Raw genomic sequence first — 134,285 nt, 5'->3', positions numbered from 1 at the left:
CTGCGTCATTTAACCAACACACCGCCAATTCGCAGCCACCACAGGGCTTTGAAGAATTATAGACTGTGTGCTCACAATCAAATATACAAAAACTTGGCACTTTTCAAAGTGAGTCTATGGTTTCTCCATGCTAGGGAGTATTGCATAAAATAATGGCCCAACAGAATATATAACAGGAAAATATTTCTTGCTATTTAAATTAATCAAAGAACATGTAAACATTCCCCTGTCTCAGTCAATTATTTTTTTTTCAGAAGAAAGGATTCATTGCAAGAATTTTAATATTGTTGGGTTCCTTTGAAGGTAAGACAATAGCAGTGCAATCCCATACATGTCTACCTTGCCCAACATTGAGGCCAGTTAGCTGGGCAAGTACACAAGAGGAGGGCTTTTCTGCAGTGGCCCCATACCCTGTCTTGGGCAGCTTGGAGCTGCAATTTAAATTTTGCACTATAGTCCATAGCAACACTACTTTGGGGGCACTGGAGGAAATTGAAATGGCAACTCCAAGCTACTCAATGCTGATCATACACTGCTGTTGCCTGCTGCTAGGTAAACTCACCAGGGCCTGATCTACATCTTGTGTCAAATCATTATGATTCGTCAGGGTAATGCTATATCCCTCTTGCACTTTTATACCTTGTAGGACAACATAGACATTTGTTGAAGTATTTTGGGTAATGTGTGTGTGTGGGGAGCAGTAAATAACACTATGAAAGTGGTATGTGAAATGTGCCCCAACAGTTACCAGTGCACTTCTATACTGCTATAATGCAGTAGTATGGATCTAGCCCAGGTCCCACTGATGTAGATGGGATCCAGGGCTGGTGTTAAGGGTAGGCTTTAAGGGTAGACATGGTTGACAAGAGTTGCTTCTCCTCTTCACCACTGCAACCTGCTTGTTCACCTGCCTCTCGTTCTGGCCCAGGTGAGAAAGAGGAGCAGTAGATGCCTACTCGCTCACTGGCTCTCTGACTGTCAAGCAAGCAAGTGGTAACAATAATGAGGAAGAGGAAGAGGAAGAGGCGACAATGGCAGTGAGAAAATAGACTCATTGAGGGATGGGGCCCAAGGGCCCTTGAAAACACAGAACAGGCACTGATGGGGTCTGTTAGAGAGCACTTGGCCACAGCTACCCTCAAACCTGGAACTTATCGTGGTGTGGAAGCAGTCCCATACAAATATGTGCCACACAGTTCATTTTTGTGAACCTCCCAGAGAGCTTCGGCTATTGGGCGGTATAAAAATGTAATAAATACATAAATCTCACCATAGTGGGGAAGACTGAGCAAACTGATGATGGGCAGCTTCAGGGCCCCTGCTTTCCCTATTTATGGTCCTTTAACTTTCAACCAGGCTTGGACTGGACAACCCTTCAACCGAGGATACCTTCAAAAAGAGAACTATGATCTGACAGCCCTTTAATTAGATTCATGTCTTCTGTAAAGGAGGACATATGACCATGTTATTCCCCTATGCATGTGCACAGCACTGTCCTGTTTCCTGATTATTTGATGGCTCTGAGCTGAAGGTGTGAACTGCCTCCATTGAAAAGTATTGTGTTTAACTTTATATGAAATCTGTATTTGATATGTGGTAGGTCTTTAACATATGTGCGTTGCGAACTGAAATGGTCTAGTGATGAACAGTTATGCATGATATATTACACAGGTCTGTGCCATAATATTGAAATAGAAATTACTTTCTATTTAATCTTTAAAACTAAAATAAGTGGGGGAAAGACAGAATGTCAACACATCTCTTGCTTACATCATTTTATGACTCTAGCTACTTATCTTACTGAGATATAAACAATTCCTTTCAAAACTGGTTTGAACCACCATAAGAATTGCTACTTCTGCAGTCAAATCCAAGTAACATCTGCTCAGAGCAACCAGTCAATATTGTGGAAAAGTTCAAAGAATGAAGATCATTAGTAGTGTCAGCTTTACAAGCAGAAGGTAATGACGTTAAAGTGAGCAAGGATAATACCCACAAATAGTGGCTTCATTAACCAGTGATTTATCATGATGAAAGACCTGTTTAACCTTTTGATCTCCACATGCTTTCTGATTTTAACAAAAAGCCCTATTATTTTGTGTTGTCAAGTGATAATTTGTGGGTTGTTAAAGAGGTGTATTGAATTATTCTGAAAACAATTTATGCACATTTTAGATTTGCAGTGGGATGAATCCCAAAACTATATTAAAATGTATTCATGATTTATTATTTATTATATTTTTATTCTGCCTTTGAGCCAGTAGCTCTGAAAATTAAACCAATGAGTTAAACCAACATCTAAATACATTTTATCAGTCTGATGAAATCAAAGGAAAATATGTCAATGTGTAATCTAGTCATTTTCAACCTTTTCAGACCTAGCTTTAAGACTAAACCCGAACATGATACTACTTTTAATTTTTATAGTATAGAAGTTCCTTTTCCTACCTTGTCTTAATACTATACATTTACCCAGTTCATATGTTGTCAACAATTCCTGATTTGTTAACCATTGGTTATTGAAAATGCAATGGTATTGAAAATGAAATACATGCTGCTTTCAGTGCGCCTGTCTGCTCCTAGTGATAAACAACCCAGGGATGCTTTGTCCCAGTGTTTATTTTGATGTCTGAACCCAGAAATTTCCGTTGTTTGGGAACAGGCAACCCAGTATTTGAAACCATGTTTTAACCCTGGAGTAATCAAAGCATTCCTGGGTTGTTTATCTCAGTGAGAGTGGGCAGGTGCCAAGGAATAAGTGTGTATGGTTGCTCCCGGTCACCTTCTCAGTAAACCATGGTTTGTTAACTGTGGGTTGCTGCAATATACGAAGCAGGTTACTCTCCTTCACTCTCCCTCTCAATAAATTAAATGTGGTTAATGTTAAAAGTTTGCAGAATGCTGGAGTCTTCATGAGCGTTTGGGCTATCTGAAATTCTAGGACTTGAACCAGGACCATCATGACATGATGACAGGCCCTAATGAGATTAATGAGCTTTAGCACTGTATGCTCATATGGAAATGAGGACAGGGCTCCTGTATCTTTAACAATTGTATAGAAAAGGGAATTTCATTAGGTGTTATTTGTATGCATGCAGCACCTGGTGAAATTCCCTCTTCATCACCACAGTTAAAGCTGCAGGAGCCCTGGCCTCTTTTGTATCTGACCCCTCTACTTTAGGGTTGGGAGTTAGGAACAGCATGGGGAAAAGTGAGATCTAGGATTAGGAGGAAGGGGCGAGGATGAGATCTGAGTTTGGGAGGAGGGAGGTGGAAAGTGTGGGGTAGGCCATCATAGACTTATTTCAGGCATCTGAAAAAAATGGACCAATGTGTAGACTCACAAAGGAGTCTCTCCCTGGCAGAACACGCAGCATGGAATCCAGAAAGGAAGTCTAACATCTTCTAATTTCAACTGAAGACTCTTACCAAAAAATGATTTTGCATATTTATATGACTTTCCCCTTTCTTTCTTTCTTTCTTTCTTTCTTTCTTTCTTTCATTCATTCATTCATTCATTCATTCTGGCAAAACTGATGCAGCAGCATGTTCTGCTTTAGGGTATCCAGCAAAGGTGAAACAAAGGTCAACCACTGATAAGCATGATATACTTTTGCCCCTAGGGAGGCAGGTTGGAGATCTATTTGAATTTAAGGTCAGACACACAGACTATATGTGGCTTCTACGTTTGACCTTTTGCAGCTCTAACTTTCAGTGGTAGAAATAAAGCAGATTATCACCACAGAGAGAGGAAAAATGAAGCATCAGATACTGCTCAGTTTCAGGGCTGATATAGTATGGCCATGTGATGTTTTCACCATTGGTGCAACGTGATCTGCCTGAGGTGGTAGGACATGTGCTGCTGTCATTGCTGCCTCCAAAGCCTCACTCTGAAGGGACCTTCCTCAGAGCGAGGCATTGTGGGTCAACTGATGGTGCCCCTGGAGACACCCTGTACTGCAACAGAAGAGTCCCATCTGTCCTTCTGCTACTGCAGAAAAGGCCAGCTCAGTATCTCATTCCAAGGGTTCTCAGAGTGAGGCATCAGATGGGTGTCTGCTGCAGAGAGTCACACCAACTGCTGTACTGATGCAGCATTTGCTGGCAGCAGGAGAGTGGCCAGCAGGGCTCACCTGCTGTGGTGTCTCACTCTTGGAACAAGGTGATGGTAAGAAATGCATATGATCCATCCCCTCATAACCCTCTGCCTGAGATTTACTCTGCCTCATTGGTGGGCCAATTCCTGTGAATTTACACTTCACAACTCAACAACAATCCATGGGTTGTTTGTGGTTAACAAACCATGGCTTGTAAGCAAGGCTGAGTTCACAATACATAACCCACAGTTCAACAACCCACACTCAGCCTTGTTGTGTGAACCCACCCATATTCTCTCAGTCACCGCACAACCACCACACTGACAATATGGGTACAATAATGGAAGACCTTATTTGCATTAATAGAGTAATTTTTTTAAGTTTAGAAATTCGGGGACTTGTGTGGGGGTGGGAGAGGATCAACATTTTTGCCCTGCCTTTTGTTCTTGGGTGAATGTTACCTAATAACCACTACACTAAGGCTACAATCCTATGTGTACTTACTTGGTATTACGTCTCAATGGGACTTACTTCTGAAGAAGACATGTATAAGTCTGAGCTGTAAAATTCTGGATTTCTCAATTGTTTTCTATGGGAAGCAATCACTTCTACAGCCAGGAAGATCACAAAATAGACTCAAAAGGAACCAGGAAGTCCTTCTCCAGGCAATGAAGAAGGACTTATCTCCCTGGCTAGCACTACTCCCCTTACTGTTAATCATAGCTGTGCCTTCAGTTGTGGGCTAAAAACAGTTATGGCTGAAGTGGGCTTGTTTCTCACAAAACAATTGTAGATAGTAGCGCTTGAATATTTTGCCTCATATCTCTGGCTCTACAATAGGTAGAGATTGTCGTTGCCATCCTCCTTCTTTTTAAATGGAAGGTGGGAATTCAAACCAGCTAATAGTGCAAATGGGTACCAGGTGGCATGGCTAGAATTTCAGTAGAACCTCAATTTGGTGACCTTAGTAATTACAAACCATGCCATAGAAGGTTTTATTCCTGCCTCATTTGTGGGGTGGAGGGTGGGAGGGTAAGAGGGAAAAAAAAACCTTAAACAAAATAATAATGTTCCCATTTGCCAAATTTGGCACTTGCTCATGACATTGCTAATGTGTACGGGAATCTGCTTCTCCCACACTCATGCCATTTTCAAGTCCTTTTAAACGGATAGACTTTCTCTGAAGAAGCTGATTGCTCTGCACTGTGCAGTGTTCTGTGTGCTGAGCAATGATGTGTTCGCAAAGCCTTTTAACAAGTTGGATAATAAATCCGGTGAATATCTGCAAGGCAACCCACTCCCCTGGATCAAGCCCCAACTATTTCATGAACCCTTCTGTCTGTCTTTCTCTGTTCCCTACTACCAGTCCTGGAGAACATTTCTTGCTAATTAAAATGACAGCAAAAACAACCAAGACCTGTCATCATCTATACGTCTAATTTGATGCTAGGAGTAAAATCTGTGGTTCTTTTTTCATTTTCTGGAAAGCCCCTGTATAAATGTGCCAGATAATGCTGCACGGAGGGTCTTTAGTGTGTGTGTGTATTTTAATACAGCATGAATAAAGCAAGCTTATGAAAGAAATAACTATTTTTTCCTCCTTGCCTGGTGTATACACACACACACACACACACACACACACACACACACACACACACAGAGTTCGCTCAGTCTTGGGGCCAGCTTTTGCCTTCCCCCTCTCCACCCCCCACCCCAACCTCCCAACCCTTCTCTGCTGCCTAACAAAAGCTTCTCCACAAAAGAAATTCTTCCTGGTCTGTAAAACAGTTGTGTAAAACTTGAACTGTAAAAGCCACAGTTGACTGCGTTAATGCAGAACAGTTGGGAGGGTGGGGAAATCCGTGGCAGGTTGGGGCAGGCTACAGCAGTGGTGTCCCTATTCTGTTGAGGGGCTACTTAGTCACACCACCTGCTCCCCGCTATTATTTCAAAGGCAAACCAGTCATGGCAATATGGACAGACGGGTGTTTAGCTTCAATACCGTAGACGCAGGACACCAGACGGTTGGAAGGGAAGTTAAGAAAAGATAAATTAAGTAATCAATAAAGATAAGGGGAGCGGTAAAATGGCAGGGACAGATCAGACAAAACCAGGGGGTAAACGTGAGTTAAATAATGCAAACATTCGCGGAGTTCAACTTTCCAAATCCATATTATATTTAAAGGAACTATTTCTTTCTCCCAGTGGTTACTTGTGTTCTTCTATAATGGTGATGCAAGGCAAGCGTGCGCACAGACAAATGTGTGATCCTTGCTGGGCTGCTCGGTCGGCAGGCGTGAAGGGGACAGAGTCATATGGATGAAGACAACCAGCTTAACTTCCTATACGAATACAAATGTCGGAGTGTGTATGAGTGGGATTGAGGAGAGTGTGTTTGCCTTTAGAGTGAGCAACTCAGTTCTGGAATTGACAAGTCACCAGTGAACCCCTTGTAGAATTAGCCAGCACCTGAAACCCATCTCATTACGTCCTCTTCCCTAGACATTTAATGTCACACACTCCATTTTATACGGATACAGATAAGATTTCTAAGTCCACACCTAAAACTGTAATATATGTATGTGTAATTCATTAATACATAATGTTTGTAACCTTGAATCTAGCTACATAGGAGGCTAGTCCCCCTTTTTGTTACGTGCATTCCCCCCTCCATTTTTATCAGGACTGCAGTGTGTAAGGAAATAAAACTTAGCCCTTCTTTTCCTCTCCACAATCACGACTAAAATCGCCCCCATCTGGCAATTAGAGCTTTTCTGCATGAGGCTGTTAATCAGCTGTATTTGCTTTCAGTTTTATTGCAGAACTGAGATCCAAATACTAGACAGAGTGCTTCCTTTCCTGCTTTTCTGCTACATGGCCTCTAGGTGGTATTGTAGTATAGCAGGAAAGTGCAAATACACAAGAGGAAACCACGCTTTCTTTTACTTTCACAATTAAAAGCTTTATTTAACCTGCTCTAAAAAACTTGCAGGAAGTGCTGGCTAGATACAGAAACAAAACTGGAGGCTCATGACATCAGCTAAAGAACCCCTAAACAATTGTGAGCAGGAAATGATGAGTGCACAACAACTGTCTTATGAAGGAAAGCTCTTAGGCTGAGAAAAAAAGCACCAATGACTCCCCCCGCAAGCCTAACTGCAATGCAAGGGGAGGGTATTTTTGCTGTAATCATGTTGAGGGAGGGAAGGAAATTGGGGTCCCCACACACCTGTAATTTAAGAAAAGAAAAAGGGATAACATGATTGCAAGCAACACATTAGCATCGCATATACTTAGGTACTTAGAAGTACTTGCAGGTGAGGAATGGGAGGGACCACAGTTCAGTGGTAGAGAATATGCTTTACATGTAGAAAATCCCAGGTTTAATCCTTGGTGTCGTCAGTTAAAGTAGGATGGCCAGGTGTCCTTCTTTACAGAGGACAATCCTCTGTTTGGAGTTCTCCTTTATTTGAAGGGCTGTCCAGTCCAAGTCAAGTTTAAAGGAGAGGAACCATAAGAATAAATGAACCGCCCAGAGAGCTCCGGCTATTGGGCGGCATAGAAATGTAATAAATAAATAAATAAATAAGAAGATTGATCAGGGGCCTTGATGTTGCCCATCTACAGTGAGTATCCAGCCATCAGACTAATCAGGCACACAGATCATCTGGTCAGAGTTTTTCCTGTATTTTATTTCTATTTAAATTATAGTTATATAGCAACCCAGTATCCTCTTTTTCTTTTCTTTTGAAGTTGAAGGCTTATGTAGACAATACTGTGCTAGATGGATTAATAATCTTCAAAGCCAGACCTCTCATTAGACAGAGTGAGGCAGGTGCCTCTGGCAGCTGATTGTGAATGTCATGAATGGGCATTGATCATATTTAATTTATTATTGTTGCATTTTGACTGCCGGGTAAAGGTGCTTGTGGGGTTTTCTACTGTAGGTACTAAAATAACTTGACTGGCCTTGGGAAATAAGTAACTTGACTTGTGCAGGAGGGGACCATTTGGTGCCTTGCCTCAGGCAGCAATTTATCTTGGGCCGGCCAGTAGCCTATTTCCTTCAGTGACCAACCACTGCACTTTTCCAGGATAGCCGCATATACAGTGGATGTGTCTAAGGCATGTATAACTGTGGCCAGATCTGCTTTCCCCAGGAACAGCCACATCTAGTGCAGCAAGCAAACCTGACAAAGGCACTCCTAGCCACATCAAACTTCTGGGCATCCAGGAGCAACCTGGACCAAGGAACATCACCAACTTACAAACCTGTCCTTCAGAGCGAGTGCAATCCCATCCAGAACAGGTTGTGTACTTCTGCTCTCAATTCAGTATATTATTTCTATCTTGTCTGGATTAAGCCTCAGTTTGTTAGCCCACATTCAATCCATCGTTGCATCCAGGAACTCCACAGCCTTCTTGGCGCCAGCTGAAAAGGTCAGACAACATTGGTTGTCATCAGCATGTTGATGGCATCCAACCTCAAAACCTGGATGATCTCTCATGGGGGACAGAACGGAACCATGAGCCAATGGCCAAGGTGTTGAACAACAGTTCCCCAGGATCACATTCTAGGAATGTCCAAACATATATGGTCAGAGTCACGGTACAATAGTTCCTCCAAACCCCATCCTGGCTGGATATCCCAGAAAGATACCATGGCTGATGGTTTTGAAAGTCATGGAGAAGTCCAGCAGAACCAACAGGGATGCACTCCCCGTGTGGCTTCCAGTACATTCTTGACTTCTACCTGCCTACGGTTTTCACTCACTTTGGTTCATTCCTTTTATGGCCTGCACCTCTGCAATTCTGTCCTCAAGTTTATTCTCTTCCTACCTAATCAGTCCTTCAGTGTTTCCATAGGGGGAAGGTCTTCCTTTGCTTTCCCTCCCTCTATTGTGGCCTCTCTAGTGCAAAAATACAGCTTTTCCTTTCTGTTCTTTTTGCAAAAACTCTGGTCCATGCTCTAGTCATCTCTTGCTTAGACTTTTGTGATCTTCTCATCTCTGGTCTTTCATTCTCTCACACTGGTCACCTCTAGAGAAATCTGCAGTACTCTATGCAAAAAAAATTGGAGGTTGACACTAAATTAGGAAAATGATTAGCTTATGTGATAAGTAGAAAAATAATAATTACTTCTATTAAAAATGTGACTACATTAGCAATTCAGAGGAGATTTTGGAGCAATTTCGGACATGATTCCCAAATTTCGAGTGTTTGAAACCATTTCTTTATAAAGCACAGAACCCAGATTTAGGAAAAGCTAGAAAAATTGGGGGAATGTCTTCAATATCTAAATTATTGGAGATAGATATGAATTGGGTTTGCATGACACGACAACTCAACATGGGCAACCAGTCATGCTGGGGCGCTCACCACATTTCCCAGAAGGTGGCTTAATTTTTGTGAACAAGCCACCCTGAGAACTCTTGCCCCGTGCTGAACGGTTGTTCATATGCATGGTGGGTTGTGATGTTTTCTGAACCCAGGAGAGCAATTTTATTGTGGGTTGCCAGGATCAGCTACAGAGCCACTTGGCAAGAGTGCAATAAAAGCCTGTGCCACTCTGCATGATCTGAGCAGTCTCGCTTCCAGCCTCCTTCACCAGTGGCTGCCTCTCCACCAAAACCCAAACAGCAGTTTGGAGAGACCGTCACTTGGTCCGCCACCTTTAAAAACAACAACAAAAAACAAAACTATAACAATAACAACACAGTGCTTTGGGAGTATGCAAATGTGTTTGTAATCTTTAAAAAATACCCCCCCCCCATTTTTCGCAAGAGCACACTTTTGCCTGTCCAATATATGTAGTCTTGTTTTGTCAGTGGCCTGGTATGTTCCAAGTGTCAATGGGAACACTGAAGTGGAATAGGTAACATACAAGGAAATTGACATACAATGAAATTGTTACCTACTCCACTTGGATGCTCCTGTTGGCAGCGGCAACATAGAGGAACATTGAGAAGCCAAGACTACACATATCAGACAAGTGTCTTGTGCACCTGTGAAAAAATGGGAAATAATTCTCAATGTAGCTTAGCATGATGTGCAAATCCACCGATAGTATAGATGAGCCAATTAATTTATGACTGCTATAAATAAATAATAAAAAACTATACAGAAAACCTTCAGAAACTGGGCCTACCAAAATACATCCACACCAACATCCAGAAACCAGTCATAATTAAAACATGCTCAATTGTCAGGAAATTCCTGAATCTGTATGACAGCGTAACTTGGCAAAGCCCGTCATGTCCATCTAGAAAAATCACCATGAGCGAGAAAGAGAGGAGGAGGAGGAGAAGAGGAAGAGGAAGAAATTTGTGTATTCTCGAAGCACTGGGGGGAAATGTGCCAAACAAAAAGTGGTAGTGATTGGAGCAGGGAAGAGGCCAGGGTGAGGAGAAAAGCTGGCACAAAGATGCTTGGCATACATGCTGGAGCCTGCTGGAGGACTAAGGGGAGGGTGGGCAAGAACAAGGCATGGTAATCCCAATCATCTGTCAGGCATACTGTGGGTTGTTCAATGACCAACTAACCCACTATGGCTTATTTGCAGTGTAGCTTAGCATGATGTGCAAATCCTCCGATAGTATAGATAAACCAATTAATTTATGACTGCTATAAATCATTGAAAAGTAACAGGACTTACGACTCAGATGTTTTTACTCCAGAATATTATCTCGTCTGCGTGATATTTTAGAGCAGTATGACAATGGAACCAGTTACCGAGGGAGGTTGTGGGCTCTCCCACAATAGAGGCATTCAAGAGGCAGCTGGACAAGCATCTGTCAGGGATGCTTTAGGGTGGATTCCTGCACTGAGCAGGGGGTCGGACTTAGTGGCCTTATAGGCCCCTTCCAACTCTATTATTCTTATTTATTTATTTTATTTGTTACATTTATATACCGCCCCATAGCCGAAGCTCCCAGGGCGGTTTACAAAAGTTAAAAACAGTAAACATTAAAGAAGTATACAAAATTTAAAAACATAAAAACAACAGTATCCATTTAAAAACAACAGTTCTGGGTATTCTATGATTCTGATTCTAACTGTTAAAATTTCTTTAATAATATTAAGGATGCAATCCTAGGAATTTATTAATTCTTTAATAAATTTCTTTAATAATATTAAGGATGCAATCCTATGCACGTATAGACAGGGTGGGTGGGAAACCCTGCTCCCCTCGCCTCATTTCCCAGCTAGCATGGGGGTTGTAGGACTTTTCCTATCTTAACTCGCATAGGGTTGTGCCCTACTTGTCATTCTCTTGGACTGAAGCAAGGAGAGTGCTGTTAACAAACATGGGAAGAAGTCTGGTTCTGTTCCTTCCTTCCCATCTTCATCCTGGATCGGCCTTCTTCCCTCTGCCTCTTTCTCCTTTCTTCCACTGTTTCCTCTGTGACCGTTTCAACAGCCTGTGTGTCTCTTCTTCTCTCTCCAACCATGCTCCAACCAAATGCAGCTGCAGCTTCTTCTCTGGACAAGACAACAACCCAGCAGTGCCAGCTACCAATATCTTTCCCAGGTGCTGCTGCTCCCAGATGTTCCAGCATGTCAGTGATCATTGCACCAAGGTGAGCAGCTACATTTCCCAGTGGTACCTCAGACTCATATAAATCTTAATCCTAAACCAGTTGTAATTGTATACCTTCTTCATTCCACTGAAATTTCGTCATGCAGCGAAAGCTTTTGACATACTACAGTGGGATTACATAGCCAACTGCCTTGAAGTGTTCAATTCTGGAGACGCCTTTGTTAAATGTATTAAAACTTTTTTTGCCTTGTTCAGAAAACAGGTCCACTTGCACTTGGGACAGTGGGAATGTATCCAACTTCTTCCAATCGTCCGCTTCCAAATGCAGACCCTGTGCCACAGATCATGCTATTCTATAGGGTCTCCTGACATTTATTTATTTATTTGTTGCATTTCTATACCGCCCAATAGCTGAAGCTCTCTGGGCGGTTTACATTCTGACATTCCGGAGCAGCTTTTTTTTGGGGGGGGGGGATAGAGTTGGCAAGAGGCTGCAGCAGGAAGGAGGAGGCAGGAAACACTCTTGTGCTACTGCATCATTTATTTATTTATTACATTTCTATACCGCCCAATAGCCGAAGCTCTCTGGGCAGTTCACAAAAATTAAAACCATAGTAAGACAACCAACAGGTTAAAAGCACAAATACAAAATACAATATAAAAAGCACAACCAGAATAAAAACCACGCAGCAAAATTGATATAAAATTAAAATACAGAGTTAAAACAGTAAAATTTAAATTTAAGTTAAAATTAAGTGTTAAAATACTGAGAGAATAAAAAGGTCTTCAGCTGGCGACAAAAGGAGTACAGTGTAGGTGCCAGGCGGACCTCTCTGGGGAGCTCATTCCACAACCGGGGTGCCACAGCGGAGAAAGCCCTCCTCCTAGTAGCCACCTGCCTCACTTCCTTTGGCACGGGTTCACAGAGAAGGGCCCCTGTAGATGATCTTAAGGTCCAGGCAGGTACATATGGGAGGAGGCGTTCCTTCAAATAACCTGGCCCCAAACCGTTTAGGGCTTTAAATGTCAATACCAGCACTTTGAATCGGGCCCGGACCTGGACTGGCAGCCAATGAAGTTGTAAAAGGACTGGCGTAATATGATCTCGCCGGCCAGTCCCTGTTAGTAAACGGGCTGCCCTGTTTTGTACCAGCTGAAGCTTCCGGACCATTTTCAAAGGCAGCCCCACGTATAACGCATTGCAGTAATCCAAACGAGAGGTTATCAGAGCATGGATAACTGTAGCTAGGCTATCTCTATCCAGATAAGGGCGCAGCAGGTATATCAGCCTAAGCTGATAAAAGGTGCTCTTTGCCACTGAGTTTACCTGTGCCTCAAGTGACAGTTCTGGATCCAAGAGCACCCCCAAACTATGGACCTGATCCTTCAGGGGGAGTGCAACCCCATCCAGGACAGGGCAAACATCACTTCGCCAGACAGATGAACCACCTGCTAACAGTACCTCCGTCTTGTCTGGATTGAGTCTCAGTTTGTTAGCCCTCATCCAGTCACAGCATGCTACCGAGGGTTCAACTATCTCACGCCCTGGCCCAGAGTGTAACAGGCCGCGAACCACTCAGAAAAGCTCTGCCGGACGACACTGAGAAGATGCAATGCTGGTGGAAAAGAACTGTCTCTTTGCCACCTTCACCGCCACAGAGTAGGCTCGATAGTGAGCTCTAACCCATGTTCGATCAGACTCAGCACAAGTTTTCCTCCACCTGCGTTCTAGCTGTCTCCCCTCTTGCTTCATTACCCTCAGCAAGGAGATGGCCGGGCTCTGCTCAGAGGGAGAGGATGCTTGGGCGCGATCATGTCAACCACCCGAGTCATCTCTGCATTCCACAGAGCGACCTGGGGTTTCGACAGGAGCACCGGTCATATCAGCAGGAAAATCCCCCAGAGCCCTCTGGAATCCATCGGAGTCCATTAGCCTCTGGGGGTGGACCATTTTAATAGGCCCCCCACCCTTGCAGAGGGGAAAGGCCGCCGAGAGTCTAAACCTCAATAGGAAGTGATCCGACCATGACAAGGGGGTAGATGTTAGTTCCCCCACTTCCAGATCACCATCCTCCTGTCCAGTAGAGAAAACCAGATCAAACGTGTGTCCTTTTACATGCATAGGGCCAGTGACATATTGAGACAGCCCCATAGTTGTCATGGCAGCCATGAAGTCCTGAGCCGCTCCGGATACAGCAGCCCCGGCATGGAAGTTGAGATCCCCCAGAACCACCATCCTGGGGTTCCTCAACACCAGGTCCAAGACAACCTCCGTCAGCTCAGGCAGGGAGACTGTGGGGCAGCAGGGTGGACGGTACACCAACAGAATCCCTAATCTGTCTCGAGTACCCAACACACAGTACAGTCACTCAAGATCAGCACTCGAATGAACAGGAAGCCTAGAGAGGGAGATTGTATTCCTATAGACCACGGCAACCCCCCCCCCCGGCCCCCGGCCCTCGATCATTTAATTTTCTGGATCCATCCCTATATCCATCTGTACATGTGTTTTTTAAAATGATTCAGCAGGATGTATGCTGTTTGTCAACAGTATTTTTATAAGAGAATTTATATAAGAGAATTTATATAAGGGAAATAGAAATCCAAAATAGAAATAGAAATCCAAAAGTTTGGCAATAGATATACAAAATTTGTTTATATGCTGACTAACCTGAAATAATTTGTACTGTAATACCTATTTTAGTCAGCTTTCAGGATATAGTGCAAAATCCAAAAAGGAATTAGGAGTGAGCAGTGAGGTCGCCAAGTTTGCTGATGACACCAAATTATGTAGGGTGGTTAAAACAAAAACAGACTTTGAAGAGCTCCAAAATGATCTCCCTAAACTGAGAGAATGGGCATCAAAATGACAAATGCCATTGAATTATATTGAAATGGTTCAATGTAAGGAAGTGTAAGGTGATGCACATTGGGTTAAAAAATCCCATCTTCATAGAATCATAGAATCCTGGGATCTGAGCTAGCGGTGACTACCAAAAAAGAGATGTGGGGTTTGTGGTCGACAGCTTGATGAAAATGTTGACCCAGTGTATGGCTGCTATGAAAAAGGTGGATACCATGTTAGGAATAATTAAAGAATTGAAAATAAAACTGCCAATATCATACTGCCCTTATACAAATCTATGGTGTGACCACATTTAGAATACTGTGTACAGTACTGGTTGCTACACCTACAAAAGGATATTGTAGAGTTGGAAATAGGGCAACTAAAATGATCAAGGGGCTGGAACAACTCCCCTTTGAGGAAAAGGTTACATCAGCTGGTATTGTTTAGCTTAGAAAAGAGGCGAGTAAGGGGAGACATGATAGCGATGTACAAAATTATAAATGGTGTGGAGAAAGTGGATAGGGAGACATCTCTCTCTGTCTCTGGGTCATCCAATTAAGCTGGCCCATGGCCCATGTGTCGCATATCGCCCACAGGGATTCTTAACCAGTTCTGCCAGGTTTCCCCCCAGGCCTTATCCCCTCTACCGGCAAATGGAGACTTTATCAGCTTGCAACAGATTCTTAGACTATCACGCATCTATACAGAAGTAACTGTACTCTGTTTTCGAGGATAATAAAGAAAACTGTAACACTGTGATCCAGATAAACATTTTTCATTTCTATGTAGAATTAACACTAACAAAATGAATACTTCAACCAAAACTTCTTTTAATCTCATGCAATCCCTTTAAGAATATCAGACTCACAAAAAATTAAAGAGCAGCAGAAATGTAATTTGTGAATTTATCTCAAATAACAGAAATGCAAGAGTAATATCTTGGCTGAAGTGGGTTGGATGGCTGGAAGTGGGATAGAACTGGAATTCCTAGCCTAGAATTTGATACCATGTACTGCCTCACTGGAATGCCAGTTTGCAATTACTCCTACAGCTGTTATCTTCTGCACACTTTCCTGGGGAGTAAGACCCATTGAAAACAGTGGGACTTAGTTCCGAGTAAATACACATAGGATTGTACTGTCAATCAGCTGGTTCTTTTCCTCCCTCTCTTATCACTTTACCTGTTCTAGGGCTGGACCTTACCACTGAAAATAGCTGAGCCCCAGTGAACCTGATCTCAAAGTATCCCCCAAGCAAAGTGCACTCTTCTAGTGTGATCTGTGAACTGCTCTGTTGATTCTCAAAGCCAATTCCTGCAGGATATTGACAGCTCCGAACTTCATATTGACATCATCAGCAAAACTTGGATCAATTCCCGAGTGCATTGTATAGCTCAACAGTTTACACAACCCGGTTTAGTAACTGCTTTAATAAATCCTCTGATTAATTATATAAATCTGAGAGATGGCCATTCTTCGCTCAGCAATAAAACTGTTTGCTTTGATGAGATATTGTTCAATTCTAGCTCAGAGTAAGGCATGGTACATTAGTGTTGGCACATCAGCTTAATGGGCATGTAGAGTCATAAAATGAATCAAACAAACAACTGGGGCATTAGGATGTGTTATGGAATTTGCCACAGTACAGCCATAACATGTTTCATTGAGTAGATTTCTTTTAAAGCTTATTAATGTCTCAGTAGAGCAAGGATTTATATAAGCATTTATTTAACTGCCATGGGGGTGAGAAGCAGCCTGGTAATGTAACATCATAATTATCACCGTGCTGATATTACAATACAAGCAGACAAAGGGAGAGATACTGTAAGCCACACAGCTTAATCTCACGTTGGGGTTTATGAGATCCTTTGTGAGGGGACTTACAGTGTATTGTTGCAAGGACAGCATGCAAGGAAAAAGGAACCAATCAGCAGCAGGCCTGAAAACTCTTTCCCTATGTGGCGGCAGCAAGGGGGGGGGGGAGGAGACCCCTGATTGTTATTTACACAACTGGCAGTGTTACTATCTGGCTTTCCTCCCAGCACACCTTTACACAAACAGCCTTCTGTTTTCTACGCAAAAGCAGAAACATTCAAACCAGGGCTGCCATCAAGGGTAAGCATAGCCGGGCTGCTGCTGAAGGCCCACATCTCAGCTGGGGCCTCATTGACAAGAGTCCCCCATTGCCTACTTGATCATTGACTCTTTGCCTATTAGGCAAGCAAACAAGTGGTAGAAAGAGGAGGAGGTGCAATAGCAGTTCATGACAATGGTGTTGAGAAGGTAGGCTCACTGAGGGAGAAAGCCCGTTCTTGCCCAAGGGCACTCAAAATCTGGAGCTAACACTGATTCAAACCATTGCTGGCTCCATGTTTTTGAGGGCACTTGGGCAAAACACCATCAATGGGGACCCTCCCTCAGTGAGTCTACTTAATCTCCACCATTGCCACCAGTTGCTCTTTACCCTCTCTCTCATTATCACTACCTTTTGCTTGTTTGACAGGGAGAGAGTATGTAAGTAGTCAGTGGTATCTACGTCTCGTCCCCCTCGCCATTGTCTCTGCCAGAGTGAGAGGCAGGTGAAGAAGTAGGTTGCCATGATAAATAGGAGGCGCAAGTCCAGAGCATTGGTGTCAGTGGGTCCCTGCTGGAGTGTGGGCCCTCAACCACACCTACCTTTGATGCTAGCCCTGATTCAAACCACATAATCAAATCAAGGCCAATGGGGAAATAGAATAATTAGGGATGGGCAAACTAACCCATGTTCGATTCGTCATACGCTCACCCTACCGCCGCCTCCACCATCCACCCCTGCTCATTGAGGACTCATGAGCACTTGGCAGTCATCCACCCTCGCTCTAGAATTACATATTTTCCCCATTGCATAAATGGCAGCCATAAAGGCCCCATTTGTGCAAGAGTAAAAGGGTGAATGCTCCATTCACCCCTTCACTCTTACATAAATGGTGCCTCTACGCCCACCATTTATGCAGTGGGGGAAATGTGCAATTTCTGGAGCCTCCATTGTGCCACAATGGAGGCTCTGGAAATTGCACATTCCCCCCATTGTGTAAATGCCAACCATAAAGGCCCCATTTACACAATGGGGGAAAAGTATAATTTCCAGAGCCTCCATTGTGGCACACAATGGAAGCTCCAGACAAGGGCAGTTGGCTGCTGAGGGCTCATTGGGCCTCACAGGGGAATCTGTCGGACTCCTGGACTCAGCTACCGTCTGACTGATATTGCTGCTTTTATTGACATGATTTTGTACTTCAGTTTACTGTACACCGCTCTGATATCTTTGATGTGGAGCAGTTAATACATTCCATAATAAGTTGGTGAAGAGTGTAACTGGTGAAAACCTCAGTTAGGCAGGAGATGACGGGCAATTGAGGAGTTATTTCCCTGCTGCCACTAATGAACGGTCAATAGAAAGATTTGTCCTGTGGATTTGGCAAAAGAATAAGAAAAGAGGAGACGCACGCCAGGACCGTTATGAGGAAATGGAGTTGTCAGCTGTGCTTAGTTTAGGAATTCTTAGAAGATTATGCACAATATGGCCAGATCTACACCAAGCAGGATATGACACATTGAAAACGTTTTGAAAACTGTATATGGAGTGTGTCCTGGGCCCCAACAGTTGTCACTACTGTTATAAAATGTTTTAAAGCAGTAGTGTAGATCCTGCCTATGTTCAGCCTGGCATGACACATGCTGATTTGTCCAGTCTCTACAATGTCATAGTAGTAGTATTGACCCAACTTCTCTCTGCAGAGCATATTGAAGAAATTTCAGGGACAGCATGAATGGCATCTGCCTTGTGTTTGGAAACCTCTTCCCTCCCACCTCCCGAAATGATGAGGCGCAATGATTTTTTATTAGAATTGTCCAGTAGTGCAGCTGCACATAGGCCTTAGCTAGACCTAAGGTTTATCCCGGGATCGTCCCGAGGTTGTCCCTGCCTGCTCGCAGGATATCCTGTGTGTCATTTACATGAACAGGGATGACCCCGGGATGATCCTGGGATAAACCTTAGGTCTAGCTAAGGCCAAAGTCTTGCTGAGACTAGTAATATCCAGACTTCTTGTATGAGGGGTTGCCCATGAAAACTATTGAGAAACATGTGTTGGTTCAGAATATAATGGCCAGATTATTGACCAACTGGCAGTGGTCACTTGGAACACATCGCACCAGTACTAAAATATATTCACTCGTTTCCAGTTCATCTCTGGATACAATAATTCAAGGCGGTGGAGATAACTTACAACGCCATTTATGGCTTGGGATCGGAATATCTGAAAGACTGCCTATTCCCATATGAACCTGCCCATTCGTGAAGATTTGTGTCAGAAGCTCTGCCCTAGTGGTGCTGTATTTAGAAGTGAGGTTGGTGTTGAGTAGAGATAGGCTGTTTCAGTACTAATGTTCCAGTTGTGGAATGCTCCCTCCAAACACCCAACTGGCATCAACTCTGTTGTCTCTTTTGCAGTGGGGAAAGACCATTTTATTCTCCTGGACTTTAAATTGGTTATTTTATTTCTCCTGTGTCTTGTTTTATTACTGATTTTACTTCTGATTTATTATTGAAGTGGATTTTAATGGGTTTCATATTAATTTGTCTTTTTTTAAAAAATGTTTTATATTGCTTGTAAGCTGCCTTGAACACTGTGGCAGCCAGAAGATGGTTTAAATAAAAGGTATCCCTTTTTAAACTGGTGTTTCCCACACTTCTTGTTCAACTTGCAGTGGCCCCTCATGTCTAATCATGCCCTTAGCTTGCTTGGCCGTAAGTATAAGTGGCAACTCATCTGTGTAAGTGGCAACTTAGGTCTGGTGTAAACAAAATATCCACTGGACAGAGGCTTCTCCCTGTGGTAACTGCGTTTGTGCAGCAAGCGATTTTCTGTGCAGCCTTTTCCCATCCAGCTCAAGTGATTTTCTTCATGCTCCAGCACTCCATTTGATTAGAGGCTCCAGGTTAGTCTGATGGTCTACTGATAGGTTGCGATCAGAAGGCGCTGCCTTGAGAGGTACCTTAAAGTGGCCTGCATGTGACAGCAGTTTCATTCACATCAGGCCTTAGTTCTGCTGAAATTCATAGCGCAAGTAAGTAAGTTCAGAATTAAGGTGTCCTTGTTTCACTCTTGGATCTAAATAGGTTAGGCCCTTCCTTAAATACACAATAGAACTCATTCATGAGGAAGTAAGACCAGAATCAAAACCCTTAAGCTTTAGATTCTTTTAAAATAAAGGAACTGGTATACAACAGAACAAAAAAAGAAAGGATACATTGCACAAAGTTTAAACCTTTCTTCTTTGCCTTTGCTTGGCTTTATTTAAACTTCTCTTGCCTTTAAAAGGCAAATAATGAAATAGGACCTCTGATGCAACATAGCTGTATTAATAACAATAATATAATATTTTTCACATAGCAGTTAACCTGAAAATGAGATGTTATACAGAATACTAGAAATAGAATAGTCCATAGGCTTGTAATCTAAACCTTCTTAAAATGTCTTCTCTAGTCAGACATTGAAAACATTATGTTCTAAATGAATATATTTTGTATGTTGTTCGCTATGCCATGAATAGCCAGATTTGGCTTTCAAGTTTGCTGAATGGTTAAGGAGATTTTCCTAGCAATATTATTGGAGTTGTATTGGTGAATGCATCCTAGAAATAATGTTGTAATTTTTTTTAATCATCGAGTTATACATGGCGATTACTCCAGCTGTACAAATAGCGCAGGAATGGTCTCCCCCCGCCTTCTTGGCGTTAAAATTATGCATGCCCAGGAAACGCTCCTAACAATTGCTTTTTAAGTCACTGAAATTTAAAACCATTCAGTTTCCTTGTAAGCAGTGCCCGGCTTCTTTTGATGTGGAAGTTGGATAAGCTTAAATGTGGAGAACTAATAAAATAATAAAAAGACTCCAGAGGTGTTTATAGATTTCAATTATCTCATGCTTTTCTATCCCAGGATTGGACTAGGTTGGAATGTGCTGCGCTCTCAAGTACTACTTGAGTCCAGGCTACATTTTTATGTTGGCTGGTTTCACATTCTCCAAGACGTCTTCTTTGTAGCTGAATCGCCTTAGTGTAGCTAGTGTACAGAGGTACTAAGGACTACCCTAGACAAAGCAGGCATGCTTCACAAAAGCAAAGGAGCAAAAGGAAACAAAATTGAATCTCTAGCACCCAGCTCCTGAGCAAACAGACAAAACTAATTGATCCCCTCTTGCTCCTCCCATCCAATTACTGTGATCCAGTAGGGAGAATATGGCAACATCAGTTCACACAAATTCTAATACTCTTAATCCCTTCCATACATATAAACCTCACATTCACCAACATTACTTCATTACCAAGCCACCCAGGCAGACTGAGTGTTGGGATGGACCCACCAGCTGCAAAAAGCTGCCTTCTTCAGGTTTTAATCAGCTAATGAGGGATATGCAAATGGAAAGCTTATGGGATTATGGGTTGTCTAACAGCCGTCCTCCCCACAGTGATACAGTACTAATACAGGTGTTAGTAAACTGGTAATTCGGCCCCAACTAATTTAGGTTCATTCATGCTGCGATTATGCTTTCGGCCCCATCATTTGTGACAATGTTTGTAGCCCAGTAGGAGCTCTATTAGTACTGTGGTGGGTCTGTCATGAACTCTGGGCTGTCAGATATGATGTTAATAAATCCCATTGGTTTGGTATTTATGATGTTTCTTTCTTCCCCTACCCCCACCCTTGCTTTGCCTGGGAAATTGCCATGGATATGGGGCAAAGGGTGAACCCTAATAATAATTCATTTAACCTCCATTTTCTCTTGATCAGAAAGAGCCAATTTTTGGTTCTCTGACAAAGGGAACATAGTTGTATTAGAACACAGAGGAAAATCCCATTGGTTTGGTATTTATGATGTTTCTTTCTTCCCCTACCCCCACCCTTGCTTTGCCTGGGAAATTGCCATGGATCAGTCAAAATGTTGCATTTATATGTATTTTTCAAACATACTTTATGGGGCAAAGGGTGAACCCTAATAATAATTCATTTAACCTCCATTTTCTCTTGATCAGAAACAGCCAATTTTTGGTTCTCTGACAAAGGGAACATAGTTGTATTAGAACACAGAGGAAAATGAATGTATAATATTAAAGAAGAATAACTAATATACAGCAGCACATAATTAATCAGGCTAGTTATTTCACTTGTAGAAGGTAACTATCTTTTCTTTCATGTTGTAGCTGTTTGAAAAATTATGGCATTGGGCAAATTATTGTGGAAAGCACCCAAAGTTTAACTCAATGGGAAGTATCCAACTAATGACATTGTGCTAGCGTAAATCTGCACTTGCATGATATAAGTAATTCTTGTTGGTACAATGGAAAACAGAGGTGATTTGCCAAATTGCCTGCCTTTTCTCATTTCCCTAGCAAGTGCTAGTTATGTTGTGCAAGCACTGGTTTACACATGTCATTAGCGCTAGTGCTGGGGCACAGTTGGCATACCACCACATATTTGAATCACAGGAAGACATCAAGAATGTTTGTTTGTTTGTTTATTCGTTCAGTTGTTTCCGACTCTTCGTGACTTCATGGACCAGCCCACGCCAGAGCTTTCTGTCGGCTGTCGCCACCCCCAGCTCCCCCAAGGTCAAGTCTGTCACCTCTAGAATATCATCCATCCATCTTGCCCTTGGTCGGCCCCTCTTCCTTTTGCCTTCCACTTTCCCTAGCATCAGCCTCTTCTCCAGGGTATCCTGTTTTCTCATTATGTGGCCAAAGTACTTCAGTATTGCCTTTAATACCATTCCCTCAAGTGAGCAGTCTGGCTTTATTTCCTGGAGTATGGACTGGTTTGATCTTCTTGCAGTCCAAGGCACTCTCAGAATTTTCCTCCAACACCACAGTTCAAAAGCATCTATCTTCCTTCGCTCAGCTTTCCTTCTGGTCCAGCTCTCGCAGCCATAGGTTACTACGGGGAATACCATTGCTTTAACTATGCGGACCTTTGTTGTCAGTGTGGTGTCTCTGCTCTTAACTATTTTATCAAGATTTGTCATTGCTCTCCTCCCAAGAAGTAAACGTCTTCTGATTTCCTGGCTGCAGTCAGCGTCTGCAGTAATCTTTGCGCTCAGAAATACAAAGTCTGTCACTGCCTCCACATTTTCTCCCTCTATTTGCCAGTTATCAATCAAGCTGGTTGCCATAATCTTGGTTTTTTTGAGGTTTAACTGCAACCCAGCTTTTGCACTTTCTTCTTTCACCTTTGTCATAAGGCTCCTCAGCTCCTCCTCGCTTTCAGCCATCAAAGTGGTGTCATCTGCATATCTGAGATTGTTAATGTTTCTTCCTGCAATTTTAGCTCCAGCCTTGAATTCATCAAGCCCAGCACGTCGCATGATGTGTTCTGCATAGAAGTTGAATAGGTAAGGTGAGAGTATACAACCCTGCCGTACTCCTTTCCCAATCTTAAACCAGTCCGTTGTTCCGTGGTCTGTTCTTACCGTTGCTACTTGTTCGTTATACAGATTCCTCAGGAGGCAGACAAGATGATTTGGTATCCCCATACCACCAAGAACTTGCCACAGTTTGTTATGATCCACACAGTCAAAGGCTTTAGAATAGTCAATAAAACAGAAATAGATGTTTTTCTGGAACTCCCTGGCTTTCTCCATTATCCAGCGGATATTGGCAACTTGGTCTCTAGTTCCTCTGCCTTTTCTAAACCCAGCTTGTACATCTGGCAATTCTCGCTCCATGAATTGCTGGAGTCTACCTTGCAGGATCTTGAGCATTACCTTGCTGGCATGTGAAATAAGTGCCACTGTCCGATAGTTGGAACATTCTTTAGTGTTTCCCTTTTTTGGTATGGGGATATAAGTTGATTTTTTCCAGTCTGATGGCCATTCTTGTGTTTTCCAAATTTGCTGGCATATGGCATGCATCACCTTGACAGCATCATCTTGAAATATTTTAAACAGTTCAGCTGGAATACCGTCGTCTCCTGCTGCCTTGTTATTAGCAATGCTTCTTAAGGCCCATTCAACCTCACTCTTCAGGATGTCTGGCTCTAACTCACTTACCACACCGTCTGAGCTATCCCCGATATTATTATCCTTCCTATACAGATCTTCCGTATATTCTTGCCACCTTTTCTTGAACTCTTCTGTTTCTGTTAGGTCCTTGCTATCTTTGTTTTTGATCATACCCATTTTTGCCTGGAATTTACCTCTGATGTTTCTAATTTTCTGGAAGAGGTCTCTTGTCCTTCCTATTCTATTGTCTTCTTCCACTTCCGCACATTTCTTGTTTAAAAATAATTCCTTATCTCTTCTGGCTAATCTCTGGAATTTTGCATTTAATTGGGCATATCTCCCCCTATCACTGTTGCCTTTTGCTTTCCTTCTTTTTTGGGCTACTTCCAGTGTCTCAGCAAACAGCCATCTTGCCTTCTTGGTTTTCTTTTTCTTTGGGACGTTTTTTGTTGCCACCTCTTGGACAATGTTGCAAACTTCTGTCCATAGTTCTTCTCGGACCCTATCTACTAAATCTAGTCCTTTAAATCTATTCTTCACTTCCACTGCATATTCATTAGGAATATTAGTGAGCTCATATCTAACTGATCTGTGGGTCTTCCCTATTCTCTTTAGTTTGATTCTAAATTGTGCAATAAGAAGTTCGTGATCTGAACTACAGTCAGCTCCAGGTCTTTTACTGTCTTTATAGATGTCCGCCACCTTTGGCTGCAAAGGATGTAGTCAATCTGATTTTGGTGTTGGCCATCTGGTGAAGTCCATGTATAAAGCCGTCTTTTTGGTTGTTGGAAGAGAGTGTTTGTTATGCACAGTGAGTTGTCCTGGCAGAATTCTATCAGCCTATGTCCCGCTTCATTTTGTTCTCCTAGACCATGCTTACCTGTAATTCCAGATGTCATTTGACTGCCCACCTTAGCGTTCCAGTCTCCTGTAATGAAAATAACATCTCTTTTTGGTGTATTATCCAGTAGGTGCTGCAGATCCTCATAGAACTGATCTACTTCTGCTTCTTCAGCATCTGTGGTTGGGGCATATATTTGGATCACTGTGATGTTAAATGGCTTACCCTGAATTTGAATTGAGATCATTCTATCATTTTTTGGATTGTATCCAAGCACTGCTTTAGCCACTTTATTATTAATTATGAAGGCTACTCCACTTCTTCTGTGATCCTCTTGTCCACAGTAGTAGATCTGGTGGTGATCTGATGTGAAGTGGCCCATTCCAGTCCATTTCAGTTCACTGACGCCCAATATATCTATATTTAATCTTGACATCTCACCAATAACCACATCCAATTTGCCCTGGCTCATAGATCTTACATTCCAGGTTCCTATGGTGTGTTGATCTTTAGAACATCGGATTCGTCGTTCACCAACAGCACCGTCGGCTGCTAGCCGTCCTTTCGGCTTTGAGCTAGCTGCGTCATCACATCTGCGGCTAGTTGAACTTATCCTCTGTTCCTCCCCAGTAGCATTTTGACCATCTTCCGACCTGGGGGTCCCATCTTCCAATGGTATACTGACATATCTCTGGTTGTACTGATCCATTTAGTTTTCATGGCAAGAATACTGGGGTGGGTTGCCATTACCTTCCCCAGGGATCATATTTAGTCTGACCACTCTACCATGACCTTCCCATCTTGGGTGTCCCTTCACGGTTTAGCTCGTGGCATCCTTGAGGTGCTCAAGCCTTCAGGTAGGCTGCATTTGGATGTCATGATAGCCCACATTAATAAGCTACTCACAGTAGCTTATTTTTTAAATCGTCCACAATCCCCGCCACACAAGCAGCCTAATAAGCTACTATGAGTAGCTTATTAAGTTACTGGCCTGATTCAGACAACATTCTAAACCATGCTGCTTAATCACAAAATGATTAAGGGAATGCATTAAGGGAATCCATTTTGTGGTTAAGCAGTATGGTTTAGTGTGTTGTCTGAACCAGGCCAATGTGTTTAATTTGACTCACACACATCCTACTCCCTGTGCTGCTGCAGTCTTCCTGCCTGAGCAGTGGCACAGTTTCACATCTGAAGGACTGGACGTTTGTAGGACCAGGACAAAACTTCATATGCAGTTTCCCCCAGTCAGGAGGCACCCAAACCACCATCAAAGACCCACACAATATTTCACCAAGGAGGGAAAACCCTGAGCACCCCAAAAGGGGGGTGGGAGAAAAGTGACAAGAACACCTTTAGGATTTACAGGATCATGACCAAACTCCACACACAGCCTCTGCTAGTCAGGAGGCACCTGATCCACCATCAAACTCCTGCACTTTTGCTCTAGAGAAGCAAAAATCCCAAGTGCCTCAAAAAGGGGAAAGTGGCTAGAAAACCTTGGGGGTTAGCAGAATTGGGACTAAACTACACAGATACCCTCTCCTAGTTGGGAGGCACCCGATCCACAAGCAAAGCCTTGTGCATTTATTCCAGAGAAGCAGAAATCCTGAGTGCACCAAAAAAAGGGAGATGCCTAAATAAAAACCTTAGGGGAGGGGTTGCAATATCAGGACCAAACATCATAGCCAGCCTCCTCTACTAAGGATGTACTTGATGCACTATAAAAATCCAGCACCCTATCTGTGAAAACAGAAAAAAATCCCAGGTGCACCAAAAAGCAGATGTTTATAACACCTTGAGGGTTTGCAGGATCAGAGAGAAACCTCATAGCCTGCCTCTACTACACTGTTGGCTTGGTCACTTTAACATTCTTAGAAAGCCAGTGAAAAGCAGAGCAGCAGCTGTTTGACTATTCTTGCCTCACAGCTCTGTAGCCAGCCAAAGTAATCCACGATAAGCCATAGGGGGTTAAATAACCCACTCTGCAGACCATGGATGTTCAGAGTGGGTTAAAAAAAACCTCCTACCAGACAATACAATCACCCATAATAGGTTAATTACACCATCAAGGTTTAATTAACCCATCATGGGTTATTATGAGATCTGAACCCAGTCATATCCTTTAATAAAATTTTGACAAAAAGGAAAGCATGCACAATCAATCCAGCTAATCTACAAACTGTTTAAGGTTGCAATTCTTAGCATATTATTTGATCCAATGAAATATTTCTTCGTTTGGTAGTGTTATCTATATTCCACATTGCAACCTCTGTACAGCACCATGTACATGATGGTGCCATATAAATAAATAAATAAATAATAATAATAATAATAATAATAATAGAGCAGCTTGCAATATAAGCACAATAAAAACAGTAACCAATAAACAAAAAAACAACTCCATAATTTTTTTTTGGGAAAAGCTACAGATAAACAGAATAAGCAAAGAAACAGCAGAAATCAAATGTTAAGAGTACTTGAAATGGATTTTCCAAGTCTGGTATTGGAAAAAGTTAATAACTCCCTATACGATACTAAGATTCTCACAGAATTTGCAGGTATATATATTCAATACATATAGCAGAAGTTACATCTTGAGGACTCTGAGAAGTTCTACAGGTTGAGCTTGCTGCTGAAGAGGGTAAATGTATCTTATATTTTGACAATCCTAAAAATATCACCCTAGTTAATAATAACCTCCTTCACATGTTAATCACATGAAGGGGCTCTAAGTGATTAAAGGACAAGGTTTTTAATAATGTGGACTACTGTGGTACCCTGAGGATTTGAAAACCTGATGCTTTTTAGGTTATAGACTTATACACACTTCACAGAAATAAGCCTTAATTAATTTAGTGTTGCTTAAAAACCTTGGGTAGACCGGCATAGAATTGTAATGGTAACAACCTAAATAAAAGGAAAATAAGTGGGAAAATCTGTTCAGAAGAGCTCACAAACATCAGTAACAAAACAACTCATTGGTTAACATTAAAATACCACCCCCTTTTTTTGCATATCAGTGAAGAATGGGATAAAATATTCCGTTTGAGTGTGTAATGACACAAAGCTTTTTAAAAATAGGGAGCCCAATCCTCCAAACACTAGCTGCATAAATGCCCCATTAAAATACAAGGAGAAAACATGTCAAAAACAATTCTACTACCGGAGGGAGTGCCTGGAAAAGCACACTAGAAAGGCTGAAACCCATCAACTTTTGAATGGGTTTGGGTTTTGATCTGGTCCAGGTACAGAGCCCAGTATCTTGTCGATTCATCTAAGCTATAGAACTGAAAAGGAAAAAATGCTGATGTGAAAAACCCAACAGGCTCGACTTTTTCTTCTTATTATTGCAACTAGCACCAAATCAAACAATCCAATCCAGTTTTTATAGGGTTTTTTGTTTGCTTGTTTGTTTCTTGGTTCATTGTCCATATAATTTTCTGTGCTCAAGGCCATAGAGCCAAACTACACATTATACTCATTGTATCATGTGTAGCCTTGTCTTTTTTCTTTTTACTCGTGTAAGTATGTACATCCCCAATTTGGATTAGGATCACTGCACTCCAGGAAGTAAGGGCTAAATCTCTCTCTCCCCCCCACATTTTTCCTCCTGAAATTCCCCTCATGAGGGAGGGGTCTTCCCCCCTTTTTGCTCTCCTGATTTCAGGGGGAAATGGGGAAAAGGCTTAACTCTTCCCTCCTGGAGAGCAGTAGTCCCAGTCTGAACACATGTTACACCCACTTACACAAGGGTAAAACAATACAAGCTTCAGCTACACACTACTCAATTAGCATCATGTGATGTTAAGGGGGCTATTCTTAAACAAAGTAACTTCAGAGGAAGACTGCAAAATAAAACCACTGAATTACAGTTTATCAAGAAGCTGAATTCCAACAATTGTGGCTTGAATCAGGATAATTGTTTTTTTAAAAAATAACTTAGATGTGTCATTTAGCAAATGTGTCATATATACGTAGAGTGGTACATAAATTCTGTAAATAAACACGTAAGTTTGAAGTGATGCACACTTTAGCATTTTTTTTAAACTTCACGTATTAGCTGATGGGGTCTGAGCTGGGGGTGACTGATCAGGAAAGGGATCTTGGGGTTGTGGTGAACAGCTCAATGAAAATGTTGACCCACAATGCAGCAGTTGTGAAAAAGGCAAATTCCATGTTGGGGATCATCTAGAAAAGAATTCAAAATAAAACTGCCAGTATCATAATGTCTTTATAGAAATGTTTGATAAGATTGAATTTGGGATACTGTGTATCGTTTTGGTCACTGCACCTCAAAAACGATATTGTACAGCTGGAAAAGATGCAGAAAAGAGCAACCAATATTATGAAAAGGATAGAACAGCTCCTCTATCTCACCCGGGGTCATCCCATGAAGCTGATTGGTGAGAGATTCATAACAGATAAAAGGAAGCAGTTCTTTAACTAGTTTTGGTCTCCATAGTTAAACTACGGAATTTGTGATCACAAGATGTAGTGATGGCTGTCAAAGGGGACTAGAAAGCTATCAATGGATACCACTTATGATGGTTATATATTATCTTCAGTGTCAGAGGCAGCATGATGCCTCTGAATACTAATTGCTGGGGAACATGAACTGAAGGATGCCATTGCACTCATGTTCTCCTTGTGGATTTCTCATAGAGAGAGACCTGGCTGGTCACTGTGGAAACAGAATGCTGGACTAGATAGGCCTTTGGTCTGATCCAGCAGGACTCTTCTTATATTCTATGCCAGGATGTTTGTGTTATCTTGTGTTATCTTGCTTTCTGAATGGACATGACTGAACGTTACAGTTATATGATTGCCACTGCCTGTAGTTTTTGCATTTCATCTCCCTCTGACCTCACTGTTTGCACTCCCCTGACTCCCAATCATTCCTGCAACTTAAGATTACTTCATACATCTGATGAAATGGATTCTAGTACATGAAAGCTTATGCAATGATATATTTCTTTACCTTTAAGGCACCAGAGTATTTGTTGTTGTTGTTTGCAATATATCCCGAAGCTGGTCTTTGAACTCTCCAATGAATTTTGCCCCTTTCTATTGAAAAAGAAAGAAAAATCTTTATTCTCCCACGGAAACTTAAAATGGAACCCTTGATGAGTGACTTTACTATGGATTGTACATTCTTTCCTTATGCACTACATCATGCCTTTGACTATCTTGAGAAAAACTGTATAAGATCCCTTAGTAGTGCTTCCATTCATTGAGCAGTATCCAATTCGATACCTCTAACAGAAATTACACTGAGCTAGTAAGTGACCTCTTGCACAATGCCAATAGCATTTGCTGATGCATTAGATTTCCCTGGTAAACCCATTGCACCAGCAAATGCTATTGGTGTGCATTACAGGTCTTTTATGGTAGTGTATGGGTTTGGTCCTAGATCCTATACTCAACTTTTTTTTATTAATGACTTAGAAGAAGAGGGGGTGGTGTTTATTAAATTTGCAGGTAACACAAAACTGGGTGGAATACCTTAGAAGACAGGGATTGCCTAACCTTCAAACAGCCTCTGCTGCCTGTGTTCGCACAACATGGCAGCGCCTGTGGGTAAATTAAGCCACAGTGTGCTGTCATCTCATGCAAACAGGCCCATTGTATGCCTTCAACAAGGAGGTTTTTTAAAGAGGAATCTCTTCCATGTGGTGGTAGAAAGGGTCAAAGGTTAACTACTCATCAACTCTGAGGACAAGGTATTATTCAAAATTAGTTACTTAGAACATTTGTTGGAGGACTTATCCATTAGCTTTGTTTGGAGTCGGTATTTCCCAACAGCGAAAGTATTTAGAAAGTGGGAAAAGAATTTGAAAATAGAAGAACTGAAGGATATTCTACAGTCTCTTGACACTGTACAAACTAAAAGGCACCGCTAGTGGTTAGAAACAAAGAAAAATCCACAATCTCCTGCTTTTGGATGGAATTGCTCATATTAATTCTGAATTAGACCAGTAAGAGCTTGGGAGGAAAGTCATGCATCTCAACAAACCTCCAAAATGTCCCCCCACACACACACAAAGCAAACCAAGCATTTTTTCCTTAAAGCATCCACACAACACATTTCTGCAGAAAAAACAACAACACCCCAGTTTATACTGCATGCACATGTAACCACCGAATACAGATATAGCACCCCCTCCCCCTTTCCCCAAACCTTAGACTGCTACTCAGGAATTCTTTTAGCACAGCATTGTAAGCATATGAAAAGTTTTGGAATTCTAACCTAAGCAGTCAGTGAAATCTCTAAACAGAAGATAATAGAAAGCTTTTAAAAGACAAACAGGATTCAAGAACTGACCAAACAGAGGTAAGTTGCTCTGATCTTAACAAATAATTTAAGCCTTTCTTTCTTTCTTTCTTTCTTTCTTTCTTTCTTTCTTTCTTTCTTTCTTTCTTTCTATTTTGTTTTCTAGAAGGAAACCTCTACTGCACTGGATCTCTTATAAAATATTTAATTTCTAAAGAATCACAATAAAGGTAATAAGAAGAAAACGGAGTCTACATTTTACACTTGAGGCTGGGATATACTAAGAGATCAGTAAATATTTGGTGTTGGTGCACTTTTGGGTATATCTGTGCATCCATAAATGACACATATTTGTGATCGATGCTGTATCACTTCTTCATATGAATAACACACACAGCAGGATTAGGAAAGGCATGTCAACCTTTTGATCTGTATAGGATGGCACTTGAATTGTGCAATCCTATGCGCACTTACCAGAGAGTAATTCCCATTCAACTTAGAGAGTCATTTTATTTCAACCTTTTATTTTAAAGTCTTCTAGGCTACTTTTCAAAATATGTATTTTTCTCCAAGGCAGTGTACAAATACAATACTATCATTTCAAAACAAACATCAGTATCAACATTTAAAATAATAAAACAAAGAAAGTAACGTGTACCATCATAATTTCTAAAAACCAATATGCACAACCATTTAAAAACAACAAGTAACTTCAAAGACCCTTTGACCCATTCAAAGACCTACACTATTTAACTAAAAGCAGACTGAAATAAAAATGTCTTTTGGGACAACCAAAAAGAAAATAGGAAAGGAGGAGGTTCCAGAAACATGGGCCACCAATAAAAAGACCCTGTCTCTCTTGCCCACTAATTTAAGGAGTCCTTCTCTCAAACAAAGCTGCCCAGTCCTAAGATCTTCTGGAGACACCCTTCTGTTAAAACTAGTGCCATCAAGCAGAGAAAAAGTCTTTTTGGTGGCTGTTCCCAGGCTGTGGAACTCCCTCCCAAGGAAGCTAGGTTCACTCCTTCTCAACTTTCCTTCCCTTGGCAGGCAAAGACTGCTTTTTCCAAGAAGGACTTTGGCTTATAAGCCAGTCAGTTGGGTTGTGTGCTGTTTTTAATTATCTATTTCTGCTGCCCCCCATAATTATGTTTTTGTTATGTTTTAATGTGTTGTTTTACTGTTTTAATAAATTTTAATTGTGTAAGCTGCTTTGACTGCCATTTTTTGGTAGAAAGGTAGAGTACAAAGCAAGTAAATAACAAGAACAAGCATATGAGTAGAGCTGTTGTCACCTATCTTAATGCTCAGGCAGGTTTTTATGGGTTTAGGTAGTCTTAAATAACTTGGTCCCAAACCATTTAGGGCCTTAAAGGTCAATACCAGCACTTTGAATTGGGCTTGGGAGTGAACAGGAAGCCAGAACAGCTGATGCAGGGTTGGTGTAGTATGGTCCACATATTCACCCCCACCAGCTAAATTCTGCAATAGGAGAAAATTAGGGGAGGAAGGGCAAGTGGGACTTTTCCTAACATTATTGCTTTCAATGGTGAACCACCTGTCCTCTAGGACAGCCTGCTGTAGAACTAATATTGTAAACTACAGCAACCGAAAAAGGCTATTTCTAGCCACCTTAGCTTACAACAGTAGATCCACAGTAGGCCATAGCAGGTCTTCTGGAGAATGGGTGGCAGCTTGCCAGCCCACATGGAGGCTTCCTTTAATGGGCTCAAGTTAAAGGAAGCCAGATTCCAGCTGGACATCAGGAAAAAACTTCCTGACTGTTAGAGCAGTACGACAATGGAATCAGTTGCCTGGTGAGGTTGTGGGCTCTCCCACACTAGAGGCATTCAAGAGGCAGCTGGACAACCATCTGTCAAGTATGCTGTAAGGTGGATTCCTGCATTGAGCAGGGGGTTGGACTCGATGGCCTTGTAGGCCCCTTCCAACTCTGCTATTCTATGATTCAGGTAAGTCCCATGGGCAGGGAGCAGCAGCTTGCCAGGTTCAGGGGGCAAGTAGGAAGGGAGGGGAGTCCTATGGACCAAATCCAAAGTATGCCAGGGTGGTACCAAGGCACCCTGAGTTGAATCGAGGCCGATTTGGAATCTCCAAATCAGCCTCTGAGTCAAATTGGGAGGCCGGGGTGGTGGTGGTACTGTGCACAGCCCTAATTTTAAATAGTGCATTATTTCTTATCTTTTCACAGTGCTACTGGGGGAAGGCACAGGAGACATCCTGGAGGTTAATGGCATCCTATAAACATTAATGAGTGGCCCATCATGAAAGAGCAATAAATCGCTCATGTAGGGAAGCTTACTGTGATCTAAATGGATATAACCAGGGCAGGAGTAACTGAGGCAAGATCTGCGGTGTTCAGATAAGGTTGCAGCTGGTGTGCAAACCTAAGCTCATAAAGGGCACTCCTGGTGGGAATCTACACTGGTGTTATTCTAACGTTTTGAATGGGTTACTGTGACGCATAGCGTCACGTGATCCTGGGTCTCCAACGTTGTAAATGAGTTCTACTTACCAGTTCTATTTCTTAGTTCCAGTGTGGCTACAGATTCATGTGCCTCGTTCTACTGGTAATTTTCCTCTTCCTTTCTCAGAGCTGCTGGGTTTGCTCCACCCACTTCCTGTTCTCCTTCCCTCGCCCCGTTTGCTATCTTATCTGCTACAGCAGATAAATCACACCAGCCTTATACTGTGCAATCACTGACAATTGCATGCAAAGGACTCAGAAGTTTTCCACCTTAGAATCTGCTTTTATTGTGAAGTACTCCCATGCATCCTGCCTTAAAATTTGAATCAAATTGGGTCATCGGTTGATTTTTTTTAACATTTCCCCCCTCTTTGCAAAGGAGCTGAGGAGCGCTCAAAGGATCGCTGTAGCTCCGTGCAGGAAAATTAACAAGGGTCTCTTGCTCCCAGTCCAAAACTCATGACCAGCGGGGCTTAAATAGGGCTGCTGCTAAAACTTTTCAATTTGGTCTCCCATCCAAACCCTAACCAAACCCAACCCTGCTTAGCTTCAGCAAAGTAGCTGGCTCCTCCCTGGGACCTGCATTAAGATGTTTTGGGAGGAGGTTTGTGTGTGTGCTTATGCCTATTGCCCTGTACTGCTGGCTAGGAATGAGGCAGGCAGTGGGCAGAGCAAACCCAGCAGCTCAGAGCAACCCAGAACAATGGAAAGGATTTAACAATGTGTCCTGCAGTAACGTTACAGCTAAACGTAAGTCACGCTAGTATGCCCCGTGATTCAGAGAACCAATACAGAGAACCACGTTAGAAAGGGACACTAGCAATGTTATAAGACTAGTGTAGATCCTGGACACAGACAGTGCTGGGTACAAGAGGAGCATTAAGCTATGAACTTGGTCTTTCAGAGGGAGCACAAACCCATCCAGAAACGATTGACTTATTTCTGACCATACATAACTAGAACTGTGCTGTAAGCTTTATCAAGTTTATAACCTTCAAATCATACAGTTTTTTAAAAATCTTTTAAAATACAATTTAATTTAAAATTTAATAAAATAAAATAAATTTACTTTTTACTGTTTTGGAAGCATTATGATAGCTTAAACAAATAGATTAAACACCTGTTCTTCAGGAAGAGGGAGTAAGATAATAGGAACTATGCTCTTCCTCTAGGAAAGATATTCAAAATCCCTTTCAATGGGATACATTGTAATTAAAAAGAAGATATAGTTATACAATTCAATCCAATCCTCAGCACCTCTATTCAGAAATAAATCCCACTGAGTTAAATGAAACTTACTCTTTAGTATGTGTACTTATGACTATAGCTGTCTTCTCAAAATTGCCCTTCTAACAATTCACTACTTCAGAAGCCATAAAATACCCCATTGCTGTCCCTTTAAATTGCCAAAATAAATAATTCAGGTATTTTTGTTTGCATAATCCAATATCTGCCAAGGATAATCAAAAAGGAGAAGGATTTTTTTTAATCTTCTACTAAGATTATCCTCAGTGACTAACAATGCTTCAGCCTTTATACATCACCTTGAATAAGGCAAATTAACATTGAAAGTAACTGCACTGTAGTAGTACTTTATACTTTATCAGTAAAAATCTGAAGTCCCTAACACAACTGGGCTCTAATCTGGAGAAAGGCAGGCTTCAAATGAAACAAAATGAAATAAAAATACAGAAAAGATTCCCAAGCGGAGACAGTAGACTTGGTGCTACTCCACAGAACGTGCAGTTAAACAATTGTATGTCGTGCCTGGAAGTAGTAAACTCTCATGCATTTCTCCCCATTTCCTCCCATAAACAAGAAGTTGGGAAATCTCTTCTCCCAATTCCCTGCTCGGAGTCTTAAGCCACTCAAATTGGGCATTTGTGACTGGCTCCTAAGAAGATTAGTAAGCCAGATGACCCAAACAGCAGTGGCACCAATTAGCCACCATTCAATATTAATAAACAGTATGATGATAACAAATAAAAAGATTGATTCTTCAGATGCAGGAATCATTTTAATTAATTTAATCCTTGCTGAAAGATCAGCTGTTCTCAGTCCTGCTTGCCAGCGGGCACCATTTGTCCCTACCTCTCCCTATCACCTAAAACAAGTGAATATGATCAGGAGCCAGCACTTAGGGAACAATAAGAAACAGATTGTACTGTCAGGCTTCATTAAAGATCATCATTAGTATTCCAATTTGGAAACAGTCAATCTATCCTAACCTTTTACCCATTCTTTTAGGTTGCTTTTGTGAAGTTTGGTTCAGCTGCTGAACGTAAAAGGTTGGAGGGGGGTGGAGGAAATACCATCTCCAGATTTAGAGTGAAGGAAGGATCTACTTGATGCCTGTCAGTTGAAAGCTTACTGATGAAGCTCTGGGGATATAAATATTATGCAAGTATTTTTTTTAAAAAAAAAACAATATCATGTCCAGCTGCTTTAGACTCTTCAAGATTTGATAGGCAATGAAACCTTCTTAAGCAACCTGCTTCATCGTTATGCATGGGGCAGAAATTGACATGGTGCTTTCTTGTTTTTCATCGCATCGTTTTCTCAGGGTTGGAGACCTGGCCAGTGGAAGCTGGTGGCTCCGATGCCAGTGGGAAAGTGAATCTTCTCTGGGTTTCATTGAGAGCCAGTCAGAATTCTAAAGGAACCATTAGAGTTCTGACTGGTTCTGAATGTAACCCAGAGCAGATTCATCACTCCACTGACATCGGAGCCGTCAGCCTCCAGTGGAGCTGGGCTTTCTGTACTCCATTTTGCTCTTGCTGCCACGGGCGTTTTGAGTACGTTGCAAGTAAGATAGCACAAGATGTGGCCTGAGACAGCAGATAAAGATGGGTACTCCCAGCTGCAGTGCCAGGGGAAAAAACCCAGGATGGCGCATCCTCATCTAAAAGGATATGGATTGCATTGGAGGCCTTATGTAGCGATGAGCATCTACATTGGATCTGCATACATGTGTGCACTAACCAATCTTGGAAGGGGTGTGTGCGCGCGCATGTGGGCACAGAAGCCTGCTTCCATGTGCGCATTCCCTTTTCTAAATTGGGACAAACATTTGTAAGTTAACTTTGCTCAAGGACAAAAATAATGTAACGAATGAAAGATAAATATCTGAAGCAGAGATGACTGCTTTAACTGCTAGAGCAATCAGCCCTCTGCTGCATGCCCATGCTGCAGACTGGGAAAGCCCTCAGGGATCATCAGCAGTACTGGCTGGTTCCCGGTGGTGTAGGCGGCAAACCTAGAAGGGAAGTTCCCTCTCTGGTCCACTCCTGGAATATGTACTGAAAGCACCCACATGGCTCCAGACAGTATTGGCACCAAATTTCCCTCCCTCCCAAAACTTATCCTCGCTGTGGACAGGGTTGGGAAGGGTTTTTGCCTTCCACATAGCAACATGGTTGCATGTATCATTGCGGTAGGTGTAGAGGGGTGTGTGTGTGTGTGTGTGTGTGTGTGAGAGAGAGAGAGAGAGAGAGAGAGAGAGAGAGAGAGAGAGAAATGCTTCTGTCACAACTTCATCATGGTGGGCATTGAGCCAGGTTCATTTCAGGGGACAGAGATGGCACAACCTGCCCCCCCCCCAAAGAGCAGTCCACATAAGGGCCATTCGGGGTGGAGGCACAAGTCTTCAGCCCAGCTCGGTGGCTGGATACCGCTTGCTACACACCCAAGTTACAGGAGTAAGTGACCTACATGATTGATCCATGTCATGGTGAAGCCATCCAAATTTCCTGCCACCCCCTACGTTACCCCCAAATGGGCTGGGGAGGAGGGTCAGCCAGCTGTCGGGCTGCCCAATTACCACATCCTTGCCCAATAACCAATAAAGTTGGTTGTAACCAATAAAGATGTGGCCATTTATAACCTATACCTTGCATAGCCTGCCTTCTGGCTTCTCAAAATTCTCAAGAGGTGCAGCCCCTTGCACACCTTCAAAATCTGCTCCAGGTGGTCCCGCAACCTCTGGAACAGATTTTGAGGTTTTGCAGGGGGCTGTAGGAAGGAGGGAGAATCGTCCCAGTTCTGCTGATGGAAGCAGTTCTGTCAGCATGAAAACAAAACTGGTTTTCACAGCTACTTTTGGGTATCCCAAATTATTATTATTATTATTATTATTATTTATTTATTTATATAGCACCATCAATGTACATGGTGCTGTACAGAGTAAAACAATAAATAGCAAGACCCTGCCGCATAGGCTTACATTCTAATAAAATCATAATAAAACAATAAGGAGGGGAAGAGAATGCACCAAACAGGCAGTATAAAAGTCAGAGCAAAATCAAGTTTTAAAAGTTTTAGGAAAAGGAAAAGTTTTTAGCTAAGCTTTAAAAGCTGCGATTGAACTTGTAGTTCTCAAATGTTCTGGAAGAACATTCCAGGCGTAAGGGGCAGCCGAAGAAAATGGATGAAGCCGAGCAAGGGAAGGAGAGACCCTTGGGCAGGTGAGAAACATGACATCAGAGGAGCGAAGAGCACGAGCGGGGCAATAGTGTGAGATGAGAGAGGAAAGATAGGAAGGAGCTAGACAGTGAAAAGCTTTGTAGGTCAACAGGAGAAGTTTATATTGCATTCTGAAGTGAATTGGAAGCCAATGAAGAGATTTCAGAAGTGGAGTAACATTGTCAGAGCGGCGAGCCAAGAAGATGACCTTAGCAGCAGAGTGGTGAACAGAAACCAATGGACTGATGTGAGAAGAAGGAAGGCCAGTGAGAAGAAGGTTGCAGTAGTCCAACCGAGAAATAACCAATGCATGAACAAGAGTCTTGGCAGAAGAGACAGACAAAAATGATCAAATCCTGGCAATATTATACAGGAAAAAACGACAGGATTTAGCTACTGCCTCAATATGAGGAATAAAGGAGAGCGAGGAATCAAATATAAAGCCAAGACTACGAGCTTCCTTGACTGGAGTAAGTGTAACATCATTGACAGTAAGAGAGAATGAGAGATGAGGAGAAGGTTTAGGAGGAAAAGCAAGCAATTCAGTCTTTGCCATATTAAGTTTCAAACGACGATGAAGCAACCAAGCTGAGATATCTGAAAGAGATACGATCGTGAACATCAGGAGAAAGATCCGGAGATGAAAGATATAATTGTGTATCATTGGCATACAGATGATATTGGAGGCCATGAAATTGAATAAGATTACCCAAGGGCAACATGTATAAAGAAAACAACAGCGGGCCAAGCACCGAGCCTTGCGGAACCCCTACTGAAAGGGGAAAAGAAGAAGACAAGCTGCCATTAGCCAACACGCTGAAAGAGCGACCCGCTAGATAGGAGGCAAACCAGTTATAGACAGAGCCACAAAATCCAAGGTCATGAAGGGAATCTAAAAGAAGATCATGATCAACCGTGTCAAAGGCTGCAGTTAGATCAAGGAGAATAAGAACGGAATAAAGGCCTTTAGACTTGGCAATAAGAAGATCATTGGTAATCTTAGTAAGGGCTGTTTCAGTGGAATGCAAAGGACGGAATCCAGATTGAAAAGGATCCAGAGCAGAGTTACTAGAAAGAAAATCAAGACAACGACAGTAGACCACACGCTCCAGGATCTTTGAAACAAAAGGCAACAAAGAGACAGGTCGGTAGTTAGACAGAGATAGCCTATCAAGAGTAGGTTTCTTGAGAATAGGAGAGACTGTAGCATGTTTAAAAGCAGAAGGAAATGAACCAGAGGACAGAGAAAAATTAATAATATGAAGCAAGGAAGGGAGGATAGCAGGGATAAGATTAATAAAGACGCGAGAAGGAATCAGATCACGAGAACAAGTGGAAGGCTTCGAAGAGCGCAGTATTGTAGACAGTTCATCAGCTGAGACCGAAGGAAATGCAGAGAAGTTTGCAGGAGGAACTGACAGATGAGGAACAGGAACTGGAAGAGGAGCAGAGCTGGCCAGATCAGAGCGAATAGTTTGGATTTTAGCATTGAAAAAAGAGGCAAAGTTATTAGCAGACAGGGAGGCGGGGAGAGATGGTGGATTAGGCTTCAGAAGAGAATTGAAGGACGCAAAGAGCCGCTGAGGATGCATAGCATTTGACTGGATCAACATCGAGTAATACTGCTGTTTGGCCAATGAAATAGCAGAAGAGAAAGAGGAGAGAACAAATTTGTAATGGACAAAGTCCACCCAGTCCCTGGTCCTACGCCAAAGGCGTTCAGCAGCCCGGGAACAAATATACTAATCTATATTAAGGCTTCAATCCTACACACATTTACGAGTAAGACCCATTAAAAACAGCTGGACTTACTCCTGAGTAAACATCAGTAGGACTGCACTCTATGAGTAACACATTGGGAATTCACTGGAGTTTTATTTTTCCAGTGACTCAGAAGCAGAATTAGACTGATTGATCTATCATCTATCTATCTATCTATCTATCTACCTATCTATCTATCTATCAATATAAAGGGTTAGATGCTTGGGGTATGCTCTACTGAACTCAATGTGGCTTACCTCTAAGGAGAGATGTATAAGATTGCACTGTAAATTAGGGCCCCAGAAAGACACCAGTAACAGAAATTCTGCTGGAGGTGCTATCTGGCAATTCCCAGTTTGGCAATCTGCAATTCCCAGTTTAATGCTATTGGGACGACTAAGCACAACAGGGACTTAGCAGAAGCACGTATCTTGAGATGTTGTGCAAAAGATTACATAAACAGACGCACACTGCTGGATTCCAGTTCTCTTTTCACATGCAAGGAACTTTCACAAATCAGGGGAAAAAACACAAGCTGTGTATGTGTAGATGTGCACGCACAGACACACACATGCACAAATATATACTTACCATTAACATTTGTTAATATATATGGTAATATATTTATTGTGATTTCAATATTATGATAAACCACCTTTGAATTTTTAAATGAAAGCAGGGGTATATTTTTTAAAAAAATAAATAAGCAAACAAATAATCTTGATATCATGAAATATAACAGCAGTTTAAATAGCTTTACTTTTAGTTTTTGCCATTTGCATTCATAACTAGCTTTGCAGAGAAGGAGATAGGCTGCTTCAAACTTCTTACTTTCATTGAGTTCAGTGAATATTAGTCATGTAACCTGATCCTTATCCTAAGCGTGTTTATTTGTAAGTAAGTTCCACAGACTTCAATGGGTCAGTAAGTTTGCGTAAAATTGCAGCTTAACTATGAATACTCTCCTTTAATTGTTTATATGGGTAGGACTGAACTAAAAAAACAGTCATTCTGCACAGTCACACAGAAAGTCCAGTTAAGTCAATGAAACTATTAATTTTTCTCTGTATTTTGTCCTTCCGCTGGGATAAAGTGGTTCCACTAATATAAAATTGGTAGAGAATTGTGTGGGAACCCTGTGAGCTTTTAATTTTTTCCTTTTTAAAAAGAAAGACGGAAGCTGGGATGTTGTGGAAAGATCAAACAAAAGATCTGTACAATAACTGAGCTGGAAATATAACAAATGTTTTCAATTCAGCAATTTTAGGATGACTTACAATGCGTTTTTCAGCCCCAAAGATTTGTGCATGCCAGTCAATGAAACTAAGCCTGTTGCCATCCCAAGTCCTCAATGTACTTACTCAGAAGTAAGTTCCATTTGTTCAATGGGACTTCCTTCTGAGTAAGCACACTGAGGACTGTAGCCTGAGACTTTATTCTTCTAGGTTAAGAGCACAGTCCTTTCAATCCTGGCTGAAAAGACATTTTCTCAGGTTAGAATTGTACTGCCCTCTTGTGTTTCTATGTGCAATTTACAACCAATGTAGACTAATCCCAAATGCGATGAGACAGACTGTGGTCAAAGGCTTGTATCGCAGCAGCATCCTGCCTCATTCATGGATGTTTTCGGAGGGTCCAGACAATGACACTCTTATGTTTTCCCACCACTTCTTCCATCTTTTTTCTTACTGCAGAATTTTCTTTAAGGAGTGCCTTCTAACTACTGCATTTTTATCATTTTTTACTCTAGAGTAGGCACAGGGATCCCAATTTGGATCAGGACCCTAGTGTGGTGGGTAAGAGGGGTTTTAAGATCTGGATTAAGGGGCCTGAACCCACTCCTATTTAAAAATGAACAAAAGATGTAGCTACTAGACACAAATTTAAAGTAAAGTCTTCTGTGACCCTTTGATTCATATATTCCATTCTAACCACTCTGCTCTGGTGATGAAAACAGATTCTGGGACTGAGCCCTTCTGAATGCTGGAACAAACAAGGTCCCTGTAACAGAAAGCATGATTCTTGCAAAGCATTTTTTTCTGTTGTTGGGGTGGGTGGGAGCGCATACTAATGGTTGCAGTAGAGCTGCCCCCTTGTGATTATTTTCTTGCTTCTTTTCGCTCAGATGAGGTAAACCCTGCTTTCCTTGCTTTTTTAAAAAATCTCTCATCTCTCAACATATCCTTCAGCTACCAAGACTTAGTCAGCCACCTTGTTGGTTGGAAACTGTCTCACCCTCCCAATGGACTTCTCAGGGACATCCCCTTCTCTCTCCTCTGCCCTCAGCCAGTATCAAACCTGTACACCTGTGCAGATCTGCCCACCAGACAGGTTTCTTCAGCACATTAGGTTAAAGGCACAGTCCTATGCATATTTAGACAGAACAAAAGGCCTACAACTCCTGGCATGGTGGTAGTTGTAGGCCTTTTCTCTAAGCATGCTTAGGATTGCGCCCTAAAATGTCATAATCTCTGCCACTTTCTCTGGAAGACTCCAAGTACCGTTTGATTTCTCACAGTTTCTTGTGCCTTTCACATGTTCAACTTCTAAAAATTTTCCCACCTTCTGTTCCAATGATCCACATAACCCTGATTTGCTTCCACACTGCAGTGGTGTTTCATGCTCAAAAGCATTCAACTTTGTATTCTGCCATGCATCAGAGCTGAAGTTTCCTCTGGTATTGATCTCTCTGGTTTGCAGCTCTTTCTGTCCTAGCTAGATACAAGTGCATGAACATTGTGATTCACATGAAAAGCAGCACAGTTTTAATCTTCTGCAGAGTCAGCCTACACTTCATATAGGGCTTCACTGCTCCAATATTCCCATGTCACTTTATGGCCTGTTCCCATAATACATGGGTGAGGAACCTGTGGCCCTCCAGATGTTGTTGGACTGCAATTCCCATTATCACTGACCATGCTGGCTGGAGCTGATGAGAGTTGGAGTCTAATAACATCTGCAAGCCCAGAAGTTTCTTGGCCCTGCCCTAAATTATCACTATACAGCTAAACACTGAGCTTATTTTGTCTTGTACATGATACCTTGACAGTTATCATGTTGGCACTTTTTCCTGTTTCAGCAAGAATCCCTTCCCCAAGACCTGGTACTAGGCACAACCCTTCACTCTAATCCTAGGGCAGTATCCAGTACTGCTGCTGTGCTCCTGCCCTTTCTGTTGTGCTAGCAAGACCCACCACTTGAGCAACTTCCAACAGTAATCTCAGAAATGCCAATTTCAGGGATGGGACAGGTCAGCAGAGTTCTCTTCTGAAAGCTCTGCTGATCTGCGTTGTTTTGGAAATGATGATTTTGCTAGTGTTTGATCACTGCAAGATATGCTAGCTTCCTGCACCAGTGATGGATCACCCTAGCAGGCAGGGAGCATTGGATACTGCCCCTACTTTCTTAAAGGAAAATTACCCCAGTCCAGAACCCTTGCAGAATTAACCACTCTCTGAGCAGTTGGGTGCTAATGCAGTATCTATCCCACTCTATACCAGGCTTCACATCCCTCCCTCTCTCTCTCTCTCTCTCTCTGATTCATATCTGAATGCATGTCTACTCAAAGGTACATCCCACTGTATTCAATGGGACTTACTCCCAAGTAAGTGTATATAAGATTGCAGCCTTAAAGAATCTGGAAAAAAGTTTTAAGTTAATAGCCCTCCTCTCTCTCTATCTTCTCCATGCCTCAACAAATTTCAGCACAGAATTATTCACCATATTTGGGATGCTTTTCTTTACAATGGAGCAGTTCAATGTTTACAACATTTCTTTGAGGTCTTTTGTTTCTGCCTTGGGAAGACTAACACTATGTCATAAAGGGACAAGTTCAAGCATCTGTATCCCCCCCCCCCCATTCCCAGTATAAGCCCTATTTTTCTGTGATGGTAAAATACTTTCTGAGAGCCCATGCTTCAATTACCCTATTTACACTAAACCCCATTTAGAAACGAATTTTACAGATTGAATTGAAATATAGTGGTGCAAGTTGAGACTTCAGCCCAGCTCTAGCTGATATGATGCTCTGCCTAGAAAGCATGATTTAAAATGTGCCATACAGCTCTAGACAGCAGAAGGACACAATAGCAGTAGCTGTGCTGAGATTGGCTGCAAATTGCCTAAGGAAGCTGCAAGTGGCTGAGTGCTCGAGATCCCATATGACCACAAACTTATCGCTGCTGAAATAACTTAGTACTGTTATCCTGCCTAATCTAAGTTTGCATCGCAACCTAAGCTCTTTTGATAAAGCTTTGTATTTCAGTGTACATAGGCTCAGGTTTTATATTTTGGTCACTGCTGCCTTAGCTATTCTCCTTCTTGTGGTCTAGAGTCTAGAACATTGGTCCATTCTCTTCCATTGGTCCATCTACATTAGCCTTCTCCAATCTGCTGCCTTCCAGATGTGCTGGACTGCAACTCCTATTATTCCCAGCTAGCATGATGGGACTTACAGACCAACACATCTGGAGGACACCAGTTTGGGGTGTCTAAGCTAGACCTTTGGTCCATCTTGATCAATATTGCCTACACTGGTAGTGGCTCTCAAAGGATTCAGACAGAGCTCTTTCCCAGCTCTATCTGGGAAATGTTTCCATGCAAAGTATATGCTTTTCCACTGAGCTGTGCCTATCATTGATGATGCCTTCATCCTAAACCTGATTACATAATAATACTGTATCACAGCTTTTCCCAATCTGGTACCTTCCAGATGTGCATTACATCTCCTATTATGCTGGCTGGGAATGATGGGAGTGGCAGTACAACACATATATGGAGGGCACCAGGTTGGGAGAACAATGGACCAATGGTCTAGATGGACCAATGGAAAGAAAACAGCTAATGCTGGCTGGGGATGCTAAGAGTTGTAGTCCAACACATGTTGAGGTCACCAGGCTGGGGAAGGCTGCCCTATATCGAAGAGTTCTAGAGTGCTCACTTACATTAACATTGTCTTATTTGTTGCTGTGCATATTGGATTTTTGTAATGATATTTACTTGATGTTTAAGGTCACAGCTTACCCACTACGCATGTTACATCCAGACACATCAAACTTATTTTCAAAAATGGTTGTATAGTGTAGCAGACTTGCCATTGACTTCCAGTAGTAAACATCATTTTTGGTACTTCACACTCCATTAAGATAATTACGGGACAACACTTTTGCCAGTTATTTGCGTTCTGCCAGAAAGCTTGATAATCAAAATCTTGTTGTGCTGAAATTTGAAAAGGTGGCGAGTTTATATATACATATATATATATATATATATATATATATATATTAAAAATCTCCTTGCTTACAGTTAAGTCTTAAAACATAACGATTTGCCAGCAGTCGTCAAAGAAATTACGTTTTTCCTGTTGTTGACTAGTGAAATGTAACATTAAAGGGCACGGCTACCTTTGGTATTTGAGGCTTTACTTCCCAACTACAATGCTCTTGGGTACCGTATGGCGAAGGAAGAGAACAGAGGAAATAAACCAGCAGAAATTTAGCATCTTAAAAGAACAAATGTTTATAATCAGTTTGAGTGCTCAGTGGATTTGTGAAATTGTTTGGGATTAACAGGCTATTGATAGCTCATAAAACAATATTTAGCTTTGTTTGGGGAACAGCAGTGGAAAAATGTGTGGGCACCTTGTCAAACAGGACCCATTGAAGAAGGCTGATGGGTTAAGTGTGGGGGTCGGCGTGGCAGCGTTGGTGCTCATTCTTTGAGGAGAACTTGTCAGTTGTTAGTAAAGCTAATGAAAGAGAGGACGCCAGCATCTGATGGCTGGGGTAGTATTGATGCAAGTTAGCTGACTAATCAGATTGAAAAAGTCCCATGGTATTTATGTCACTTTAATTTGCCTCAAACAATTGAAGACGACAGCACTCTATTAAGGAAAGCTTGATCCAGAACTAAAGCTAAATAAATTAGGGTCTCAGTTTAATCAAATTATCCTTTTACTGGCCTTGGATTAACTCAGGGAGACAGCGTCGGTCTAGGGACTTATGATTGGCTGGCTAATTTTTAAGAAGCCAATATGAAGAATGAGAGATTTTACACACAACTACTACATATAATACTTCAAACAACCCCCCTTCTTTTCCTTTTAAAAACTGGAAATAATGCATGTGTAAGGAGAATTAGTATTTTTTGTCAAGAGAGAAGCTTCAACTTTTTTTTAGTATAATTTACTTGAATTAATTCAATGTCGTTGAATTAAAGAAGCTTAAAATGCAGCTTCTCCCACTTTTGTAAGGAGCTGTTGCTTTTCATTACATTTGGCATGAGGCAATAGCTATTCATTAAAGCAATATAAAATGCATCCAGACTACGACAATCCCAGGATTGTGTTAGAAGTTTTGTGAAACTTTCTTTTCTCTTTACAGATGGCTCTTTCAGTTTTTCAAAACAAAACAAAAATTAGCCATACGGTATCAAAACTACAAGTTGTCTACTTTTTCATCGTACTATGAGGTTTTGCCTGAAGATGATTAATTCATATTATGCTTATGGGATGATAATGACAGTGCAATGCTAGGCATGTCTACTCAAAAACAAGCCCCACTGAGTTTAATGGGACTTACTGCCAGGTAAGTGTGCATAAGACTGCAGCATGCCAATGTTTTATGTTCTAATATATTGGGAGGGTCGGGAGGAAAAGCAAAGCTAAGTGGGAGGAAAAGCAAAGCCTTAATCTTCCTCAGACACTGTAAATGAGTAACATATATAAAAGAAATATTAAAATTAATGCAAGATACTAAAACAAATTAATGAAAGCGGATCTTCAAATATAAGATAGTTTTGATATTATATGAACTCTGAATATTATAGCACAAACAACAAACACTCAAGAGGAAGGGATCAATTGACCAGTCAACAGGCAGATGAATAAAACATGTCTTCTCAGGACTCCGGACATCAACACCTGTCAGGAACCCCAAGCTTCACTATTGCAACTGCATCTGTTCAGGTAAACAGTGGAAGAAGGCTCATCAGGGAGGGGAAGGAAATGTCTTAAAGCAGGATCTTGGCACCTTCTCCATCCATCTCAACCCCACACCCAAAAGAGATGGGTGTGCAGAGTACTCAAATACCCATGGCCACAGATCATGTCCCACTCCCTCCCTGCAATGAGGTTAAAACCCTACACAAGCTAGAAAATCCTCCCTTACTCAACAGCACACCAGAATAAGTATTCCATTTGCAGTAAGTTAAATTCCCATCATGCACTTGTAAAGACAATGGCACTTTCCCTTGTTGAACCAGAGCTCACAGAGCAGATTAAACAGTGATTCCCAGTACAGCACTTTCCATTGGAGCACTATCACAGGAACATGTAGCTCCCAATGCGGACATCATGAGGAAAGGGGAGAAGGAAGAATTGGGGCATGGAGAATGGGAGAGCACCTGGGTGGCAGGACCCCTTCTCAAGCTATTCACCACCAATCTCCAAGGTACAGTCAACAAGAACCTAGCCAAAGGAACTATCTGTGACTATTATCCCTACGTTTCATTTGTCTTTCCATAGGCAACCCAACAGCCATACAATGTAGACAGGAACAAGGATATTCCCCACATTCAGATTATTAGCAAGATCTATAGTAGTAGTAGTGTTACAGCAGAGATGTAGAATATGGGGTCCTTCAGATGTTGTTGGAGTTCAGCTCCCATCATCTCGGTCCACTGGCCATGCTGCCTGGGCCTTATGGAAGCTGGAGTCTACTAACATCTGGAGATCCACACCTTCCCATGCTTTTCTCAGAGAAATCTATGTCTCTTATTCACTGTCTATCATGCAGCTCTATCAGGCACAAAAAGGAAGAAAGTTGGCAACTCCATTCTTTTTTGTTTTCCCAAACTCACACAAATGGCAGATGCTCCTCACTAAAAATTGTGACTTTTTTAGTTGTCTTTTTGTTCTGATGATTAATAGTTATGGAACTCCCCATTCTCACCTTGGATATCTTCAATGGACACTACAATGGCTTTTCCACCATTATACTTGGTCTTAGAATCTGTGTCTTGCTCATAGCTGTGCCACTGCATCAGTAGCAAGTGAAGGTGACAGTGCAGTTCCCAGCAGCTCTATGTCCTCTTGACTCCTGCCATGATTACTGCTGGTGGGATAAGCCAAGCAGTAAAACTGTATGAAGTGGAGGGAAAGAGACTAATCACGAGATCTGGGAAATAACTAGCAGATGCTGGCAGTCAACCAAATGACCATGGGAGTTGGGAGGAGGATGTACCGTAGGTAGATGGGATGCAGGGCAAAATGAAAGGCATCCTGGGATCTTTGAATCACGCTATTATTCTGATTTACACTATATTGTCTTAGGCGTGTAAGGCTCTTTCCAGTCTTTCCCATGGGACTACTTGTGGGCTAAGCTTTCCTGCAAAGAAACATCTCTCTATGGAGTTATACCAGATTGGGATCATCCCATAATGTTGAACAAGAGGCAGGGAAAACCCCAAGAGCCTCATAATGAGGCTACCTTTTTGTATTGCTCTGTAGCAAAGGAAGTCTGGATTCTATTCCTTGGGTATCCCTCCCTTTTTGTATTAAGAAATCATTGTTGACCAAAAAGTAGCTTTCATTTTGTGAAGGTCGTGTTACATTCCCCCCCCCCCCCAGGGGTGGGTCTTGAATTCATATTCAACCAACTAACTAACTAACTTACTTTCTCTCTCTCTCTCTCTCTCTCTCTCTTTTAATTACAGTGCTTTTCCTACTAAGTTCCTGCCAAATCACATGCTTCTTGCTCTGAGCTGGAAGTTACTGGATATGATTGCAATATTACATGGGCTAGACACTTTCCATCTTCCTTAGAAAATGCTTGTTTTCCTAATATAGCCATAATATTTGCAGCATTTTGCTTGGAATCCCTAGCCTCATACTTGGAACTGAGGAGTTTTTAGTGGTGTGTTCTTCTCAATCTCTGGGAAATGGAGTAGATAGGCTTGCAACTGGAATAGTGTTTGCTTTTCCCTATATTGTCCTGTTGTTGTTGTTTTCCTCTGAAAGATGGGGGAGGGGGTATTTTGAGACTATGCTTGGGATGCCAGGAGATTCAAATTCCTGTCCAGAGGGATCCCTAGAGCATGTGACTCCAGGCATCAGTTGCTACTGTCCTAACAACTGGAAGACGGATAGCCACTGGTATAGAAGACACTGGCTCTGTTCAGAAGACACTTTAAACCACGGCTTTAACCATGGTGAATAATGCAAAAAGCCTTATTCATCATGGTTAAAGCCATGGTTTAAGATGTCTTCTGAACAGAGCCACTGTAGGTTCTCCCTGATCAGTTGCTTGAGCATTGCATGTGTGAGCTCCACAGAATTTTGAAAGTGATGCTAAATTATTTTATTTATTTATTTATTTATTGCATTTATATACTGCTCCCATAGCCAGGGCTCTCTGGGCGGTTTACAGAAATTCTAAAATTGAGGTAAAAACAAGTATACAAAATTTAAAACTCTAAAACACAGAACATACACACATAAAGCATTAAAAACCGATTAAAAACTAAACATGTGGGTAATCGGGATTATACAGAAATTGTCTCGAGCATAGAATTGAACACTTAGATGTAGCCCCAAGGAGTAGGACAGGCGGTAAACCAAGTGTGTAAGTAGCAAAAGACACAATTCATTAATAATACAATGGGTAGCATATTTGTTATAATATTATAGGACTATACTTTTGCCAAATAAATAAGTAAATAAATAAATCTATCAGCTCTCAAGAATTGGAAGCACACTATTCACAGTTCACTCAACAACCAGTGGACATAAAGCCCCTCTCTCTTTTCTATACACACTGGCTCTGCTTGGCTCCAGTAAGAACTAAACTTTGCTCAAGGCAAGGGCTGGAAGGGAGGAGGTATTATAATAAGAGAGGGGAACTCATTTGCCTCATTTGCTGCTTCGTGCAGCCTGAAGCTCTTTGCTGGCAGCTTTGCACTCTGCCAAAGGGACAGGGTGCTGGAGAGAGAAAGTTAGTTACCCCTCTTTTCTGTAGATTCTGTAGGTGCCAACCTAAACACAATGCCACCTTGTGGCTGTCCTGGCAAATGCCAGATGCCCGAATCTGCACCTGATGGATAGTGGCTGAAAAATGTCAGGGCTAGAGCAGCAAACTTTCCAGGACATCAGAACCCCATAGATTCCCACTTGGAGGAAGAACTAAAGAATGCAGTGTCAAGAGAGGCAGAATACATCAATCTCTATGAACTAAAACTATGAGTACCGCTTCTGCCTTACCAACTAGCAAAACCCAAGGTATGACATTCTCCAGTAATAGTTTTAAACAGGAGGCTGGTTTCTTCTTACAGGTATATAGGGAGATGACTAGCTAGCACTTACTGTAAGTGGTTATATTTGAGATATCGAAGGTTGCAATCCTATCCACACTTTCCTGGGAGTAAGCCCCATAGAACTCAACAGGACTTACTTCTGAATAGATATGCATAGGATTGCACAGCAATATATTTCCAGCTTTGCTATGCATTAGAAAATAACAAAAAGTAAATTGCATTAAACTCAGTGGGACATACCTCAGAGCAAACAGTAAATAACTGCATGGCCAGCATTGTAAACTAAGGTTAACTTATTAACAAACAATACATTTGTTTCCACAATAACATTTTTAAATGTTTGGGCTTAAATGTTGTTAAATTAGAAAATGAATTCAAGGCTTGGAAAAATATCTATTAAAATGCCAACAACCTTTTTACAGATAAGAAACTGTTATGAATTCCTATCAAATAGCCTTAAGTTGGCTGTATTTAAAATTTATTAAAACCACATTGTCCTCATAAACATAATTTGAGTTCTGACTTTTGTATGTATGTTTACTTAGAAGTAAGTCCAATAGAGTCCAATCGGCTTACTCACTAGTAAGTATGTTTAGGCCAAAGCTCAATGCTGCAATCCTATACAAATTTACACAGGAGTACAATTACACAGAATTCAATTCTCGTAGATATACATAGGATTGTAGAGATAATTGTTGTACCTCTCTTACTCCACAAGGTGGTATTAACTACCTGAGTAGCAAGCACTAAATTGCAAAATACAGGGCCAGAAAGTGTATTGCTAATGCAAACCATCAAAGATTCTGATATTTTTTTCTAAAATATACTTGATTTTTCACAAGCAGGTTCTCATAGACATCAGAACTAACAATGAGGAAGGGAGCAGCGAATGTGTACGCCCCAAAATGAAAGATGTAAGATCTCTGGAAGAAAAGATTGGAGTGGTGTTTTCATTCTTACTGAATTTTGGGAAGCCAGGACTTCACTAGATCTAAATTAAGATTGATAAAATACTGGAAATGTTTTTGATGAAATGCAAAAACATTTCAGGATGTTTGCTATCAATACATATAAAAGGAGAGTGAGAGAGAAACGTGCTATTTGCCCTCCCAAAAGCTTAAACAATTTGGGCAAGAGGTATTTCTTCAGGTACCGTCTTGTGAGGGTGTTTGGGGTCTTTGTGTGTCTACACCAGAAACTGCAGAGCAGCGGAACGCCGCCCTTTCTTTCTTCCTTCCCCCTTCTCTTTCCAAGCTCCCTGGATTCAAATAACGATGCTTGAGCCCTGGCTAAGTGTGCATATGGGATTTCAGTTCCTACAGGTGCGGGTATGCGGGATATGCAGCCCCACCTAGACTTTTCTCTCAATTCCTGTCTCGGATCCTTAATTCATTAACCCAAACTATGGAAACCAATCAACTCCCCCACAAGACGTTATAGCACTATCTGACTTCCTAATCATGAGGGCCAAGAAGAAAGACTTCCTAGTCCTCGTGATTAGTGGACTTCGCCTTGCGGCGCTGCAGCAGCAAGAAACAGAAAATCCCACCACGCCTAAAGCCGTTTTCTTTCCCTTCCCGGTTCCCACACGTTCGCGCGCCTATTAAGTTTGGCCCACTAGACTCACCGTAAACCTTCCTCCTGCCTCCTCGCACGTTATCGTCTCTCATTGGTCAGTGGTTAGAAGCGCAACCCGGAAATGGGCTCGCGTTTCATGCCGCACGTGAAGAGGAGTTTTGTAGCGTCCTGTGGCCGCCGAGAGTTTTGTTGTCGTGGAGCGTCGCAGATATGAGCTCTCGGGCAGCTGGTAGGTTCTTCCTCTGTCTCCGAGAATTTTCTGGCGAGGTTGGGCCGCGGCGACGCTAATTCCTGTCTCTCGTTATCGTAGGTGAAACTCAGGCGGCGGCGGCGGCGGCAGGAGACGGTTCGGACGATGAGCCTTGCTTGTCTGACAGCGGGAGTGAGGGTGCCTGGGAAGAAGACGACGGCGATTTGAAGGGACCTGCGCTGAGGGCCCCCTGCCTCTTCTGCGACAGGTTCGGGTCGGCTTGTATTTGGGGGCTTATGGGAAAGCGAAGTCTCCGTTTCCAAGCAAGCATTTGAGCTTCTGTTTTGAGCCCGAGAGTGGCAGCACCAATGTCTGTGGTCTCTTCCTCCCTCTCCCTATCCCAACAGAGCCCCCTAAAATAGCATGCAATAATATTTTATTAAATAAATAAATTTTATTATCTGACCAATAATAATGATGATGATGATGATGAAAAGTGGGATTACAAATGTTGGAAATAGTAAAACACAATAGACGGGGTGGAAAGAATATAATACAGCACAAAATAAAGGACCCACCCACCCACCCTCCAACAACTGTTCTTAAACTTGCAAGGCAGCATCCTTTCTGAAAATAGAATGCAACATTTCTCAAAGAATTTCAGCTTCTGACAGTCTAATAGATATTAAAGCATTTTTTTTTAAAAAAAAGAAAACCTCACTCATTTTGAATAGAGATAAATTGATGCTCTTCAAATCTGCTATCAGAGTGCAAAAACAACATGTCACATCAAAGGATGCACATTTCTACACACTTTCTGACTTGCTTGTACCAGCCTGGTCTAATATAGTGGTTTAGTGTTGCAGGCTGTGTTGGCCATTACATAGAGGCAAACACAGGCTTGCTACCCTGGGTTCATTTGAAAAGTAAGTGTGTGGTGTAGTGGCTAAGGTGTTGGACTGGGAGTCGGGAGATTCGGGTTCTAGTCCCCACTTGGCCATGAAAATTCACTGGGTGACTTTGGGCCAATCACAGACTCTCAGCCCAACCTACCTCACAGGGTTGTTGTAGTGTGGATAAAATGGAGAGGAGGATGAGGATGTACCTTAGTTTTATTGGAGGGGAAAAAGGTGGGATATAAATGCAATAAAAAAAACAACAACTGTAGCAATTATAAGCTGTCTGGTATCTTGCTGTATTGACAGGGTCTACAAGCTACTCTTTCGTCTGGGCAACACCCTGTTCCCCAACGGAAGGGCTGTTGGGGAAGTATGCTGGTTTGAGAGATGCTGTATAGAGATGTCCTGAGCAACTGTAAAGTGTGTTGCCTGATACACCCTCCACCAGTCTCTTCTGATGGAGAGGCTGTCAGAGTGGTCAGTTGGGCACTGCTGTTCAGAAAGTCTGAGTAGTGTTACCCAAAACTTCCTCCACTGCTGGCTGGTCTTCCCCAAAGAAAGGGCTGGTAGGAGAGTGGATGGTTAGATGCTGCTGCAGGGACATGTCCCAGATACCTTCAGGTGTGTGTGGGGGTACAACTTCGGAACTGGAAAAGCTGGCAGAGGAAGAGCTTTGCAGGCACCTTGGCCATGCAGTTGCCACCCACCACCACCACCGCAGCCTTTGTCGCAACTGTAGAGATGTTGAGGTGCGACAGTTGCCACACAAGTGCTGCATTATCTCTGCCTACCTTTGCTGTTTCAAAGATGAGAAAATAGGTGCTCATTACACTCGCTGTGGTGAGCAGACTTGTCAAAAGCCTGAGCATAGGAATGGGAATAGCCATATGACAGAATAAACAGGGATGACAAACATTCCAACAAGGCTCCACATAGTGAGTGAAGAGCACAGTCAGCAAAGAGCATTCAGTCTGTCAGCTGCTGAACTCCTTTTGCACTTAACTGCTATTAGTCCCCACGTCTAGCCAATGTTTCTCTTCTAACCCTTCTTGCTTTTTTCTGCTAAGTGGCAAAGTTTTTCTTGCTGTACAATAAGATGCTTTCCATTTTCACTTAACATGTAAGTCATCATTTACACACTCCTAAGTACAATACTACTCATTCTGTAATAATAGTACAAATTACTATTTTCTCATCTGGAAGTTATATATATTAAAGGCGTGTGATCTGTGTCTCTTTCCAGTTACCATTAAACACTGTATTTAAAAAGCTTAGGCATTAACATAGCAGTGATGTATATGTAAAAACCATTGTACTGTGTTTTCTAAGATTTTTCAGTTCAGCCGAAGATGCTTTTTGCCATTGTACGTCAGACCATGGATTCGATATTGGCATGGTGGCTCTTAAACATAGTAAGTTTATTTCTTACTATTTATGCTATTTCCTAGTTAGCCTCCCACAAGTTTCCTTTTTACAAATTGAAACACAAAATTGAGCAAACTTGAGAGGCTTCTAACCCTTGAAGATTTTGGAAGGACAGCATATTCTGCTACTTCTTTTTCTGTGCACCCAACTGAAGTGGGTAAAATTATTCTGTAGCGTTTTTATGATAGTTTACTTTCTCCTATTTGTATATGAGATTGTATTCATTGCAGAAGGAGAGGGTCTTAACCTAATTCTAAATCTCTGTAAGAGCAAGAAGAGATTGTGACTGGGTTTGGATGACACAATAACCAATGGTGGGTTAAATAGTCAACAGCGGGTTAAGTACTCAATGGCTGGTTATTGTGTCATCTGTCAGGATTTCTTCACACCTTGGTTGGTTATTCGTCCGAAATAACCAACACTGTGCAGAGTTGATTATTTGAACAATCATTGGTTATCGTGTCGTGTTGATTATTTTGTCACACACAGTTGATTATTTTCAGCAACCAAAGCAGCGGTTGCCGCTCTAGTCTAGCCAGCAGCTCTCAATGGCTGATGGGATACCAGTGGGAGGACTGAGGGGGAGAGAGGGTGGGGGATAGTCAGACTAATAGTCAGCTCAACGCTGGCCTTAATCCACACCATGGTTGATTATAATCATGTCATGTGGGGAGTATCCCCTCGAAAATCCATCATGGAGTTGACTATTAACCCACCATTGACGGTTGTGTTGTCCAAACATAGCCTCTGTGTGTGTTTGTTCACTCGCATGCACACACACACACACACACACATCAGAGACTGTTGTAGACAAGTTGCATGCAGTCACTTGGATCTGTAAGTTAATTGTAAAAAGCAAGTCTAGTATTGTTAGTGTCAAATGTTCAAAAGACGCAAAGGACTAAGGAGATGCACTCTTGTGCAATCTAAAATTCCTTGTGCACAAAGAAGCTTCAATTGAAAATGGATACATCATTCCTTGCAAGTGGATGAGTTCTGTGCACATATTGTAACTTGATCCCAGGAGAGATCGCTCGATTGAGGCAATAAAAACAATGCCTAACACTATTGTAAATTGTGTCTGTGACCTACGTAGGGTTTTTGTCTGTGTTGGAAATTTGCATGCTTTTAGAACAGAAAACGTTGAAGAAATGTTAGCCAATTAAGCTGTAGACTACTTTTGGCATTCTTCTGTAGGTATAGAATTTTTTTTAAAAAAACAGTTAGTTTATTTTACTCTGAATGATGTGACATGATAATGAAGTTGGATTATATTGAAGTATGCCCTGAAATGTAGAGAGAATGGATCAGGACACCATAGTAACAGTCATAAATTTTAGCTCACTCTTCAGTTTTAGGGATGATATCCAATCTAGCTTTTTAACGGTGTGATACTTTGCACAGTTTAAGTCCGCCTTAAGTCAGTTGGGTTCAATAGACTTAGCTAAACCCTCCTAATTCTACCTTGGCATAGAAATTGGCAGCAACTGATTTGAAACCCAGTTTGGAAGTACAAATATACAATACAGTAGTTCAGTAAGGGGGAAAGTGTCCAAATATAGATGGTAATTATATTAAAATACTGATAATCTTGGCTAAAAACAACTTTTCTCCCTTCTTTCAGGACTTGATTTCTATGGCTACATTAAGCTAGTAAACTTTATTAGACTGGAAGTAAGTTACCAAGTATTCTATAAGTTGAAAAAGATTAGAGTTATATAACACAATGCTTTGTTTCTTTGGAAGCCTAGTATGGAGAATTTGTTTAAAATTTAGTAATACATTTCTGAGGAACTGCACATTTTGCTTTAAACATGCAATTACTTTTTGTGGCTTTCATATTTGTCTTTCATAAAATGTGAGCTATGAAACTAGACTTCATAATTATTCTGTTGGCTGTTTACCACAAGACTGGACTTTGTTAAGATTAAGGTCAGAAGTCAAGGAACAATGTGCAGAAGTCTCCACCATCACCGATAATGTGCAGAAACATTGTGCAGTGTTGATGGTGGCTAATGTCCTTCTCTGGTTTGAAAGACAAAAATGAAGTAGGGCCTACAGAAAAGGGATGAGATGAAAGAGGCTGAGCTTGATGCTATAAATTAATACCTCAGGGAGAAATCTTTGAAGCTGCAATAACTATGAAAATATGAATCTTTCTAAGTCCAGTTTGTCTGCAAGCACTGCACTAGTGTCATATGGGCAGCCTAGCCTATAAAAGGAGATTTCCTTGTTTTGGGTTTCTGGGTATAGCTACAGCTGGTAAAATGTTCATACTGGTTTAGGCAACCCAGAAGTTCATAAAGGTTTGCTCACTGTAACATCACATTCAAATTGTGGTTGCCAATGACTTGTCTTCGACAAAAAAATATGTTACAAGAATTATGAAACTTAGAGGTGCTGGGGAGAAGTGGTTGGATGGACCAAGAGATGTAACAGGGGAAGGATAAAAGTTATAATCAGGTGTAGAACAGGGGGAAATTGAGTATCAAATTTAGTATTTTATTGAGGTTACACTATTAATAGGCCTTACAACTATAATAACCCTAGTTTATATTTCCACATGCAAGCATCAAATGTTTGCCTGTCACCTTGCATTTTAATTTTTTGTTCACATCTGATAATATAAATTACTCCTACCAACACTGCAGCATAGCCAACACTGTGAGCAATAGTTAATGACCCTGTTCAGATGACATGCAAAGCCATGGTGGTTAAGCATTTTGAGCTAAACATTATGGCTTAGTGTGTCATGTGAACCAGGACTTAGCATGTTGCATGAACCATTCCTAACCATGGTGGCTACATAACCATGGTTTAAATGTGCTTAGTGTGTTGTCTGAACAGACCACACAATTAAGCAGGAAGAGTGAAGTTTCAGTGTAGTACTGGTTAAAGTTAACGCTTAATGCCAGAATTTTTTAAAATCTGTGCTCCTTCAATAGTGGCTATGCCTTAATACACTGAATAGGTATAAAATATTAAGAACCTCTGTGTTCATCTTTTATTACAGAAACCAACCGTAGAATGTCTTTGTTCTATCAATTCCCCATTTCCTTGGGAAGAAGAGAAATATTTGAAGCCTGCACTGGAAGATGACCTCTTGCTTCAGTTTGGTAGGGTTTCTTTTCATCTTAAATTTGAGCAGTCCTTAGAAGGATGGGCAGCCTTGTTTGCAGATTGCTTAGTCTTTTAGAGTCTGTGCTTAAATTTGACATACTGAGTTATTGGTCACTCAGCCTTATGGTTCACTTCCAGCCACCAGTGTTCTAGCAACTTGTGTGATAACCCCCCTACAGGTTGAAAGTTCTGCTGGATGCTAGGTTGGTAAAACATCTGCCTTCTAGGCATTGATTCTGGATGAAAGTGCAAACCTGGCATGTGTTATGGAGACCCAGATGGATGAGGCATAACTGTCTTCGCTATGTTCAACAGGATTTTGCATAAAGCAGCAGGCTCAGCTTTAGAGACATGGAGTGGTGTAGGCAAAGGCCTTTTGGGATTCTGTTTCCCTGACCAGCTGCCCCCTGCAGTCTTCACCAAATTTTTAATGTGTATTTCTGAAGTTAGCTGAAGGATAGAAATTCTGTTGGTGTGCTGCCCAATAGCCTTCTTACCTAAGCTAGCCTGGATGTTCTCTGGTGATGTTGGAGTTCCCCAGAATGGTTGTTCTGGATGATGTCAGCATCCATACCAAAAGTCCTCTGGCAGGAATGGCTCAGGAATTCATAGCAACCATGGGCCTGACCCACAGATTCAGCTAGCCTTTTGTGCTGGATGGAAGGAAGAGGATTTAGGATTGGTGGAACTTATTACAGTTCTGTTGTCATGGACAAGTCACTAACTGGTATGGTTACATTGAATACATTTCAATTTGTGCATTATATTATTGATTGATTGATTGATTGCATATCTATATCACCTAACAGGTGAAGTTCTCTGGGCAGTTCATGGAAATTAAAACTACAAAATACAGCATAAAATACAATATAAAATATAATAGCTTAAAACTACAGTATAAATGTGCAACCAGAATAAAACCTAGCAGCAGTGCAGAGATTTAAAATTTAATAGTGGATTTAAAACAGCAGAGCTAAAAACTGGAATGCTAAAAATGCTTGGGAAAATAAAAAAATATTTTCACTTGGCACTGGAAAGAGCACAGCGTAGGTGCTAGGCGATCCTCTCTAGGAAGCTCATTCCACATCTGGGATGCCAGAGTAGAAAAGGCCCTTCTCTCTTTGGCAGAGGCTCCAGGAGAAGGTCAGCTGAAGATGTCCTTAGGGTACATATAGTGCAATATATCTGTATACATATGAAGCATATTATTGGGTTAGGGTAAACTTTTTAAAATAGGTAAACTTTTCTAGTGTGTCATAGATGTCAGGCTAGAGAAAAAATACCCAGTTTATAGGTAGAGTATGATAGTGAGGCTAGTATGAATTACAAGGAAGATGAATAAATCTTGACAGAGATGTGAGTCAAAATATTTATAGAGCAGCAGATCAGTCAGGAAAAGGAAACCAAAAAGCCACGGCCTTCAGGAAAACTTAACACACAAATATTTGGTCAAGGAATTAAGTGCATAAATCTAGAGGCAGGATTGTTAGGGCCTACTGAATCAGTCAAAATTTCTTATTTCATTCTTTGAAAGTTTTTAACTGAGGCCTCACCTACTATGCAGGTGAGGCTTCCCTTGTGCAGAAAGTTTAGCTCTCAACTGCAATATTCCTGTAAGAGTAATGCAGCCAGGAGTGGTTTAGAATGCAAACAAATTTATTATGGTAATAATGGGGAAAATCCATGCAAATCTGCCCCCTTCCAAGGCCTCCAAAGGATTTTTCAAAAATTGGGAAACCTACCTAGAAAAATCAGTTCCAAGCTTCCTTTGATCCAGGCTTTCAGATCTCTAACTGGAGAGTCTAAAAGTGCAAGACATTTCCCTGAGCCGAAGCCTTCTTCCATACAGGCAAAGCCTCCTTCCCTTAAATCTCCATTTGCTTTCCCATTCTCTTACTCTAAAAGCAGGACTACTGGGAAAGGGGAAGAATTAAATGTGACCCACAGCCAGCATTTGCCCACTTGCTTAGATGCAGCCCACCCATTATGGCCACACTCCCTCCATTTGATGGATGTTTCACATGTTAGAATTTAAGAAATGCTAAAACCTAAGGACATAGCACTGACAAAATTAAATGCTTTTGACAGGTGACAGAAAGTTAAACTTCTTCCAGAGATAACTTCTGTTCAAATACTTACTCAGCAGTGGAACTCACTGCCTTTGGGCATTACTGTATCATTGCCTAAACTACTTCAACGTTGTGAAGATAAAGCGGGATGACCCTTTTTATTCTATGTTCCAGCCTTGCCCAACCTGGTGCCCTCCAGTTGTTTTGGGCTACAACTCAGTCTCAGCTGCATGGCCAGTGATCAGGGGTGATGGGAGTTGTAGTCACCAAGTTAGGGAAGGTTACTGAATGCTAAGCGCCTCTGAGCATTTTGCCTTTTGGAATTCATCCTACTTATTCAAAAATTCTCAAGAATCCTGAAAGTGCTCTGTCCACAAAGCATTCCTAAAAAGTCAAGAGTTTTGAATTCACAGACAGATCACTTTTCTGACAAAAACAAGAATGGGCTCAAATATTCAGAAAGAGCTTGGTACCGGTCAGTTTCAAAGCTGCAATGTGCATTATAGCTTCAAAATCATTTTGGTTAGGATCCAGACAACTTTATGGCTTATTCTCTCTGCCCAATTGGCAAGACCATTTTGAAATTGAGGGGATCTCAAAAGCCGTTTAATTTGGCTATGGGTGTTGCTGCACAAAGAAAAGTTTTTTAAAAAATCCTAGTGAATATATCCAAGGTGGCATCCAGTGATGTCCTTTGATTCTGGTCTTTCAAACAATTCAGCAAGGAGGAAGTGACATGAAAAACTTGCTTTGGTGGCAGCAATAAAATTATGGATAATTTCATAATCAGATTCCATTCCATTTTAATCTTAGGCAGGCTCTGTGCTCACAGAACAAGCTGTGCAGTTCATTGGATCCTAAATACTTCATAAGCCTTAGTATTTATTCAGTAGGTGGTCAGCTCTCTTGTCTCATTTCCAGATGTAGAAGATCTTCTGGACTCCACCAGTATCTCTTGTCCTAATGGGCTAACTGAGGCTTCATCCTGCCTTGAGCTCTTAAAACATGCAGAGCAGAGAGCAGAGCTGGCAGAAGCTGCATTGGCCAGAGCCCAAGATGATGTTCAGAAAATGAGGTACTGTTTTGATCAAAGATCTTTGTACTTCAGAAACTTTGCAACCAACTTGGATATGTTAGATTAAAATATCTTTACTGTAATGATAAAGGCCAAGAGAAACTGAACGTTATGTCAGTTATTTGGGAGAAGGTGGTAAGCTCCTTATAAAATTCAGAGATGTGTGATAACATGATACATGGGCCACAGCTAGACCAAAGGTTTATCCTGGGATCATCCAGGGTTTGCCCCTGCCTGAGCACTGGATCCCCTGTGTGTCACCTAGATGAACAGGTTTGACCCCTGGACGATCCAGGGATAAACCTTAGGTCTAGCTATGGCCATGGTCTTTTCTTAAATCACTTTTGTTAGGAAGCAGGTAAACCTGTATTCTTATTACTTGGAAAATGAGGTTTCTGAAACAATACAATGAAGAGAATGGCGGCAACAATGTTTATCAACTGTACAATGTAGCTTTAAACCTAGTCCACGTTCCTTCTGGAAAAACAGCTGTGGAATTTAATCAGCCAAATCAAAATAGGCAAAAAGAGATTTATGGTTTGGACTGTAAAAACAAACATCAACAGGCTTATTACATTAATACTTGCTGTTCTTTTATCTGGCTCAGTCCGGTACTAAGAGTGTCTTGACACCAGTTTACATAAACAAGCGGCTACAGTTCCTGTTCTGCAGTGGAACGGTGAGCCTACCATCTCTGCCCTCCACCATACACTTTAAATAACATGATGCAAGTACATCAGACTCATAGCAGTTCGAGTGTTTGATAAGGTAAATCCAATAAAATGGGAAACCTCACAAAGAATGCCTAAAAGAAAATGTAGTGGGTAAGAAAAAGGAGACTGGGGTTTGAAAAGCAAGCATTATCGGATTTGGTCACACTGAATTTCCCGAAGAAGGAATACGTGTGTACCGAAATGTTGGAACAGTTCATGTCTGTGGAATAAAACATGTCTTTTGCTTACCCCACTACTTTTTGCTATTTTAGTAAGGTGCCTTCTAGTTGAGTGTAGCTTCTATACACTACACACAGTCCATGATTGCTTTACATGGCCTATTCCCAGCTCTAGTTTCCCCCCATCCCCGGAAAACTCTACAGACTTCTAAACTTGGAGCGAAAATAAATTCTGCAAAGTGATTACATTCAGATTTTCTCAGTGTTGATAATTTTTGGTAGTAAACTGAGTTTCCTCAACACAAAATACATGGAGCCCTGAAGATGTGAACTGGAAACGCTTATTTTCTTTGTAGCAGTAGATGGATGCTAAAAAATAATGCTATGCACTAAGGCATATTAGAGTGAATGTCTGAGTAAAGCCTTTTGACTTTCCATTATGTGCCATGGTCACTTTTTAAAAGCATGCAATTGTTTTGATGACTACCTTCTTCTTTAGCCAGTTGCTTGCCCTTGGAAGCCTGTTATTTTTAAATGCATTCCATTTTTTATCATAAAATATTTTTTTTACCATCATTTTCTAAAAAGCTAAGTTTATTACACCATTTACGATCTGTTTCCCTGCTATTTGCACGCCTTCGAAGAGCACCTTTCAAAACTTTCCTTGTTATGTACATCCTCACTTGAGCACAGTTGTAATTCTTAAGGTTAAAGCAGACATCCAAATTTGATTGATGAGGGAGGGCCTTTATCTTGAATGTAACTCGTGAAAACAGTGGATCAGGATTCCAAATTTCAGTTTTCCATAGTTTGACATGTGGAAAAATACCGTTGCTGAAATGCGCAGAGAATACCTGACTCTTACACAACTGTTTCGGTGCAGAAGCCAGCAGAGGGAGCTTCAGCATTCTTGAGGCGCAAGATCACTTCATGAAACCTGTATGTTTTCTCTCCACACATTCGCCTGCATTTTTTGTTAATGGTCCCATTAATGTGTCTCAAGAGTATGTTTCAAATTGATTACAGACAATTTGCTCAGGATTTTGTGATGAACACCGAAGTCAGAAGTGGCTCAGCCAGCAGCATTGCGGATCTACGGGAGGATGAGGAGGATGTTTACTTCAGCTCATATGGCCACTATGGGATCCATGAAGAGATGATAAAGGTTAGGAAATGAGCAGAAGCATGTCTTTCTCACCACAAAGATGAGAGCAAGGCTGTTTGTCCATAAGTATGCTGCAGTGTAGCTGCATTTTTAACCCTGTGCATACTTGCTTGTGGTTTTTCTGGTAAAGGATAAGGTGAAAAATGCAATAAAAGCAAGGGAAAAACCAAGCCAAAAGAACACCTGGCCCAGGGATCAAGGAGCTGTACAGAGTCTGGCCTCTCCATACGTTGTTAGGATAGTAATTGCTAAAGGCTGGCAGTCACTCTCAAGTGGGGTTCAGTGCAGTGCCAGGGGAATTCAGCCAGGGTTGAAAATTGCTGACTCATTTTATTCCTAGAATTTTAAGATGTGTTGAATATAATTCCTAGCTGGGGTGGAACATGGTCTTAGTGGTTATAGAAACACAGGGCTGTGTCCAATGTTAGACTCACTTAAGTCCATGCATATCAATGGGTCTACTTTAAGTAGGACTAACATTGGATACAGCCCAAACAATTGAATCCGGTAGATTTAAACTACTGATGCCTTACAAAAATATAGTTAGTTAATGAAATCCACCATTCAGAAGTTCATCAGAAATGCTTTTATGTCAAAAATAAAGAAATGCCACGTATTTTATTTTATTTTTTAAAAAGGGAAGAGGTCTTTTCAAGTGATCTGAAAAATTAGATTATGGTTCCTCTAAGTCCTGTCCTTTGTCTCATTTTGATCTTGCTTGTGGGCCTGCAGGCAGGGATCTGCATTTTATTTATGTACAGTGGCTGGTATAGATTTGGCTGTTCAATAAATACAAAAATGTCGGAGGAAGGGAAGACATTCTGGAAAGCATTACGTTTTAGCAGTGTTGCTATTGTGTATTGCTTAGAGCTTGTCTAAGGCAAGTGAGCCTGGAATTGAATATTGAAGATTGTGTACCTGTCAGGCTTCTTTGTTCTGACTTTATACTGACTTTATATTTATTTTGTTCTGACTTTATACTGTTAGTTTTACCCTACCCAGTGCCTGTTTACGCTACCCTGTGCCTGTTTGCTTTCTCTTCCCCTCCTTATTGTTTTATTATGGTTTTATTAGAATGTAAGCCTATGCGGCAGGGTCTCGCTATTTACTGTTTTACTCTGGACAGCACCATGTACATTGATGGTGCTATATAAATAAATAATAATAATAATAATAATAATAATAATTTGGGTTTCTGTCTAGGTTGGTGACAGCATTTGCATTTTGTGACATCTGTGCTCTCAGTTAATGACCAACAGAGACAATAAGCTGGTGGAGGCCACAAAAAACAATGCTTTGGGCTAGGCAGTGGGAGGCTTTTGCGGTCTCTTCCTGCTTATGCCATAGAGCAGGGATGGGAAATCTGTGCCACTCGAGATGTTATTGGATTTGAACTCCCATCAGCCCCAGCCAGCATGGCCAGTAGCCAGGTATGATGGGAGCTGTAGTCCAACAACATCTGAGGGGACACAGGTCATCTATCGGGCTATATAGGATCCATGTTTATTTGGAACTGAAGTATAAATCTAAAGCTGCAAAGATTTGTGTTTTATCAGAATATGCAGTTGCCTTCAGAAAATCTTGACGCACCAGCATCTGACATCTTTATTACCCGTTAAGTAAACATGAAACTTCTGAAATGATGTCTTATAGAAGCTGTCTTATACTAAGTCATTAAGTATAAGTCCCCCGTCTAGCTCAGTATTATCTGCATCAAGTGGAGAACATCAGTGCTGGGAGCCAGGGCTGGGCAAAGCTGGTAATAGGCCCGGGCCAGATGGGAAATGTAGGCCCCATTTCAAACTGCTCATTAAGTATTTTTAATCAGTTCTAAATACATATGAGCTAGAACAATTTATGAAAAGGTAATGGCAAGCATTTTTATTCAAGATGTATATAAGACATCACTTCTTCACCTTCAGAAATGCTTCACGTTCTTTTCTTTGGGCAAATTCATCAACAACAACAACTGAAAAATCAAGCAACTTTGTCTTGTCAATGTTAATGTTCAAAACTGCTAATCCATTCAAATGTTCTTGCACCATTGCGGACCAAAAGTAGGACTTGATTCATTTTAGGACACTGAAGCTCCTCTCATTAGAGGCCGCTGTTGCTGGCAATGACAGAAAAATGTGCAACACGATGAGGACATTTGGGGAAATATTGCCCAGTTTCAAATTCAGTATTTGAGCTACTTTGTAACAAATCTTTACCAAAGGGTCCCCCTTTGCCTCTACCAGGGGGACTCGGAGTAGGCCCCCTCAAAATTGTAGGCCCATGCCAACTGGCCCCACTGCTCTCCCCCCTCTGCCCAGCCCTGCTGGGAGCCCGATCTGGCCCTTCTGGATTCTCAGCCTGGCCCTCTGGGGCACCCCAAAACCCCACAGTCTCCACCCCCTTTCATCGAGCTACTGATGAATTATTGGTTTTCTAGATTTTGTGTCTCCCCCTCCTTGCCCATTGTAAAAGGTTGCAACACCTCTTCTAGTTACTGGCAGGTTTATTTATTTATTTATTTATTTATTACATTTTTATACCGCCCAATAGCCGAAGCTCTCTGGGCGGTTCACAAAAATTAAAACCACAATAAAACAACAAACAGGTTAAAAGCACAATTACAAAATACAGTATAAAAAGCACAACCAGGATAAAACCACGCAGCAAAGTTGATATAAGATTAAAATACAGAGTTAAAACAGTAAAATTTAAATTTAAGTTAAAATTAAGTGTTAAAATACTGAGAGAATAAAAAGGTCTTCAGCTGGCGACGAAAGCAGTACAGTGTAGGCGCCAGGCGGACACTGTAGTTATCGACAATAAAAGCTTTAAGCTACAATATGCTGGAATTTCTTACATTTTGGCTCCATCCCCTTTGCCCTGCCCACTGCTCAGATGCAGTCCCCAAGAGCTTTCCCAAAACTGAAATTGGCCCTCGAGCTGAAAGGTTCCTCACCTGTGGTCCATGGTGACTGACCTCGTCTGTTTGGGGTTTAACTCAATCCTTTCCAGACATATCTGGAGATACAGTCATTGAACCTGGGATCCTCTGCACGCAAAGCTTGTGCTCTAGCACAGAGCTAGAGTTGGAATTAAGTTTGGAATGGGGTCAAATTAAAATAGTGTTACATTTAAATGGACGCTAAATTGGAGGGAAAAGGGAGATAAAATGTGGGTTGACTTGCTGGACAATGCTAGATTAGAATACAAAATGCAAAGTCCCCAATTGGTACTGAAAAAAGATTTATAGAAAATAATAAAATGCCGTCATAATAAAATGCACAATTCATTTTTGGGGGCGGTTTCCTTGTGTTTGGTGCTCCCCTCTTGCCCCTCTCCTGCCCCCCCCATCTAACACCTAATGTTGGATTAGCTCTACTGATGATTGTAAATAAGTGAATAGTCCCTGTAGAGCAATACATTGTTATAGCTTGGCAGCAATCTACAGTTCTCATGAGAACCTCTTTTTTGGCTTTAGGATTATTCTGGAATAAATTTGTGCAGCACCAGATGGGAAGTATGGGAAAATATCAGCTTATCCTTAAGTACTGTCCTGTTTTTATTCACCATAGGGCCCAGGTTGGTTAGTTCTAGGTTTTTATGCCAAGAGGAATTTGTATTTTTAATAATATATATCTGATGTCCTGTTTATTTTAACTGTTTGAACATTATCGTTACACTGAAATAGAGGGAGAAGCGGTGATAGAGGTATGAAAGGCACTAACATTGCCCCCAAATAAACGACTGAGCAACCGTGCATGTAGTGAAGACAGCAGTTGGAAATCTATTGATTAAGTTTAGGCGGCAGCAGTAGTCGTGAGGATAGAAGTCTGAAAGCTTTACGCTTGACTGCTTCTGTGACTGACAAAGAGACTTTCGATCTTAGGTAGCCCTCAGCTAATATAGTGTCAAATGAAGTGAACACAAAATACTAGCTGCTTCTTGATTCCACACAGCGACTTAAAGGAGAACCAGAACGGCTATCTTTTCCAGGGGCTTGCAACAAGCAATACTGGAACATCAAAACAAAAAACCCTGTCTGGAAATATTTATCCCGCACATCTTCATCCAAATTGGGGTCTAAGGGATGCTACAACTGATACAATGAAACTAAGGAAACAACAACCATCCAAAATTGACAAGGGCCGTTAAAGAGTGGTTGTGAAGTTGTAGAGCTTTCTATGCAGAAGCTCTAGGTTCAATCCCTGGCATTTCTACATAGGACTGGGAAAGATTCCTGTCTTCTATACTAAGCTAGATTTGGCCATCTGACTTGGGTATAAGGCAGCTTCCTATACACTTAAAACCAGCAACAACATAAACTAGATAGCATGAAGAAGCCATCCTAGAAAGTGCACATGCAAGTCGGGTTTTCTTAAGCTCCCTCTGGATGTAGCCAGTGAGGTGGACTGCTGAGTCTTCCAGGGCAGTGAATAAATCCTAGTGTTATTGACTAGAACGGCTGGTCCCATGTCTCTGTTCTCTGCACCTCACAAGACAGATGGATGCATAAGAGGGCCTCTCCTGCAACATGCAGACAGGCTCATGTGGAAGCAAACGGCCCTTCTGTATCAAGGTTATTAAGGGCTTTAAAGGTAATTTGGTTTTTTTAAAAAAAATCCATGGGACTCTCTAAAATACCCATTTCAAGTTGCTTTTTGAAATGCTGACTCATAAATTTCATCTTGAAAGGGCACTGATACACTCACCTAGGTTTACGTGTGGTTTTGCTTTTATAACCGTAACTTCTAGAACGTCAGTTGCTGCAGAGAATTGCCCTTCTATCCTTTTGGTATTGCATCTAGTGGTGCAGTGTCCCAATTTGTATGCAAGCAGAGGTTCCTGTCTTTTTCTTTTTTTTTTTAGGTGTTCTCTCTGCACTATATACTTTTTTTTTAGCACTGTCATAAGGAGCTAAAAATAAAATCACAAATGCTCTATTACTTTGAGTCGCGGTTGGCTCCCTAGCCATTTACAGGGATAGTAAAGCATATGGCTTGCTGGCAGTTTGTCTCACTGCCTACGCATATTAAAAGGAATGATGTTAGTTGGCCGCTAAGACAAGTTACACAGCCAGCTCACGTTCGGATGTTCTACATCTATTCAGGTGCGCAAACGTGAAAGCCACCAATACCTTTCTAGTCATGCTGAGTAAGCACAAAAGGCTTTCTCTGAACTTGACGTATTATAGAATGTTTTGCATAGTTTCCAAGAGTCACTTGGCTTTGTAAGCTATGTTTAAATGTGCTGGCTGCTTCTAGTTGTTTATTTATTTATTTATTTATTACATTTCAATACTGCCCAATAGCCGGAGCTCTCTGGGCAGTTCACAGAAATTAAAACCATTCAAAGTATAAAACAACAGTATAAACCATAATATAAAATACAACATAAAAGTTTCAACCACATAAAAACAGCAGCAGTGCAAAATTACAAATTTAAAACACCAAGTTAAAATTTATTTATAGACTGTTAAAATGCTGAGAGAATAAAAAGGTCTTCACCTGGCGTCTAAACAGGGCCGGTGCTACCATAGAGGCCACTCAGGCAGCCGCCTAGAGCGCCAAGCTAAGAGGGGAGCTGGGCACCACGCAGCACTCACGCGCATTGTTGGCTGTGAGCCGGGCCGGCCCAGCCCGAGGATTTAGCTGGGCCTGGGCGGGCGAGGCCAGGGACACTGGGGTGGGGTGGGGGCTCCATGTTCGTACCTCCGCCTGGAAGCCACCCTCCCAGAGCCGCTCTGGCCGCCCGGAAGCTGGCCTCCCAGAGTCGGGAGGCCACCGCCACCAGAAGAAGAAAAAGCACATGGCAAGCTCGACCCTGGCCCAAGCCAGCCTCTGCCTTACTCCCGAGGAAAGGGCACTGGGTCACCTTGCGTCTCTCCTCAAACAGGCCGTGATGTCCAGGCAGGTGGGCAAGTGGGACTCCCTCTCCCTTCCCCCAGGAAAGCTAGGGACTTGTGGACTCCTTGCAAGGCAAACTCTCCTGCTTCCCGATCCTGCACGCGTGGATCAACGGGACTTGCATCCGAGAAAGCATTGCACTGGGAGGCACCAGTGCAGCCCGATCTGCCTATGCCTCCTTACTCGGAAGCCTTATTCCCCCGAGTAAATGTGCAGGGGGGATTGGGACGCCAGGCTGCATAGTAGGTTGCATTCGGATGGAAGTAAGTCCCGGTGAATTCCAGACAGCTCAGTCCCAAATCGAAGTGAGCTCTCCACTCGGTGCACACGTTCGGACTTCAGCACAATTTGGGGGGTGCGTGCAAGTAGCTCGCCTTGCCTAGGGCACAAAATAGTCTGGCACCGGCCCTGCATCTAAAAGCATATAATGTAGGTGCCAAGCGAACCTCCTTAGGGAGCTCATTCCACAGCTGGGGTGCCACAGCAGAGAGGGCCCTCCTCCTGGTAGCCACAGCTTGCTTTACCTAGAGCTGAGAAAGAATCTTATATGACAGCCATATCCACACCCTAGAGAGATAACAAGATCTAAAAATATTGGTATTGGACTCCACTGATATTGCAATGTTTTTGATTACTAGTATAGTGCTTGAAAATTAGGTAACATACTTCAAAAACAGTCGTGTTAACTATTTCCTTATGAACAAAAAGGACAACTATTTTATCTTGGTATATTAGTACTTCCATGTTTCATTTTACCCAGTAACTTTACCAGTGTTGCCTAAGAGGCTATATAGGAAGTCCATTGGTTACTTCTTTAATAAAATATGAACTCAGAAAAAACTACATGGCTGGAAAATACTTGTGCGTGTGTGGAGTTAGGGATGGAGCATTTGAAAGGTGACTAAAACATTTTATGTTGCTGTCATAGTACAATAAATTGCAGAGGGTGCTCTGAACACTTATTTTTTTTAAAATAGGATAAAGTGCGCACAGAAGGCTATCGTGACTTCATATATCAAAACCCCCACATCTTTAGAGATAAGGTAAGTGGGCCAGCTTTAAAACTGTTAATGTTCTTGCAGTATATGACTCTCTAAGGTAATAAAAGCTTCTTGGATTGGATTATTTCTAGAATTGGGAGAATGATGATTTGGCAGGGCTTTGATTCAATGTACTTGGTTCCTATTACATGGAGAGCATTATTCAGCTGCTGGAGGGTGCAGAGTACTGATAAGAGAAATGCTGATCAGCATTGTCATTGTTCGGTGTGCTATCTTGAGTGTTCATTAATTATGATGACATGGTTTTGTTGAGGCTTTCTTTGTCTGCTGGTCTTAAGTGGCATCTGAAATAGGCGTGTGCACACCTATATACAGTAATTCAACGGAATTTCTAACCTGTGTCTTGCATGATAAAAGCATCATGAAGATCCCTGAGGTATTAGGTTCTGGAAAGAGTTCAAATCCCATTGTTGTTATGACTGATACCCATATAAATTAGGCCTTCCAGGGCAGTTTGTAAAACCTCGTTGTGAGGGCTGAATTTGCTGGGGACTTTATTTTGCTCGTATATGAAGCAACTGTGGGACAAGGAAAAGTGGTTGGAAAGGAAGAAAGCTATAACTGTATGGCACAATGCGTCTCATTCTTCTCCCCGCTCCCAGTGGCACATATATGTGGAAAGGACCCTGTGCAGAACTTGCGTGTGGCAGCCCTGCTGAATTCTCCCGATTTTCCTGTCCTGGCACAATCCTCCACCCCCATCGCATGCTATTCCAAACAGTCTGCTTTAGCAAGGGGAGGGGTGCACATAGGGAGCTGTAATGTGGGGGAGAAGCCAGGAAAGGCACGTTGTGCTAGCAGAGTTTCACTCATTTATCTCTGGATCCAACCCATGGAGGAATGTGAATTGTGAAATATTTTATTTATTTATTACTGGATTTATATCCCGCCTTTTTTCCTCCAAGGAACCCAAGGCGGCGTACATAATCCTCCTCTCCATTTTATCCTCACAACAACTCTGAGGTAGGTTGGGCTAAGAGTCTGTTACTGGCCCAAAGTCACCCAGTGGGTTTCCATGGCTGAGTGGGGACTAGAACCCAAATCTCCCGACTCCCAGTCCATGACTTTAGCCACAACACAACACTGGCTCTCATGGACAACTATGGATGTTACAAAGCAAAACAAGGGAATGCGTATTTGAGGCATTTCTTGGGAACTAAAGTTGCCCCACCTAGAAAACTATATGCACAGCAATTGGCTGTGCATGATTACCTAGACTGTACCATTTGTATAGAGAAGGAGTAGGAAAACTGGATTCAAAGCTAACCATCTGGGCTCTCTTATGTGTGTAGTTCCCAATTAAGTGTTGAACTGTATGCACAGTCTGAATTTTTTGGCTGTAGGAGTACAGTCCTAGGAATCAGTCATGGGTCTTGTTTAATCAGGACAAAACTGTTTTCTGTTCATATCAGTTATATTGTGTTGTGTTGTAGAAATTATGGGTTAAGTTCTAAAATAAATAACCCACAATACCGTATTTCTTTGATTGCAAGATGCCATCGATTGTAAGATGCACACTAATTTCAGTACCACCATCAGAAAAAAACAACCCTAAGACACACCTGTGATTCTAAGACGCACCCCATTTTTAGAGATGTTTATATGGGGAAAAAAGTGTGTCTTAGAATCGAAGAAATAGGGTAGTTCAATAATTTAAATGTTATATTTTGGGGGACTACTGTCTAGTTCCACACTTTGTAGTCAAAAGTACCTATGTTTTGCAATTTTCACTTACCTTATTAAACATACAAGTGTCCCAATTTCAATTAATGCTAGAAGAGGCAAAACCTTTAACTTTGAAAGCAAGATAACAGATTTGTTGATTTAAAATGTTTTAAAAGCTGTCCGTTACCTTACTAACACAGAAATGGGATAATTTATTTATAAAATTTGTCAGCGCAGAATCTTTCCAACAAAATGATGTATTAGTATTAAGAGTGTGTTCAGTCTAGGATGAAGAACTCCTTACCTGCTTATAGAAATGGTAACAATTGTGCTTCTCTTCTAATTTATGCTGTCCCGTGAAAGTTTAAATGTTCTTGGTGGGCTGTTTTTCTCCTATGATGAACTGGCGCATCCTTGTGACTAAATCTATTGATGAAGGAAAGAAGGAAAGCTAAATAATTGTGGCAAATCTTTCCTTGTAGTTGACGGTTATCAAATAATGAACAGATTTGATTCCCAGATGTGTAAACCTGAACTACTATTTCATTTAGTGGTGACAGCAGTTCATTATTTTCATTCTTTCTGTGTAGCAGTAGCCAAAGTGAAATTGCTTTGCTTTTCAGTTACAAATTGGATTGGTGGCATTAATGTTGCCCTTCTGTCTCAAATACACACTCTTATTTTCCATCTGTGCTTGAGCATAAGAGAGACAATTGCTTCTGTTTTCTTTTGCATCCACATATCTCTGAGCATAGTTAAGGCCAACTTGCCCTGCTCAGTGCTTACAGAAGGGCAGGCTGCCCTGTTTTTGTTTTTGTTCAGAGATTATTTTTTTTATACCTTTCCAAGCAAAAAGTTGGAACACCAATTTTTCTGTCAAGACCCTGTTCACATGTTGTCACTGATCCGGCATAAATGATCATTAACATTGCAGTATTACCATTCGGAAATGTGAGGTGAATTGTTTAGGGATTTTATGAGGTTAATAGGAGAAAATTGAATGTAATTTCAAACCTGTCAACCAGTGTCTCCCTTTTATTCTCCCTAAAGTCAGTCTTTATCTTGCTTTTCTATCGACCTTAACAAACAGATGGCCAGGTGAAATGGGTTGTTACGCCATTTGCATGATCATGTATCAAGTTAGGAGTATCATTCTTAAATTATGATACCTGATGCAGAAGTACTCGCTAGAAACCCACAGTCTGTAAAAACCATAGTCGTCAGATCTAAAACAGCAACTCGTAAGAGATCAAGTGGGCTACCGTTTGTATATATTTATAGCGGCATGAATAAATAATAAAACAATATATTGGCAGAAAGATAAGCTATTCAAGTCATTTAAGTGTGCTTTAGTCATGATGTCTAATCTAAATACTTCGGCACCAGCACATTTTTCAGTGCTACTTTTGATCTTAAATATACACTTAGAAGTACACTGATGTAAACAAACTGATCTTTTCCTCTGAATTTTTGCGGATTTTTAAAAAATCCCATCATTGGCTTTTCTGTGTCAGGTTTGTATTTGGAACAAATATCTGCAATGAAATGGGGTGGGGGGGAAATCACTGAAAGGACTATATTGAAAAATGCTGACAGGCCCTTAATTACAGAAACATAAGTGACACCTCTGGAATACGTTTGGAGTTCTCCATCAGATGTTGGCACTCTGAATAATCATGCTTGAGCTCTTGCGTGTCCAATTATCTGGCCATCTTGTAGCTTTTTTTCTTTCTTACTTGCCAGTTCAGTTTAGATTCAAATAACTAAATGTAGGTGCTACAAATAAACAACATGTTAATTCAGTAGTGGAAGCAGATTCAGCATTGAGGTCTTGAATTTATCATAGCGATTAAAGGATACACTTCATTGTATTATCCCAATATTCTGAATAAGCAAGTCAGTCTTACGTGTTGTCAAGAGGTCTACAAATTATGCCTGGGCTTAGTAGCCAAAAGTTATTTGTACTAGCCAGCAAAAAACATAATAAAATGCCTCTGAACACATGCAGAGTGTTTTTCCTTTTCCATCCAGCAAGTGGCGGCCTGCCCCTCCCACAGAATTAAAGAGAAAGGGTAATAGTAAAGATGACATTGTTCGCTATAAACCCTAGCCTCTGCTGCTTGTTTTCTGAAAATTAACATTACCTCTTCCCTTCACAACCCAGTCTTTTTGTTTCTTAGCCTCCAGAGTTGGTGCCAAACTTTTATTTTCTAGTGTGAAAAGTAGGAGCGTGAGAGAGAAGTTGCACATAAAACCGGGGAATGAAGCGAGACTGCAGAGGGAAGAAAGCAGACACTAATCAACTGGAGGGAAAAGGGGAAATTGAAACTGCCCTCTGCCTGCTTCCACCCAATTTTGTCTGTCAATGTACAAAGCAAACTTCCTACTGTTCTTGAAAAACAAAAACTGCATTTGGAATAATGTAGCAGGAGCTTGTTGGCTCTCAGGAGGAAAAGAAGGCTCCAAAACATCAGCTATGACCAAGTGAGACATTATCAACCTAAAATAGTTCCAGAGTGGCTCTCTGGAGAGCTTAGAGAGTAAGTCCCTTTCCTGCCCTGCCAGCATGTCTAGGGCGGTGTCAGGCTTTTGCAGGAGGGAAGAGGGGGAAGGACAACCCACCCGTTGTGCACCTTTTCAAGGTGAGGCATGGGCAGGGCTTGCCTTTAAAAGTAGGCCCCACACACATCCCAGGCCTCTTTCATTTCTGGCTCCCACCATCCCTCCCTCTCTAAAAGTCTAGTATGGGACTAGCCAGTTGCCCCTTTTGCAAGGGGGGCTGAGTAGTAATTTTGCCTGACACGCATTGGCTTTGTATACAAGTTTTTGCCTACTCTATACTGGAACTTAAACTCAGTAGATATTGTAGGTCAGTAGATAGGTAAATAGGTCAATTACATTGGTGCAGGATTGTGCAGGAATCTTTGGGCCAGAAGAGGATGGTGAGCACTCGTTGGACACCTTTATGGTGATTGGCAAGTTCTGAGGCCTGGTCCTCTGTGGGCTCAGCGGCTCTCGACCCAGGATACGGCTTGCCTCTGGGGACCTTACTGTCTCACTTACTCGGTGTTAAGCGGCCCGAGCAGGGGTGAAACGGGGTGGTTTCCCTCAAGCACACACGAGTAGCATAAGAAAGGAGCTGGGTTTTACCCGACTCCTGGCTTGGCCGAGTGGCTCGCCCATAACGCAGCTAGTTGCTTGGAGAAAGAGCAGTTAGATTCCTGCACTTTCATGTGCAGATCCAGGGAGGGGTGAATTTCCCAATCTTAAATAAAGAGGCCCTAGTTTACCCAAGCTCTGGCATCTGAGTCGTTATTTCCTCACTTCTTCCTCTATCTGCAACAAAGTGCTGCAGAGAAAAACAAAGCCTTTGTGTAGATAACAGAGGTGTTCCAGAAAGGACTGGAAGGTAAAAAAGAGGATGGAAGAAGCCAAAGTGCTTTAGAAGCGTGTACACTGAGTTCAGGAAATGTACAGATCAATGTATAAAACCAAAGTCAAGTGGGGACAAAGGGTTTTTTTTTTTAATAAAAAAAAACAAGCAAGGGGATGTGATTGAGGATGGGGTCATTGGGAGGCCTGGGAGGGTGAATTGGTCCCATTGATTGAACATTCCCCATCCCTGCAGTAAAGTGTATAATGTGCCCACCTTAGAATTTAACCAGCATGTTTCTTATTACTATATTGAACTTTTATGAGTAGGTTTTGGGACTCAGTTGTTATTGCTTTGCAGCATCAGCTAACTTTGCACTAGTAATTCCTCTTTCTTTGTTTCTTTCTTTCTGCTAGATTGTCCTAGATGTTGGTTGTGGAACTGGAATCCTCTCCATGTTTGCTGCCAAAGCAGGTGCAAAAAAGGTGATAGGAGTGGACCAGTCTGAAATTATCTATCAGGCTATGGACATAATTAGGTAGGGAAATTTCAGAAACCATCTTAAATTTGCAAAAAATAAATAAAAATAAAATGTAGAAGTAAACCCAGGGAATCAAGGTTGATTTAACCAAAGTTAGCTATGTTTGAGCTTAATCTTGAACTGAAGTACACAGACAGGAAGAATTTATTTATAAATCCCTTCCCTGCACTCACTTAATCTTTAAGCTCTGGTGGCATTATATGTCTGCACTGGGCATGGGCTTCAGTGCTAAAGCCACTTCTGCCACTAATTAATCTGTACCTGAATCCTTTTTAACTGGGGCCTGAGGGCTTGCCCACCTTTAGCCTAGTAATGGAGTAACAGGAGAGGCTCTCTTATGGATCAGTAAGTGATTAAAGAACAGAAAGCAGAGTGTGGGAATAAATGGACAGTTCTCTTAGTGGAGGGATACAAAGAGTACTGTCCCACAGGGATCTATATTGGAACCTTGGTTTTAAACTTGCTCATAAACTCTCTAGAATTAGAAGAGTGAGGTGGAGAAATCTGCTGCTGCTGCCCTCCAAAAGTCAGTACGTTCCAAAAAGTGTGAAGAGTTCTAAAAGTATCTCTCCGAACTGAGAGAATGGGTGTTTAAATGGCAAGTGTAGTTCAATGTAAACAAGTGATGAATGTTGGAGCAAAAAGTCCCAACTTCACATGTATGCCGATGGGAAATGAGCTATTGGTGACAGACTAAGAAAGAGATAGTGGGTTTGTGGTGGATTGCTCAATGAAAAAGTCAGCCTAGTGTGAAAAAGTTAAACTCCATGTTGGGTATAATATGAAAGGAATGGAAAATTAAAATTGCTGACATCATACTGCCCTTATACAAATCTATGAAGTGACCACACTTGGAAATCTACGTACGGTTCTGGCCATTGCATCTAAAAATGGATATGTTAGAGATGAAAAAAGGGCAACCAAAATGATTAAGGAGGTGGAGCATTACGAGAATAGGTTATGTCTGGGACTGTTTAGCTTTGTGAAAAAGGCAAGTGTGGGGAGACACTGCAGAGTAGGGCTGTGCACAGCCATACACCCCCCCCCCCCACTCGCTTTGGAGGCCAATTCGGAGCTTCCTAATCAGCTCCGATCTTCCTCAGCCCAGTTCCAACCCACTTTGGATCCTGACCAAGATTCAGAAGTCAGAATTGGGTAAGGGGCAGGGGGCCCATGCAGCAAGGGACATGCAAGTGGGAGTAGTGGCTCGGTGGGTGTCAAGCAGTGCAAGCTCCTGCCTCTTATCTTGAGCCGCTGGGCTTCTTCATGGGATTCACCATTTTAAAAATGGTCACGCTCTTGAAGAGGCCTATGCAGCTGTGAGTGCTCATGGTGGATCCAGGTAAGGGGCAGGCAGCTTGCACATCAGGGGGGTCCAGTTTGGTCCAAAGGGCTTTGGACCTGATCTGCCCCAATTCAATCCAAGCCTGGAGACAACTCGTTTTGGTTTTAGACCAGTTTAGTCTGAATTGGCCTATTTTGCCTCGCAATTCAGATCTGCAACCTAAGAGTTGCACAGCCCTATTACAGAAGTGTACAAAATTATGCTTGGTATTGACAAAATGGGTAAGGCAACATTTTTGTCCCTCTCACATAATAGTAGGTCCCGGGGTTATCCCATGAAGCTGATTGGTGGGAGATTCATAGAGATTAAGGGAATACTTTACAAAACGCATAGTCGGACTATAGAATTCGCTACCACAAGACGTACTGTTGATCATCAATTTGGGTAGCTTTAAAGGGGATTTATACAAATTCATGGAGGGTAAGGCTATCACTGCCACTAGCCATGATGACAATCGGCTACTTTCAGTATCAGAGCCAGCATACCTGTTGCTGTGGAACACAAGCGCATGTCCTGTTTTTGGGTTACCTACAGACAGCTGTTTGGCCACTGTGTGAATGGAATGCTGGACTAGATGTACCCTTGATCTAACTGAGTATGACTGCTCTTATCATTGATGTGCTGCATTGATTTGGTATGTGATAAGTATGAATAGAAGACACAGTTTTTGTTAAAGAGCTCCTCGGATTAGCATCAGTACTGGGACCTATCGTTAGTGTCAGCCACTAATTAGGTCTTGGTGTTGTTGATTCAGTGCTCTTTTCTGGATTCTTGGTTCTTGTGTGATACATCACTGCTTGGGTAAATTGGGGGTGTAGGTGATGCTTCTTTACAAGGCATCGTTGATGGGTAAAGGCCTAGGAGTTGGGAAGTGGGAGGTGACCAGGATGGGTCTCTGACCTGCACAAACAGATGCTGCTACTTCAGCAATTGTAGAACAAAGAACTTGGGCTGCTCATTTAATGTTCTGTTGCATCCTTCCCCAACCTGGTGCCCTCCAGATGTTTTGAGCTACAAGTCTCCTCATTCCTGACTATTGGCCATGCTGACTGAGGCTGATGGGAGTTGAAATCCAAAAATCTGGAGGGCACCAGGTTGGGAAAGTCAGTACTGTTGAGATATATACTATAAAAATGTATCTGTTAAAGGTTCTGTCACTGTTCTTCACCGAGTGAGTCTCCTTTGTGTGCCCATCTGTGTTTAGTGAATTTGACCTTTGTATGCTTATATATACACTACTAATTGTCCTCTGTATGCAAGCTTAGTGCACTTTCTGTATTATCAGCAAAATCTTCAGTTTAAGTGCGCTGCAAACTCACGGGTAACGAATGAATGGATCCAGAGACTTCGTACAGAGCTCAAGAACTCTAGTGCTCATTGTCAATGGAGAAAGCAAACAAATTGTGCACCTACAGTGATGAGACAGTTGCCCTCACAAGGATCTGTTGTATGATGAAATAGCAATTGGATTTCAATACCCTTTTCCATATTATTTGCATTCTGTACTGACTTTTGAAAGGCATAATTAGATGTATTGCTAGCTATAAGGTGCAAGACGGAAAAAGTACCATCAAAATTTTAAACGTCTCACTTCTGGAAAAATACATTTCATTTCATCCACATCACATTTTTGAGAGCTCAAATACTGAATCACGAAACTGAACTTGCTAACAAGAGCAGTTATTGTAAATGTAGGGTCTTGACTTCGTTCAAGCTTGGCTTCTTTTTCTGAAGCACTGCAGTCCAGCTGTTGCATTAGGAAGCTGTCGTGTGGATTAATTTTTTATTCCTTCATTAAGAGTACAGGAAGTCCTTGCTGTAATGATAGCTCAGAGAATTATGGAAACACCTGTCTGCACAACAGTTTTGGATTTGTTTGATTTACATGCCACAACTAGGGGCAAAAGGGGATTAAAAAGAACTAATCCTATGACGGTGATGAATGATCTCTAGGACTACACAGTGAAGAATAGCTGTAAGGTTAAATCTGCTGACTGTAAAACTATTTCATTTGTGTCTCATTCATATTAAAACAATTTGTAACAGCCTTGTTATAGCCTGTTGCTCCTGACAACAGAATAGCTGTCACATTTACCTATTTCACATACACAGGCTGGTAGTGAGGGTTGGTTAAACCTTTGAACCCATTGCATTTGACCAATTGCCAGAACTAAAATGTTCAGTGCCTTCAGTGTTGATATTTTTAATACCAAGAATGTGCTTATTTGCATACATGGTTCATACTTACTGGGTTTTTAGTTCTGAGAGCATAATCCACCAAGGTCTGCTGTACCATCGTTCATTTCTGTGAGGCTAATATCATCGCTGTGTCTGAGTGAAACAGCTTTTTGACTTGGTCGAATTGTTAAAAGTCTGTTACTTAACTAACCACATCAGTAGAGCATTTTATTACAGATTTTTTTCCATCATTCTTGTGTGGGAATTTTAGGGCGAAACAGGGTTTAACAAGCCCTCTAGATGTGTACCTTCAGATATCTGGGGTTAACACTGGTTAATTTAAAACAAAATTAGAAAAACAGCTGCTACCACAATTTCTACCCTCTATGCATTTTTTCTCAGGTTTTCCTTAAAAACACAAAATCTCTATTTACCAGAAGCATATAATGTGTAGGTAGGTACATAAGATTCAAAGTCAAAGTAACTTTTACAATTTTTTTTTAAAATGGTTTATTACTGGAAATTGGGTCGCTTGGAATTTTAACGATGAAAAGAAAGAAAATACAGATTGCACTAAAAACTGAACTTTGTCACATGATGGCATAATGAAACAACATACCTTACATGCTTTACGGCACAACCCTATGCATGTATAAAATGCATAAGATTGCACCTTAAGTCACAAAAAAGGCTCCCAGAGCAGCTTACAAACATAGTAAGACCTGGCACTGATACCTGTGCTTCCACAATGGGGAGCTGCTATTTCCATGTTTCTGTCCAGCTTTGGTAACGCTTACTGTCTTTATTGCAACCAGTCACACATTCACTGCATTTTACTCTTTGGCATTTTTGGAGTGTGTCCAACATACATCTCAAGCCCAGGGAAAAACACAACCGAGCGAATAGATTAACCTTTAATTCCAAATACTTGTTTAATATTATTGCTGCTTGGGTGCTGGTAACTCTTTTTGACACAAGTATTGGCTGAACAGCCAAGTCTGTTAAATACAGAATTGTTGAGTTTGTGAAGCTTTTCACCCATCTCTTGCTTTTGCAATACTGTTCGTCCTCTAAGATATTAAAATTTTAATGAGATCACTGCTTTTTTTGTTGGAAGTCAGATGTAGAGAGATTGTAGGTATAACAGACTCTGATGAAAGGGCACAGATAACAATTGTGGTGGAGACATAAATTCCAGTGGTGTGAATAATTACTCTGTCCTCTCTAACATTAGCTGTCATGATAATGGCATATGAAAGAGAGATTGATATGGTGTGCTTCAGAGAAAGCAAATGCCATTAAAGCCTGATCTCAAGTTTGCCTATTAAATAGGAGTGCAGCTTTTGTTAAAATGAAACTCTAGGATATCTCTTAGAGGAAACCGGTGCTGTACTGTTTTACTTAAGACAAAATACTAGAGTTAACTATCACCAGGAATGACATTATTGTATCATAATTGTATTACTTGTGGAACATTTGTTAACTTTCCAATTTTATTTATCAAAGTGTGAAGATAGTTTTGCTGATAGTTAAGTGTTCATGTATCACTTGAATGTAATCATTGTACCAGAAAAGCCTTATAAGAAATTATACATTTTGTAAACCGCCCAGAGAGCTTTGGCTATGGGGCGGTATATAAATGTAATAAATAAAATAAATAATAAATATGAAATAGCAAGACTTTGTCCTTGGTTCTGACGGTCTAAGTCTTTGGTTCAATGCAAATGGGACAGGTTAAAACTTTTCCCCTCTTCTCTTCTTTCCTGCCCTTCCCCAGCCGCCCAAAGAGCCTCTTTACTTAGAGTTTGAAGTTTTACATGAAGGAGTTTTTTTTAACTTGCCTAAGTACTCACAGCATAAGCATTTTGTTTGGGCAACTTAATCTTGATCTGCAACATATGAGTAAATTTCAAAACAATCTGTTAGTTTTTGGAAACCTGACATTGGTATCCTGTTCAAAACTGAAATACAGTAAGAAATCAAACTGTAATTAGATATAAATATTTATGGATGTCAATCTGCTTGCTTTCCTTTTGTTTGCAGTTACATCTGTAGCTTAGTTTTTCTAGCATGTATTTTCTTTTTGAAAACAGCTCTGCAAGTTCAACAGGGAATTATGCAAACTGTTGCTTGGGAAGGGTATGCCAACCTTTTCCAAGCGACAAAATGACTACACATCTAGGTCAGCAATTCTCTGATGATACTCAAACACTGTTACAACAGCAGTTCTTTTTTAAGACTGCTGAAACTGCTCTTTCGATGCTGGAGGCAGGAGACATTTAGGTGTTGGGAGGAAGTGCTAACGGTTGCATAAGAGGGCTGGTCCCTGCAAACCAGTCCCTCCAGCCTTGAGTGCCATTTTCTTGATAGAAAGGTGGGGTACAAATCAAATCAGATCAAATAAGTCAATACTATCGCCAGGGCCTTACCTAAGACACAAGAGGCTATAATCCTAAACATGCTTGCTTGAAAGTAACAGGGGTGTTGGAATGAAGTAGCAGATTATCCGCCATGCCCAAAGCCCTGCCAACTCAGGTTGCCATGCAAGGCTTCTCAGTGAGTGGATCCTTTAATAAAACTCCCTCCCATTGAAAGCAATAGTAGAGGGGAATTAGCTCCAACCTGGTGAAGGTGAGGAGAGACCAATCTGGAACTCTCTTGGGCATGGAAGCACTTTAGATCCAGTGGGTCCAAAGCTAGCTCTGACCCATTCCCAGACCGACTTATTTTGGGGGCATTCCCAGTGTTGGATTTATACCTGTGGGTCTTTCCATGGGCCTAATGGAGCTTCTCCCCTCCCTATTCTCACAGCCAGAGGTGGACGTCTGTCCCATTCTAAGACTTCCTGGATAGCCATTAAAAGGATTAAGATCAGTACATAAGTCCCTTCTGAAATTAGTGGCCCTTAACTTCTGAACACATATGGTTAGGATCAGACTGTTATGCACTCAAACACTGGGGATCTAGAACACAGGAGTGAAGCATATGGCTGTAAATTTCTAGGAGGAGGGCATACTAACTCCATGTCCTTCATTGCATTGTTGATATTGCCTTGGACTATATGCTCAAGATGTTATCACAGTACATCCTTTTCTCAAGAAGAGGCAGTGATGATGTTTCAATAAATCTGCTCTTAATAATAGGCTTCTGCTCTTATGGAATATAAATGTGAACTAGAAAATGCATAACACATCCTTGCCATTGTATTTTGCAGACTCAATGGATTTGAAGATACTATTTCTTTGATCAAAGGAAGAATTGAAGAAGTTGATTTACCTGTTGAAAAAGTGGATGTTGTCATATCTGAATGGATGGTAAAGGCACAAATGTCCTGTGTATTAATGAAAATGCACTACACTATCAGAAGAAGTACTATGTGTGTTTAGCCTTGACCTATAGAAATTATCCTAAGGAACTGACGTCACACAGATGTATAAAAAAGGCAGCAAATCCAAAATATAAGACCACATTGACCCATGTACAAATTCAGATTCCAACGTTCCTTATTAATAATTGAACAATCTGGTAAATTCTTGGTGGTGAGAGGAAGGTTTTATATTGCAACTTCAAAGAAAGATGGCACTGTCAACACTTGGCTACCACTAGATGGTTGTCCATGTGTTACTATTTGCTTAAAACATTGAAATTCAGAAAGCACTGTTGGGGGTAGCATAGTAATCTGGTTTAGGTTATAGTAGTGTATCAAACAGATTTGTCAGGCGAAGCAGTCCTAAACGGAGCTGGGTGGGAATGAAGCCTGTTTCCAAAGCCCTGCCAGCTCACATGGGCCAGGTTGAGACAGCTTTGTGGATTGGCTTTGCTGGGGTTTTCAGTCCAGTTTATTTTTTCCTGAAATTCTCCACCCATTGAAAGCAATGGGAGGAAATTAGCTATGCCAGTTTCATGCTTGCATAGCTGGTTGGTCTGGTTGAGGCTCCTCTCAGAGGAACAGAGAGGCTTTCTCGGCCAACCATTGGTGGTAGAATTGCACCCGCAGAGCTTTCTGGAGGCATGAATGGGACCTCTGGTGTAGACAGCCCCCCTCACTCATGGAGCTCCTCTTCACCATAGGACCTGTTACCTATCCTAGCTCTCCCAGATGGCTGTTTGAGGGGGTTAACCTTTTCTCTGTAAACGCTTTGAAAACGTCAGCTGTGTCAAACTGTTGTTTCATGTTAATAGACTGAAATGTGTATGTGTAAATGGTGGTTTTGCTTGGAATGACGTGCTGTGACTGTGACGCCAGATTGCCCTGTTAATATTCTGTGTAACTTACTTATTTGGGCAATCTGATGGGATGGGATGTAAATTTGGACAGATTTCTCAGACATTTGTCTAGAATAGTAGTTGAGTGTGGAAAAAAATGTCCTGTCCCCCCCATAGATATCTTTATTAACTGTCCACCATTAAAACTAAAACAAAAAAACCTCTAGTCATTAGGCAACAGTTTGGCTTCTCTAATGATATTACAAGGTGGAAATTTGACACATGAAAATCTATTGGGTTTAGGAGAAATACACTTTTTTCCCCTGACTTTGCAAACTAGTAAGACTCGAGGATAGCAGTACGTGTTCTGGTACATTTATTTGAGAAAGATATCCCATTCCGATGAAGCTTTGCATCATAGGAAACATTTCATTATAAGTAATTTTTATGCAGGTTGGTAGAAGCTGAAATACTGCTTACATTGTTCCTCAAACTTAAGGGATGAATGAATAGTTTCTTGTCAGTAAATTTCTTGGGTGTTTAGCAGCCATGTGATGAAAACTAGTATAGGCTGGTTCCATTCTTTAAACTATACATAATTTATGGAGATCTAATAAAATATGTGTGACCTTCTTTAACATCAAATATCTAAGACATAATTGTGTTTATAGACTCCAATAGAGCTTCCCTGTAGTAATTTAGGGAGTAAAACTACACTTGCACATACAGTTCTAGGTTGCTGTAATTGAACCAGACTCAGCACCTTCTCCTGTATTTACTTATTAACTTTTCCACTTCTATACTATCCAAGGTTTCTTTCTCATGCAAGTACTCCCATTGTACATCTGTATCTGAATGTGAATGTTGGGCCTTCTTTGTCTCCTGGTAAAGTCTCTCGGTCTTAGGCATAACTTCAACACAGAGGGACATGAATGAACTTATTCCCTGAACAACATGTGTTGAACTTTTCATTGCAGAATTTACAATAGAAGTAGACCTTCTAGGAAATGGAAATCTACGTGGTAGCAAACAGTTCCTCCAAATTTCAGGCACATACCATTTACAGTTTTCTTTCTATATACAAATAGTAGCTGGGACAAAAATGCCTCCACCAAACCATCCTTGATTTTGTGTATTTTTTGTCCCAGTGTAATGTGTTGGGTTAAAATTTCCCAAGAAAAACTGATCTGAGGAAGCAGATTTAAGTGCTCATAAGGGAATTTTCCTTCTAAAAATGAAATAATAATAATAATAATAATAATAATAATAATATATTTCTTACCCACCTCTCTGATTGGATCGAGGTGGGGAACAACAGCAACCATAAAATACATAAAATACTGATTAAAAACATAGTACACACTGTTAAAAAAAAACCATAAAAGCATCCTAAAAAAGAGCCTGAGCCAAAAAATATCGCAAGAAATCTATTAAATTTTACCATTGGGTGGTTTTTTTGCCCCAGTCAAATGAAGATATTAGAGTTTGTTTGTTTTTTAAAAAAACATGATGCAAGAAAGCAAAATCAGGTACACTTAGGGGAATATACACATGGGAATATTTTATTAGCCCAAGTTACGTTTGAATGTGTCTTAGGATGGTAAAACACCTCAGACCATTTTTGACAGTTTCTTTGTTTAAGTTATTCTTGGTTCCTCTTCTGAGACTCTGTACAGCGTGAACCTCTCAGGCTGAAAAGCGGTACACATATACATTGGATTAAGTCCTACTTGAATTTGGTAGGAACTGCTTCTGAGTTGATAAGTATAGGATTGCACTGGTAAGCACCAATTTTAGAGAACTAACAGTAACGTATGCAAATTTAAAATCTGTAGAATACATATTACCCTTTGAAATATGGAAATCTAGGTTCTTAGAAGATATGTAGTAGTGGTTTATTTTGCTATCACAGCAGTTACATGAATATTCTGAAATGGGAAGGCAGATATGAAATAATGTGTTAATTATTGTATGTTAGCAATATTTTCAAAGGTTGTAGTATGTTTAAGTATAATTCACACTATCCCTAGAATAGGATTTAGAAGATCTTACGTGTGTGTTTGTGTGTGTATACATGCATGTATATACTTGTGTGCTAGATGAAAGCTGTGAAAAGTGCCTTGGATATCACATTGCTGGAGAGAGGTACTATATATCTAGGTGAGCAGGCTCTGTGAACAAGACTGCTTTGTATGCAGGCAGAATTGTGCTTCTGTTCCCTTGAGGTACAGAATTTTAAGAGGTAATGATGTTTTACAGTAATTAGAGTAATTCTACATACAGTAGTTAACTGTGAAATGTGAACGGCTGTGCAACGTGCTTGTGCTAATTCTTCAGAATATTCATTTTATCTTATAGAGGAGATAATTTGGTGAGCACTTACCCTTGGGATGAAACATGTTTGCATATTTTTCTCTGTGTCTAGATTCTTTCAATGTTCTTACAAGAAGGAATGAGTGCAGATAGCGGAACCAATGCTGTGGAGTCATAGACAGAATTTTTTGCTTCTTCTAAACTACCATTATCTTTATTTTACAGTTGTGCACCATGTATATGAGTGCACACTTGTTAAAGGGGAAAATCATGTGTGTTTATATTTATTTATTTATTTATTTTATTTATTTAATTACATTTATATACCGCCCCACAGCCGAAGCTCTCTGGGCGGTTTACAACATTTAAAAATAGTAAACATTAAAAGTATACAATTTAAAAACACACACACACACACACACACACACACATAAAAACAGTATAAAAACAACAGTATCCATTTAAAAACAACAATTGTGGGGTCCATTAAAAACAAACTTAACGTTGTTAAATGCTGTTAAAATGCTGTTAAAAATGCCTGGGAGAAGAGAAAAGTCTTGACCTGGCGCCGAAAAGATAACAATGTTGGCGCCAGGCGAGCCAACTGATACTGCTCATCTCAGAACTTTTAACATTTCTTAAGAATTTGCAATGGAATAGGGTGGTCTCGCAAAGCAAGCTTGTCAGTGGGTAGCAGGAATGCATGGCAGCACAGTGCCAACCTCCCTGAACTCCCTCTGCTTGGTGCTGGAAAAGTTCTGAGTAAGGCAACTACAGCAGCAGCTGCTATCTTCATTACCCAGAATGTCTTTGGGCCCTACAGAGTATATGTTGGGTGTAGGGCCCAGAGGCATTGGTGGTAGTAAATATGCCACCACCAGCAGCTACTTTATCCAGCGCTTCCCTTTGCTGCATAACCTGGCTCTAAAATTGATTTTTAAATGAAGGGATGTTCATATCAGCTATGGTCAGTCCCAGCATTTGCACAACTATGCCATATGCTGATGCTGGGCCTCTAATGGACAGAACTGCAGGAATCTTGAGGGAAAGCCCTTCAGATAAGTCAGGACATAAGAGATGACTGAGGTGCTGAAGAAAACTCATTGTGCTTCAGGAGGATCCATGTGCTATATGGCGGGAATGATATGGGAGTGCTTGGAAGAATGGCTAATAGAATAATGTTGGTAGGAAAGAAATAGACAAAAAGGAAGATTTGGATAGCTGGGACTACAGGTCAGGAACCAAGGTGACCATAGGTTACTAGAACTTGACTGACAAAGCTCCTGTCCTTGAAGACTTGCATAGAAGGGAAGTTTGCCTTGTGTGGCTTCTGCTGTCACAGTGACAGCAGTGAATGCCAACAAGCAAGAGGGGTGCGGGAACTGAATTCATACTGATTTTATTTACTTGCTAAAATGTTCCTAGACGGCTCTTTACCTTGTTGGGTTTCAGGGCAGTATACAATCAAAATTTATACCATAATGTAAAACACAATAATAAAATAGCTAGTACAATATTTTAGAGGTAGTTTTTTTAAAAAATAGTTCAAACTGGGTGTAGATTTCTAGTTTAGGGTGCAATCCTAGGCATGTTTAGACCCGGGGGGGGGGGGAGTCCTACAATTCCCAGGATGGGAGGGAAATGCTGGAAGTTGTAGGACTTTTTCCTGTCTAAACATGCATTGCATTGCGCCCTCAGTTGTGTGAAATTATTAGCTTAAATTTATTTCTGCTTATGGTGATGAAGGAAGTAATGGACTTAACTGAGAGATTCAATTTCTTATAAATGGTACTACTTCGTAAATGCTTCAGTTATGCCATTGGTTTCTCTTTGGCAATCAAACTTTCATTGAAGCAAAGAGACTTTCCTTGAATGAAACAGCATAAAAATAAATTTGGCTGCAGCAACATTTTTGTTAAGCACCTAAGGTTATCTTTTATCTCAATCTCTCTGAATCTTGATACACAGGACAATTCCTGTCAACTATGCTACAAGAGTAAGCCCCAAACAGCTCTTGTGCTTTTAAAAATAATTTTAACTATAGCAAAAATAACTAAGGACCAGAACATTTCTTCTTGCAATAAATACCCTGTTATAAAACTAACTTCCTTAATTCATCTAATAGTGAACATGTCATTTGTATGTCTTAGTTTAGCTGCTAGCCCAAATCATTAATAATCTGCTCACAAATCTGTGCAGTGCAGAATCCTTTGCTGTAATTAATTCTGAAGTGCTAATGTAAGGTGATTTTTTGAAAGAAAGAAAAAATCCAGACCTTGTCAGAATGAAACAGGAAAGTCCCAACACATCATAGGAGAAAATGTCAGGTATAATTCCCTTTCCAGATGGCACCCCTACAGGTGAGGCAGTAGGCTGTGAAATTACATTCTAAATTACATCAGAGATGAGCACCACTCATAGAGCAAAGCATTCAGAGATTCGTAATGAATGACTTGTTTCAGTGTGAGGGACAATTCGTTAGTAACTTACCGGGATGTGATATTGCATGTGAGAGGATGGAAGTCTGAAGGAAAACCTGCAGAACCAAAGTGGAGAATGTCAGTGGAAGAACAGAGATGTCTATTGACTACCAGGATTATTTTATTTGTAGCCTACCTTTATGTACACAAGGACCCTCAAGACAGCTGACAGTGTAAAATCATTAAAAAAATTGGTTGTACCCATTGCTGGCTTTGTGCTAGCAGAAAATACTTCTGCTCATGCAAGGTGGGAGACCCAACATTTGCTTTAACTTTCTACACGTTATCCTAGACTGTTCCAGAGCATCTCACAACCCTATGGAGTAGCTTTTCAGTAGACCTGGGTTTGGGGGCTGCAGTGGGTTGGGGGGATCAGCAAAAAACAGTTCCTTGTCTTGCACAAGTAGAAGTGTTTCCTGCTATCACAGGCTTCCCCAACCTGGTGCATGGGGGGAGGTGGGGGGTTTTTTGGGGTGGGGTTAAAGGGAACAGCCTTAAAGCCAAACTACATATGATTAGTATGCTTAACCTGGCCACCTTTATTTTGGAGAAAAATCAGCCACAGGGCCTTGGATCAGGGACCTGCACATTTCCTGATGAAAATCATCCACTACCTAACTGTTTTTCCCCCCAGGGGAGGGATTGCTCTGCATGTTTTACCCCCACACCTCCATAAATATGAACAAATGTGAAATAGGGTCTCAGTTAAAGGCATTTGCTACTTCTCAAAATTTCCTAGTAAATATCCCACTAGAAGTTTAATTGTACTGAGTTTAATAAAAGTATGTAAAAAGGGACTCTACTCTGTGATATTTAGGGGAGGGAAAGAAGCCTGAGGATTATTTTTTAAATGAAATATTCATATAACAATCCAGGGAAAATATCACTTTGGTCAGGAAATCAGTAAAAGATAGAAAATTTTGTCTTAGTAATAAAAACAGCTTAGCCTTGCTGTGGAAGTCCCCCAATTCTTCCAGTGAAGAGCCTTTTTCTCACACAAAAAGGCCCAAAGGGCTGAAGAGAATTAGGCTCATAGAACCTGTGAGCTCAAGATGCTTTGTGGCTGAAACCTTGGGCCTGAAGCCATTTGGTAGCTGCCACTGGCTTCCTTCATCCACCAGAGCACTCTCCTACAAGTGATGCAGTCTGACCATGACTGTGTGCATGGACAGTCCCCTGCCCTGCCAATTTATGGACCAGTGGGAACATTTCTGAACCCCATTAATTTTCTCCAAAGGCAGGGAATCTCTTAAGAGGCCTCTTACCTTTCAGAATGTGGGTGCTGAGGCTTACTTAATGTGGTTGTTGTTGTTGTTGTTGTTGTTGTTGTTGTTGTTGTTGTTGTTATTATTATTATTATTATTATTATTATTGGTTATTTACCCGTTGTTTTTTTCCTTCTCAATTTACAGGGTTATTTCCTTCTCTTTGAGTCAATGCTGGATTCTGTAATTTATGCAAGGGACAAGTACCTGGCAAAAGGAGGCTCAGGTTAGTCTAATAAATAGTTCAGCTCTCTGGAAAACTAAAGATTTTGGTTCTGCTATGCATGACTAAGAAAGTTCTTACTTGAGATGAAAAATGTTTCCATTAGTGGAAGCTTCAAGGCATTCATTTCATAGTATGGGTAATGCAAAAGCATTAATGGGATATTTGGGCCTTAAACGAAATAGTGTTTTCAAGAACGCTTTGACTTTTTAAAAATAATTAAAGTATAATCCTTGAAAGTTTACAAAAGCTTTTCCAGTAAATAACAGGGTAAGAGTGTAATGAGAAACAGAGCATTGATGCAGGAACATCTCCAAAAGGTGGATCTAACTTAGCTGGATCTAATCTAGGTAATTTCTAAGGGTGAGGTTCAACATTGTCTGGGTTCAGATGATCACAGGGGGTGGAGGAGCCATTGTGGCTTCTCTCCTACCCCCACACATGCTGTGTGCCACCATCATTTGCATGATTACCCACACAGTAGCATGATGGGGGTGGCTTCGTGCCCACCCTGCAATCCACGACTTGTAGTGCGCTGGGTTCAGACGATGCAGCAACCCGCACTGCATCGCAGGAAATTATGCAAATGATGGTCGCACATGTGGAACACCTGGGGAAAGGGCAACGATGGCTTCTTTTACCCTTGCTATTGTCCAAATACCCCCACTGTGTAAGTGGACCTCTGTTTGCACAATGGAAATTCCAATCTGCTCTGGACTGTCCTCTAACACACCAGAGCTGCTTTCAGGAAGGGCAGGTGGCTGAAGGGGAGGAGGGAATCCATTCAATTGAAAGATGTCAATCCTTTGGTGAATGGACACAAATGGATACAACCCACTGTAATATTAAGTGTGATTGCACTTGCCTTTGTTTGGAAGGGTTTCATTTATTTAATATATTCCTTACAAAATTGGTCTTCCCAAGGCAGATTATGATATAAACAATACGTTTTAGTATGTAATTATAAAAGCAATTTATAAATTTAAACAACTTCAGAATAAGCCAGTTAAAATAAAACTTAGTTTCAGATTTCTGACATATTTATTGGACAATATGAAAGAGGCATTATTAAGCATGTGAACTCTACAGTAAGTACCAGAGTTGAGAAAGAAGCAGAGGATCATTTGGATATTTTTTTTTCCTTTTGAGGGGGATTTAGAATAGTAGCAGTTTATCCTGGCTTGTAATCTGTGTTTATGATATCTTTTCAATTTGTGTGAACTAAGACCTGAGTGTAGTAGACACTCTGATCTTTCATGAATAGCTGGGCCCTGATATTGGCCCTAGGAAGCTCATTAGAACCAACTTAGGACATCCAGAAGACCAGTCTTCCCTGTGCCTGCGCTGAGTTGGAAGGTGAGAGGAGATGTCATATTACAAGCAGGGGCAGGCAGAAGGTAGGAGGAGAGAGCAGGCTGCACGTGCACCATCCACCTCTTGCCAACAGTGTACAATGGAGATTGTCAGATCAGAGCTGAGGAGGGGTAGAATGATATGGGTCACACAGGTGATTTTTAATAAACTTTCTCTGGGAGAATGGGAGTTGGGGTTGGTCAAGTGTTGCCCTTCTTGCACATAGAAACAGACTACTGCTGCCATCACCCATGACTAGATTCACCTTGGTGTATTAGTTACATAAGCAGTTTAAAAGCACAGAGCTGAAATTCTGTGTGTTTCTCCTTACAATCCTTTCAACTCCATGGCAGGGCCAAGGACTCGTGCAAAAAACTCCTGCCCTTTCAAGTGGCTCATCCTTGCTTACTATGGACAAGCCCACTAAAGTGAGCAGCTTAAACTAACAAAAAATAGAAAGCTTATTGTGACATCTGATACTGGTCTCCTAGTTTATTGTGCCTTTTCCAAGACAGGCTCAAAAATCGGGTTTTTCTTGGCTTAGGCTTCCTGGCTTGTTTGAGAGCAGCAAAGCAGGTTCTTGGGCCACAGTAAGCTTCTGATTAGTCTAGCCAAATGCTCTAGCAGAAAGAGCTAAGCAGCTAAATGGTCTTTGTGCATTAGCACTCAGCTCCTTCACTGTAAGCCAGGATTTTCCAGGATCCTGGCATACCATGCTGTGCGAATACAGCCTCTATGGTTCCAACCAAAACTTACCCTAAGTGTATTTTCACTCCTCCTTCCCATTTACAGAGTTAGATTGTAGAACATATAATTTTGACTTTTTGTAATAGGAAGTGTTGAGTTGCCTGTGTTCACTGATCCACTTACTAGCTATGTGCACAGCTGGATGGCTTAATTAAAAATGGTGCTTAGCAAGGCGGGAATGCAGGCCATTTTCAAGACAAGCTGCATCATTTAAAGAACCCTGGGATGTTGGCCTTTGCCCAGCCTGTAGTATTATAAAGCCAGATATTGTCATGGCATATTCTGTGTCTCGCATTTCTGTTGCCAAAATAATTTGCAGAGTTGCTCATTACTGGATTGTCATGAGCAATGTTGTGTTATATATCATTACTGGATTGTCATGTTACAGTCATTTATTTATTCATTATATTTTAAATCTGTCCAATAACTAATGGTCTCTGTGTGGATTGCAAACAGTTAAAAGACTAAGATGCCATGCAAACAGTTACATTTATAAAATACAATACATTTTTTTAAAAAATATAATACAATACAATGCTAAACAACAAACAGCACAGGAATTGATAGCCATAATAACCTAGAACTAGCTCTCTAAAATCTCTGGGGGAGAGGAAAGGTTTTTGCCAGGCACCAAAAAGATAACTATCTAGGAGTCAGGCAAACCTCTTTCGGGAGGTCATTCCATGAGTGGGGTGTTACAACTGAGAAGTTCCCTCTCTCTTGTAGCCACCCATCTAGCTTCCTTTGGTGGGGGCACCATGAGGGAGCCTCCGAGGATCACCAAACGGTCCGAGCCGCTACGTAAGTGAGATGTTCCTTTAGATACACTGTTTCCAAGCCATTTAGGGCTTTAAAGATCAACATCAATACTTGGAATTTGGCTCAGAAATGGACTGGAAGCCAGTGCAGCTGACAAAGCACTGGCATCACATGGTCATATTGGCCAGTCCCAGTTAATTATCTAGAAGCTCTGTTTTGTGTTAACTAAAGTTGCTGAGCTGTCTCTGAAGATAGCCCTTCATACAATGCATTGGAGTAATCCAACCGGGAGTTTTCCAGAGTCTAGATAACTGTTGCTAGGCTATCTCTGTCCAGATAGGGTCACAACTGGTATATCAACCTAAGCTGATGAAAGGTGCTCCTGGTCACTGAGACATCAAGTAGTAATGATGAATCCAGGAGCACCCCCAAGCTGCATGCCTGAACTTTCAGTGGGAGTGCAACCCTTTCCAGGACGATTTGAACACCACTAAACCAGGCAGACAAACCTCCTGCTAACAATATATCATCTTGTCTGGATTGAGTTTTACTTCCAGTCCTGCTCAGGCACTGATTCAGGTCATCCACTGCCTCACCTGTGTTTGATGACAAGGAGAGCTAGGCTGTCCGTGGTACCTCAGTCCACATCCCCAATAACCTCCTCTTGAGGTTTCATGTAGAAGTTAAATAGAATAGGGAATGAAATTGAGCCCCATAGAGCCCTGTGATGTAATTACTGCAGAAAGGGTAATAATCACCACCCTCTGAAAGTATAAGTGGAACAATTTTAAAACAGTCCCTTCTAAACTCCAAACCCACTTCAGAAAGATACAATGATTAGTGGTAAAGGAAGCTGCTCCCACTGGTTTTCTCTCAACAAAGGTCATCCCACAGAGCGACCAAGACAATTTCTGTCCCCGAATTGGGCCTAAAGCTGGATTGAAATGGATCTAGAAAATCAGCTTCATCCAAGAATGCCTGGAGTTGATCAGCAACCACGCATCCAAACACCTTGCCAAGGAAGGGGATGTTAGCAACTGGCCTATAGGTGTTCTCCAATTTTCTTTTTCCATTTTAGGCTTCTTCAGGAGGGGTCCTGATTACTGCCTCCTTTGAAGAGGCTAGTTCCGCCCCTCTTTCTCATGGAGGAATTTATAGAAAGTATTTGCTGGAAAAAAGCATGGTGTTTGTAATTGAGATATTTCTGCTTCAGTGTTTGTTTATTATATTTCTATACAACCCAATAGCCAAAGCTTTCTGGGCGGTTCACAAAAATTAAAACCACAAGTACAGTATAAAGACAATATAAAATAGATATCTAAAAATTCTTGGTTTAAAATTCATCTGGGTAGGCCTGCTGGAAGAGGCTAGTCTTTACAGCTGTCTTAAACTTGGAGAGAAAGTTAAGTTGACGACCACATTGGCTTGTAAGAATTATTGTTATTTCTCGTTGTAAACTGAAACAGAAGAACTGTATTGGTTTGTTTATTCATTAGAAATAACAACTAGAAAAGGGGCATGTTATTCAATATGGAACTTGGCTCTATTGTATGCAGTCATTTTTACCGATTGTTGAATAGCAGGTTGGAGAGCTAATTGAGTTAATTAATGATTACTGATATTTCCTGTATCTGTGTTTTAAGTTTTGAAGCAACTTATTCTGTGAGTTGAGATTTGAGCTATACAAGCATCTGCTCTGTGTAGTATGATATGAGTCAACAGAACTTTTAGAGAGAGAATGGATAGATACAGTAGAATTGGTTAAATAATGTTATAAACACTTGGAGAAGGGCCTATTGATTTATAGCAAACTGACCCTCGAATAGAAGAGAAATGCCTCAGGATGAAACTGCTTATCCCAAGAAAGTAGGAAAATAGCTACATGATCTTGGGAACTTTTTTGTGAACTGCCCAGAGAGCTTCAGTTATTGGGCGGTATAGAAAAGCAAAAAATAAATCTTGGGAACTGACTTAAACGGAAGTTGTTTCCTGCAATGGAGTAGAAAGAAAGGATAGCGGGAAGGGTTAGTAAATGTATTATTATCCCATGCTGTAATAGATGTATAATATGTCCATGTGTTTATATTCTTGGCTGGATCTAAGTATTTGAAATAAGATAATGAAATGGCATTGAAATTTGGCTAGAATACAACTCTTCTGCTGAGAGACAGAAGAGAGAACTGGGGAAGAGTAGTGGGTGAAATACGTGATAGCAAGTTAGTATCTATGCTCCTTTCTCACTTTCAATAGAATACTACATTAATAGTCCTCTAGCTTGATTGTCCAGTTCATTTAGCAGGGTTTTAAATAGAGCACTTGTGCCTTCAGGCATTTGTAACTGATGCTCTTCTGCCTGCTAGTTTAGAAGGTTAATGGAGGCCTTGTAGATGGTTTCTTCTGTTTCTCCATAAATCAGCCAGCAGGTGGGGTTCAAACAGCAGGAGACCCCAGAGCACATGTAGTTTACTTTTGCACAAAGTGTAGCAGTAGACTGATGATTCTGTCAGACACCAATGAGATAAAAATATGCTACATTAATCTAAGGGTTGAGTTTTTTCAAGCATTAGGCTAGAGGTCCAATAACCTCCTTGCCCGAGGAAAAGTTGGAGATTTGTAATGAATATGCTTTAATACAGTATAGGCTGAGTTAACTTGGTACCACAATGATGTGTGTATATATAACTTGATTAATGGGAATGTACTGAATTTCTTGCTTTCTTTTCTTCATTGCCCTTTTGTTTATGTGTATCTTTTTTTTTACCCTCCAAGATGGAAGCATAAGCTGCCTTCAAAGTGAGGGAATAGGAAAAGTGTTCTAGAAACCCCTGAAAGGGGAAATATAGTAGAAGTCCTGCCAAATGGGGTAGGAGGAGGAAGGGAGAGCATGGGATAAGATATTTATCAACTTTCCTTGCTCGTTACAATGCCACTAGCCTAATTGCATAGCTCATTTAGCAGGATTTTAAATGGGGCATTTCATCCTTCAGGCATTTGTAACCGGTAAGGTTTTGCCAACTAGTTTCAAATGGTTGTTCACAGTAGCTTTCTTCATAATGTTTACCTTTTTTTTTCCCCCGGGGAGAATAAAATAATTTCCATTTCAATGTTGAGATAAAATAGGTATCTCAACATTAGTTTACACATTGTAGCTCTGTCAGTCTCAGAATATTTAAGTTTCATTTACACTAGTGTGATGCAGTGCCTAGTGACTGTTAGGGCCTTGCTAGACCTACCTGAAAATCGGTGCTTCAGGCGTGGCGAGGCCGTGCTACAATTAGCACAGGCTGTTGCACCTATCTACATGTCAGACGCAACGAAGCCCTGTCGTGTCCTCCATTATTATTATTTTGTTAAAGGGGCCGCGTGCGCAGGAACGCACTACCGGAACGGTAAGGTTTTTTTTAAGGGTTTCCCGCCCCCAAGTCCCCCCCCGGCCATGAATTCCCCCCCCCCCCGATCTCCCATTCCCCCCTGGCCGCCGATTCCTGCCCCCCATGTTGCCGGCCGCCGATCGCGCCCCCCCATGTTGCCGGCCGCCGATCACGCCCCCCCATGTTGCCGGCCGCCGATCGCGCGCCCCCATGTTGCCGGCCACCGATCGTGCCCCCCCATGTTGCCAGCCACTGATCGCGTCCCCCCCCATGTCCCTAGCCTCCATTTTCTGCCGATGTCCCCCGGCCTGTGATGGCCGCTGCCGATGTCCCCCAAGCCAGGGGACAGCGGTGGTGGTGGGAGCGCTGCGGCCATGTGCCACTGTTCCTGGCTACTCGTGTGTAAGTGCGGTAGCCAGGAACAGCAGCGGCACTGGCTAAACACTCGCAGTCTCGGGCTGAGCCTGAGACTGTGGGGAAAACCAGGCTAAATGGGGTTTCACCCCGCATCCAGGGAGGTTTCACCCCTGCCTGACCCCGGGATCCCCTGTTGCGTCATCTGGATGCACAGGGGCGAGCCCAGGGCCAGCACCGGGCTAAACCTCCATCTAGCAAGGCCCTTAGTGTTGGTTCAGGGAAACCTGGATTTGAATTCTACGGCTTCAGTTGCCTCATTGTGTAGAGTGCAGTTTTCATTATTTCATGCATAAAATAGCAGTACTTGAAAGTTGTCTCCCAGAGATGCTCCAAAACAAATACACAATAATGTAAAGGTAATAGCATTTGTATGTTACATTCCATACCCATCTACATTTCATGTATTATTACATGTTAACAGTATTTTCACCCTCTCTTCAGCTGGAAGAGTGACTTTACAGATGAATAAAGCACAAGACAGCCCCAACTTTCATGCTTACATTCTAAAAGACACTACATCTGAATCAAATGAAATTCTCCAACATCCCTCATGCCTTTTTAGTGGTGGTGCCCTTGCTATGGGATGCTCTCCCCAGGAAATTGTGCCCAGTGCCCACTTTGTTTTCATTGTGGTGCCAGGCAAACACCTAACTTGTTTGGTGACTTTATGCTGCTTTGATTTTTGCTGTTTGGAGCAAGTTTTTAATGTTTTATTGTATCTTGATAATCTTTGTAAACTGCTGTAAGATTTTGACTGAAGCCAAGGATAATTTAACAAAAAATTGCAAGCCACTTTCCCATGAACTCAAGAAAACATAAGGGACAGGGAGGAAAGCTTGCTGTGGCTGGACGGGAAGAGGATTGGGATTTGTTGCACTTGGGCAACCAGATAGTGTCTGGTTCTAGCTCCTGTACATATGTTGAGCAGGAGCCTTGCCAGAGGCATGAGCTGCTCTTAGCCTGGGGATCACAGACTGGGGCCCTTCAGAAGGACTACAGGGAAAACGTAGGGAGCTGCCTTAGAGCAGATCAGACGAATCCAGTCTGTCTACTTGGACCCTTTCAACGTCTCCGGTAGAGGTCCATCCTGTCTTCCTAATCCTTTGAATTGGCAATGTTGGTGATTGAACTTAGCACCTGTAGCAAAGCATATGCTCTGGCAGTGAGCTGCAGCCCCTCCTAACCGTGTCTTCTATTCTACATGCTATCTAGGAAAAACAGCTTTGTTGCATCTCCTTCCACCGCATCAACATGTTCAGACTACCACAAAGTTACGTTCCATTTCTCATTGCCAGCAGTGTCTATATATTTTCTGACAGCTTGAAACTGCTACAGAAATGTAAATCATCATTCACCCCACTTTTTAAAAAACTAACATTATGAAGGTGGAACTCGTCAAAAGGGATAGAACAAACCCCTTGAGTGTAAATATGCTCCATTGCTGTTGTCAACAGCATTCTTTAAGGGTGCCAGCCAGGAAGTTGATCTGGGTAGGCTGAGGGTTATATAGGTTCTAGGCATAGCATTGAATATTTAATGGGGATATTCAAAGTGAATATCAAATTGAATATTCAAAGTGCCATTGTGCTGTAATGTTTTCTTAATGATAAAGGCATGTTTTGCTGGTATTCGTATTTTTAATGCCTGCTGAAGTTTTATATTGTTGAAACAAACAGGGTGTGGGTTTGTCTTGAAAATGGTTCGGCGTGCATTTACCTTCTAAAAGTAGTTGGCTTTTTGTGTCCGTATTGTGTTTTTCAGAGAAAGTAATGTTTCATTGGCTTTTTGCACATTAGATATGTGCAACATTATCAGAACTGTAAATGGCAGAAAGGAGGGTGATCCACCTTTCCCACTGGTGATTCTGTGCTTTTCAGGTTAGTGTGAGGAATACATTACTACAATGGGTTAACCATCTCTCACTGAGAAAAATCAGGGACTACATCATAGTTATTTATGAAATCACTTGGAGCATGTCTACACCAGGCAGTTATCCCGGGGTCGTCTCTAGGTCATCCCTAAGTCAACCCTTTGCATCCAAATGACGCACAGGGGATCCCAGGGATGACCACAGACTTTCCCTGGGATAACTGAAACCAGGGATGTCCTGTTTCTTTCACAGTCCCGGGGCAACCCTGAGGACCGCGGCTGGTGTAGCGCAGCCTCGCGGGTCCTGAAACTGGCACAGAGCTGCGCAGGGGTGTCTCCGTGCTCTTGGGGTTGTGGGGGCAGCAATTTTGCCATCCCTGGGATGGCCAGGGCAGTTGGGCATGGAGATTTCCTTACTTTTTTTGCCTCGAACGGCTCCTCATTAAAAAAAAAAAGGTGTCTGCAACGTCCTTCTTCCTTTCCGGGATGTCGCACAGCTGTATAGGCACTGGTGGAGGATCATGGAAGCAGGTTAGTCTGCAATCCTCCCCCGTCCCTTCCGCTGCACCCTTAGGTGTAGATGAGCCCTTGGTCTCAGACTCTTCTCTTCTATTTATCCCTGCTTTTTGCCCAAGACAGAGCTTATATCTTATCTCCTCTCTGATAACCTCCAATCTTCAATTCTAGCTTTTTCTTTTCTTTTATCTGGTCATATTTTCATTATCTCCTTATCTTACATATCCATTTTCCCTTCAACATTAAAAAATGTACTTTATTTTCCTGTTTTTCTTTGTATTTTTTCTTTCTTCCCGCTTACCATGCCATGGTACCTCTAGGAAACAAAGGAAATTTACCCACATCAGGATCATTAGAAGCCTGCTAAAACCCAAGCAGACCCATAACCATGCTTCCACTGAGTGCCCATGCAGAGGATATTCCAGCAAACAATAGTTTGCTAGCTCTGGCTTCCTGTTCAGTCTTGCAGACAACACTACAGTTGACAACAGCCTGGTCCCAGGAGAATCAGCCAAGGCTATGAAAGTCAGGGCACTTGAGTATTTGGACCACACCACGCTCTCCTGATGTGATCCGGACCCTACCATTGTTCTAGGTTTGGGATTGGAGGAGGAAAATATACAGTAGAGTATATACTGTACAATATACTGTGAAATCCATTCCACAGATGGATTTTTCAATGAAGAGGTTTTTTTTACTATTCTCCAAAGCAAATGTCTCCTTCAGAGTAAGAAAGGTGCCAATACACACAACGCTTTATATGTCACCACAAAATATTATGAACAAGCTTAAAACAACCCTTGTACATACCTCGGTAGCTGCACTATTCTCATGGGCCATTATGCCAAAGGACAAAGGCATCCCACTAGAAGACATACTGTCAAGGGAAGCAACAATGTTTCTGGAAGTTAAACCGGCTACTAGAGAAGTACCATTTCCCAGTTCATTAAAAAAAAAATTGAAGGAAGGATGGGCATCACTCCTCCACAGTAAGAAAGGTGCTAATATGGCACATTGGCACAATGCTTCTATATGCTACCACAAAATATTATGGACAAGCTCAAAACACCCTTAGTACATAACCCAGTAGCTGCACTACTCTCAGGAACCATTATGCCAAAAGACAAGGACATACCACTAGAAGACCAGAGTAAACATTTGGGGCAAGTTAAACTGCACAGCAGACTACCTCAACTATTAACCCTGCATTGAGCAGGGGTTTGGATTCGATGGCCTTATAGGCCCCTTCCAACCCTACTATTCTATGATTCTATGACCCAGGAGAGTGTGGAATCTGCTTCCCTCAGCATTCCAGGAAATTCAGAATCACTTTGACCTTCTAGCAATTTGCCTCATGCTGCAGTCACAAATTTCCCCAATTCCTTTCAAGATTCCATTGCTACAGAGAACCAGGCACTCTTAGAGACTTTATGCCTTCCTGCCAACTCTGCTACAAGCCACAGTATTACAAAAAATCAGGAGGAAAACAAGTGTCATTTATCCTGATAGTACCCTTCTGGCCTGGAGGATATGGTTCTCAGAAATCTTATGTGGCAGCTGATTGGCCACTATGTGAACAGAATGCTGGGTGAGATGGACACTTGGCCTGATCCAGCATGGCTCTTATGTTCTTACTTTGGTTCATCCCCACTCTACCAAGTCATCTCTCTCAAGAACTGGCTCTACATCCAGACTCATTCTGGCTTCATCTGCCTGAACTTAGGCTACCCCAACAAACTTATAAACATTCTGCTAGCATCACATATGAATTATACCATACACATATACAAAACCGGGAAACCTTCACTAGGTGGTGCATAAGTCATTGCCATGATGTCCAGGTCACAGGCAAAGAAGAACTCCTCTTGTTCCTCCAAGCAGGCTTAGACGTGGGGGTGAAACTGGCTTTTCTCTGCAGATAAAAATCAGCCATATCCTCAGTCCTGCATCCTCTCAGCTTGCATCCTCAAGCACTTCTTCAGAGGGGCTCTGGTTCTAAGCCCTTCCACTGTTCATAGATTTCCATCCTGGAACTTTCATATATTCTTGTCAGCACTTACAAAAGCTCCCTTCAAGCCTATCACGTAAATCTCCCTCAGATATCTATCTCAAAGTAGCTGTTTCTAATTGCCGTAGTATCAGCAAGGAGCATTTCAGAACTATCACACTTTCTGTATGGGAACAACTGATGTTTCAATCTTTCAAAAGTACATGATTTCTCTTGGATCTGATTGTACATTGATCCTAACGTCAGTACCATATTTCATAGGTCACAAGAACTTGTACCTTCCTTCTGTCATCCCCTGGAGAAAGCCAAGCACAAGCTGGACCTATGCAGTGTGATCAAAATGTAACTCAAATATACACAGTCCTTCTGACAATCTTGATTCATTATTTATTTCTTTTCATCCCACAGACATGGGAATGAGGGTAACCAGATCCACACTCACCAGATGGTGTAAAGTAGGCATCTTTTCAGCCTCTCCAAACCCCTAAAAGTCACACACACTCCACTAGATGAGAAGTCACTCCATGTGATTTTGCTACTAATACCTCCGTAGCAGAAATTTGTGAGGCTGAAACTTGGTCAAATTAAAATTCCTTCACTGGATTCTACAAAATAGACACTTGTGCCTCTGCAGAAGCCTCCTTTGGAAGGAGGGTTCTCCAACAGGTAGTTTCCTCGCGGTAGACTCAGAATATCCAAAATATTCCACCTTGGGTGGCACTTAGCTTTAGCATTTCCCATTGTAGGGATGCCTTCCTCACATCAATCTGCCCAATGGAACGTTGGTACTTACCTAGAATGTTCCTTCTGGGTTGTAGTAAGGAAGGTATCCCAGCCACACCCCAATTGAAGGATTGAGTCTATTTCAATACACTCCCTAGATTGCCTTCCTCTGCATCCTTGGGGCAGGGCCTTCTTATTGGAATCTACTCTTAAGACATGTTCTCCTTTGTAATGCTAGTCTTTTTCTTCTGTGAATCTATTTTCTATTACTAAATAGGGAAATTCATTACTTTCTACCTCTGAACTATGGCCACAGTCAGAAGTGGAAGGGAGGAGCCTGGGACCAAGAGATAACCCCAAAAACCTGTCAGGTGATCCCTCCTTTCCCTAGGCTTATAGGGGGAGTTAACTCATTTTAGGTATGCCACCAACCCAGAAGAAAACTCAGTGAGTACCAATCTTCTGTTTTTTTTAAATATTATTTTAGCCATGTATTAATTTATTTTAACCATAATCCTGTTTGAACTTGATCACTTCTGCGTGGTAATATGTTGTCACATTCACAATATGGGTGATTGCCATGTCATCTCCTACCTGCTTATGACACATTTCCCTAAAACTAGATATATGAGAATGGTTACTTTTGTTTTCCTGCATTCAGATGTTCACTTAACAATCATGCCTGCAGCCCTATAGTTACTATAGTTTTACCCTTTTAGCATCCTTAAATTTGTGGGGAATTGCTGAGGGATAAAAGATTTTCCTATCTTACTTTGCTCTCAGTATGAGCTGTTGCTAATGACAAATGACGTTGGGGCAGTGAGTCGAGAAGGACACAGATGACAAATCCATGAATTTCTAAAGTGTGCTGCAGTGAGATATGTCTGATCAGCAGTTTAACATTACTTGTGATGAGAAATAATTCAGTCAGATAAAACCAAATGACAGAATGTGTAAGAATTGGGAATTAAAAAGTTATCACATAGGGGTAGCTTTACTTTATGAGTAGCATGTTTTAAGGAACTGCAACTGACCCAGTAGCTCGTTGAAAATATGTAACAATTCTGGTTTTTAGATAAGTAAGGGAAATAATCTTAATATATGTTGGGCTAGATCTTTTCTGAAAAAGACCTATTATTTAAAGAAGATTGCATGGAAACATACTGTAATAGTGTGGTGAGAATCGAAATAGTAACCCCAAAGCAGTAAGCCACAAGTGAATGAATGAGTAAAAATAATATTGTTACAGCCATTGGTTTACAACGGCTATCACAAAAAAGATAAAAACAAAAAATACAATAATACACATTAAAAGCAGCATTTCATAATTAATAACACTTATTATTATTCACAGAGTAGGAAATTAGCAAAGGTTAGTGGCTGAAAGGGCAAAATCTACATCTGCCAATAAAATCGCCCTTATTGTAAGATGTAAACAAAACAAAATTCTTCAGATCAGGCAAAACAGTTTCTTCTGAGAGGACAGGATCTAAAAATTTAGTTTAAGCTGTAAGGGAGATATGACAATAAAAAAAATCATAAGAGAAGTTCTCCACCAACCCACCTCTGCATGGGCATAATCTAGAATCATCAAGTATTTTGTTAAAATATCATTTTAAGGCCGCAGTTAATATCTGTTGCATCCTGAGTCTGGTTAGGGTAGAATTCTGAGAGCAGAATAAAAGTCCTACTGACAATAATTGATTTTACCGCTATTACACTATTTTCTGCTCATAGGAATGATATAAGGGTACAAAATAGGAATGGTATAGGAGACACAAAGGATTTATCCTAATGAATCATATACAGATTTCTTTTATAGAAATTCATCGCGAGAATATCAAAATACAAAGACCAAAGTGGCAAACATGTAGCCTTCAGGAAGTCAAATAACAAACAAACCATAAAGTATTGCTAAATATATACACACAAATATCCAAAAAAAGGTCTCTAGTTGCCATTCAGGACTGTTTTATGCTACTACAAACTTTTAAGGGTGTTTTAGGCATCTGCATCTCCATAATTTTAACTTGGATATCATTAATAAGTTAAAACCAGTGCAACCTGCAACAAAATGTTGCAGTGTGGCATGTTTCTGTCAGGGTGGAAGCCTTTTCCTTCACCAGACTACTCGGTTCCATCCCCCATACCTGGATTTTCTGCTTTTCCCCTCCAACAGTCATCCAGCATTCTGTGGCCACCCAGTATCCTCATTGGATTGTTCTTTGCAAGTGGGGTTTCCCCCCCCCCAGGTTTTTTTCTAAAGATTTCTTGTACTTCTGCCTACCTTGGTGTTTTCCTGAGCCTGTTGATCCCTCCCTCTTGGGCATGGATGGTGCTGTTTAGACTACATAGGGATATAAACCCAGAATTACTTCACTAACGCTATATGGGGTGCTATAAGCTTGATTCCCTGGTTAGTGGGAATCACCATAAGTCAGATATTCCACCTCCACTACCTTGCAGTAATGGAAGTGCCTTTTGCTCACACAAGGGATTGTTTGGATCCCACATTAAGGCTACATACTTACTAAAAGCAAGTGTGATTGAATATAGGAAGATTTCTGAATAAAGATACAGGGAGTTGATCTGCTTAAGACATAAATTAAATTTGCAGAGGGAGAAAAGGATTGTAAGTCTATGCGGCAGGGTCTTGCTATTTACTGTGTATAAGCTGTACAGCACCATGTACATTGATGGTGCTATATAAATAAATAATAATAATAATAAATAGTAATTGTGTATGAGACCACTTGTAAGGGAGAAATTAGACTAATCTACAGTTCTACCAGGCTTGCTAATATAAAAGCACAGAATTTTATAAAAATTAAAAAGAGGCAGCTGTTCTTTCTGAATGACAGTTAAATTTAACATATTGCCCAATTTACAGCCAAAGCTCTGATATTATACTATGGCTAATTTGGTGTTAGTTCAAAGCTTTATTGCCCAGGGACCCGAGCATGCTTATTGTGATTGGTTTGTACTTTAATGCTTTGTTTGGCTATGTGATCTAGGAACACATTAGCCAAAGTACACATGTATCAGAGCATGGTTTTGTCAGTTTCTTTTTCAATAGCTCCCATCTAAGAAGCTTTAAATTTGGATAAAAAGGTGTGGAGGTTTGGCTGCTAAACTGGAAACACAGAGAAGTTCTGGTATATATGCTTAACTGATATATTCGTACCTCTTGGTTCATTCTGCTTCTCTGTTAAATTTTCATTTTTGTATCTAACCTTTAGTTTAATTACTCACTTAAGAGCTGGATATCCATAGAACAATGGGATTGAAAATGTAATTAAATCCGTACTAGTTCAGGCTTTAACACACAAAGCAGCACATCTTCTAGTAACATCAAATAAATGAGGCCTATCTAAAATATGGATGCTATAAAAGGTTGTGCACATTTGTTGGGGCTGCCATCACCCTGCTTTTGGCATGGTTTAGGCACTTTTCATTGCTAGGAGGTTTATAATCTGAATCAACCAATCATCACTTCATTACATTCCTCTGCTAATCCTGGCAACAGTATTCCTAGTGTCTCTTTGCAAATGTTCCTGTGTGTTTCTGGGTGCTTTATGCAGCACTGTTCTTTTCAAAATAAATCCTTGACATGGAGTGTTTCACTTTCATGATAAACCAGGGACAAATCTAGAATGTAAGAATGCAAGAATGTAATCCAAATAATAACCAGTGTTGCCTGACACAGGAACCACTGGAGCAGTTACTGGTTACCAAAACACCAGATGCCAGTTTGTCTGACAGCTGTCAGGTGTGCAAAGCCACTGATGTGTCTCAGCTTCTGTTGATCACCATTTTTGTCCAAAATGTCATCATGTCTTTTTTTTCTTGTGCTACCAATATTTGAATCCCTGAAATACACATGTAAAGAGGGAAGGAAACTTATGCTATTCTTTTCTCTTTAGCATGCTTTAATTTCATAGACTTTCTTCCAGATGTTTAATTCTGATGTATGGAAATGTCATCTTAACATTTCTGTCTCCTAAAGCAGAAGATTGAGCATTACCATATATGATAACTTAGGCTGCAGTCCTAAACCAAGGTGTAAGACCTATTGACTATAATGGGACTTAGTTCTGAATAGACATGTATAGAATTGCATTGTTAATTGGCCAAAATATGACCTAGTGTAGCTTGCTTTTCAAGAAGTTGATTATATCTTTCAAGATGTGGTACCAGAGATACTCTTAATTTTCTGGTTTAATTTTCCCATGCTTCTATTCCCTCAAGTATAAATAAAATTCACTGTGCAATCCCTATGTATGTTTACTCAGGAGTACAGTTCCACTGTGTTCAGTGGGAACTATTCATGTGTAAGTCTAGATAGGATTGCACTGTCAAAGAGAGAACAAATTGTACACATTAATATTGGGAAAAGTTAGAAAAAGCATGTTGGATAACTTTGCCATTATATGTTTCCATATTTGAATGCCCTTGTACTATTTAATAACCATGAAAAATGACTGTGGAATGAGGCACAATGCCTGGGTTGTCAGAACAACAAAAATAGCATAAATTTTAAGTATTCAGAGCTGTTTGCATTATCTCAGCAATGCTGCTATATTTTGTTGGCATATCAGAAGTTTCTCTTTGCCAACATTAACCTTTCTGGAATGGTTTCAAAAAGGTTTCTGGGAAGTAACTGTTAGGTAAAACTGGAAGCTTTAATATATTTCTCTTATGGATATACTCAAGACGTGTCAGGAAAATGGTCAAAACATTATCTTGTGACTGCAGCTTTTCCTTTATACTCTTTTCATAGGACTGTACTTGCATGTTAGTCCTAACGGATTGTACTTCAGAGATGGAGATGTGGAATTGTTGTATTTAAATGCTTTTCCTCATTCTGTATGGGTAATACACATTTCAGTGTTTTGTTTCTCTCCTACAGAATAGTCTGCTATCCAGTTATAATTATTAAATAATGTGTCTGTTTGCAGTGTATCCTGACATCTGCACCATTAATCTGGTGGCTATAGGTGACCTCAGTAAACATGCAGACAGATTAGCTTTCTGGGATGATGTATATGGCTTCAGCATGTCCTGCATGAAGAAGGCAGTAATTCCAGAAGCTGTTGTGGAAGTGTTAGATTCAGGCACACTTATATCTGAAGCGTGTGTCATCAAGGTACTGTAGAAATAGTGTAAAGTTATAAAAAGTAATGCATTGTTAATTCTTTGTGTCGACTGTCTTTCATGTGTCAAGACAAATTCAGAAAAATCATATATTGGTTGTTTAGTATTTGATCTATAACAAGATGAGGTCCTTGATAATAACTTTTTAAGAATTCAACCTAACTGTATGGACTCTGTGGTCTTTTCATAATGTATTTTTCTCTCCCTTCTTCCCAATCTCCCCCTTCCCCCCCTCCCAAGAAAAACTCATAAAAGCAGGCATAAAATAAGGATGTATAATCGCTATCTGCCCATTGTCCATTCAGCATTTATTGATTGCATATGTCAAAACTGATGTACAGTTCTCTGTTTCCACCCAGAGCACATTATATGACCTAGTGCTGTCTTTAAATCTTAAGAGTTCAAATTTCTGCTGTTCTCCCCGTATTCATTTCTTCCCTCTCTCTTTGTGATGTGCTTAGTGTAGATTATAATCTTTGGAGATATATTAATTAATACTTTATATTTATGCTTGTTACAGAGGAGTTCAGACATGCTCTCTCTCTGTATTCTTGTAGTTGTGTTTTGAATGTTTGTTGATATTGCCCTGATATCTTGGTTCCAGAATCCATTTTGTTCTGGAAAAAGGCAGTAGAGCCACACAAGTGAAGAATTTCCAGGAACAAGAACTATGCCCTGAATGGCTACAGAAGGGCAAGAGTAATTGGGCCACAGCCGACCACGGTTTATTTAAGACATGGTTTGTGGCATGTGCCTGTGGCCATTTTGAATACTCAGCCCTGATGAAGGATTGCCATGATTTGTCATGGTGTCCAAACCTTGATAGCAAGGTTTGTGTGAGAGTTAAGCTATGGATTATTTGAGGGTTTGGATGAGAAGACAAAACATGGCAACCCCAGTCCGGAGATGAATATTCAAAATGTTTGCTGGCATGTGCCATAATCCACTGTGGCTTCAATAAGCCATGGTGGACTGTGGTGATTATGCGAACCATGATTGCGTACATGCTCCTTCTGCCAATTAGCTTGAAGGGAGTTGTTCCCATGGACTTTCAGGAACATGGAAATGCTGACCTGACTATCAGGTCCCCATTCAGCCAGCTAACCCATGATGGTATCTGAAAATGGGCCAGGAAATACATTCCAATAATGGAAGTTTCCCACCCACAAGACAGATCAACAGGTTTAGTTCTCACCTGGGCACCTTTTATGATACCTTCTGTTTTGCATACTGGTAGCTAATTATCTTCCACTTTTTGGCTCCTGCAGTGTTCAGCCAACTAGCCTTAATCAAGGAATCTCCTTGAAGTTTCATTTCATTCCCCAAATTCAAAATTCAAATGTGCATTTGGATACAGAGAGCTTCGGCTATTGGGCAGTATAAAAATGTAACAAATAAATAAATAATAAAAATAGAGATCCTGTAGTTCAGGCTTCCAGTGCATTTCCCACAGGAAGAAAATAGTGACAAGCATGTCTGTTAAAAGTTACCCCAATGGCTTTACAGCCTACTTCCAGAATGAAATAAGGATTCTGTGTGATGTTGGTAGGTAAAGCTTCCAAATCGTATTTAAATTTTGAACATACCTATTTTCCTGTGCAACAGTAATGCATTGACCAAGACTGTCATTATGAGTAAAAAATGAAAATCAATAACTGCTCTATAAAACTGATGACTCTAAAATATCTAGGAAATTAAAAGAATGGATCTAGTTAATCATACGATGACTAAGCCTCTGAATCAGATGTTCTTTAATGAGAGTAATATCTATGTCATACTCAGCTCAGCTTCATGAAAACCTGATAGCTTTTGTACATTTTAAGGAGATTTCTTTTTTGTAAACTGAGCAACAGCTTTTCATTTGTAAATTGAAACTGTACCATCCTAGATTTTTTGGGATATAAGAATATAGTGGATCATATTGCCACATAGGTATTCAGACAGGATATATGAACACCTAATAATGTGTGTTCACCTTTATCTTGAAAACATCCAAGGGAAGATATCAGAATCCCTAGCAGTTCTAAGCTGTACTTACATGAAATATTAGAAATAGGCTGCCCTCTTTTTAAAAGAAATATGCAGTCTCTAAGTTCTTTGGACTATAAGTAGCTAAACACACAGAGAGAGACCTTTTGCAAACTGCAGTGTCTCAGGGCATGGTCTGAGAGCTGGTGGTGCAGTCACCTTACTGAAGCAAAGCAGGTCTGGGTCAGGCCAGTGCTTAGATGAGAGGCAAGCTGTGAACCCATGTACACCGCTTTGCGTTCTAGAATGGAAAGAAGCTGGGTTAGAACTGTACAGAATACAATTGAAAGCCGCTTTTGAACCTTTAAGAGTTTCAAAAGCATTTTATCGTGTGATGTTAAAGGACTGCAATTAAAAAGTAATTGAAACTCCTGACCACATATGTGCGAACAAAAACTCTCCATATTTTTGCCTCTGGCTTCACAAATGTAACTATATCTATCTGCTGGGCAATTAGTTTTGCTGGCGGGTGGTTGCTTTTGAGAATGTGGTGAATGAGCCTTTGGCCAATGGTACTGCAGTTCCAGGTCGCCTGATGACAAGTACTTTTCTACCAGCTAGCACTCCTTCCACACCCTTCTAGCCTTTGGGAGGGTAGGCTTTCCCTATTAAGAGCCCAGATTTAGCCTAAAGCTGCCTAGTTATTAGTTATATAAAATAATGTAACTGATTTGACTGTTCAGATGCTTGCTCCTTCTCCTAAGTTAGAATATGTTTATAAGATGTTTTCTTTCAAATGTGTAATACAGAATTGGTTAAAACAGTCTTGCCTGTCTCTGCAAATTTCATTTAATATTTTGTTTTTGTGGGATGCTCAAACTCATACGAGACTTGTCCTGTCTTGCAGCGGATAGACTGCCATGTTGTATCAGTTCCAGAACTGGAATTTTCCTCAGACTTCACCCTGACAGTCACGAAAACCTCAGTGTGTACGGTAAATATTTTAATTTGAGCATTTCTAGGGGTTAGATGGCACACTTTTGGATTCTTTGGTGTACCGTAGCAATCATCTGTTTGCAAATAAAAGCTGTAGAAGTAAATGCTTGAGTCCCATCACCTTAACTGGTAATTGTTGACATATGGCAGCCCCTTCAAGCAGTGTCTGCCATCTTTGATAGTTGTGTAATTTATCTGCTGAACTCTTTCCCTTCACAGCATTATACTGCTCCTCTTAAGCCTCCCTTTCACATCTTGTATTCTTTAGATTTAAGGCTTCTTCTTTTTTTACTCTGTCTCCTATGTTAGGTTGTTTTGCCCTTCCTTGCTCTCCACTTGTCACAAGCCTATCTCCTATCTGTTTCATTCATCTGTTTTTAATTTCATTCTACTACCTTTTGAACTCTTCCCCCCCTTCTTCCTAGGGAACAACTTCTGCCTTACTCACTATGCATTCTTATCTTTTGTACCCACTTTTCAGTCAAGCAGTTGGCGTATGTTCAGTGCCTTGACATAGAGCATGCTTAAATCTCTATATTAATTTGTGTGGTTTGGGGATTTTCAGATTGATAAGACATTTTTTGTTGATTTGTATGATCTTGTTGTCTCCACTTACAAATGTAGTGATGCAAGTAAAATATTTGGTTTGCGAATTACCAATTTTTGATCAAAGATTTGTTCTAGTACAAAAAAAAAAAGAACTCTTTGTCAAATATTACGTACTTCGTCATGAAGGGTTATTGACATCTTATGACTAGAATTTCCACTCCTTTTATGATGGAGTATGGCGGTCTAGTTAAAGGCTGACAGTCCATCCATCACATCAGGCTGCCTAACCTTGCAGTAAATGAACAATAAAGCCCATTTTTTGTATTGGGGATTTTGAAGATGGTTTAAAGGTGTAAGTCTTTGGCTAGACACATCTTTTTTTTTCTTGAATTCTGTATCTAGATTTTTAGCTTGCCTTAAAATGTAAGGATAAATATTTGTTTGAAACATAATGAGGCTACAAAAGTTATTTGTGAACCAAAGCGGTTGTGCAAACAGCTTAATCCTATTTCTGTTTACTCCAAACTAAGTCTACCTTGTTCAGTGGGATTTATTTTCAAGCAAGTGCATAAGTGCACTGCAGCCTGAGGCGTTTAAGATCTCTCTTCCTCCACCCTACTGTGCAGTAATCCAAGTCTTCCACTAGGAGATGAAATGCATTGCAAGCCTGCTATGGTGTGCTGGAGAAGGTGGATGTTAATGGAACATTAACAAAACATAGCAATGCTGAATGTGTTCTTAAGGCAGTGTGAAGTTGTGCTACATGAAGAAAATACTGCTGGTGGCCTCTTGCTTTAGGCCAGTCTTCCCGAACCTGGTGCTCTCCAGATGTTTCGGGCTTAAACTCCCAGCAGCCCCAGCCAATATGACCAATGGTCAGGAGTTGTAGAAGAAACATCTGGGGACCACCAGGTTGGGTAAGGCTGCTCTAGGGTCTCAAGGGTTGACATAAACAAGGATGGCAGGCATATGTTATTGATGCAGAAATCTCACTGTTGTTGCAATCTGATGTACAATTACTTGGGAGTAAGCCCAGCTAAACTTGATGGAACTTACTTTCAAATAAATATGATTGGGCTGTGTGTTCTCCATGTCTGCTGCCCAAGAATGTAGCTGAGACTTCTTCAATTTCTACAGGACTTAGACTTCATGGAGATTAAGATCTCTCTGGAGATCTCTCATTGCACTGAGGAGCATGGTTCTGTTTAAAGAAAAAGGCTCATGCCCCCTTAGCCCTCCCCCCAACACACACAGCAGAAAATGGATCCAAGTGGACTAATGTACTTTGGATGAATTCATGCATATTTTCATGTCCACATTTTGGAATGTGCATTTGGATACGTATGGTTGTTTCTTAGCTACTTTTTGACAACCACACACTTCTGGTTACTTGTATACATTTATGCCATTTCTTTCCTCTGAAAATAACACAGCAGCATGCATAGAGCTAATATACAGGTAATTGAAACTGCACATATGTAAGAAAACTAATAACAAAAACACAGGAGCACAATGTACATGGATATCTTCTTTGAGGAGACGTAGAGGTGTATAAAATGATCAACCCAGTCCACTTCTTGTGGTTGACATTCTGTTTTGAAATAATTCAGTGTCTTGGTGGTGGGTTCATTTTAATGGGAAGCAGTCCCAACTCTAAAAATGTCTAAAATTCAGCTTTAATATATTGTTAAATGTGCAAAACCTTTGAGATTAGGCCAGCTAAAAAGCTAGATAAATTAAGGGGTGCCAACCTTTGCATATTTAGAAAGAAAAAAGTCCTACAACTGCTAGCAATTACCAGCCAGCCATACTTGGTGGGGAATGCTGGGAGTTGTTAGTCATACATAGCATTGTCCAAACATGCATAGCATTGTGCCCTGAATTGCTGATGTTTTACAAATAATGCCTAATTGAAAGCACAGTGCACCTATTAAAATAGATTTAATTAGCTTAACCAGCAGGTCTCCTTTCTAGCACAAAACTGAGATGTTTTGACAGACAAAGGAATGGGATGCTTTTAACTAATATCAGAGTTCAGTATAAATTGCTATTAATTTGTTCCTATTCCTATTATTAGCTGTGAGCTAAGTTGTTACATATTAAAATCAGTGAATAGAAAATGCCATTGAACTCTATAGATATGTACAGGAATCTGTTGTAAAAGTATTAAATCTGTTTTCCAGGATTGTATGAAGGCTGCAGTGTGCTTAGTTGTTTTCTGGATAGGCAATTCAAATTTGTAGCACAGTTCCTTCTAGTACTACATTTGATGGTTCCAATGCCTAGCATTGTTGCCACCCACAGGCAAGGGAATGGTTTCTACATTCTTAGGATGCCCCAGATGTGTGTGTGGAGTGTATTTTCCCCCCAAGGAAAAAAGCAGACAAAAAACAAAGGAGTGAGCATGCTCATTGCCCTCTAGAAAGCATGAGGGTGTCAAGTGGAGGGAGAAGGAGAAAAAGAGAGAAGAGGATGAGGGTAAATTGATGTCTTTGAGTTCCTAACAACTTACATTATCCTTGGCAAGCCAAGGTATGTTAGGATCAGGCAGTGCAGGACACAAAGTACAATTCTGCTGACTACAATTTTCCACCCAAACATTTATACACCATGGGAAGAGAGAGGTAAGTATAGCTTCCTACTTTGCACTGTGCTGCTTAGGTTCAGGGCTAGTTGAGCAGCTTCCTATTTACTTAGCCAAACCTCAAAAGTCAGCATTATGGGACAATGGGTTATCACATTATATAGGTCTGTGAACTGCTGAGGTTCAGGGCTAGGTAAATAGGAAGCTAGTCATCTAGGTCCAGAGCTCAGCAGTCTCACACTATTGTGCACTGGTGGGTGAAATTTCCAGGTGTTTGTTTCCTTTTCAAGACTCTTTGCAGACCCCAACTTGTTAGGAGCAAATAAAAGAGGAATGAATGCAGAGGGTAACTGCTTGCTCCCAAGAATGAAAAGCAAATCCATTTTGGCATATGAGAGACGACTTTGCTTTTAGTTTGTCATAGGAAATTGCAGTTGTGTAATTGGAAGGAAATACAATTTATTTTTCAATCTCAAATCGTACTTGGAATAATGTACTACAAAGCCTATTTGAACAATACTTAAGATGCTGTATCATTCCAGTTTAAAATGGAAGGTGGCTTTGTACATTGTGCAACAAGCAAAGTAAATTCTCTTCAGAACCCCCTTGAGAAGAAAAGATCATTCAGTAATCTCAAGGTGCTGAATTCTTTTCATTTAAGAAATACCGTTTCAAAATTAAAGTGGTATTTCTGCTGCAGGAGTATAGTGATTGTCTGCCTCTCTCTCCCTCTCTGCTGCATGGCTTACAAGCATTTCATCTCCATGCTTGGATAAACTCCATCAAAAGCACATTATCCTCCTACTTTTGTGGCCAGCTGCCTAATTGTATCTGCTCTAGCTGCATGCTGTTGGAACACGATACTGACGAGGAACAAAAATGATAAATTGCTCCCTGCAGCTGATAGCAATGATGGTAACTTTTAATTTCCTTTCTGCTAAGTGAATTGGTCAGATTGCTTTTAACTGGTTTCAGAGGGTGGGTGTATAAATCAGTCGGGGATTTACAATATGAACAGAAATGCAGACAAGGTGCAGGTAAATGAGGAAGCAGTCTGTCCTTAAAAATAAGCCTGAAATGCAGGATAACTATTGAGTAAACTGTGCATGTTTGGCTGTCTTCAACATGCAGTGAAATGTGAGAGCTTATTTTGTGGTTTCTGTAAGAAAAATATGTCCCTTTATAGCAATAGAACAAAGATTACAATAGAGTGTGCAAGAAATATTGACTTCTCCTCCACCCCTAAGCACCCCCTTCCCCCGGCAATCTTGAACTTGCACCTCCTAGACTGGCAACATCAATGTTACTGATGGTGATTATGTACATGTTCCTTGTAATAGATTTGGAAGGATCTCTAGATTGAGCCAACTAGCGTAGCCTATATTTCAAAGTCAGCTTGGCCTGTGAATTGATTTCACAGATTTGTGTACAGGCTTAATAAACAGGTCTAATAATCACATTTGCAGCTCTGGGGTTCCTTATCCCCACTCCCCTCCCCACCCTTTATAGCTGACTTGGTTTATGCACAAGAGAAATTTAGGTGTTTTTTGTGCACTTCTCCGTTTTGTTAACCTACTTTCTCTTTTTTGCTTAACTAGTTCTCAAAACAACCCCCTTCCCCTCAGCCTATATACCAGTTCTATTTTTTGATGAGAACAAGGTAGAATAAAGTCTCTACTGTAGTGTTTTCTAACATAAAACACCCTTTTAAAGTGCATGTCAGGCCAGGGCTTTAGTTATATATGACCAATCCTGTTGTGTTCACTTTCAATTTCCCAGTGGGTGCCGTTCAGAGAGTAGTGTTCAAATGACTTTAGCAGAAATGCTGGAGTCCATGATTGCTGTTCTGGGGATCTATAGATCTGCTGTCAAGAGATGAAGTGCTGAGGTGAAGAAGGAAAGGCATAAGTAAGCATAGCTTCTTGTGTGTAAAACAAAACAAGGTAACCACAGAAGTAACTCTTCAAGGCCATCCTTTAAGGGTTTGGTGGATTTTATTGTTTTGATTATTATTTTGCTTTGTGACCTCTTTTCGATGGGGTTTAAAGAAACGTGGGACAATTTTATATGTATGTGGGTGCATAATAACACTTATTAAACACTAATGCAGCATGTAGGGAAAGGGTTGAGTACCCTGTGCTACCCCCCACCCTGCACACACATATATGCACTGCTGCATCTCTACTTCAAATTGCTTGCCTCCTAAAGTGGCTTCAGTATTATCAGTCAGAGTTTTGTTATACACATTTGCAAATGGAGAAGGAGCCGATGAGATAAAGACACGGACACCAGAGCTTTGGGATAAACTAAGGCCTCTTTATTAATAAGGGAAATTCACCCCTCCCTTGGATCTGCGTGTGAAAGTATGGAAATATATTAGGTTCTCAAGCATCTAGCCTGTCGTTAAGGGCGAGGCACTCTGCTAAGCCAGGAGCTGGGCCAAACCCAGCCCCTCTCTTAGGCTTCACTCCATTAAGAGTGTGGGGACACTGCCCAGTACCACAGAACTCCGAGTAGATGAGGCAAGGAGGTCCCCAAAGGCAAACCATATCCTTGCACAAGGGCCACATAAACCTTGAGGAGCAGGCCTCCAAATTTGCCAATCACCATAAGGATGCCATAGTGCTCACCCATCCCTATCCCATCTCCTAAATTTCCCACACTACCCTGCCCCTAAACCACTTAGCCTATTTACCCAACCTCCACTAAGATTCAATCCCAGTGTGGAGTAGGCAAAAAACTTGTACACAAAATGCCAGTTGGTGGCAGGTAAAAATCCTACTCAGCCACCCAAAGGTGGCAACTAGCTAATCCCATACTGATTATTAGGGAGGGAGGGTGAGAGCCGGAAAGGGGGAAGAGGCCAAGGCTTCTGTGTGGCCTGCCTATGTAGGCTTGGCCCTGCCCATGCCTCATGCCACATGTGTGCAGCGTCGATTGGGGTCCTTCCCACCCGTAGATCTGCCTCCCTCCCCAACCATGGTGGCAGGGCAGGAAACGGGATTCCTTGTAACATTTTATTAGGTGATCCAGTTGCTGCCCCAAGAACTAGTTTTCCTTTCAAGAAGGGGAAGGAAAAGTTAAAGTACTGGCTAACTTGTCATGAATAATCAAAAGTGGGGGTTGTTACATTCCTGCAGTAGGGGTTCTCACTACGTCATCAATGCTTTATAACTTATTGTCATCTTATAAAACATTGAATATTTTCTCTGAGTATTGTACAGAGAGAGAGAGAGAGAAGACAAGCCCTTCCCCCAGGCTCACAGTCTAAGGGACAAAGGAAAAGGAAATTGGGAGGGAAGAGAAAAGCAATCATTGGAGCAGTAGCTCCTTCTATGGCTGATGGATGGGGCCAGGTTGGCTCCCCCACTTCCCCTGAAAATTTTGAGGCTGTTGAGGAGAAAAAAATGGTTTTTTTTCTTGTGTTTTTTTCCCCAGGAAAAAATGGAAATTTTTGAAAAATGGAGAAATAAGTGACTCTTGATCTAAAGTCACTTTGTTGCTTTAAAACAGCCTTCTCCAACCTGATACCCTCCAGGTACTTTGGATTTCAGCTCCTATCAGCTTCAGGCAGCATGGCCAATGGTCAGGAATGCTGGGCACTGTAGTCCAAAACATCCAGAGGGCACAAGGCTGGGAAGGGCAGCCTTTCTGTTCCTAAAATTATTTATGTGTAACTTCGTTTGCTCATGCAATTATCGTTATATTTTAAAACTTTAAAGTAAACTCAGTAATTTTTAATTATTTTCTGAACAGTATAGAATTATGTTAAATTACTGCTACAACATCAGAAAAGCAGGACTCTATAGAACAAAACCCAAATTGTCAAGGATGCACAATGATGATTCTGCTCACATGTTGGGAAACTAAGTGTCTATCATTAAAATATACTTTAGATTAATAATTTTAATAAGGAATGAAAGAAATAACTATGCTAGGGATCTTACAGAGAGGATTAAAAAGTCATTTCCCCCCATGACTTCATTATTTCCAGACATTTTACATCTCTAGTCTTTCTAAAAAAAAGTGATCATATTACATAGTCTTTAAAAATATATAGGGGGGGGAGTAAAAGCTGGGTAACCATATATAAAGACTTTGTCCTAGATTCTAAAAGAAAATATTTCATAACCCAAAACTGTTCAGTTTTTTCCATTTTTCGGAAAAAAACAAAAATTATCGGGGGAGGGATGGAGAAAAAACATTTCCCCACTGGATTTTTCAGGGTTTTCCCCCAACCTTTTACCCCCTTCTCATGATGTTTTTCATAAAAGGCAAGATTGTGCAGTCTCCCAGTGGCAAAATAGCTGTAAGGTAGTGGTAGAACTGTATGATCAAAGGTTAAAACGCTTCCAATTGTTCTGTTCTTTAATGGATGCGCTGTTTAAAGAATGTGTCAGTGGTGTTGCCTATCAGTGGTGATTATAAGTTATGCTATTTTGTGGGACCAGCTCTTTGGGTTGACTGTCCTGTTCCTACTTGCAAGAAAATAGCACTGGGGGAATTCCGCTCAACCCCATGGCACTTGTGTTCTGGGGTCCTGCAAGGTTCCATCTTATCTCTTATGTTCGTCAACATTTATATGAAATAAGTGGGTGAAGTCATCAGAAAGTTTGAAGTGAGATTTTTCTCTGTCATCTGAGTCAAGTGAGACTGTGCAGATGCTGAAGCGATGCCTGGATTTCAGAAAGAGCTGGATGAAGGCCAATAAATTGAAGCTGAATCCTTACAAGATGGAGGCTCTGTCAGTAGGGTTTTTTGAGTCGGGGAGATTGGAATTCAACCTATTCTGGTTGGGTTGCATTCCCACTGGATGAGCAGCTACACAGCTTGGGCCTGCTCTTTGAGACAGCATTGTAACTTGAGGCCTAGGTGACATGGAGTGACTTTTATCAGCTTCTGCTGGTTTACCAGGTGTAGCTGTTCCTGGTCTGAGATAGTTTGGCTTCAGGGATCCATGCTTGGTAATCTCCTGGTTGGATTACTATACTAATATATACATGGGGCTGCCATTGAAGAGGACTTGGAATCTTCAGTTAGCACAGCACTTGGCTACCAGAATGGAATTCTGCCATGTGGAGCCATGGTGTTCCAATTTTGAAAGGCCTACATTGGTTACCTGTTTGCTTCTTAGGCTGTTCAAAGTGTTGGTATTTGCCTTTAAAGCTGTAAACTGTTTGGGACCTAAATATCTGAAGGAACACCTCCTCCTGTGCTAACTTCCCTGTGCTTTAAGATCTTTGGGGGCCCTTTTCCATGTATCATCCTTAGCAAAGGTGTGTTATGTATACACTAAGGAGAATGTATTTTGTTTATGCTTTTAGAATGCCCCTGAAGAAGAAAGCTTGGTTTACCAAAATGTGTTTCACTTCTGAAAGTTTCTCCTGTAATCACTTTCAGCATACACAAGCAACAGTGGCTTGTTTAAGCCAAGGCGTGTGCTAGGGTGCCATTTCCCTAATTATTGGGCTCGTTGTGGCTTGTCGTGTCGTCCAACCAGGGCAACATGGTTGTCTGATAAGGAAATTACCTTCAAATAACCCATGGCATGTTGTGGTGATTGTGTGAACCAGACCAGTGTCTCTCCACTGTGATTTTTGTTTTCCTCTAGAATGCCCTCCCCGTAGAGTTACACATGACACTGACATTGTTTTGAATACATGTGCTCAGGAAGGAGTTTGTATTAATCAAGATTATTTCCATCATTCATATTGATTATATTAAGAAACTTTTAAAATGTTCATGATAATGTGCTGTATCCAATTAATGTGCTGTATCCAATTCCTCTCCCATTGAAGGAATAATTTTCATCAGCAGAACGAGGAGGGGGCAGTTCCCCACCCCGATCCCACGTGGAACCTCTGGAGCAGATTACAAGGGGAGGCTGTAGGGGGTGGGGGGGGGGAGAGAGAGAGAGGAAGGGAAGTTCCACTGACCAAGCAGAACTCCACTGATGTGATGGTGTATTTCCCCCAATGGGCATGAAAACTGCTAAAATTCCTGCTTGGTGTTTCGTTTTTGTTTTAATTCAGGCAATTGCTGGATTTTTCGATATATATTTTGACAAGAACTGCAACAAACAAGTGAGTACTTGAAGGCTACATGTTCAAAATTAATTGTAAGATATTGTATGTTATGTCAGCTTTTTGCCTTAAGGTATTTGGAAATAAGCCTATTTCTTATTGCAGCTATTTAATGTATGTGTTCTTGTGTAATCAATTAATGAAGCATGTTGTTAAATCTTGTATTTCATCAGAGTTTTCTGAACTTTGTCAATGCAGGTATTATTCTCCACTGGTCCCGGTTGTACCAAAACACACTGGAAACAAACAGCATTTTTTCTGGAGAACCCAATTTCTGTGGAAGAAGGTACAATATTTTTTCTAGATAAACAGAATTTCTACAGCATTAGATACTGCTAGACACACTTTCAAAACCATTTCACGTGCTAAAGCTAAATACTTGAAATTTCCTGTACAACATACAAGAATGCTATATATTGCCAGCATTCCATTACTGCCTTGGACTGATTTACATATTCAGCAAAACAATGTACTAGCCTTACCAAGATTCTGCCATTTCAAACTCACCCGTATCTGATTTGTCAGACATTTGCACTTTCTTTTGAGGCGAGGCCTAACGAGGGCTCTGCAGCCGTTCAGACTTGCTCTGGAAATTACGTTATTTCCCCCCGTGCATAAGTGTCAGCTGTAAGGGCTCCATTTATGCAATGGGGGAAATGTGAAATTTCCAGAGCCTCCATTGTTGCACACAATACAGGCTGCGGATGAGGGTGAACATGACCACTTGTGGGCCCTCGAAGCATGGGTCTGTGAACACTCCCCGAGTGCTCAACTGGGTCCAAAGGATGGACATGGGGAACCCATTGGACTCCCGCATTCAGTCAGACACCAGTAACATCCCTACTTAAAACCACATGTAGGACTTAATTTAGAATGCTCTTCCGTGTTATAAAAAAAACATTTTTCTATACATACACTATTAAGACAATAGAAATATTAGTCTAGACATTTCTACCTCATGTGTAGGCTTTTTACAGACAGAGGGGTTTTTCTTACCTGAAATCATTCAAACTACAACTTCTATCATCCAACCTGAAATGGTAAAACCCAGGAAAGACGTACATATTTAATTTGCTCAGTAGGTGGCTTGACTCCTACTCTTTTATGCTATGTCTGAATTTGATTCAATCGCAAGCCTTCCATAAACAAACTATTAGACATAGCATGAACCCAGTTGTTATCAAATAAGAGCTCATTCCTATAGTATCTGTCAGCACTATTTTTCGCTGTCCTAATAACCCTCTGAAGGAACCCTTGTGAGCAAAATTTCAGACCAGTATCATCCCTACATTGCTTATACACCTCTCTGCAAACGCTCAGCTTCTAGATGAATTGGATGATAACTTGTATAATGAAGGATATTAGTCCTATCTATTGGTTTTATATAATTCCTTACACAAATCTGTCCTTTTGATTTGTAAGTCAACGCATCCAAAAAGAATTTCCCATAGATCCTTGCACATAGTAAATTTATATTAGGATCCACTGTGTTCATCCATGCAAAAGATCACCCACTGCACAATCCTGATGTGTAATAATATAGATGTCATTAATAAATCTACTGTAGAAGAATTTGTGTGAACTGTGAAGTCCAAAATAACTGTCCTTTCTAAATGGATCGTATAGAGATTGGCAATACTGGGTGCATCCAGAATCCCCATGGCCTCTCCTTTTATCAAGTAATAAAGCTGATCTTCAACACTGCTCCCAGTGTTGCCCATCTATATATAACTCATTTAGAATAGATGGTTATTTTCAACCTAGATAGTAATCCTTGCAGTTCACACATACTCTTCTATACTACATTTATTGATGATATCTATATATGTTAAACAGACATATTGACCCTGTTCAGACAACATGCTAACCATAGTGGTTAAGCATTTTGAGTTCAATATTATGCCTGTGAACCATCATCATCATCATATATTTATTTCTTACCCACCTCTCCCTTTGGATCAAGATGGGGAACAGCTTTAATACAACAATACAATATAAATCAAATGCATAAAACTAATTAAAAGAGCATATAAAACCAATACAATATTAAAATAACAATCAGGGCATCTTAAATTTCTTAGGTTTATAATTCATCTGGGTAGGTCTGCTGGAAGAGACTAGTCTTTATAGCTATCTCAAACTTGGAAAGAGTTTTAAGTTAACAAATCTCCTCCAGCAGGCCATTCCACAGTCTGGGGGCGACAAAAGAAAAGGTCTTCTGGGTAACAGTTGTCAGCCTTGTTTTGGCTGACTGAAGTAAATTCTCCCCAGAGGACCTGAGTGTGTGGAGCAGATTGTACAGGAGAAGGCGATCCCATAGGTAACCTGAACCCCAACTATGTAGGCCTTGAAAGGTAATGACCAACACTTTGTACTTCGCCCGGAAACTAATTGGCAGCCAGTGGAGTGATTTTAAGATTGGTCTAATATGGTAACCCCTAGATGTACCAGTGACCAACCTGGCTGCCATATTTTGCAATAGGTACAGTGGTAGCCCTATGTACAGCGCATTGCAGAAGTCGAGCCTCAAGGTTACCAGTGCATGCACTACCATCTTTAGGTCTTCCAACTCTAGGAAGGGTGCAGCTGGCGTAACAGCTGAAGCTAATAGTAGGCCCTCCTGGCCATTGCATCTATCTGGGCTGTCACTTGGAGCAATGGATCCAGGAGCACCCCCAAGCTGTGAATGCAGTCTTTCAGGGGGAGTGTAACCCCATCCAGAACTTATTGACACACCTCCAAATCCAGGTTGACAGTAAGCACCTCCATCTTGTCTGGATTCAGCTTCAGTTTGTTTTTCCTCATCCAGCCCATTACCACTTCCAAGCATTCATTCAGAGGAGACACACTATCCTTAGCTGATGCCGTTATTAAAGGCATAGAGAAATATATTTGGGTGCCATCAGCATACTGATAGCACTCCACCTCATGCCTCCTGATGATCTCTCCCAGTGACACAACTTAGCGTGTCATGTGAACCATTCCTAGCCATGGCGGTTACATAACCATGGTTTAAACGCACTTGCCAACCATTTTCTGCAAAAGGGTTAGCAGCCTTAGTATGTTGTGGGAATAGGCCTGTTGAGTATTTACAGTGGGTTGGGTTGAGTTTGAGGAGAACAATATTGGATTGTGGAATTTGTTCTATCCCATAAATATGCAGCAAAGAGTGTGTGGGCCATAATTCACCAAGGAAAGAACCATGCACGACTACTGTGGAATTAACCACTTGTAGTGCTTTGAAGAACAGTGAAATATATAACGTGTATACACATTAGCTGCAATCACTTGTTCTTTGTGCATAGATTCTATGCATGGAGAAGGGAACAGTAGGAACACAGACGTCTGCATCAATAAAGCTTATGCATGAGCTGCTGTTCGCATGTCGGCTTTCCAGATGTAGATGGCAAAGGTATTGAGGGAGCAGGGTCAATGAACACATGAAGAGGGTGGGGCCAGCTGCACAGTTCCACTGTGCCTTCTCCACATCAAGAAGCTACACATGCGGTGGGGGGAGTGATCAGACTATTATAGCATCTTAATCTGTACCTGTGAAGAAGACTTTAGTTTGCTTCTCTCTTACATCTAACCTAGGATGTTTGCAAGAACATAAGAATCCCTGTGGGTGTTAACACTCAGACCCCTAAAATGTAGCCAATCATATCATACAGTCTAGAAAGGTGTGTTTTCCTAGACTGCTAACCTGCTTTTTTCATTGCTTGCTTTACCTGCTGTTTTTTGCTTCTTCTACATTAATAAATGTTCAGTGGCATTTATCAGAGGACACCGTTAACATTAAAAATTGGTGTCTTTTGAGATTCATTGAGTTCTATAAGAACTCTGTTAACTAAGGTCCTATAACTTTAGGAACAATTGCTGACTTAAAACATATTGGGTGCATGATCTTTCTAGTCCAGTGGTCACAGTAATTCTGTTTGTCAGTATTTCCTTTCCAACTGTTATAAAATCCCAACTTAAGTTATTCCCCTTCAGAACTTTTCCTTCTGTTAACACTTTATCTCTGTCGTTTTTATGAAAATGCTGCCTTTTTGACGTTGTGTATCCCTTTCTTGGTAATGAGTTCTGCATTGAGGCAACACACTTAAGAAGGGCCTTTTCTGTGACACCACCAACTTAACTTCAGTTAAAAGCAGTATCTAAAATAAAGGTCTACAGTAATTTTATTTATTTATACATGTTTGTGGAATGCCTTTCAGGGTAATCACTTCCAAGTCAGCTCACGACATATTAAAAGATAAAATGTCATTACGTATTATAATCCATAAAACCACAATCTAAAAATATTATATATTAGAACAAAAGAGCTCATTAAAAGCAGTGGTATTTGTATTTGATATGAAGAATGGGGGGAAATCCAGGGAATTATCCCAAGTATATAATCACATTGTCAAAGTAGAGAATAACTTAATATTAGTGCACAAATCTATGGTTATTCAATAAGTCTGAATTAAAAGAGCATGCAAAAAGAAAAGCACCTTATGCAGTGCTAAAGGATGACACAGTGAACTAAAGTTAGCAATTTAGGATGACTGAAGGCATGTGAAGAAAGAAGGAATTGAGAACTGGTCAAGCAACTGAAATCGCTAGGGAAGTATCATTTGCCTATACACCCAGTTTGCTATCACATCAAGATATTCACAGCAGAAATGTCTGCAGCAGCCTTCGCCAACCTGGTAGTACAGAATTCCAAAACCCCAGGCAATCTCTTATGTATATATTGAATAGCATAGGGGATGAGATGGAATCCTTAGGGATGCCACACGCCGGTGGCCTCAATGTCAAACAGCACCACTTTCTAAAAACGCCCTCCAAGACCACCCGGAGACACTATATAAGAGTGCCTCCCAGTCCCATCTCAGAGAGGTACCCCAGAAGGAAACCATGGGACTGATGAGAATTGCTCCAAAATGTTGGGAGGCTAGAAGCTTAGGGAAGGCTGGCCTAACTATGAAGCCATTTGGTATTGTCTGTTCCCCACCCCATTTCCTTCCATATATTTAGAACACTTCTTAAATTAGTTATTTTAATCAAAAACTTTAGTGTCCACTAATGGGGTCAAACATGCAGAAATAACCCTGTATTAAGAATGTAAGTAAGGAATTCCAGGTTTGAATGTAAAGTATATTCTGCATGTGGAAAGCTAGCCTGTCACAAAAAAAGCTCTTAACCTCTCTGATCTGTTAGATTTCCATACATATGGATTTATTTTTTCATGAAGGAATGCAATTCCTGAGGGGAGGCAGTAACCGCTAGATAAATACTTAGACAAGACACTAAGAATGTAACAAGTTGCATCTGGAATTTTATTCTAGCCCAGCTATTTATTTTGTTCTCTACTGTATTAGCTGTCTGCTTCTTCCGGGAGTATTTGTACCTTTTTTTTTTCATTAGAGCTTCAAGTTATTGGACAGATACCAAATAATAGCAATAAAGGGGGGAATGATCTATAACTTTAGTTGCCATTGGCCACAGGAATAGTATGACTGTCTAAAGCAAAAAGATGGTCAAAAACTTTATTGCTTGAAACAATAAGACCAAAACAAGAATCAGTAGCTGAAATCATGTAATATTTTAATATATCTTCACAATGCTTTGACATGTAATGGATGACTTTGGATAAAATTTGGACAAAGTTTTACCCTTTGACATATTTAATGCTTCATAGATCACATGGAGAATTTTCCTGTCTTACTTTGATATACGCTTAAAATGGTTGTAGAATAATACTATTCACTCTAGAGATGAATCTAGAGATTTGCAAATGGAACTGGGAGTTCTAAGCCCCCATAAACAGAAGTTATGGGAGTTGACTTTCATGCCAATTTCCCATTCCCCTGTCCTCCCTCTCCTCCCACAAATCTTGTCCAGAGAGTTGGGGGACCTTCCAGCGTTGCCTGGATTAATGAAGGCAGAAAATTTGCAATTATTGCCTCCTCCCAGTTCCTTTTCTGGAAGATTTCATTAGTTCAAATCCCCTTCCTTTCAGGGAAGTTGCTCTTCCATGAACAAGGATTCCTTCCATTCTCAGAAAGGACCTGCTTAATCAAAGCCATTATTCACAGTTACTTTGGAATCAGGTCCTACAACCTGATTCCAAAATATGGTAGTTCTTGTATAAAGCATTAGTTCTTAACCTATAATTAAATAATTCATTAAAAATGACATTCATACACTCTGATCCCTAATTTTCACGTGTTGATTGAAAGGCTGTATAATCATACAATAATTTTTTTGCCATTTGAAAGCATTTGTTTTGTTCAAAAAAGGGTATCTAGTGTGCCACTACAAGATTACTTGGCCTGGCGGTGAAGTGAGTGCTTATTAAGGTTGTAGTCATAATGACACTTCCTAGGAAGGTACGTCCCATTGAACTCAGCCCAAACAGTCATGATGTGGGCTGGATTTTGCAAAGATTCTTCTAACTGGGTTGGTAAGTAACTGATCTCCATGAGTGATGTTCCAAAATGTGACCGATGCAGAGTGAGGTATAGCAGAATGTTGTCACTATGCTCCATTTGCTTGCAATACCTTGCTGCTTTGCTAAATGACAGAGGAAAGAGCCATCTAATATTTTATAGTCAAGGGAAACTGTGTCTACTTTGAAGGGCATTTTTGCAAGTACATTCTTGACTGGCATAGATATGCCCCACAGATTTCACGCGACTACCTCTGAATACTCATTGCTTCTTTATGCAAGAATTGTCCTTATCTCTAAAGTCTAGTACAGACTTGAAGAATCTTGCCTTGTTTCCCCCCAAGCTCTTAATGCTCCCCCATTCCTCCAAATAGAAAGAATGTGCTAGAGAATGTCTCTGGCTTACCGGGTAGAATGAGATGTCAACCAATTGTTAAATAAATGATCTAACTTACTCCAAAGAGGCCGGGAGGAAGCATTACATTGGAACATGCAAAGAAACCCACTGGCAATAAGGCAGCACATCTGCTCTTGATACTACCTTGCAGTGAAAAAATTTCTTTTCTTTTCCACAGTGACTTAAAAGGTTGTACACAGCAGCTAAACCTTTTTCAGAAGGGCAAAGCTTTTTGAAGGCCACTTCATACTTAATAATGTAATAAACTATATGCATACTGATGTAATTTAGCATTGTAAATAGTATGATTTATTTTGCTGTAAGTGCAGAGATTAGGCAACACATGCATACATTGCTATACAGGGCAAAAGTAACATATAAAGCATCTTTGGCATCTTTAGAAATGGGCAGTGGAATTTTAATTGGAAGTTTGGAATCAAAATGCAGAAGCACTCCAGAGTATGTTAAAATGTTAACTTAAGGGCCAGTTCATAAGGTTGTACTGCAGGTCATGGGATTATTCATATTACATGGTGGGCACATCAGAAATATTCACTTACCACATGTTCTGTGCTGCTGGGGATACATATGGCACATATATGCTTTTTCTGGATAGCTGACTGAACCTAGTCTGATTTCTCATTCTCTTTTTGTAATCGCAGCATAATTCCATTGCGACTTCTGTGACTTGACTTATTTACTGCCTGAGGTTTTTGAAAATGTCTTCCCTCTTAACTCTTTCCCTGCCCCAAGTTGGAATTTCAGACTGATGCAGAAAAGTGTCCTGTGAATGGAAAGCTCTTTGATCCAACAGAGACACTCTATAACAGCTAGGGGAAGCCAATTTTGCTGACTTTGCATCCTCTTTCGCTCTTGAATCACCTACTGTGCTGTTCCTTCCCCTTTCATTAGTAGCTTTCTGGAACTCTGCACATGGGAACTCCACTCATGGGTACATTAGATCCAACACACAGTACATGAACATTACAATTACTACTACCAAACTCTTCATTTATTCCAATTTATTTATTTTCCTTCTCAAGTTCTCATACAAGTTGAAGAACCAACTGGTTATGGCTTATTTCCTCCTACACCCCTCCGTATTTGGATATGCCTTTTTCCCTCCTGGTTGTTCAGGTTGTTTCTATAGCAAATGCACACATGCTCCCACTAATGTCTTATCATTGCTGCCTTCCCGCTGGCAGCATTTCCCATTATCCATTCTGTTTCAAAAGATACATTGTTTGAAAGGAGTGTTATAACTAATTATTTAGGTTCAAAAGAATAGAGGGTTTCCTCTGGATCCCCAACTGTATTTCCAGTTGTTTTAACGTTGGCTGCTGTGGTAAGACGTTATGCTTACCTATTTCCACATTGAATAATTTGCCTATCTACATGGCAATTCCTTCAGTTCTTCTGTTTTGTCTTTTGTAATCAAGTCACAATATGATGATTTGTTGCCATTGATGCTAGTGTTGTTCTTCCATGTTGTGGTCTCTTTGGCTATCCCATTGGCGCATGAACAGTTTTTCATTGCTGCTCAGCACAATAAATATATGTTCAGAGCTTAGTCGTCAGGTAGTGTCACTGTGTGTAACACCTCAGTTTAAGCAAGAGGCTCAACAATAAATGCGCAGAAAAGCTATAATGTACTCTGCAATCGAGCATTGCCTTTCAGAGGCGTGCACACACACACACACCGCCAATTATAATTGACACCACTTTTTTTGTATGACACAGAAACTCCATGTTCTTTGCTATATGCCTCTCTGTTGGACTTCTTACTAGGCAAAATCAGCTTATTTTTTTCCCAGGGAAGAATGACAGTACTGCAGTAGAATGACAATGAATTCAGTCTTGATCAAACTATGGCATGGCTTGTGCCTTGCTTGCATCTTATTGAGCATAGGTGATGCTGCTCAGTCTTGGAAAGCGTTCTTTCCAGCGTATAGAGCAGTAGAGCTCTTGAAAACGCATCAGTCATTTTATATCTACATGGCATTGATTAATTGGTCTGATCTCCCTCTCTGTTATGATTACACAGCCATTGCTTTAGTTCAGCCACAGAAATGGCTGTGCACAAAAGAAGATTTAATGTGGTCCATTGGGGCGAAAAAGAGGCAAAGATCTGCCTCATGACAATGAATTAAACTGATTGTCTGGGTCGCTTAATGCAATTAACATGGTTATAAATAACTGAGGGCTGTTCTTAATGAAAACTCTAGTAGGTTGTTATAGAAATGTTGTCTTTTAGGGCTTGCCTCGAGGTATTCATCACTAGGACTGTTTAGACAGCACGTTTAATTCATTTTCATGCAATTAAACTGAGACAGTGTGTTCTGATAAAATCACCGATGGGTAGAATTATAACTCCACAGTGAAATTTGCTAGGCCAATTTTTTTCCAAGAGGAAGAACCTTGTTTTACTTGTGACACCAATAGGATCTTCTGTGCTATTAAATACAGAACATTTTTGTGACTGGGTGTATAATGAGCACATTAAACAATTTTAAATACTCCCAAGTCTAGTGTTTTAAAATTAGTCTCCTTAAAACAACAAAACTATCCAAAGAATTGTGATATTATATCAGCAGAGTTTGAATAGATTTTCTAAGATATATATTCATTTTACATCAATGAACCAATCTATGTTTCTCAACTAACATTCCCTTTTCTGTTGGCTTTTTTGAGATACAAATTTCTTTTAAAATAAGACCTCAGCCCTACAGTAGTATATAACTGGTCATACACAGCAATGATCAAGATTCATTCCATTAATTCAATGGGGTCTAGATGAACATTGCATCCAAAGGACATAAAATCTTGCTTTTGTCTTGGCTGGGACAAATACACATAAAGCTCTTATCAGTATTAATTAGCACACGGACATCATTCTGCGTTTATACAGGTATTGAATGTGCTGTTCAAGGTTTTCAACAAAAAATAATGGAGTTCCACATTGTTATTGAATTTATGAAGATTCCAGAAGAAAGTACAGTGTGTCTGCTAAGCAAGATACTACTGTAATAAAGCTTTTCCTGGAACTTTAAAAGGAATTCTTTTAAAAGGCAATAAAAGTACAATAGAACATGTCATGGGTAATACTACATATATATTTTTGTTATCTTGTTCTTATCAAATCAATATCCAGTACTGTTCATATGCCAACAGTAGAGAAATTTTTATTTCAGACATATATTTTTATACATGGAAGAGTTATGGGGAACTTTTTTCAGTCCCAGGACTGATTAATAATACGGAAAAGGTCTCGTGAGCCATATTGCAGTTATGGGTCAAGCCAAGATGTAATTATTACTAATTACATCTGAAATAGGCAGGATAAGGATTCTGCATGTCTGCTCAGAAATAAGCAGGGTTGAACTAGGCAGCAGCACTTTTACATAGCATCCAAATACCAAGCCTCTGCACATCTACTTAGAGGAAAGCAGACCTGAATGACTCAGCTTTCAAATTGCATCCAAGCCTGTGCGTGTCTACTCAGAAGTAAACAGGTAAAGACTCACCATAGCTACTCACTAATAAGCAGGACAAACTTCAGAATCAAGGAAAACTTAGCAACTTCCATCCCCCGGCCTTGACTCCTTTCCCCTGTAAGGAAAAGTTCTTTACTCACATTAGCAGCTGATTGGAGATGAAAGTTTTCCCCTGCTGCACAGTGACAAAGGCTTTCTTTCTCCTTGCGTAGCAGGGAAAAGCTCTTACCTCTGATCAGCTGCTAATCAGAGATAAGAGATTTTCCCTACCAGGGGAGAGGGGTGGGGCTTCGGGAAGAAGCTGGTGGTCCAGATGGAGATTCCTTGTGGACCAGAGGTTCCCTATACCTGATTAGGAAATGCAAGTTGCTTCTACTCATTGCATGTACACATATTTTTAAAAAATTACAGTAGAATATGAACAATTAAGTTCAAGCCATGGTTTATCTTGGCTTCAACCAGTCACTCAAAAATGGAGACCACATATCTTTGTGCTTATCTGTAAAGTGAAAAACAGGTGCCAACTTTACATAATAAATTACTGGACCATTGGAGAACATGATTAAGATTATGCCATGTTTCCCGCTTTATCCCATTTAGGGTATATTATGAAACCATTGAGTATATCCAGCCAACATGCTGCTTTTCTGTTTTGTCCATTTCTTGAAGGCTTGAAGGGATATTTGCAGGGGAAAGCAGCATCAACAAGTCTCAGGAACCTGGTTCCTCCAGGTGTTTTGGCTGATTGCTCCTATCCTGTCCAGCCAGCCCAACACATCTGTATGGTGCCATGTTGGGGAAGGCTGAGCTAGACGATAAAAAAAATGGTGTAGTCAAGGTGACCATCTTCAGTGCCTGGGCATAGATAGAGAGTCCCTAAGTTCCTTATTCAGGGAAAAAGCTGCGCTCCTTGTTTAAAATGGTGTCTGAAGAGAGAATAGGGAATCCATTTGGTGGGGGTGGGAGCAGTATGTTCCTTAATTCAGATTGCTTTCGTACCACCATTCCATAGAATTATGTCTTTGGCTTAAGGCTCCCAATTTCTAACACTATTCCATTTCTCAGTAGTTTTTTTTATTTCACTGCTCATCAGGACTTCAGTCATACATGTTACATAATGAATGTATTTGATTACAGAAACAAGGTTCCCTCATCCTTGCAGGCATAGTGGTTCTCTTCATCTTGTACGATCTGCTATAGTGCGTGTAATGCAAAGTAAACAGTTGCATGTTTATAAAATGTGCCGGGCTGTCTTCAAAAATTTGTAGCCCAATTCTTTTCTGGTTTTATAATAGTACTTTTATTTCCATCTCTTAAATTAATGAAACAAGTTTAAATCTCTGAAGAATACATTAAAAAAAAGTTTCAGGAATAATTTTACCCACTACTGGAGCGTTTTTGTCTTGGGTAGTATACAAACAGCTGCTTAATAGCAAATTAAATGCACCTCAAAGGATTGGGACAAAGGAACTCCGTTGAAACAGCATGAGATGGTATTTGGATAAGCAGGATGTAGCTGGTGCAAGGCCAAAACATCTGAGCTAAACAACTACAAAATGGGCTGAGAAATCTTATCAAAACCAGTCAGAACTTTTCTATTAATGTATTTGGTTCCTTATTAAATACAGGCAGTTCTTCAAGACTATCCCTTAGCCAAATCCAAAAAAATTCTAGTCCAGGTAGTCATGCAAATTACAAAACATAGAACAAGCTACTGCTAGCAGGTGGATTTGGTGCCCTAATGTGTCCTTCAGAGACCAAAGAGTGAGGAAGACGACTTGCCCTCACGATCCCTGTCCTTCTTGGTTGGTCTCCCAGGGAGGAGATGCAGTTAGATTACAACTACAATGTTTTATTAATGCATCTCTCAGGGAGGAGAGTTTTCCATTGTGTTTAAAAGAAGTGGTGGTACAGCCGCTTCTAAAAAAAACCTCTCTGGACCCTCTGGATCTTAACAACTATCGACCAGTATCAAATCTCCCATTTCTGGGCAAGGTGATCGAGAGGGCGGTTGCTCACCAACTCCAAGCAATTTTGGATGACACGGATTTTCTAGACCCATTTCAAACCGGCTTTAGAGCAGGATACGGAGTTGAGACCGCTATGGTCGCCTTAGCGGATGATCTACGCCTAAGTATTGACAGGGGGAGTGTGTCCCTGCTGGTACTCTTGGACCTCTCAGCGACTTTCAATACCATTGACCATGGTATCCTTCTGGAACGCCTGACGGGATTGGGAATCAGGGGCACTGTTCTTCAATGGTTCCGGTCCTACCTTTCAGGCAGGTTCCAGATGGTGATGCTTGGGGATAGTTGCTCCTCAAAAAAGGAGCTGCTGTGCGGCGTACTGCAAGGTGCCATTCTTTCCCCAATGCTGTTTAATATTTACATGAAACCGCTGGGAGAGATCATCTGGAGGCATGGGGCAGGGTGCTATCAGTATGCTGATGACACCCAAATATATTTCTCTATGCTTTCAACAACAGTGTCAGCTAAGGATAGTGTGTCTCCTCTGAATGAATGCTTGGAGGCAGTAATGGGCTGGATGAGGAAAAACAAACTGAAGCTGAATCCAGATAAGACGGAGGTGCTCGGTGTCAAAGGCCGCAACCTGGGTTTGGAAGTGTGTCAACCGGTTCTGGATGGGGTTACACTCCCCCTGAAAGACTGTGTTCACAGCTTGGGGGTGCTTCTGGATCCATCACTCCAAATGACAGCCCAGATAGATGTGACGGCCAGGAATGCTTACTATCAGCTTTGGCTGATATGCCAGCTGCGCCCCTTCCTAGAGTTGGAAGACCTAAAGATGGTAGTGCACATAGTGGTAACTTCAAGGCTTGACTTCTGCAATGCGCTCTACATGGGGCTACCTCTGTGCCTAGTCCGGAAACTTCAATTAGTCCAAAATATGGCAGCCAGGCTGGTCACTGGTACACCTAGAGGTGACCACATTACACCAGTTTTAAAATCTCTGCCGATTAGTTTCCGGGCGAAGTACAAAGTGTTGGCTATTACCTTTAAAGCCCTACATGGTTTGGGTCCAGGCTACCTGCGGGATCGCCTTCTCCCGTACAATCCGCCCCGCACACTCAGGTCCTCTGGGAAGAATCTACTTCAACTATTACCCAGAGGACCTTTTCTTCTGCTGCCCCCAGATTGTGGAATGGCCTGCCGGAGGACATTCATCAACTTGACAGTCTTTCCGAGTTTGAGATAGCTATAAAGACTAGTCTCTTCCGGCAGGCCTATCCAGTGAAATTTTAGAATGTTTTAAGGATGTTTTAAAGATGTTTTAATCATGTGTGTTACGTTTTTAATCACTTTTTAACGTGTATTTTATATCATGTTTTTATACTGTTTGTTTTATACTTTGAATGGTTTTAGTTTTTGTGAACCACCCAGGGTGCTTCGGCTGTTGGGTGTTATAAAAATGCAAATAATAATAATAATAATAATAATAATAATAACAACAACAACAACAACAACAACAACAACAACAACAATAATAATTCAAACCTTGAATAGTGTGTAAAAGTGACATACCTCTGTCTCGCATTAGATTACTATTTATTTCATTTCAATACCACCTAATAGCTGAAGGGCTCTGTGTGGTTCACAAAAGGCTGAGAAGCATTTACATGAGGGTTACAACAGGGGTAGGTAACGTGATGCCCGTGGGCATCAATGCACCCTCCAGATACCTTTCTAGTGGCCCATCAAGGTGCCCTACCCCTCCCATATTTAAAAGCAACACACATCTTCTTACTAGCACCTGGGATTGCTGTGAAATAGGTTGAAAACTGGGTTCAAGTAAGTTATTTAGGCCCCTTTCAGAAGACAACTTAAACCACAGTGAATAAGGCTTTTTGCCTTATTCACCGTGGTTAAAACCATGGTTTAAGGTGTCTTCTGAACAAGGCCTTAGCACGTTGGGGCACAGACCCAACCTCTGGATTGTACTCAGTCTTTTGGGCAAGTTATTTATTTATTTATTTATTTATTTAAGTATTTTTATGCCGCCATTCAGCCAAAAAAGGCTCTCATGGCGGCTTACAAAAGTATTTCTTGACAGTCCCTGCCCACAGGCTTACAATCTAAAAGACATGACACAAAAGGAAAGGGGATTGGGAGGGAGGAGGAGGGGGGGGAAAGGAAAGCAAACTCAGGCACTACAATCTTAGTTGGAAAGTTCAGCAGTTACAGGGGACAGCAGTTATTTGTCCTTGCCATGACTCCCATGGCAGCCATTTTATGGTGGGGCCCAGGACATTTTCTCAAATTGCTAAATGTGTTTACAGCACAAAAAGGTTGCCTATTCCTGCTGAACAGCTGCAGGGTTTAACCAATTTTAAAAATCAGTAGAAAGCTGCTAAGCAAATATCTGCCATGGTCTCCAACCACTGCGGGAGAGGCAAAGCAATGGTGTTGTATCAAGTGGATGCCATAAACCCCTATTTACAATGGAAACAGTAGTCAACAAGCCTCATGGCTCAGTGCGTGCGTTGAACTCATTAGGGAAATCCTATTCCCTATTGGAGGTTTTGGGGGCTGGATTTCAGCCCAACAACTGGAAGACAGGATAACTTCTCCATAGTTATTATGGACAGAATTCAGTGATCCAAAGTTTGGTTGCTTTTCTTTCTCCTCATTTCCTAGATTGCAAAACCAAAACCAACTGAAACGTCCCCCAAATGGTGATCTGTATGGTGTCAATGGAAAGTGCTGTATATGTAACCATTTACTGATAAGATAATGCAGTTCCTGCATTTGTGCTTTGTTTTTATAGGTGAAGAATTGAAAGGAAAGATAACGATCCACAAAAATAGAAAAGATCCACGCTCCCTCATCATAATACTTTCGGTTAGAAATGTGAAACAGATGTATAGCCTTCAGTAAAGACTGTTGTACAACCAAGTTCAAGATCCAGTCTTTAAAAATGTGCCTGATGGCAACTTATTTGCAGGCAGAAACATCTGGATTTAAATTATGGTTATTTGGTTCAACTTCATAGTCTGAGAAGTATATCTAGTAAGATGAATCCATGAGGAAGGCTGCAATCCTGTGCATAATTATTTGTGAGCAGTCTCACTGAACACTGGGACTTTCTTCTGAGTTATGCATAGTATTGCTCTGGAAATTAAGTCTGCTCAAGTCTGTATATAGCAGTTTTACAACTCTGAAAAATATTCTTAATGAATTGTTAGTTTAGTATTTAGGAACACCAGTGGAAAGTGGGGGGTAGATGATTTTTGTCCCAGTATTTTAATAAATGCAATTAAAAAATAAACTCATTCATATTTTGTTATCGTGCATTTATTATGCTTCTTGAGGTTTTTTAAATAATTGTATTGGTTTTTAACAAATATAACATTAATAAACAAGACAACTTGGGAATACATTGACTACCATCTGTCATCAATATCGTACATTGCAATACAGATTGCCTCACTGTCAGGGCCGGTGCCAAACTATTTTGCGCCCTTGGCAAGGTGAGCTACTTTCACACACACACACACACACACTGCCAAAATGCCAACTTTGATTTTTAAGCGGCTCTGGGAGGGCAGCTTCTGGGCAGAAGTCTGAACGTGGAGCCCCGCCCCACCCCAGCATCCCTGGCTTTGCTTCAGCTGGGCGGGCGCGGGGGGCCATCATGCCCACCCAGGCCCAGCTGAATCCTCGGCCTGGGCTGGCTCACAGCCAATGCATGTGAGTGCTGCACTGTGTCCGGCGCCCCTCTTAGTTTGGCGCTCTAGGCGGCCGCCTGAGTGGCCTCTATGGTAGCACCGGCCCTGCTCACTGTACTGTATTCATTTATCCTATCCTATTATCCTAACAAATCTTTCCATAATTGACCATGAGTTTCTGGTGGTTTTAATGTTTCCTTCCGCCTAATCACATACTTTATAAATTGATGCCAAGTTGCATAGAAGTCTTGTTTATCGTTAATGTTCCTAATTGCTCTTTTGACTTGGGTCAGCTTTTCCACAACAGCGATTGACCAATCTCTGAGGTACCCTTTGCTCTAACGTGGGTTTTTGTGTTCTTTTCCAGCGAGTTGCAATTTCCATCTGGGCTGCTGCCCATAAGAAAGTCCAATCTTTGCTTTGTTGTTTGTCATTACCTTTGTCATATAGCAGCCCCATAGCTGGAGACAGATCAATCATTTGCCCTGTTGTTTTACTAGCTTCTTCAAATAGATTTTTCCTCTTGACTGCAAAAATTAGTTGTAAACTGCCCAGAGAGC

The 134,285-nt window shown here is 41.0% G+C and overlaps 1 protein-coding gene across 1 annotated transcript; it reads left to right on the top strand.

Annotated features, from left to right (window-relative positions):
- The first annotated feature begins 51,386 nt into the window (after positions 1-51,386).
- On the top strand, positions 51,387-133,338 carry PRMT3 (protein arginine methyltransferase 3). The gene is made up of 16 exons (XM_063118800.1): positions 51,387-51,459; positions 51,541-51,688; positions 53,649-53,731; positions 55,369-55,418; positions 56,758-56,860; positions 59,855-60,008; positions 61,927-62,065; positions 68,943-69,008; positions 74,481-74,602; positions 81,343-81,442; positions 88,540-88,618; positions 105,337-105,524; positions 108,408-108,494; positions 117,662-117,712; positions 117,911-117,998; positions 132,825-133,338. Exons 1-16 carry the CDS (start codon positions 51,441-51,443, stop codon positions 132,932-132,934), a joined length of 1,587 nt encoding a protein of 528 aa, XP_062974870.1. The 5' UTR covers positions 51,387-51,440; the 3' UTR covers positions 132,935-133,338.
- Positions 133,339-134,285: the final 947 nt, after the last annotated feature.

Source organism: Elgaria multicarinata, chromosome 2 (assembly GCF_023053635.1).
Source record: "Elgaria multicarinata webbii isolate HBS135686 ecotype San Diego chromosome 2, rElgMul1.1.pri, whole genome shotgun sequence".
In the NCBI taxonomy this organism is placed as follows: Eukaryota; Metazoa; Chordata; class Lepidosauria; order Squamata; family Anguidae; genus Elgaria; species Elgaria multicarinata.
The sequence above is the reverse complement of the archived record's forward strand: the minus strand, read 5'-3'. Positions and strand labels throughout refer to the sequence as shown.

Bases quoted from the DNA above. Each gene is read 5' to 3' on its own strand.
- PRMT3 (XM_063118800.1), top strand. The intron at 60,009-61,926 runs GTACTGTTTTGA...AATTGATTACAG, and splicing joins GATGATGTTCAGAAAATGAG to ACAATTTGCTCAGGATTTTG. The intron at 108,495-117,661 runs GTAAATATTTTA...GTTTTAATTCAG, and splicing joins CGAAAACCTCAGTGTGTACG to GCAATTGCTGGATTTTTCGA.